The sequence below is a fragment of the Hevea brasiliensis genome, chromosome 1 (assembly GCF_030052815.1).
Source record: "Hevea brasiliensis isolate MT/VB/25A 57/8 chromosome 1, ASM3005281v1, whole genome shotgun sequence".
NCBI lineage: Eukaryota > Viridiplantae > Streptophyta > Magnoliopsida > Malpighiales > Euphorbiaceae > Hevea > Hevea brasiliensis.
In genome coordinates, this window is record NC_079493.1 from 123,141,754 (window position 1) to 123,264,637 (window position 122,884).

At 34.1% G+C, this 122,884-nt stretch overlaps 12 protein-coding genes and 1 non-coding gene across 18 annotated transcripts; 8 read left to right on the forward strand and 5 right to left on the reverse strand.

The window, feature by feature from the left end:
* Positions 1-15,849: 15,849 nt before the first annotated feature.
* LOC110652373 (putative disease resistance RPP13-like protein 1) lies at positions 15,850-20,732 on the forward strand. Its single transcript, XM_021807949.2, has 3 exons — positions 15,850-17,568; positions 17,979-20,280; positions 20,361-20,732. Exons 1-2 carry the CDS (start codon positions 15,865-15,867, stop codon positions 20,241-20,243), a joined length of 3,969 nt encoding a protein of 1,322 aa, XP_021663641.2. The 5' UTR covers positions 15,850-15,864; the 3' UTR covers positions 20,244-20,280; positions 20,361-20,732.
* Positions 20,733-33,440: 12,708 nt separating this feature from the next.
* LOC131182052 (uncharacterized) lies at positions 33,441-55,905 on the forward strand. Its single transcript, XM_058150682.1, has 10 exons — positions 33,441-33,907; positions 34,331-34,425; positions 34,791-34,858; positions 34,946-34,989; positions 35,258-35,335; positions 35,412-35,565; positions 54,148-54,300; positions 54,409-54,516; positions 54,998-55,063; positions 55,509-55,905. The coding sequence occupies exons 1-10, from the start codon at positions 33,618-33,620 to the stop codon at positions 55,617-55,619; spliced, it is 1,167 nt and encodes a 388-aa protein (XP_058006665.1). The 5' UTR covers positions 33,441-33,617; the 3' UTR covers positions 55,620-55,905.
* LOC131169770 (small nucleolar RNA R71) lies at positions 47,649-47,755 on the forward strand. Its single transcript, XR_009140675.1, has one exon. It is a non-coding gene; the product is annotated as a small nucleolar RNA R71 (small nucleolar RNA).
* Positions 55,906-58,585: 2,680 nt separating the features above from the next.
* On the reverse strand, positions 58,586-60,689 carry LOC110634103 (putative disease resistance protein RGA3). Its single transcript, XM_058128412.1, has 2 exons — positions 59,798-60,689; positions 58,586-59,478 (listed from the first exon to the last, which is right to left on the reverse strand). Exons 1-2 carry the CDS (start codon positions 60,687-60,689, stop codon positions 58,586-58,588), a joined length of 1,785 nt encoding a protein of 594 aa, XP_057984395.1.
* Positions 60,690-65,104: 4,415 nt separating this feature from the next.
* LOC110634074 (putative disease resistance protein RGA3) lies at positions 65,105-69,857 on the reverse strand. The gene is made up of 4 exons (XM_021782965.2): positions 66,953-69,857; positions 65,972-66,179; positions 65,761-65,848; positions 65,105-65,677 (listed from the first exon to the last, which is right to left on the reverse strand). Exon 1 carries the CDS (start codon positions 69,810-69,812, stop codon positions 68,127-68,129), a length of 1,686 nt encoding a protein of 561 aa, XP_021638657.2. The 5' UTR covers positions 69,813-69,857; the 3' UTR covers positions 65,105-65,677; positions 65,761-65,848; positions 65,972-66,179; positions 66,953-68,126.
* Positions 69,858-71,105: 1,248 nt separating this feature from the next.
* Positions 71,106-74,449, forward strand: LOC110634076 (uncharacterized). 2 transcript variants are annotated; one of them, XM_058150698.1, is made up of 3 exons: positions 71,106-71,442; positions 73,237-73,330; positions 74,080-74,449. In XM_058150698.1, the coding sequence occupies exons 1-3, from the start codon at positions 71,175-71,177 to the stop codon at positions 74,087-74,089; spliced, it is 372 nt and encodes a 123-aa protein (XP_058006681.1). In that variant the 5' UTR covers positions 71,106-71,174; the 3' UTR covers positions 74,090-74,449. The 2 variants fall into 2 exon arrangements, with proteins under 2 accessions (XP_058006681.1, XP_021638661.2); XM_021782969.2 differs by having other exon boundaries at positions 71,107-71,442; positions 74,115-74,449.
* A 3,296-nt stretch (positions 74,450-77,745) lies between these two features.
* LOC110634057 (transcription factor MYB26) lies at positions 77,746-79,851 on the reverse strand. The gene is made up of 3 exons (XM_058150708.1): positions 79,351-79,851; positions 78,872-79,001; positions 77,746-78,745 (listed from the first exon to the last, which is right to left on the reverse strand). Exons 1-3 carry the CDS (start codon positions 79,481-79,483, stop codon positions 77,905-77,907), a joined length of 1,104 nt encoding a protein of 367 aa, XP_058006691.1. The 5' UTR covers positions 79,484-79,851; the 3' UTR covers positions 77,746-77,904.
* Positions 79,852-90,313: 10,462 nt separating this feature from the next.
* On the reverse strand, positions 90,314-93,380 carry LOC110634051 (protein IQ-DOMAIN 6-like). 2 transcript variants are annotated; one of them, XM_058150717.1, is made up of 5 exons: positions 93,055-93,380; positions 92,728-92,976; positions 91,947-92,012; positions 91,562-91,672; positions 90,314-91,416 (listed from the first exon to the last, which is right to left on the reverse strand). In XM_058150717.1, the coding sequence occupies exons 1-5, from the start codon at positions 93,118-93,120 to the stop codon at positions 90,946-90,948; spliced, it is 963 nt and encodes a 320-aa protein (XP_058006700.1). In that variant the 5' UTR covers positions 93,121-93,380; the 3' UTR covers positions 90,314-90,945. The 2 variants fall into 2 exon arrangements, with proteins under 2 accessions (XP_058006700.1, XP_058006695.1); XM_058150712.1 differs by having other exon boundaries at positions 91,788-92,012.
* A 930-nt stretch (positions 93,381-94,310) lies between these two features.
* Positions 94,311-97,566, reverse strand: LOC110634093 (IQ domain-containing protein IQM1). The gene is made up of 8 exons (XM_021782995.2): positions 97,160-97,566; positions 96,942-97,056; positions 96,521-96,586; positions 96,190-96,278; positions 95,994-96,081; positions 95,372-95,602; positions 95,167-95,268; positions 94,311-94,925 (listed from the first exon to the last, which is right to left on the reverse strand). The coding sequence occupies exons 1-8, from the start codon at positions 97,564-97,566 to the stop codon at positions 94,437-94,439; spliced, it is 1,587 nt and encodes a 528-aa protein (XP_021638687.2). The 3' UTR covers positions 94,311-94,436.
* Positions 97,567-100,178: 2,612 nt separating this feature from the next.
* On the forward strand, positions 100,179-101,335 carry LOC110634094 (uncharacterized). 2 transcript variants are annotated; one of them, XM_021782996.2, is made up of 2 exons: positions 100,179-100,359; positions 100,922-101,335. In XM_021782996.2, the coding sequence occupies exons 1-2, from the start codon at positions 100,311-100,313 to the stop codon at positions 101,134-101,136; spliced, it is 264 nt and encodes an 87-aa protein (XP_021638688.1). In that variant the 5' UTR covers positions 100,179-100,310; the 3' UTR covers positions 101,137-101,335. The 2 variants fall into 2 exon arrangements, with proteins under 2 accessions (XP_021638688.1, XP_021638689.1); XM_021782997.2 differs by having other exon boundaries at positions 100,179-100,350.
* An 813-nt stretch (positions 101,336-102,148) lies between these two features.
* Positions 102,149-105,489, forward strand: LOC110634058 (uncharacterized). Its single transcript, XM_058150722.1, has 2 exons — positions 102,149-104,453; positions 104,811-105,489. Exons 1-2 carry the CDS (start codon positions 104,339-104,341, stop codon positions 105,242-105,244), a joined length of 549 nt encoding a protein of 182 aa, XP_058006705.1. The 5' UTR covers positions 102,149-104,338; the 3' UTR covers positions 105,245-105,489.
* An 836-nt stretch (positions 105,490-106,325) lies between these two features.
* Positions 106,326-110,238, forward strand: LOC110634115 (coatomer subunit zeta-1). 2 transcript variants are annotated; one of them, XM_021783019.2, is made up of 6 exons: positions 106,326-106,482; positions 107,110-107,269; positions 108,385-108,532; positions 108,630-108,707; positions 109,604-109,688; positions 109,950-110,238. In XM_021783019.2, the coding sequence occupies exons 1-6, from the start codon at positions 106,462-106,464 to the stop codon at positions 110,007-110,009; spliced, it is 552 nt and encodes a 183-aa protein (XP_021638711.1). In that variant the 5' UTR covers positions 106,326-106,461; the 3' UTR covers positions 110,010-110,238. The 2 variants fall into 2 exon arrangements, with proteins under 2 accessions (XP_021638711.1, XP_058006719.1); XM_058150736.1 differs by lacking the exon at positions 106,326-106,482 and adding an exon at positions 106,557-106,622.
* Positions 110,239-112,379: 2,141 nt separating this feature from the next.
* LOC110634055 (coatomer subunit zeta-2-like) lies at positions 112,380-120,937 on the forward strand. Of its 2 annotated transcripts, XR_009150438.1 has the most exons (5): positions 112,380-112,658; positions 112,758-112,834; positions 120,167-120,314; positions 120,419-120,468; positions 120,730-120,937. XR_009150438.1 is itself a non-coding variant. In XM_058150749.1 (4 exons), exons 1-4 carry the CDS (start codon positions 112,495-112,497, stop codon positions 120,835-120,837), a joined length of 399 nt encoding a protein of 132 aa, XP_058006732.1. In that variant the 5' UTR covers positions 112,380-112,494; the 3' UTR covers positions 120,838-120,937. The 2 variants fall into 2 exon arrangements, 1 of the variants encoding a protein (XP_058006732.1); XM_058150749.1 differs by lacking the exon at positions 120,167-120,314.
* The last annotated feature ends 1,947 nt before the right edge of the window (positions 120,938-122,884 follow it).

The window sequence follows — 122,884 nt, forward strand, 5'->3', positions numbered from 1 at the left end:
ACGGACAGTCCGAAAGGACAATCCAAACACTGGAAGACATGCTTCGCATGAGTGTCTTGGATTTTGGAGGTCAATGGGATGAGCAGCTAGCTTTGGTGGAGTTTGCCTACAATAACAGTTATCACTCCAGCATAGGGATGGCACCCTATGAGGCATTATATGGGAGAAAGTGTAGGTCTCCTCTGTGTTGGACAGAATGGGGGAAGCGAAGGTGCATGATGTAGACCTAGTGCAAGACACTTGAGGTAGTTCCTTTAATCGAGAACGATCAAAACGACTTTCAAGAGGCGTAAGAGTTATGCGGACCCTGCACGAAGGGATGTGGAGTTTGCAGTGGGCGACTATGTATTTCTGAAGGTTTCTCCAATGAAGGGAGTCATGAGATTTGGAAAGAAGGGCAAGTTGGCACCTCGGTATATTGGACCTTTTGAGGTTACGGATAGAGTTGGAGCAGTTGCCTACCGGTTGGAGCTACCACCCAACCTTTCTCACGTTCATCCCGTGTTTCACATCTCCATGCTCAGGAAATACATTCCCGATCCTTCTCATGTATTGCAGCCGGATGTGATAGAGCTAAAAGAGAACTTGACATTTGAGGAGCAACCTGTAGCCATAGTGGACTACCAAGTGAGACAGCTAAGATCAAAACAGATCCCTATGGTTAAGGTTTTGTGGAGGAGCCAGTCAGTGGAAGAGTGCACCTGGGAGTCAGAACGGGACATGCGTAGCAAGTACCCTTATCTGTTCAATGTGTAATCATGTACTTTATTCTGCCTTGTGTAAAATTTGAGGACGAATTTTCTGTAAGGGGGGAAGAATGTAACACCCCTGATTTTTTATATATTATTATTGGGCTTCGTGTAGGTATCCTCAATTCGCGGAAATTCGACAGTTGTCCGGATTCACAAATTCCGACCATGCACTGCTAGGAAAAGTCTCCGAATAGGACCGAGGTATTGGCTAGGCCCCATTGTCGACGTCGGCGCGTTCAAGTCGGAATCGGCAAAGGTAAACCCGAACCTTGTTTTTACGTAATTTTCTAGTGCTTAAATAGGATTAAAAATCCATAAAATATTCGTGGTAGCTTAGAAAATTACGATTCTTTTTGCAATAGCTTAGTAATATTTCTAAGGACCGCGGGGCAGAGTTTTATAATTTTTAGAACTTATTTGAGCAGTTTTTGCAAAAATGATCAATTATAATGACTAAATTGAAATTTTACATATTGTGATGAATGATTGATTTGATGGGCCCAGGAGGGGCTGTGTGATGTGATTGAGTTGTGGACATATGGATTGTGAGTATAGAAGTGTATTTTGAGCCCTTTTGCAGGATGGGTAGGTCCTAGGTATAGGGGAGACTCTGCCGGATTTTCGGCACGACTTAGGATGTATTGGTCTTTTTCTTTGTTTGTATTGAGTCAAATTTATTAAATGATTGTAATAAAAATTGTCAGGTGAGCCGGGACAGCCTTCTTCCTCCGCCCAGCAGCCACAGTGATTGTCGTCAAGTTTGTGAGTAAAATATTAATTTTAATTGTAATTTCGATATTATTATATGTTCAGCATGCCCATGCATCACTTATATGCATATAATTATGTAGTTAAACTCTAGGCACGATTTATGTTGCATTGATAACTGTTAAAGTGCCATAAATGTTGTTGCGGTAATTTGGAGCAGTGTGCGTGCGTTGGCGTACGTGTGATGTGGTGTGGACTATGGATAGGACAGGTAGTCACGGCTTGAGTTCTTCGCTGGGACCCGATCCTTCGAGGGGTAGTCACTGCTTGAGTTCTTCGCTGGGACCCTTGATTTGGTTATTAAGTGGAAGTCCGAGCTAAGTTCTTCGCTGGCACCAGGTTGGATTTAAGAGAGCTGTATAGGGGATCAGCTCCCATATATTATGATTGATGCTACAGGGTGCGTGAGTGCTCCAAATTACCTTTTTGATGTTATGATGTGAAAATGTTGTTGATGTTGCATTTCACTCTACATGGTGCATTAGTTTTAGATAGTTATAAGGATTATGGTTAAAATTGATATTTTACTCTCTGAGTCGAACACTCACTCCTGTTCAAAAATTTTTACAGGCCACAGGAGGATATTTTATTCTGGGTTAACCTGCTTTTCTACTTCGCAGGTTGTTTATCAATATTTGTGTAATTTTATTTACTCCTAGAATTTCCGCATGTGTTAGCAGTAATTATTTGAATTTGGTCTGTAATATTATTATCATGTTGGACCTGTAAACTTAATATTCTATGTCTGTTTGATGGATTGGATGAGGGAACTGAGCTCCCATTTCTTTTATGATGCTATGAGTATGTGGAGGGTGAGCTGAGCTCCCCAATTGAGTATTATTATGTTTACAGGTCGGGTGAGTCGAAAACTCCCCGTTGGGAAGTCCATTTTATGGCCGGACTCTGTCCGTTTGTTTTCTTGAATTTGGGCCCAAATGGGCCTTAGAGTTGGGTTAATGAACAGTTAGGCTTACTACGGGTCTCGGAGGCTTTAGGCTGGCCCAGGTCCTAATGTCGGTCCGGCCCATAGGTTGGGTCGTGACAAATATAAAGATTATATAATTAATTTTATTAAAATATATAATTAAATTATAATTTATCTTTTAATTTAGTATGATTTTTAATACTTTAATTTTATTTCTTTCTCATGTAGTTTTAGTTTGATTTTTAATTTTTAAAATAATTTTATGTAATTATTTTATAAAAATTATATTTAAATTATTATTAAATTTTAAAAGTAATAGTTACATTTTATTTATTTTTTAATTATAAAATTTTTAATTATTTACGTATGTATTTTAAGATTAAAGTTATTATAAAATATAAATAGTCCAAATCAAGTCGCAATAATTTTTTTTTTGTCCGCATCAAGTAGTAATTGTCTTTTTTTTTTTTTTAAATCCGAAAATGGGGAATTGCATTGCCCAATGAGCAAACAGGTAAAAGGCCCACAACTCAATCCTTTACGAACTTTTCCAAATCCAAAACCACCTGAAAGAAACCTTGAAACCAGCAGACCGAAATACAAAACCACCAAAAATATACTATTGCAGCAATGCTGGACATCCAAAGCCGCCCAAGAAATTATGAATTCAGCATTGTTGGACACATATGCGAAACAGATTTTTTAGTGTCTGAATTGTCCTTTTGTATTGCCTATTTGTCTAAGAGTGAAAGGTAGTATTAAAGCTAACCGTGTGTCAAGTGCCTCTTACATCTTTCTCCAAAATAGAGAAGTGAATTGAAGTCTCTTATCAAATATTATGAAAACATAAATTTCTTATGATTTGACTATCTCATGAATATATAGCCTGACACACTGGGCAATAGAGTAGGTGATTCGTAAAAGTTAGAAATGAGTTGACTTTGTCAAACAATCAACTATTACTCATATTAAATCATTTCTACGTGTGGTAGGAGATAATTTAGCTACAAAATCCATTGTAATCATTTCCACTTCCATTACGGATTAGAGAGCTCTTGCAACTTCCCTGACCTTCTCTGGTATTCAAATTTCACCTTTTGACAAGTTAAGTACTTGAACGCAAAATCTGCTACATCTCTCTTCATGCCATTCTACTAGTATCTATCATTCACATCATGGTACATCTTGAAGGAGCTTTGATAGACATTATAGGATGTGCAGTGGGCCTCTTGCATGATTTCAGCTCTAAGGTTATCCACCTCTAACACACATATTATGGAGCCTTGCATAAGAGCACCATGTCCACCAAACTCAAATTCATAATCCTCTCCTTGTTGTACCCTTTCTACAATTCTCATTAGTTGCGAGTCTCTGTGTTGAGAAACTCCAATTTTGTTTTGCAGGTTTGGCCTCACTCTGAAATGTGCCAATAGTGCACTTTCATAAGATATATCCAAGATTAGTCTCTAATTCATCAACCCCATGCGACTCCTGAATTAATGGTCTCCTTTCATTAGATATGTGCACCAAGCTGCCATAAGATTTCCTACTCAAGGCATCTGCAACCACATTAACCTTCACAGGATGGTATTAGATGGCACAGTCATAATCCTTCAAAAGCTCCATCCATTTTCTTTGCCTCAAATTTAAGTCCCTTTGCTAGAAAATATACTTCAAGCTCTTATAGTTAGTGTATGTCTCACACATTTCGCCATACAGATAATGTCTTTAGATATTTAATGCAAAGGCTATAGTATTCATTTTCAAATCATGAGTGTGGTAATTCTGCTCGTATCTCTTTAGCTGTCTTGAAGTATAAGCCATCACTTTTCCATACTGCATTAAAACACACCCTAAAACTCTAGAGGTATCACAATACATTGTATATTTTTCACCACTTATTGATAATGTCAACATGGGGGCTGTAGTTAGACATTCCTTAAGGTTTTGAAACTCTCTTCACACTCATCAATCTAGATGAATGAGATATTCTTCTGAGTTAACTTAGTTAAAGGAACTTGTATTTTGGAGAAATTTTACACAAAATATTTATAACAAACTGTCAAATCTAAAAAATTTCATACTTCAGTAACTATTGTAAGTCTAAGTCAATCAGTCACCGCTTTAATTTTCTTAGGATCTATTTCAATACCTGTAGGGGTGGGGCGTGAGGCGAAATATCATCCATTAGAATTATATAAAATGCACCAGGTAATGCCCAGGAAAGATGGTGGAGTCACAATGGTCTTACTTAAGTACCACATCCTTAGACAGCATTTCCTAGACATGCACTTTATACAATCCTAATAGAATCAAACCACTGGTAAGTACCGTCTTCCCATAACACTACCACAGTACTAAGGATTTATGCCACGAAGGCATAGATAGACAGGAGTCGCCACCCGGGTAATAACCGGGACATATTCAGTGTTTCTTCCGAGGGTCATGGATGGCAACTTACTCCTTGCAGAGTTTCCACAACCGTCATTACCATAGCCCAATGTCTAGGTTCGGGATAGTGGGTACGTAAGGGAAGGTGTTAGGCACCCCTTACGCCTGGTCTAACCTCGTTAATTCGAGTGCCAGTCCTCTACTAATGTTTCTAGAAGTCTTGTTTATTATTCCTTTATTAAACTTTATCCTAAAAAATGCAATTCTAATCCTACACACGCAAGTAATTCACAAAAAGGGTTGTTGTTTACACAATTTTCATGCACAAGTAATTCCTATCTATGGGGTTGCTAATTATTTAAATGATATTTACCAGATGACTAAAATTAATTTATTATTGGAAATTTAATTTACAAACAAATTCAATTTCAAATAACCCTATGTTTCTATTTAACCTAATTAATTAATTTTTATCAAGTTACCCTAAGGATAATTGAACTAAGTTAATTATGTACATGTGTAATTTATTCTAATATCACATAAGTCCCAAACAATCACAACCTAATAAAGATTTCTAACATGCAAATTTATTTTACAATTACCAAGTATTAAATTAAATTTATTTTACATGCCAATATTAGTTTAATTTACAAACAAGATTAATTTTAATTTACAAAGTATTTATTTAAATTAATTACATGCAAAAGTCAGTTAAATTAAAAACAAAGTTAATTTTAATTTACCAAATGAAAGTTCTATTATTACTACAATTTCATGCCAATGGTTATTCGAGAAGTTTAGAGCTACTTACTTGTTGGTAAATGCAGTTGCCATTGGGGCAAGCTACCCTTAAAAAAGGGTCTTCTCTTCTAGTATGGCAATGATATCCCTGGCTTACTCCCGTTTAGCTCCATATAAGCTCCGCGCAAATGCCCTCTTTGGTACTTACCTTAGGGCTACTTACCAATTTTGTTTGTAAATAAAAAGAAATAAAGAAAATAAAGAAAAATAATAAAAGTACGAGAGACAGAAACTAAACATGTACAGAGTTGTGTATCCCCTCAAATTAAACATGATTACATGATCTATATGAACATATAAAATAAATTGAAGACAAAGAGCATAGAATTAAAAGATTGTGTGGCATAGATCTTGAAAAGAAAACAATAAAAACTGACCTTCCAGAAATCTTCTATGAAAATCTCTTTCCTCCCATCATCCTCTTTTTTTTTTTTTTTTATCAGTGGGGTATTTATAGGGTTTTGGAAGAGAGGTGTGATAGGGTTTGGAGTCTTATGGTGATAAAGTTCAGATAACTTAAACAACTAGGATTGCAGAATTTGGCTGAGACTGAGATATGGATGAGGTGTTTCAACCAATAGGAAGAGAGGGAAAGGGGGTGGCACCAATAGGGAGTGAGGAAGAGGTGTGGTAGGGTTTGAAGTCCTAGTGTGATAAAGTTCAGATAACTTAAACAATTGGGATTGAGGAATTTGAATGAGACTGGGATATGGGTGAGGTGTTCTAACCAATAGGAAGAGAGGGATAGAGAAAAAGATATTTTCTTATTTTAATTTTCAAAAAAAATAAATTAAATGAGTCCTATTTAAAATTCCTAACTAAGCTTTCTTAGGCCCATGACGCCCAATTAAACTCAATTAGGTCCATTTACGAACTACCCATATCAAATTTAAACAAAACAAAATTTTTTTCAAATTAAATTAATTTCCCAAAAAGCGTATTATTTTTTTTTCAAGATCATGCCACGAAATTAATAATTCAGTTCCATACCTTCAATTATATCTTACATCCATACAAATTGGGTTTCCCACGACCTCAATATACATACTCATCACAAAATAAGGGTCTACAGTTTGCCCCCCACTTTGGCGAAAGTTGAAATCAATGTGAAAGCATTGCTCAAGTTTCGTCAAAGTGAAACTCAAAATTCTAATAACTATGAAACATTGGCTATGAGGATCAAGTATATCTTGCTCGATCGACATACTCTATGTTATGAGACTAGCTGTCTCATAACAGTAATAACTGTTTCATGTGAAAAATGAGTGTATCTTGCTCTGTCGATACACTCTGTGTCATGAGACTAGCTACGGTCTCATAACAGTGATAATTGTGTCATGTGAAAATTGAGTGCATCTTGCTCTGTCGATACACTCTGCGTTATGAGACTAGCTACGGTCTCATAACAGTGATAACTTTGTCATGTGAAAATCGAATGCATCTTACTCTGTCGATACACTCTGCATCATGAGACTAGCTACGGTCTCATGATAATGGCAACTCTGTGATTTGAAATGTTGTGGGTTTGTATTTAGGACCGTAGTCCTAAACTACCTACGTATCCCCCTCTATCCTGAGGAAGAATCAGACCCCCTCGTAGTTCAACACTTGAAAATGTGGTGATGCGTGTTATTCTACGCCTTACACACCTACAAGTGACATGTTGATGCGTGTTCTTCTACGCCTTACACAACTATGTCGTGCGCCCTAAACAATGTCTAAGGACTTACCAAAAAACATCTGTCATGAAATATTGTGGGTTCGTATTTAGGACCGCAGTCCTAAACTACCTACGTATCCCCCTCGCTATCCTGAGGAAGAATCAGACCCGCTCGTAGTTCGACACTTGAAACTGTGGTGATGCATATTATTCTACGCCTTACACACCTACAGGTGACATGTTGATGCGTGTTCTTCTACGCCTTACACAACTATGTCGTGCGCCCTAAACAACGTCTAAGGACTTACCAAAAAATATCTAATTCATGATTTGAAAAAATTGGGATGACAGGGTTTCAAAATTCTTTTTGACTTTTTTGTGTTTCTTGTATGCTACTTCCTATCATGGGCATGCTGATTTTACTAGAGATTCTAAAAAAAACCTAGTCCTTTGAGGGACCTCTTCTTGCAAAAACTTTCTTATAACCTCAAAATTTTTGAAAATAACTGTTCACAAAAAAGACTTCCTTAAGGTCACAATACAATTTCTCTCTGATTTTTCTTTTTCTTCTCTCCCCCATGCTTCATTATTCTACAGCTATTTCAAAACTTTTTCTGCCTTGAATCCTTTCTCTTCCATGAACTCAATTCTTTGTGCCCTAACTTTTGCCTGAAATGCTCTTTTGAGTTTTCATTTCAGCGGGCTTGCTCTAACTTTTGCGTAAGCGGCCCTTTCGGGTTTTCCACTTAGCGAGCTCTCTTTTTTTTCTTTTCTTTTTCTTGTTCTTTTTCTCTCTCTTTTTTTTTTTTGAAATTAGACAATCACCAGGATATTCATATCAAGCACCTATTCTATTATGCTCACAAGACAATAGGTTAAATCAAAACAATGCAGTTCAATTACTTAATCTTTTGATGTATCCCTCAAGACACAAACATTTACAATCATAATTAAATAAAACCTATTCCTAGTTAATGCAACAAAAACTTCTTTATCTATTTAGGTACACCATTACTCCCTCTTACATTTAGTTTTACCAAATTTTCAACCTTCCAAAGTTAGAAATAAGCTTTATAACCTGCTGAATGGCCTTTTTAGGTTTTCCATCCAGATCTTCTGGCCTTTTTAGGTTTTCCATCCAGATCTTCTCTCATCTCTCCTTTTGCTTAGACCATCTTTTGCAGATTTTCAATCTAGCATTTTTTTTTCTTCTTTTCTTTTTTCTTTGGCCCCTTATTTTTGCCTAGACCGCCTTTTGTAGGTTTTCAGCCTAGCGAGCCTATCTCACACAAAGTACCATTTGAGCCTATCTAAATTGACTAGTTCTTGAAATTCATTCCCACCCAAGTCTGATATTCTTACCTTAGCAAGATCTTTTTGACTATGTATGGACCATCCTAGCTTGGGTTAAACTTTCCTCTTAAATCAAAAGGGACGGGCTGAGCTTGTTTCAAAACCATGTCTTTCTCTTTGATCTTTCTTGGCTTCACCTTTTTATTAAAGGCCTTAGCTATCTTCCTCTAATAAGCCTGCATATGATACAAGGCTCACATTCTCTTTTCATCAATCAAAGCTAGTTCTTCATATCTCTTATAAGCCCACTCATTTTTTAGGATCTTAGCTTCTAGCATCACCCTCAAGAATTTGACCTCTTACTAATGGATAGCATTGCTTTAGTCCCATCTACTAAAGAGAATGGGTTGCCCCCGTGGATGTCCTTGCAGTACTATGATAACCTTAAAGAACATAAGGAATTTTTCAGGCCAATCCTTATATGTTTTGAATATATTTTTTTTCAACTAAAACCTTTCCATTCATATGGGGACCACACATTCTTACATGTACTCCTTTCATTATTTGCAGCCTATTTTTTTTTTATCACACATAAGAGTTTGTAGAATTGCCCCCCAGCTAAAGTAAGTTGAGTGGCTAATCTATGAATTGTTGCTCTATCTCTTTTGTAGGCTTATTGCGAGTATTCTCTCACTTCCAGAGACGTCCTTCACATCATTTTTCTTCTCCCTCTAGGTCCACATGTGCTACTATTAATCCTTCATAGCATGAAATTTTTCTCCTCATTAGGATAACTAGCTAAGTCAACTTTTGATCATTCTTTTACTATGGAGACACTAGCTTGGCTTGGGAATTGGCCATCTAATTTTAAGCTGGAGGCATGTGCTTCTACTTTGTTAACAAGGCTATAAATTTATCTCTTTCTTCTTGGGTTAAATCTTCAGCTAACTTAATGTCTTTAGGATTATTTGGTGTACCCAAATTAATAGAGATCAATTTTGATGCATTAATAGAAATAAATTCTAAATGATTATGAATGCCATGCATACGCCCATCAGAATAAACATCAAACAAGTAAGCAAAAGGACTAGTCATATTATTTATTTTTGCCTCAAAATTGTCATCAAGTACATCATAAATAACAATATTAGTATCACTACTGTGAGCATTACAAAAGACAGACTCAAACTTAGGGGTGTAGGTCCAAGTGCTTGGCTTCCATGCAGACCTTAACTTGATGGCACTGACCTCTTGTTCTAATTCCTCAACATGCGGCAGCTCCTGGTCATCAGTCCATGCAATTGCGCCCTCCCTGATAAACTTGGTGGGCTTGAGTCCCTCTTCATCTTCAGTTGGCTGATAGCCCAGCCCATATCTAGTGATTTGTCCCTTTATTTCTGGAAAAGTCACTAAGCCATTAGCTCGTTTTCCCAAACCCATGCCAGGAAAAAACTTCATCTCTTTCATCATAGTGGCCACCCTAGGGTCCATCCAGTCTCCATAGATCCCAGCAACTTGGAAACCAAACAATAGTGGTACCGAACCACCCACTTGCAGCATAGCTACTTCCCCATCTCTTTCAGCATTGACAGTAATTACACCATCTTGGTGCGGGATCTTGATCTTTTGGTGAAGTGTAGAGGGGACTCCACCTAAGGGATGGAACTAGATTCTACCCAACAGTAAGGAGAATGTCATGGGGATGTCTAGCACAGTGAACTCAACTTCAGTCTCTATAGGCCCCACCTTAACCATAGTCTTGAATAACCCTATCACATTTCTCTTTGAATCATCATAGGCCCTGATAACCAGATCAGAACCAGTTAGTTCAGACATAGAAATTCCTAATTTTGGCAAAATCTTCAGAGGGCATACGTTGATGGCTGACCCATCATCTATCATCACACAAGGCACTTTCCACCCTCCAACCTCGGCGGTCACGAACAAAGCCCTACTATGGTTTCTCCCCTCAGCTGGGAGATCATGATCAGAGAAAGTAATATGACCCCCATCTTCTATAAGCACAACTTTGGCAATCTCTTCTGGAGTTATCTCCGTGGAGACCTTGAGTACACTCAGGGCCTTGGTCAGTGGTTCGTGTTTTTCTCGATGCCAATAGCAATTCCCAGACCATTACACTAGCCTGAGTCCTCTTCAATTGCCTAAGGAACTGATCATCCTCTTCATCTGTGTCCTCTTCAGCCAACACCTTGGCTTTCCCTCTCACGTTGTCCTTCTCCATGGGTGGATCAGGATAATATCCACCACTCTTGGTCATGTGGCTCACCCTACTCTTTTCCTCTCCGTCAGAGTCAACCCAAACATCTAACAAACCTTCCTCATCACTAGAACTATCCCAAATATCAATTGTCATTACAGATCGAGGTTCATCAAGCTTTTGGATAGGTTGGATAAGGTTGAGAATTTGGTCAGGGTCAATTGAGGTGGTGGAAATCATGTAAAGTCCTGGTGGAGGTGGAACATTATGGTTGGGATTGGGTTGGTGCGTGTGTTGGGTCGATTTTCTGGGTCAGCTATTTTCTTAGCATCGATCAAGTCTTGAACTTCGTGTTTTAGCCGAAAACATCTGTCAGTGTCATGGCCATGAGTTTGATGGAATTGGCAATATAGGTTAGCATTGTAATTGGGTGGCAGTGGGTTTGGTGGTGGTCTAGGTGCCAAGGGTTGGAGGAGACCCCGAGCTTTGAGTCGCTCGAAGACTTTAGATAGAGGTTGGTTGAATTGAGAGAACTTTCTAGGGGTGCGGGACACGGTTTGAACCTCAATGACTTTGTTTTCCCAAAGAATGTTGCCACCGACCGTATCCTCCTCTTGGGCTAATAAATCTTCTTTTCATTATTCAATACATCCTCCACTAATACCCCAGCATCATATAGCTGTTCAAAGGTAGCCAAGGGATAATAACAAAGTTTCTCATAATAACTAGGCTGCAGACTTTTCACTACCAATCGCACTTGATCCTTTTCAGCAGGCCTATTGGTCATCTTCATGGCCTTTTTCCTCCATCTCAATAGATACTCTGAAAAGGTTTCATTTGGTTTTTGCCTAGTGGTCTCTAAGTCTCTCAGGGTAACATCTAAAGTCAGTATTATAGGAGTATTGTTGCACAAATCTCCTAACTAGCTCCTCCCAATCTTTTCTCACAGTGGCTTCTAGCCCATGATACCATGAAGATGCAACCCCTTCTAGTGACATAGAAAAGAACCGAGTGACTTGGTTCTTAGTCAAACCAGTTGTTTTCATGACTATAAGATAAGACTGAGGTGGGTTTTGGGTCACGGTACCATCGAATTTAGCCAAATCAGCATCTTGAATTTTTAGGTAGATTTCCATCCAACTGATGTCAAAGTCATCTGCATCTAATGACCCCATTCCAAGAAATTCACTTTGCTTTTTCACACCGGCCCAAGTTTTTCCATCATCTCAAGAATAACTCTAATCTCCTCACTTGTCCCCTTTTCTTTCTTTTTGGCCTTGTCTTGCAGATAATCTTCTTCATCCCAAACATCATCAAAGGCCTTCTTTTACTAGTCTCTTCTTGAGCCTTTTCACTGAACATCACTAGGCCCACCCATCTCTAACTTCTTCTCAAAGTTGGCCATGATTTTTCCTTCAAGCTCAGCCATCTTGGCATTCAAAGCTTCTTCAAGCATCTGTTTAAACATGACCTTAGTGTCTTCCATTTTAGCTTGTGCAGGTGTAACTCTTACCAATCTCTTTCCCTCCCTAACCCAAGTGACCTGATTAGAAGTCTTCCTGATGTGTTCTAAAGCTATGTTTACTACAAGAGAAAAAAAATACAAGGTTTTAACATCTTATGCTATGTACAAATGCAATGCATGAATGCATGAATATGTACTTTCATTTTTACCTTTGCCTTTACAAAGCCAAAACCGAACCGTACTAATACGACCAAAACTGAACCAAAACCGAACTGTATAAACTGAACTAAAATCGGACCAAAGACTAAATGATAAACCGAAAAGAATGTCTCCAGAACTGAATCTTCGCCCCCTTATACCTTCAACTCTCACGTGCATGGTAAGAAAAAATTCTATCCTAGGCTCTGGTACACTGGACACACCAACAGGGGGTGGTCCAGGACGATCCTTCCCTCACAAACAAAGGATTTATATCCTTAAAGTTTAACCATAAGTAAGCATCATCTTGCTTAACATGGGTTTTGAAATGGACTTGGGCCTATACACGCATTGGGTTTATGCATAGGCCTAGGTTCAACTCAACTACCACTAGAACTTATGGTTTGAACAGTAAGGATACGAATCCAGCACAACAAAAATCTACGGGGTACCTAGGGTTGAAATCTATGGCTCATGGGCTTCATTGGGTAGGAAAAGGGTCACCCATGCGAGAGCTTGTCCATTAAGCACAACGGCCGGAGCTGTGGCTCTTTTATATACTCGAAGGTACAGGCATGGGGTGCTAGCATTCACCAATTCTTCATAGCTCGAGTAGAGCTATGGTTTCCTTGGCTAGTACTAACGGGGCTAAAAAGGGTAAGAGTGATCCGTGTGATAGTGTAGTGCAATGCAAAAAGTTTAACAGAGGAATAATATTAGACTAATAGAAACATGTTGGAGTAACTATCCATTTAATCCCCAGTGGAGTCGCCAAACTGTAGGGGTGGGGCGTGAGGTGAAATATCATCCATTAGAATTATATAAAATGCACCAGGTAATGCCCAGGAAAGATGGTGGAGTCACAATGGTCTCACTTAAGTACCACCTCCTTAGACAAAGATTTCCTAGACATGCACTTCATACAATCCTAATAGAATCAAACCACCGTAAGTACCGTCTTCCCATAACACTACCACTAGATTAAGGATTTATGCCACGAAGGCATAGATAGACAGGAGTCGCCACCCGGGTAATAACCGGGACATATTCAGTGTTTCTTCCGAGGGTCATGGATGGCAACTTACTCCTTGCAGAGTTTCCACAACCGTCATTACCATAGCCCAATGTCTAGGTTCGGGATAGTGGGTACGTAAGGGGAAGGTGTTAGGCACCCCTTACGCCTGGTCTAACCTCGTTAATTCGAGTGCCAGTCCTCTACTAATGTTTCTAGAAGTCTTGTTTATTATTCCTTTATTAAACTTTATCCTAAAAAATGCAATTCTAATCCTACACACGCAAGTAATTCACAAAAAGGGTTGTTGTTTACACACAATTTTCATGCACAAGTAATTTCTATCTATGGGGTTGCTAATTATTTAAATGATATTTACCAGATGACTAAAATTAATTTATTATTGGAAATTTAATTTACAAACAAATTCAATTTCAAATAACCCTATGTTTCTATTTAACCTAATTAATTAATTTTTACCAAGTTACCCTAAGGATAATTGAACTAAGTTAATTATGTACATGTGTAATTTATTCTAATATCACATAAGTCCCAAACAATCACAACCTAATAAAGATTTCTAACATGCAAATTTATTTTATAATTACCAAGTATTAAATTAAATTTATTTTACATGCCAATATTAGTTTAATTTACAAACAAGATTAATTTTAATTTACAAAGTATTTATTTAAATTAATTACATGCAAAAGTCAGTTAAATTAAAAACAAAGTTAATTTTAATTTACCAAATGAAAGTTATATTATTACTACAATTTCATGCCAATGGTTATTCGAGAAGTTTAGAGCTACTTACTTGTTGGTAAATGCAGTTGCCATTGGGGCAAGCTACCCTTAAAAAAGGGTCTTCTCTTCTAGTATGGCAATGATATCCCTGGTTTACTCCCGTTTAGCTCCATATAAGCTCCGCGCAAATGCCCTCTTTGGTACTTACCTTAGGGCTACTTACCAATTTTGTTTGTAAATAAAAAGAAATAAAGAAAATAAAGAAAAATAATAAAAGTACGAGAGACAGAAACTAAACATGTGCAGAGTTGTGTATCCCCTCAAATTAAACATGATTACATGATCTATATGAACATATAAAATAAATTGAAGACAAAGAGCATAGAATTAAAAGATTGTGTGGCATAGATCTTGAAAAGAAAACAATAAAAACTGACCTTCCAGAAATCTTGTATGAAAATCTCTTTCCTCCCATCATCCTCTTTTTTTTTTTTTTATCAGTGAGGTATTTATAGGGTTTTGGAAGAGAGGTGTGATAGGGTTTGGAGTCTTATGGTGATAAAGTTCAGATAACTTAAACAACTAGGATTGTAGAATTTGGCTGAGACTGAGATATGAATGAGGTGTTTCAACCAATAGAAAGAGAGGGAAAGGGGGTGGCACCAATAGGGAGTGAGGAAGAGGTGTGGTAGGGTTTGAAGTCCTAGTGTGATAAAGTTCAGATAACTTAAACAACTGGGATTGAGGAATTTGGATGAGACTGGGATATGGGTGAGGTGTTCTAACCAATAGGAAGAGAGGGATAGAGAAAAAAATAAATTAAATGGGTCCTATTTAAAATTCATAACTAGGCTTTCTTAGGCCCATGACGCCCAATTAAACTCAATTAGGTCCATTTACGAACTACCCATATCAAATTTAAACAAAACAAAATTTTTTTCAAATTAAATTAATTTCCCAAAAAGCGTATTATTTTTTTTTCAAGATCATGCCACGAAATTAATAATTCAGTTCCATACCTTCAATTATATTTTACAGCCATACAATTTTTCATCATTGGATTTCCCACGACCTCAATACATATACTCATCACAAAATAAGGGTCTACAGCCTTCATTTAAAAATCACGTATAAATACTTTTTATCTAAAATTCACATTTATTATTAAATTTTAAAATTAATTGTTACATTTTATTTATTTTTTAATTATAAATTTTTTATTATTTACATTGAAGATATTATATAATATATATAGCGCAAACTATTTTTTTTTTGTCGGCATCAAGTTGCAATTTTCTTTTTTTTTTTTTAATCTGAAAATGGCGAATTGCATGGCCCAATGAGCAAACAAGTAAAAGGCCCACAATTGAATCCTTTACGAACTTTTCCAAATCCAAAAACCACCTGGAAGAAACCTTGAAAACCAGCACACCGAAAAACAAAACCATCAGCACTGTTGGACATCCAAAGCCGCCCAAGAAATTGTGAATTAAGCTTTTTGTCGTCTTCGTCCTCAAAGGACTAATCTTTTTTACAGCTTCTTCTTCTTCATTTTCAAAAGCTCGGGACCATTTGCTTTACATTTCTCTTAACTACCTTTAAACCACTTATTTGCAAAGAGGGAAAAACCAAGCATGGCTGAATTGGTAGGAGGAGCAATTCTTTCCGCTTTCCTTCCGGTTTTGTTTGAGCGGCTGGCTTCCCCTGAATTTCGGAAATTCTTCGACGGCCAAATTCTCCAAGGCGAACTCGAGAAATTGAACATAACGTTGAATTCTGTTAATGGACTGCTCACTGATGCAGAGGATAAGCAGATCACTAAGCCTAATGTGAAAAATTGGCTCGACCACCTCAGAGAAGCTATCTACGAAGCAGATGACTTGCTGGATGAGATAGAGTATAAAGCACTTAAATCGAAGTTGAAAGCTACTTCTTGGATGGAGAAGGCGACGGGATTTATCTCCAAATACCAGATCAGACAAAGGTTGGAAGCCATCCTTAAAAGACTTCAACATTTGTTAGACCAAAAGGACACACTAGGTCTTGCAGAAAAACTGTCTTTGCCGCCGAAAACACCAACTACTTCTCTGCGAAATGATGATGATGATTCCGAAATTGATAGTAGAGTTAGGGACAAGGATGCCATCATAGAATCTCTACTATCTGATTCTGATTCCTTGGTTGTGATGCCCATCTGGGGTATGGGTGGGATCGGTAAAACTACTCTGGCTCAACTCGTCTACAATGATACAAGAATAGAAGCTCAATTTCAACACAGACCATGGATCTTTGTATCAGAAGTATTCGACGTTACCAGGGTAACGAAAGATATTCTCAGGGTGGTCAATCCAGAGTCTTCAAACTATGATAATTTGGATCTGCTCCAACGACAACTGCTGAAGGAATTTTCCTCGATGGAGAGAAAACTTTTGATTGTTTTGGATGATTTTTTGAGCGATAATACTCGTGATTGGTACGATTTCCTAAAACCTTTCTTACAGGTTGGGGCAAGAAAAGGAATGATTAAGATCGTTGTTACAACCCGCCATGAAAGCGTGGCAAGCCTCACCCTCACAGGGCCTGTTGAAGTTCGTCATTTGAACGAATTAACAGATAGGGAATGCTGGTACTTGCTTGAAAAGCATGCATTTGTCAAAGATGATTCCAATGCTTATCCTCAGTTGAAAGCGCTTGGTGAGAAAATTGCAAAAAATTGTCGTGGTCTACCCTTAGCAGCAAAAACCATCGGACGACTGTTAAGTGCAGAAAGAGATGTTCAGAAGTGGAAGCAAATATCGAGCAGCGATATATGGGATCTAAAGAATGAAGACATTAATTCAGCGCTAAGATTGAGCTACCATTATCTCTCATCGCTTTCAAAAAGGTGTTTTGCTTATTGTGCTCTATTTCCCAAAGGATATGAATTTGGCAAGGAAGAAGTAGTTCTTCTATGGATGGCAGAGGGCTTCTTTGTCCAAGCCCAAGGAAATAACTCAAAGAAGGAGATGGAAGAAATAGGTAACGACCATTTCAATGATCTTGTGACAAGATCTTTTTTCCAACGATCTAAAGGCAGTAAATCACACTTTGTTATGCATGATCTCTTCAACGACCTAGCTAAATTTGTTTCTGGAGAATTTTGCTCTCGATTGGAGGGCAACAACTCGAGCAACATTGTTAAGAGGACCCGTCATGTCTCGTATGCAGATGTGGATCTTGATTCACTCCAGAAATTTTCAGGCGCTTGTAAAGACAATGTTTTGCGTACTTTCATATCATTGAAGCCGTTGGAGAGGCGGTCGACTCTCAAGAGGCGGTCGACTCTCAAGACTGATGAGGTAATGTTGCGAAAATTTAACTGCAAAATTCAACAAATTTACTTAAAAAAATACTAATTATATTTATTCCTCACAAACAAAAATAGTCTTGCGGCTATCCAACACTCAAATCGTGTATATCACCGCACTATTGCACTGCCGTCAAAACTCTCACAGTTTGGTGGCCTCAACACATACTCTCTGCCAACCAACATTGGCCACAATAGATCAATTCTCCTTTTATAGGAGAAACAAGACAAAACAAGTCCAAATTTGGACTTCTAAGAGCATTCCAAGTCCAACTTAGTGTTGGACTTTTTCAATCACCGAACTTATTTTTCTTGTTCTTTTATTATTTAACTTCCTAACTAAATTCTTCTTAGATCTTACTAATTAGATTTTATCTTTTATTCCTAATTCAATTGCAACAGGTAATACATGGTTTATTGCAGACACTCGGTCGTCCCCTACGGGTACTATCTTTATCTCAATATCAAATGGTTGATTTGAGTGATTCAATTAGCAAATTTAAGCTACTACGATATCTGAATCTCTCTGGAGCATCATTCAAAAGCTTCTCAACACCTACCAAACTTTATTTCTTGCAAATTTTGATCTTGCGTGAGTGTCCAAACCTAGTTGCGTTGCCGAGTAACATGTCAAAATTAATCAAATTATGTCATCTTGACATTAGAGGAACTAAACTGCTAGAGATGCCACCACAAATGGGTGAACTCAAAAAGCTCCGGAAGTTGACTGATTTCTTTCTAGGAGAACAGAGCGGGTCTAGCATCAAGGAATTGGGGAAGCTTCAAGAACTTCAGGGAGAGCTTTGTATCTGGAATCTCCAGCACGTTGAGAAGGCCAAAGATGCTGCAGAAGCCAACTTGTGCGGTAAGGAGAAACTTGTGAAATTGGAGTTGAGATGGGACAGGGACATCCGAGCTAGCATTGATCCGACGCATGAAAAAAGTGTGCTAGAGTCGTTAGAACCCCATAAAGGGTTGGACTATCTTTCAATTTATGATTATGGAGGTACCAGATTTCCAGATTGGGTAGGACACTCTTCTTTTTCTTGTATGGTGTCGCTGGAGTTGACTGGATGTGGAAACTGCTCTTCTTTGCCACCACTTGGGCAGCTACCATCTCTAGAATACCTTACTATCGGATTCTTCTATAAAGTTGAGGTTGTTGGTCGTGAGTTCTATGGAAGTTGCACATCCATGAAGAAGCCATTTGGATCGTTGAAAGTTCTGAGATTTTCATATATGAGAGGATGGCGTGAGTGGATTTCATGTGAAGGAGCCTTTCCTGTCCTTCAAGAGCTTCACGTAAGGAGAAGTAACAACCTAGAGAGGGTTGCCCTGCCTGGTCATCTTCCTTGTTTAACAACACTAGATGTTGGTGGTTGTCAGCAGTTTGCAGCTGCACTTCAAAGGGCTCCAGCTATACTTAGAGTGATTACTGCAGATGTGCAATTGAAGAAACTGCCTTCTGGGTTGTACAGCCTCATAAGTTATAGATTCGAGTTTGCAATGGAGATAATGGAAAGAATTGGTCTTCTTCCTAATGCTTTAGAAGAAATTGTAATCTATGACTCTTATTCACTTGGGAGCTTTCCACTAAAGTTGTTTAGTGAGGTCAAGACTCTTAAAGTAGGAAGATGTGGAAATCTGGATGATTTTTTTACACCTGAGGCAAATGTGAATTTTACATCTCTTGATTCCTTGGAAATTGCGGAATGCCGTTACTTTGTATCTTTTCCTGAAGGAGGATTGCCCGCCTCAAATTTGACAAGACTTTCATTATATGATTGCTCGAGTTTGAAGTCACTACCTCAGAATATGCGCTCTCTTCTCTCTTCCCTTGTTGATTTGAGTATAATGCGTTGTCCAGCGCTAGAGTCGTTTCCTAAGGATGGGCTACCCTCCTCCCTTTCTTCTCTAAGTATCGGTTATTGTCCACAACTCGAGCCATTTCCAAAAGGATGTTTGCCTGAAAAATTAGAATCGCTGGATGTTGGCCATGATTGCAACAAACTGATCGCAGGCCACATGCAGTGGGATCTGCAAACCCTCCCCTCTCTTGTGAAAATTGCTATTGAAAGCTGTGACGATGTGGAAGCTTTTCCAGGGGAGATGCTGCTGCCATCTACTCTTATCTCTCTTGTAATTAATGGTTTTCAAAACCTGGAATCTGTCGACTTCAAGGGACTTCAAGACCTCAAAAATTTGACAGTAGTCAATTGTCCAAAGCTTGAGTTGTTTCTGGGAGGGGTTTTGCCATCTCAATTAGAATCACTTCGCATTTATCAGTGCAGCAAACTCATTGCTCACCTCATGCATTGGGATTTGCGAGCAGTGTCCTCTCTTTTGGAGCTTACCATTGATGGGTACGATGGCGTTGACATGGTCTCCTTTCCTGGGAAGATGCTGCTGCCATCCACTCTTACCTCACTTAAACTCGTCAGTCTTGAGAATCTGAAGTTTCTGGACAAGGGGCTTCTGCACCTCACCTCTCTTAAAAAATTGAGGATAGCTCAATGCTATAATCTTCAATCCCTGCCTGAAGAAGGGCTGCCGTCGTCCATTACTTCGCTAGATATCGTTGTTTGCCGTTTGTTGCAACCGAAGTGTGAATTAGGTGGGGAATATTGGCCATTGATTTCTCAAATCCCTCAAGTAATGATGGACTAGATGATCTCTGGTTTATCATTCATCCAAACTCTTGAAGGTATTTCTAATAAGAAATTATTTTCAATTTTTGTTTTATTCTCTCTTCCTCCATTTCCAACTTGTCCTTTTTGTTCACAGTATTGGAGCATCAAATCTCCACAACAGTAGATTCAAAAATCTAGAGGCTTGTAATTGATTCCACTCTGAGCCCAATTCCAGGTGAACTATGATGTTGTGTTTCGCAATTGGAAAGTATTTTTGGTGGACAAAATCTATGGTCAAATGATCAGTCCTTGGGAGAAGCGACAGCCATATTCGCGCAATTGGGCTACTAATGCAGGATGCAAAATCCTGGCAATGACATTAATATCTTTCCACTAGCTGTCTGCTGCAATCGAGAAGGTAGTATTGTGATGCATTTTATTCTCTCCGATTATTCTCTCCCCATTCCATTGTATTTGCTAACACATGCATATTATTTTTATGAGATCAGAAACATTTTAAAGCAAATTTGCTTCATTTTTGCTTTGCAATATTCTTAAGAGATATCTTTTTATTTTTGATTTTGAGGATTGAAGTTTAGATTACTTGACAAACTACTTTCAAGAATAAAAAATTCATCAAATGCTCATGTATACATACCTAAAATATTCCTTAAATAAAATGGGGGAATATTTTCGATATTATGTACAATTCTTAATTCAGTATTATTTTTAAATTGAGTAGGATTCTTAATTAGATTAAAACTGAGGAATTAAATATTATAAATAAAAATATTGTGGAGAGATTAATTTGGCTTTGCGCATAGAAAGCGGCTCACGGTAAAGAATGGGGTGTGGCTGTTGCCCATTGCAGGGAAGATTTTGACAATTGTTAAGGATTTAGTTTTGGCTATTGATGAAGGGCTCTTGTCTATTGTAATCCCACAAAAAGATGTTTCGGTCTAAGGTGGAGGAAGGACATATAATTTCAAGAGGAATGAATTCTTGTTCATGCTCTTGCCCACATAATTGAAGATATCATTGTGGTACAGTAGTTAAAATAATAAATATATTAGGTTATGTTTAGAGGAAATTGAGAGGATTAACTAATTCTTGACTGTAATTGGGTTAATGGGTAGTATAGTTTTGAAATTGTAATTGTTGATTATTTATTTAATTATAGTGAATGATGGCATTGTCATGGATGTAGTCTTACATAGAGAGGGTGAACTGTTTTGTGTGTTGCTTTTTTTTTTTTTTTTTTAATTTTTTGTAATTTACACCTTTCGGCGTTACATAAGTCATCTACTCGTCTTTCTCTGCCAACTGAGCATATTTGCTGGAGAATTGGACATACAAGTTCATTAAGAGTCATTCATTGTATCAAAATGAAGCGTTACATATTCCAAACTTGAATGAGATTTCAACAGATTGCGATGAAGCTCCATTGTTGCCTGGTAATAGGCTCCAATTTCTGGATACAATTATCAATGTTGCCAGTGGACTTGCACTTCCATTGCTTTAGCCTTGAGCATATACCATTGCCATGAGGGGGATTCACAAGCATCTATATGCTACAAGGTCTGTGTTGGTGGTGATTGGAAACGAGGTATAAATAGGAGGCTTACAGTGAAAATTTCTTCAAATCCAATTGAGAACTAACTATTAAAAACCCTTAGGCAGTTGAATTTGCATTATCAGGTGTAGCGGATCATCATTTATGTTGTAGCTGTTATATGCATGATTCTTCAATCCAGACAGCTATCATAAGGTGTTGTTGGCCATGCCTAGCAACAATGGTCTGTGAACTTTCTAAGATAATACAGGACAATGTATAGTTCTTGCGAGAAAATCCTGAGTTGAATATAGTCAGAATTTGTTTTTGCAATCTGAGTTGAAACACACCGCCAAAATCCTTGCATTTTTTACATGTGTCATACTTCCATTGTGCTTCTTGGCAATGGCATGTTCCCTAATCATGCAAGGAAGGAATCAGATTCCCCAGTTAATACAATAGTAAGAGCATCCTGCTGTCTGGCCCCTAACATGGCTAAGAAATTCGCACTAATAATAATCAAAGTGAAGGATGTAGAGAATCCAGAGTTGGTTTTAACTTTTATGATTAGAAATTAAAGTGTGATTATTGAAAGGGAAGTTTTAAAAGAAGAGTGTAGATTTAATGTAGCTGATGGGTAGAATATTTTGATTTGGGATGATTCATGGGTACCAGGAATCAAAAGCTTTAGAGTCACAAGGCCATAGAATTGTCCTCTAAATGTTAATTTTTTTGCTAATTTAATTGACCATGCCAATTTGCAATGGAAATCACTTGTGGCTAATGCATTATTCAGGGAGGAAAAGGCTTTAGCTATCTCCTCTATTCCAATCGCCTCGCTTGGCTCTCAAGACACTATGGTTTGGCACTTTGATAATTCAGGAATCTATTCAGTTCGTTCGGGTTACAGGATGCTGATTAACAAGCATCGAAAGGAAAAGAATCAGGAGCCTAGCCATTTCCATGTCTTTTCGAAGAATGAATGGCAATCCATTTTGAACCTTTCGGTCCAACCTAAGATAAAGAATTTCCTATGGAAAGCTGTGTTGAATGGGTTGTCGGTGCGAGACAATCTAAACCACAGAGGTATCCATATTGTCACGACCCTACCTATGGGCCGGACCGGCACTAGGACCTGGGCCAGCCTAAAGCCCCCGAGGCCCGTAGTAAGCCTAACTATTCCTTAACCCAACTCTAAGGCCCATTTGGGCCCAATTTCAAGAAATCAACGGGACGAAGTCCTGCCATAAAATGGACCTTTCAACGGGGAGTTTTTGACTCACCCAACCTGTAAACACAATATATATCAATTGGGGAGCTCAGCTCACCCTCCACATACACAAATCATCATAAAAATAAATGGGAGTTCAGCTCCCTTATCCAGTCCATCAAACATGCATACAATAATAAGTTTACAGGTCCAAAGTAAAAATTTATATTACAGACCCAATTCAATAAATACTTCTAACATATGCGGAAATTCTAGAGTTAACAGGTTTATACAGACATTAATAAATGACCTGCGAGGGAGAAAAGTAGGTTAACCTCAAAAATATCCTCCTGTGGCCTGGAAAAATATTAAACAGGAGTGAGCGTTCGACTCAAAGAGTAAAATATCAATTTTAACCATAATCTCTATAACTATCTAAAACTAATGCAACATGTGGAGTGAAATGCACATCAACAATATTTTCACATCATAACAGCAAAAAGGTAATTTGGAGCACTCACACATCCAGTAATATCAATCATAATATCTGGGAGCCGATCCCCTATACAGCTCTCTTAAATCCAACCTGGTGCCAGCGAAGAACTCAAGCCGGACTTTCGCTTAATAAACCAAATCGGGGTCCCAGCGAAGAACTCAAGCGGTGACTACCCCCGAAGGATCGGGTCCCAACGAAGATCTCAAGCCGTGACTACCCGTCCTATCCATAGTCCACACCACATCACACGCACGCCAACGCACGCACACTGCTCCAAATTACCACAACAACATTCATGGCACTTTAAAAGTTATAAATGCAACATAAATCGTGCCTAGAGTTTAACTACATAGATATATGCATATAAGTGGTACATGGACATGCTTGAACATATAATAATATCGAAATTACAATTAAAATTAATATTTTACTCACAGACTAGATAGCAGTTACTGTGGCGGCTGGGCGGAGGAAAAAGGCTGTCCCAGCTCACCTGACAATTACATTACAATTATTTAATACAATTGACTCAATACAAATCAAGAAAAGACCAAATACGTCCTAAGTCGTGTCGAAAATCCGGCAGAGTCTCCCCTATACCTAGGACCTACCCAACCTGCAAAATGGCTCAAAACACATTTCTATATTCGCAACCCATATATCCACAATTCAATCATATCACACAACCCCTCCTGGGCCCATCAAATCAGTCATCCATCACAATATGTAAAATTTCAATTTAGTCCTTATAATTGATCATTTTTGCAAAAACTGCCCGAATAAGCTTTAAAAATTCTAAAACTTTGCCCCGCGGTCCTTAGCAATATTACTAGGCTATTGCAAAAAGAATCATAATTTTCTGAGCTACTACGAATATTTTATGGATTTTTAATCCTATTTAAGCACTAGAAAATTACGAAAAAGTAAGGTTCGGGTTTACCTTTGCCAATTCCGACTCCGGGAACGCGCTCGGGACATCTGACAATGGTGGGGTAGCCAAAACCTCGATTCAATTCGGAGACTTTTTTCCAGTAGCCGGTCTGTCTGGCAGAAAATTCACAGACCCGGACAACTGTCGAATTTCCGCGAATTGAAGATACCTACACGAAGCCCACAACACGGGGGTTAGTACATAAATTTTACGGAATTTTCTAAGCTCATTAAATGCTCAGAAAAACACTGCGAAGTTCCGTGGGACCCACCGAAAAATGGTGTCGGAAAAATTTGAAATTTATATCGCCACGAAGCTCTCGACGAGTGGAGCGCTCTGGTACTCTCGGTTTTCTCGTGGGGTTCACGGTTTGCGAGAAATCTAGCCCAAAAGTCGAAATGGGCTAAAACTTCCCGGGCAAAAATTAGACAAACCGCTCGATGGATTTCGGTGTTCTTGGTGTCTATGGAAAGCTCTCGACGAGTAGATGGATTTAGACACAAGACCCGGTCCGATTGGTGGCCGGATCGGCCGAATTTTGGCCGGGAAGTTGAAAAGTCGCGCGCTTGCAAGGGGGTGTTCATACAAGATTTTCCCGCGCTGGCGCCACGGCCGTGGGGAAGGGGGTGGCGCGCGTAGCCGGGTGGCTGGGAAGGTGGCGCGGCAAGGGGAGGAGGGAGGAGAGAGAAAACGAGAGAGAAAGGGAAAAGGAAAAACGCGCGCGGGAGAGGAAGAAAAAGGAAGAAGAAAGGCCGGTCCGATTCGACCGGTCCGATCCGGTCCGGTTCGATTCTGCCGGTTCGATTCGGAATATAAAATTTTTGAATTTTTACTCTGCCTTGGGACCGAAAACGAGGTCCAAAAATTCTGAAAAAATTTTAGAAAACTCAGAAAAATTCGTAGACTCCAAATATATTTTTAGTTTTGCCACGTGGTCTTTAAATTAATTTTTAAAAAAATCATCAAAGTTTATATTTTCGGAAAATCGAACCCGATTTTTAAAATCCAAAAAATCTCAAATAATTTCTTAAAATTTAAATAAAATTAAAATATCAATATTACTCATAAAATAATAAATTTAAAATTTTGGGGTGTTACATTCTTCCTCTTACGTAAAAATTCGTCCTCGAATTTTACACAAGGCAGAATAAAGTACATGATTACACATTGAACAGATAAGGGTACTTGCTACGCATGTCCCGTTCTGACTCCCAAGTGCACTCTTCCACTGACTGGCTCCTCCACAAAACCTTAACTATAGGGATCTGTTTTGATCTTAGCTGCCTTACTTGGTAGTCCACTATGGCTACAGGTTGCTCCTCAAACGTCAAGTTCTCTTTTAGCTCTATTACATCCGGCTGTAGTACATGAGAAGGATCAGGAATGTATTTCCTGAGCAGGGAGATGTGAAACACAGGATGAACATGAAAAAGATTGGGTGGTAGCTCCAACCGGTAGGCAACTGCTCCAACTCTATCAGTAACCTCAAAAGGTCCAATATACCGAGGTGCCAACTTACCCTTCTTTCCAAATCTCATGACTGGAGAAACCTTCAGGAATACGTAGTCGCCTACTGCAAACTCTACATCTCTCCGTCTGGGGTCTGCATAACTCTTCTGCCTACTGAAAGCTGTTTTCAATCGTTCCCTGATTAAAGGAACTATCTCTGAAGTGTACTGCACTAGGTCTACATCATGCACCTTCGCTTCTCCCATTTCCGTCCAACACAGAGGAGACCTACACTTTCTTCCATATAGTGCCTCATAGGGTGCCATCCCTATGTTGCAATGGTAACTGTTGTTTTAGGCAAACTCTACCAAAGCTAGCTGATCATCCCATTGACCTCCAAAATCCAAAACACTCATGCGAAGCATGTCTTCCAGTGTTTGGATTGTCCTTTCTGATCCGTCAATGCGAGGGTGGAAAGCAGTACTAAAGTTCAACTGTGTGCCAAGTGCCTCCTGCAACTTCCTCCAAAACCGAGAAGTGAACTGGGGCCCTCTGTCAAATATTATGGAAGCAGGAACTCCATGCAATCTGACTATTTCTCGAATGTAGAGTCGAGCGTACTGTGCCACAGAATATGTAATCTTCACAGGCAAGAAATGAGCTGATTTAGTTTGGCAGTCTACAATTACCCATATCGAGTCATATCCTCGCGTGGTACGAGGTAACCCAGTCACAAAATCCATGGTAATCATTTCCCACTTTCATTCCTGGATAGGGAGCTCTTGTAGCTTCCCTGACGGTCTCTGGTGTTCAAACTTCACCTTCTGACAAGTCAAGCACTTGGACACAAAGTCTGCTATGTCTCTCTTCATGCCATTCCACCAATAGCTATCTTTCACATCATGGTACATCTTGGTGGAGCCTGGGTGGACATTATACAGTGTATAGTGTGCCTCTCGCATGATTTCATTTTTGAGATTGTCCACATCGGACACACATATCCTAGAACCTTGCACTAGGACGCTATCATTGGCAAATCCAAACTCACTACCTTTACCCTGCTGTACTATTTCTATGATCTTCATCAATTGTTGGTCTTTGTGCTGGGAGACTCTAACTCTGTCTCGTAAGTCTGGCCTCACTGAAAAATGAGCCAACAATACCCCCTCATCTGAAAGATCTAGGATTAAACCTTGATCCATCAACTCATGTACTTCCTGAATCAACGGTCTCTTCTCTGCTGAAATGTGCGCCAGACTGCCAGAAGATTTTCTGGTCAAAGCATCTGTTACTACATTGGCGAATTACTTCATCTGAAACTCAAAACTGTCTTTGTGTACCACATATCATCAAAAATTTCTTCAAATGAGAATGAGGATTTTCAAGTGGACTACCTCCAAATTGTGAATTCTGAACCATTTGAATGAGACCAGTCTTTAACTCAAATTGATTAGCTCCAATGATAGGTCTATTATCTCTCACATTTGCACATCTAGGAAAAGCATAATCTAACATGGATCTTCTCTGAGGATTATTTTGATTAACAACTTCATTCTGCCTATTTTGCTCATTTCCTCCATTATCTCCACCAATAGCTCTATTTTGATTCTCCACATTTTCAATTTTCTCCTCTTGCTCAAACCTTTGTTGTTCTTCTTTTTCTGCTTCCTTTCTCCTCTTTGATTCCTTTTTGTTGGCTCGACAGAATTTTTCAATTTCAGGGTTGAACAACAATTCAGTATCGAACAACAATTCAGTATCACTTGTGCTTTTCGATCGTCTCATAAACAAGAAAAGTACCTGAAAAACATAAGGAACAACAGTCAAAATAAAAGAAAATAAAAATTCTAATCAGCTTAAAACAATTAAAATCCAACTTAAAAATAAACAATTCCCCGACAACGGCGTCAAAAACTTGATATGTTAGCTATGAAATAGCTTCCGCAAGTACACGGGTCACAGTAGTATAGTTTTAAAAGATAATATCGTTCCCACAGGGAATTGTGCTTAAATTGGAAATAAAATGATAAGCTAATTAGAATGGTAAAATTTAAAGATATTAAAAATAAAATTTAAAATTAAAATTGGTATTTGAGGAATTTAAACTAAATCAAACAATTAACTAAATTAATTATACTAGATTACCAAAATTTAAATTGAAATTGCTAATTATGAAATTGGGAGGAATTAAATCTAAATTCAATAAAAATTAAAGTGATTCTAGAGATATGGTTTTCAATATTGTTTGCATGTTATTTATCCCCAATTTAGCCAAACACATGAAAATTGCAATTTTGAGGGAAATCAATTCTTAGTTCTTTGAAACCTTTTTGAAGCATTTCAAAGTTGGTATTCATCAAATCAAACCATGTTTTCACAGTATTTCAAACCTGACAAAAACCCAATTAAAGCTCTAATTGATTTTTGAAAGTCCCCTTAATCCTCTTAGCTTATCTCTAACACCAAGAAAACTAAGTTTATTGCAAGATTATCTATCCCAAACATTCACTTTTCAGTTATCTGTCAATGATTAAAACTTAACTTAATGAGGGCCCATTCATCAAGCAAGGCAACAAGTTCACAAGCAATAAATCAAAATGTAGCAAATCTCATTTAAATGACTAAATCAGTTCAAAAACCACAATACAAAGCAATATTTACAAATCCATCTCTAGAATCTCAAAGATCTACTCACAAATCATGGTTTCAAGACAAACCCCGGTATATATATATATATATAGAAATAATGAAAATCTAAGCTAAGGAATAGAAAAACACAGTAAAATGATAAAGGATCTGCTGCTGGAGTGTTGCAGAAAACGTCTTCTACTGCTGCTGCAAAATGGTCTCACGTGCTCCTCTTCCTCTCCCTCTCTTGCAAAATCTCCCTCTTTTCCTCCTTGTGGAAAGAAAGAGATAAATGAGCTTTTATATGGTTCAGAGGTCTGCCCTAGAATGGGTAAAAAGGCAGAAGATTCTGGAGAAAGTGATGTATGAAATCAGAGAGACGAAAGTGCCACGTCAGCCATTTTCTTTAAAATGGCACAAGCTAAACCGGTTGTGTCGCGCCTTGTGTCGTAGGTTGTGAAACCTGCTGCCCAAGAAAAACTTCATATCTGACAATCGACACAACCTGTGCCATAAGCTGTGTCGCAGTTTGTGCAACTTTCGGTCTCTTTAACTCAACTTCAAAATTTTGCAATTCAACTCTAATTTCTTCCAAATGGTTGCTCTAACCAAAATACACCAAAATTCCAAAAATTTCAAAAATTCCAAAAATGGCTGCTCTAATTTCTTCCAAATGGCTGCTCTGATCAAAACAAATAAATTTTAAAAATTAAACTAAGAAGTATAAAAAGGCAAAATTGACTAAATATATACTAATATTTATAGTAATAGCTATGCACAAGGGTAAATTATGTGCAAAAATTATACCTAAATGATGATATAAAATGCATGCATCAATTTACACTCTTCCGCGGTACATAAGTCATCTACTCTTAATCTTTTTCTACCAGCTGAGCATAGTTGTTTAAGAATTTGAGCTCTATCAGCTTTGGACATGCAAGTTCATTCAGAGTCATTCACTGTATCAGAATGAAGCGTTACATATTCCAAGCTTGAATGAGATTTCAACAGATTGTAATGAAGCTCCATTGTTGCCTTGTAATAGACTTCAGTCGTACAATTTCTGGATAAAATTATCAATGTTGCTAGCGGACTTGCACTTCCATTGCTTTAGCCTTAAGCATATGCCATTGCCATGAGGGGGATTCACAAGCATCTATATGCTACAAGGTCTGTGTTGGTGGTGAGTGGAAACAAGGTATAAATAGGAGGCTTACAGTGCAAATTTCTTCAAATCCAATTGAGAACTAACTAGTAAAAACCCTTGGGCATTTGAATTTGCATTATCAGGTGTAGCTGATCATTTATATTGTAACTGTTATATGCTTGGTTCTTCAATCCAGACAGCAATCATAAGGTGTTGATGGCCGTGCCTAGCAAAAATGATCTGTGAACTTTCTAAGATAATTCAGGACAATGTATAGTTCTTGCGAGAAAATCCTGAGTTGAATATAATCAGAATTTGTTTTTGCAATCTGAGTTGAATTACACTACCAAAGTCCTTGCATTTTTGACGTATGTGTCATACTTCCATTGTGCTTCTTGGCAATGGCATGTTCCCAAATCATGCAAGGAAGGAACCAGAGCCGCCCCGTTAATACAATAGTAAGAGCATCCGGCTGTCTAGCCCCTAACATCGCCAAGAAATTCGCAAGAATAATAAGCAAAGTGAAGGATGTAGAGAATCCAGAGTTGGTTTAACTTTTATGATTAGAAATTAAAGTGTGATTACTGAAGTAATCCATAAATAGATGGATGCTATCATAATAGACATGACATCAATCCAGCATTGGCAGCATTGCATTTGCACAATCAAATTTAATTAGAAAATCTTTATCACCATCATGATTCCAATCTTTGTCTGTGTCCACCAAAAGCAGAGCCAGCTTTGATGCAATAATTAATTAAATCTCCATCCATGAGCTAATATTACCTCACCTAATGAGTCTTCATTGCTAATTCATCTCTACGTGCCAAATTTTAGAAGATTAGAAAAAAAAAAAAATTAGTTGAGTTTTCAACAGTAGTTGACTTTATAGAAGAAGACATATAAGCTTCTTCACCCCTTTGTTATTTTTTTATTTTTATTTTTATTTTTTTAAGAACAAGAACAAGTTCTGACTTCTGATGCAGATTTAAGCATTTTTGTCTTAAAATGTGAGGAATAATTTTCTAATTAAATTTATAATTTAATCACCAAATTTTATCAGTCCTTAAATTATAAAAAAATTAATTATTTAACTTTTAAATTTTACACTAGATTAAATTTTAATCTATAAATTTTTAAAAATTAATTATTTAATTTTAATATATAAAACGATTTAATTTATATAATTTTATGTTTATAATAATTTTATTTATTGATAATATGTATTAAAATTATAAAGATTAGAGTATAATGTAAATTTTAAAGATTAAATAATTAATTTTTAAAATTTTAAAGATGGTATAAAATTAAAAAATTAAAATATAATAAAAATAAAATTTAAACGTCAAATTATAAATTTTCCTACTTCACGCGGCTGATAATATAAAAAAAACGGAAAGAGATAAATGCAACTATGTTAGAACGCACGCATACAAGATCTCTCTATTATTTTATTACAGGATCTAGGAGGAGCTAGCAGCCGACCTGCTGAGTTCTGACGTGAGATTTGAGGTTGACAGGAAAAAAAATGTTTTAAGTATATTATTTTTAATTTAATTGAAATAATTATTTCATTATTTTGAATTTTTATGATTATATTTATTAAATTAATTTTTGGTATTTTCATATTAATATATTTGAAGAAATATATATATTTTTTTAATACAACTCTCACATGTCTAAAATCAAACTTATCTCAAAACAAAAACAAAATCTTATGTTCTGTAAAAGCCAAAAACCTTAAGAAGACAAAATTCATGTGTGGGATGCAACAGATTAATAATTAAAAAAAAATAGTATGAAATAGATCTAAATAATAAATTTTGTCCACAATAATAAATAATAATAATCTCCATGGCAGATACAGATGCAGTATCCCTTGAATGCTAGCTCTTAGTTTTGGTAACCTGCCTTAAATTCTCTCTTTCTTTATTTCTTTAAATTCATTTGACTTGTTAAAATTTAAAATTTTATAGTCTCAAATACAATTTAATTAAACCCATAAAATATTTATATTTTTAATAGAATTATTTTGAAGATTACAGGGACAGAGCTCCTCAGCTTTTATACATTTATTGCTCAATAGTTAGTTCATCCCCTTTAATCTTTTATTGCTCAACTAATTCAAGTAATTCTTTCAATTCACTAACATTAGTTTTAGGTAGAATTCCTAATAAATGCATAAAATATTACCTTCAAAAATGGGTTTATTCATTGTTTATTTAATCAAAATTTAATTTAAAGAGAGAATTTTTTTTTTAATTTTTATAAAATTTTTAAATTTTATTGTGAATAAATTATTGACATGATGTATGAAAGCACTAGGTAATGGATTCATATTAAATTGTGAATGATGAATTAGTAGATATGTAGATAAAATGAATTATATATTTATTTTAGGAAAATTTATAAATTGGTCTCTTAATTTTATCATATATTATATTTTAATTACTGAACTTTGAGGAATTAATTATTTAGTTTATTAATTTTATATTATATTATACTTTAGTTCTTAAATTTTTAGAAATTGATTATTTAATTTTTAAATTTTATATTATATTATATTTTTATCTCTATAATTTTTAATATATAAAATAATTTAATTAGTTTATTAATGGATAAAATTATTATAAATAATAAAATTATAAGGATTAAATTATTTTATATATTAAAATTAAATAGGATAAATCATTTATTTCTCAAATTTAAGTATTAAAGTGTAATATAATATCAAGTTTATAGATTAAAAAGTTAATTTTTAAAATTTATAAATTAAACTGTAATATAAAGTAGAATTTAAGAATAAATTATAAATTTCTCTTTATTTTATAGAAATTTAGAAAAAAAATCAAAGTAAAAAAAATAAGGACTTAATTTATACTTCTTATTTATTAAAAGTAGATCTAATGAAATATTTCCATGCAAAAAATATGAAAGAAAAAAAAGAAAAGAAAAGAAAAAACAAAAGATATGATATAGAAAGTTGGAACATGGAAGCACATCATTATGTGGGAATAATTTAATGATACTTCTCATAGAATTGACGTGAAATTGTTTGGATCATCAAATTCATCCTTCCAATAAAATCAAAACAAAAACCCTAAAAATTCCAAACAACTTCCATCTAGTTGCAAAGCCACCCAAATTTTAAAATTTATAATTTTTAGTAGGGGAGAGCAGTTTTCGGTTTAAATCGAAAAATCGAACCGAATCGATTAATTCGGTTTAATCGGTTCGGTTTTAAAATTTAATCAGTTTGGTTTGATTTATAATTTTAATAATTTCGGTTAATCAGTTCGGTTCGGTTATTTTCATAAAAAATAAAAAAATCGAACCGAACCGAAATTATTAATATATAGGAAATCAAAAAAAAATCGAATCAAATTGAATCGAACCGAATCGAATCGAACCGAAATAAAAAAAAACCGAACTGAACCGAAATCAAAGAAAACCGAACCGAACCTTAAGATTTTTGAGTTTTGATTTCTAACTTTTTTTGTTTTTATGTTTTTTTTATTTAGATTTAATGTAAAAAATATGAAATTTTATAAATTTCGGTTTGATCGGTTTAAAATTATCGGTTCGATTTGATTCAGTTTTCTCTTATCAATCGGTTCGATTCGATTTTTAAAATTTTTAATTTTCGATTTTCGATTTTATCGATTCGGTTCAGTTCGAAACCGAACCGACCGTTTGCACGCCCCTAAATTTTTTAGCCAAAAAAAAAAAAATCCAAGCCTTCTCTTTCATCCACAAGGGCACACTATTTCTTCAACCTCCACCCTTAATCAGTGCTTCTTTCTAACTAACAGCCACTCCTTCTCTCTAATCTATTTCTTTCCTTCTCTCTCTATCCATCTACATCCCCTTTTCATTTCCAGCTCTTCATTGCCGCCCTTTTTCTCTCATCTCCCTCTTTCTAGGGTTTTGGTTCTTCTATTCAGGCATATCCATCTCGCTTTCTGTCTGCTTTTATTGAAAATTTCCTACTTTTTAGAATGACTTCTGTGAAGAACAACTTCCTGCCTCCTGGGTTGGTTTCCAATCTTCAGGAAGTCTTGTTAAGCAGAAAGGGTGAAGAAGGGGACCGATCAAATGATGCTAATGATAAATCAACTGAGCCTTCTACTTCTTCTTCTGTTGAAAATACTTCCGCAAACGAGGATAATTCCAAGCCTATTGTTTTGGTTACCAATGGAGATGGGATTGAGTCTCCTAGTCTTGTTTATCTAGTTCAAGCTCTCGTTCGTGAAGGCTTGTACAATGTCCATGTCTGTGCGCCGCAATCGTGGGTTTTCCTTGCTTATTTATTTAGTTCTGTCTGTTTTGGATGCTCTAGTGTTAATTACCTTATCTGGATATGTGGTTTCTCTGTCTTTTGATAATTATTATTGCGCTCTTACATGCTTAAGTGGGATGCCTTCAGTTTTTGAACCACGAAATATTTGTGTTTTAATTGGTTTTCATATCTGCGAACGTGGGTTCTCTTCACTTCGCTTTGTTACAGTTTATAATAAATTTTAACATAAGGAATGGCTTTTTATTTCTCTTGCATTTGTATATATGGTTGTCTCTAATATTTTTTGCATTGTTCTGTTTTTGAATTGGATTTTTACTTGGGCTACATTGCTGCTCTTTTCTCTTTTCTAGAACCAGAATTGAATTTGGTAACATCTTATGACTTTTTTAGTTCTTGAATCTGTTGCTTTAGGGACAAGTCAGTATCTGGTCATTCTGTTACTCTACAACAAACAATTTCTGTGACTTCTGCTGATATTAATGGTGCCACAGCTTATGAAGTTTCAGGTAGACTGTATTTTTTTTAAAACTTTTTACCCTATTTACTTTGCCAATTAATAAACTGATTTCATGGTATTAGGATATTGAATTATTTATCACGAATTTGTGGTTGTTGGATGACGTCTTGTTATTTTGAGATGTATTAATATGTGTTGATTTTGATGTTTTAAGAAAATGATGTGGTTTTTGAGTTTTCCAATTTTATTCATGGGCTAGAATTGCAATGAACGATGGAATTGAGAACTTTTCAGGTGTTAACTTGAACGTTTTTCCTTTTATATTATTGGTTGCATGTGTCAGCTGGAATATGCACCTTTTAGTTTCAATTGCTTATAGTGATACTAAGATTTGGTGATGGTGCTCGTCACCAGGGACTCCAGTGGATTGTGTCTCGCTAGCACTGTCTGGAGCACTGTTTTCTTGGTCCAAGCCTTTGCTGGTTAGCTAAAATATATTGTTGTATGTGAGCTTACATACAGCTTTTGGTATGAATAATTTCTTGAGTTACATTTGATTTGATTTTCAGGTGATCAGCGGAATTAACCGAGGATCAAGCTGTGGCAATCACATGTAAGCACTCTGAAGAGATGTATACGTTATTCCTATATTATTTTGTTTGAATCTCCAATAGCGTGTCAGTGAAGGTCTATTCGTTTTAATCATTTTCCAATGGTTAAATTTGCTCATCTGAATCCACGTATCTCTCAGTCATAGAAAGCTAATAGTAGAATCGGTACATCTTTCATTAGGTTTTATCTTTTTCCTCCAACAATTGCATTCAATCCTAACCCTTTTCTGGAGGCTAAAGGCTATTTTTTTTCCCTTGAAAATTGACTAGGTTTTACTCAGGTGTTGTTGCTGGAGCTAGAGAGGCATTAATTTCTGGTGTTCCATCTCTATCAATATCACTAAACTGGTTAGTTGATGAGGAATTGGCTGCTCTTTTCTTCTTGTTATTTGTAAGCAAGTTTTAGACTTTCAATCCATTATAGGAAGAAGAATGAAAGCCAGGAAAGTGATTTTAAGGATGCAGTGGCTGTATGTCTGCCATTGATCAATGCTGCTATCAGAGACATTGAGAAGGGGAGTTTCCCAAAAAGGTGCTCTCTGCATATAGAAATCCCCACACCTCCATCTACAAATAAGGTAAGCATTTCCCCCCCTTTTTTGCTGAGAGTTCAAAGAGGCTTTTGATAAATTGATGAAATCCTCCCTGAATTTAGGCCATTATATGCTAATGGTATTGGCAATTTTATCTGTTCATGAATGTTCTACCTACAATAAATAAATTTCAGGTGTATTCTGAATTTAATTGAGGAAAGTTGCCTTAGGACAATTTTTTAGGACAATTTTGTTGAACTTTACAGTTACCAAGATTTGATTGCTTAAGTGCTTACACAGGTTCATCTGCTATGCAGAAAAGTTATAGAAGGCAGTTTTTTTGTGAAAATTTTTTTCTTTTATTAAAGAATTAAGTCTTACTACCTCTCTCTCAGTAACTCAAGGTGCTAGTTTGGATGCACACAAGAAACTTGGTTTTAGGGGAGATGACTATAAGTGTCTTTTGCAACTTTAAAAGTTTGGAGCCTAAATCTTTAAGTGTCTTTTTGCAGCTTTTATGAGGATGATGTAGAATATTTGATGTTGACTTATCCGCAAGTATACGGGTCGTCTCAAGTAATAAAGTGATGAATCAAGTATCGTTCCCACGAGGATTTGCTGTTTGATTACTAAACTATGAATGAAGCGATTATTTGGGCTAATGATTAATGAATAAATGGTAAATGTGAATGAGCAAGGTAAATTGATTAATCTAGTTGAAATGGGTAAAGAGTAAACAAATAAATTCTAATTCTAGTTTGCAATTAAACTGAAATTGACAATGGGTAATTTAAACGAAAGTCTAATTATAGTAAAAGTGATCCCAGAGTTGGGGGTTTATGCATAAATTAATTGGGATTTGTCTTGGGCATTCCAATTTTTTAGGGAAAAATAGAGTTTGAAGGAAATTGATTCTAAATCCCTTTAATATCTTTTTCAAGCATATCAAAGTGTATTCTAAAATAACCAAACCTGCTTTCGTATGTATTTGATTACTTTAAAACCCATTAAGTTTTGTAACCAATAATTAATTCCTCTTAAAGTCCTAGTTTATTTCTAAATCTAGGTGATTTTAAGTTCCAATCCTTGATTAACTATCAATGACTTTCACCTTTCGGTCCTTCAATCAAAGATTAACACAATACCCAATGGGTACCAACATTAGGCAAGTAAATCAAGCACACAAGGAAGGAATCAAAACTCATATTCATATAAAATAAGGAAATATCCAATCCAAATCCACAAATTAATCTAAAACATATTTCCCAACTCTGAAATCTAAAGGAATTACTCACTCATAATGGTATTTACAAGAAATTTAGATGGAAGAATAAAGAAAAACATGATAAAAGGACTGAAATAGGAAAACCCAGGTGGAAGAACCAAGGTCTCTGGTTTCTGGAGCTCCAATTGCGTGCAGCTCTTCTTCCTCCAGAGGATGGCGTCTTCTCTTCCTCTTTCTATATAATTTTCTTTCCTTTTTGTTTCTCCTCTCTTCCTCTTATGGCAAAAATAAGGAAATGATGAATTTATATGGTCCCAAAAAGCTGCCCTAAAAGTAAATAACAGCTAAGGAGTGGATAGGAAATGAGGTGTAAAATTATCCAAGTCAGCAGCACTATTCACGTTCTGGGCATTCTGCTTAGGGTTCGGCTTAACCCTAAGCAGCTTCTTAGCAAATTTAGCCTCTGGTCGCACTGTCTGCTTAAGGTTAAGCAGACCTTCAGCAAATCTCGGCAGACTTATAGTAAAATGGACTTTTCTGCTCATGCTTGACTTGTGTTGCACCTTAAGCATTGCCGCTTTACCCTGAGCATGACCTTAAGCAAGGTCTCAAGCAAATTTCGGCTGGTTTGCTCTTTCAAGGCTTGATTTCTTCAACTTTCCTCTGTGCTTAAAGAACTCCAAATTTCTTCAAATCACTTCCTAATGCACTCATTGGTCTTCGATTTGCCACAAAATCCTATCAAAAATAACAAAATTACAAAAATCAAATATAAAGTATCTAAAGTTAACAAATAAGCTAAAATAAAGCTAAAAACATAAAATATACTAAAATATAAGGACAAAATGGATGCAAAACTACCCTAAAATGCCTATATGAAATGAGTGTAACAAATTCCCCCAAACTCAAACCTTTGCTTGTCCTCAAGCAAATTAAAAACAATTAATGCAATTTGGGGTACCTTACCTTAAATTTATGAAAATTACTTATCCGAACTCTCAAGCTTACCTTTAGCCACCAACACACCATATACCCACTTTCAAGGTGCCAAGAATTTAATCCTTACCAAAGTTATCACCGCTTAGCCTTGGGTCAATTATCCATATTATCAAGCCCAAACCAATCAATCACAAAGAATAATTATGCCTAAATAGACTATAGGGTAATCCATAAGTTAAAGTGTCTCAAAAACTTGATGGAAGTAAATGAATGGATTAGATATCACAATCCCATAGGCAATTTTCCTATTCCAATCTCCACTAATGTAACGAAACACCATTAAAAGATCAAAAGGACTTTTAAGGGTTGTAATGGGGCTAAGGAGGTGATAATGTGGCTAACAAGAAAAGGATAAAGATAACAAAATATGAGAATAATCAAATTATTAAAAGATCAAGACACACAAATTTTTTTTTTTTTTTTTTTTTTTTTTTGAATCAAATGGGAGAAGGAACTTTACAACTATTCACCAATGCTAGCATATAATTTTGAAGCTTTTAGAGGGACTACATAAAAAAAACATTGACTTTGAATTATAATTGTCCCTTTCAATTCACCCCCAAACTCATTTCTTTGTGTATTTGAGTGGTGAATTACTTTACATACCATAATTGAATTTGCTAGCTTTTTTACTTTAGCCACTTCTCCCAACTAATTGTTATTATTATTATTATTTATTTATTTTTTTATATTTTTTTTTATATGTATCTATCACTCAAAGAATTATTCTCATGGAGGGTAGGTAAGTGTTTGAGTTTATGGCTAGGTAGTAATGTGGGTTCCAAAGGAATAAGAGGGATAAATGTAGGCTCAAATTGGTTCCAAAGGGAAATTTTTAAGTGAGGCTGGCTAAGGCTAAAATATGGGTTTAAAATTCAAAGAATGCCTAGATCATTTCTTTTTCAAGTGTATGCTATGATTTCGCCTTGAAAGGTTTAGGAAGATTGTTCTAGGATTGGTGAGACATCAATTAGCTACTTCTCACTCTAGAGTTTTCTCTAAGCACTCAAAGTCAATGCAATTGATTGGGTGGCCCTTGGCTAAGAAGATATAAACTCAAGCAAGAATTTAATAACTTTGCACCTATCCAGGACTTTCAATCCATCAAACCCTTCTAAAAGTAAGCTTAATTGCTCTTCAAAACAACTCTCAATCCTCTAAGGACAAGGTAAAAATTTGTTTTTATGATATGCATGATCCTAAAATGAATGCATAAATCAAATTAAAACTAAATGTAATCTATATGAAAACTATATGCAAATGTATGTATATGGGTATAGACATGTGTGTAGTATATGTATAAGTGTATGGATTATCTATATATGAATGAATGAAATGCAATAAATGAATGAAAGAAAATTTTAAAGAAAATTTTGCAAAAATTTTGCCTTCACCCCCAAACTCAAATGAAACATTGTCCTCAATGTTTAAAATGAATGGAAAGATGGGTAAAATTATGAGAATTGCTAAATTATTGAAATTTATACAATTGGGGATTAAATCAATGTAAGCTCAATTATTCCAGAATTAGGTCAAAAGGATATTAACAATGAAGCTTTAGAGAGAAAAATGTGAAAAAGTATCCCAAATGTATGAATTTACACTGCTTAAGAAGTTGCTTAACCTGTTGCATAGGGTAAAGCGAAAGCATAAGCATTGGCAACATACCATAAGCTTAAATGGTGTAAGGGTAAGCTGTTACCTCCAACTGATGTGGAACAGGTGTGGCTCAGAGAAAATTATGCAACTCGTTAATGTCAACAAAATTAGGATTGAAGAAAAGATAAAGTGCTAAAATAATGGTCAAGAAAATGAAATAGTGAAAAGAAATAAAATGTAATCACAGAGTATTTATGTCTATATCAGAAGATAAAATAAAATAAAGTAAACTAAAGGAAAGAAGTGCAGAGATAATAATAAAAACTAAGTACCAAAATATTACAACCATGACCAAAGTTTGAAAGCTAAAATAAACAGATTACAAAATAAACTAAAAAAACAAAAATTAAAGCCGCATCTTGATCAAGTTCTCGTATCAAGCCTTTGTTGTCGTGATCGTGGTCCGCCTGTGTTCCGCAGAGGTTCATTGTGATCCAAGCTTGTAAGCAGTTTCCAAGTTTTCTGTTAAGTCTTTCATTTCTTGAAACATGGCTTGGCCCCAATGATATAAATTGTTGTAGGATTGGGCCAATTTGTTGTAAAGCTCCAGCATTTGAAGTTGATGTTGCTTCTGTTTCTTTTTAAGAGATAAAAATCTCTTTTTAAGTTTCTTTTCTAGCTTCTTCTTTTGGTTAACCTGCTCTTGACCCATGGCTTCAATTTTGATTTCTAAGTTTTTCAAGGAAGCAAGAATTTCTGTGGTATCAGGTGAGGGAGCAGATGGTTGGACAGTGAAATTTGTTATCCTGGATTCCAAGGATTTTAAGATGGATAACATGTCTGCTGAGAAGTGTGGGGTAGAGGTTGGTTGTGGTTCAGCAGTTGCAAAAGTGGTGGGGTGTTCAGTAGCTGGGGTATCAGGGTGCTGCTGTAACAGAGTATATGTATGGCCTATTTTCTCACAAACATCCATATGCAGCAACATGGTGCTGTCTATGTATGATTCCCCAGAAACTGGCAGCAATTTATATAGACTAGCATCAAAGCTAAATGATTTTGCTATGGCAGTTATGTACCCCCCAAAAACAATACTACCTTTAGTATGCTTGGTGACAATTTGGTGCCAATGAGTAGCTATGAAATGGGCTGTACTTACTTGTTTTCTCTCCTTCATGCACCACAATAGAAACAAATCCTCAAAGACCCACAATATCATATCGTGTCCCCTTCCTAAAACAAAGGTAAGTAATGAATCTATGGAGGTATTTCAATACATGGTCAACTATCCTAGAGGCTTTTGAGTCCTCTGTCTATAATAACCTCCAAATGGTGCAATATCTTTCCGCACTGAACAGGTCATAAACAGTTTGTCGCTACTCAATGTTTTTATACCCAACTCGAAAACCAAAAATGGCATTCAAAGCACCTATATCTAACTCCCTGTCAATTCCAGCACATCGAAAATAAATCATATCTCTATGTTCAGGCACTGTTGGTTTGAAACTCAACTTTAGGGAACTCAAAAATTCGAGGGTTAGATCCTTGTATACTGGTTCCCTAATTTTAGCAAAATCAGTCCAGCTAACAACATCCAAATAGGCAAAGACAGAATTATAAATACCTAATTCTTTCAAAATCTGCTCATCCATATACTTGTTTGCCAAAATGGTTTTAGAAAGTAATTTCTCATAGGCCTTTTTCATATCCATATCCTTAAAAGCCCAAGGCAATGGAGAAATTACCTCCTCTATAGTATCCGCAGATGACGCAGGTGCTGGAGAATGTAAGGGAGACTGGGTTACTGGTGTTTGCACCGCTGGTGCTGGGGTTTGCGAAGAGGACTCGGTCCTTTTGCTAATCGGTTCAGAGGATCGAGGTGGAGAGTTTAAGTCGAAAGGGACAGGTACTCGCTTCCTTTTTCCGATGTGGGTTTCTTTGAGTCTACCAGGCCCTTTTGTTTTCCCTTTTGTTTTTGTTTGGGTAGGAACAGGGTCAGGCGTTGGTTCTGGGGAATGGGTGTCTGTAATTGGTGTTTCATTTGGCGGCTCAGATTGCGGCGAGAGGGGAGTCGGCGGGATGAGAGGTGGTATTTGGCTTGGAGGCGGGGGCGGTGACTGAGGTGGTGGTGATTGTGGTAATGGCGGCGTTTGTGGCGGTGGGGACTGAGGTAATGGCGGATCAACAAGTTAGGGTTTGTGGGTAATGAGGATGGAGTGCCCATTTTAGATTTGACAGAATGTCGAAGTCCTCTGAGTTTAGGTTTGTGAGAGGACCACATTTTGGTTCTTGTCATTTTAATGAAAAGGATGAAACCTTTCGGCTTCCTGTAAAAATTTTGCCGGAAAAAATGGCGTGAGGAAGGAAGTCGACGAGGTTTATCGGGAGTGTTGGCGAGGTTTTTGGAAAATTGGCGGAAATGCTGGGCCTTTTAAAATGTGGGGTAGACATGTGGTAATTTGGGTCATGCTTAGGGTTAGGCATAAGGTTCAGCAGAAGTTGCTTAAGACTTTGCTTGACAAGCAATGTCATCAGCAAGTTTCGGCAGGTTCTGGGCAAAATTGTGGTTTTGCTTACCAAAATCAGTCCAAAAGTTATGGAATGCCATTGCAACCCTCAGCAGTTACCAAATACACACAAACACCATAAAATTTAGGGATTTCAGTTCATCTCTCTCAGAACTTACTAAGCATAGCACATGTTCATTTAGCTTTTGCAATCATTGTCCATTTTAGGCACCAATTGTGATTATCATTTTTGCACATTTAAATGAAATGGTCTCCTTCCTAAACTTACACCAAAAGCATATTTTCAGCAGCATTTCAGACAAGTTCCAATCAACCAAGAATTTCAGAAAAAATGTAGAAATTGACCTTTTTAGCAGCATGAACAGTAGCATGAACAGTAGCAAAAATCTGCAGATTGCAGAAATTAGCAGCAATTCCAACAAAAGCATGCAAATTCCTATCAGACTACAAAATTATATATACACTAAAAGGTGAAACTTAACAAACATTATTTTTGCACTTCAATAAAGCTCTCATCAGTCCTAAATATCAAAATTGATCCTCATTCAAGTTGCATTTCACAGAATTTACACAAAACACAAAATCAAACATGTGCTATCAAGTAGACTGCAATTTGAGCAATTTAGCACAAGTTTAAAGGTGTTACTGTTCACAGGTACTGCATAAAGTGCAGAATGTTGCTTATACTTGCTTCCCTTTAATTCTTTGTTTTTGCAACAAGTGTAAACTTGCCCAATCTTCATGAATGACCTACAAAAGATAAGCAAATGTCACTTTTGAGTTTAATGAGGGTGAAAACTGAAATGAAAATGAAATGGAAAATTAATGAACTATAAAAGGATACGCTTGGGTTGCCTCCCAAGAAGCGCTTGTTTAAGGTCTTAAGCTTGACCTTCCACTCCAATTCTCCTAAGTATCCCTGACTGGAGAACCAAGCCATGAAACCTCTACAAACTTTTGCGTGGGTTCTCCAACAATATAATGTTTTAATCTCTGCCCATTAACTTTGAAAGTCCCTGAGGTCTCATTGCTTATCTCAACAGCTCCATAGGGGTATACTTTTATAACAGTGTAGGGCCCTGACCATCTTGACTTCAATTTTCCTGGAAATAACCTTAACCTAGAATTGTATAGGAGAACAACATCACCTTCTTGAAATTCTTTCCTCCTAATATGCTTATCATGCCATCTCTTAGTTCTTTCCTTGTAAAGCTTGGCATTTTCATAAGCATCCAATCTAAGCTCCTCAAGTTCATTTAGTTGCAGCATTCTTTTTTCTCCTGCAGTTTTTAAGTCAAAGTTCAGTGTCCTTATGGCCCAATATGCTCTATGCTCCAACTCCAAAGGTAAATGACAAGCCTTCCCATAAACCAATCTAAATGGGGTAGTTCCGATAGGGGTTTTAAAGGCTGTTCTATAGGCCCAAAGAGCATCATCTAACTTTAGTGACCAATCTTTCCTCGAACAATTCACTGTTTTCTCAAGAATTCTTTTCAGCTCTCTATTGGAAATCTCCACTTGACCACTAGTTTGTGGATGGTAGGGTGTTGCAACCTTATGTTTCACACCATATTTTTGCAATAATCTTTCAAATTGATGGTTGCAAAAATGAGATCCTCCATCACTTATAATGGCACGTGGAGTTCCAAATCTTGTAAAAATGAACTTTTTAAGGAATTTAATCACAACTCTTACATCATTAGTTGGAGATGGTATAGCTTCAACCCATTTGCTCACATAATCTACTCCAACTAAAATGTATTTGTGTCCCAAGGATGATGGAAAGGGTCCCATGAAATCAATGCCCCATACATCAAATAATTCCACTTCCAATATATTTTGGAGGGGCATTTCATCTCTCTTTGAGATATTACCCATCCTTTGACACCTATCACATGCATTTACAAACTTCCTCACATCCTTAAACATGTGTGGCCAAAAGAACCCTGCTTGAAGAACTTTTTCTGCAGTCTTTGTCACACTCATATGACCCCCATAAAGTGAAGAATGGCAATCTTTGATAACATTCCCTATCTCCTCATCAGCTAAACATCTTCTAATCAGCCCATCTCCACATTTCTTGAACAAAAATGGTTCTTCCCAATCATAATCCTTCACATCAAAAAGAAATTTCTTCTTTTGCTGCCATGTTAAATCAGGTGGAAGGATTCCACACACTAGATAGTTCACAAAATCTGCATACCAAGGGGTTTTTGCATTCATGATTGCTAACAATTGCTCATCAGGAAAATAATCATCTATTGGGGGCTCTTTTCCCAGATTGTCTCCTTGTTCTTGCCTTAATCTAGACAGATGATCCGCTACCACATTTTCTACTCCTTTCTTATCTTTAATTTCCAAGTCAAACTCTTGAAGGAGTAACACCCACCTTATCAATCTAGGTTTAGCCTCTTTTTTCTGAAGGAGATACTTGATAGCTGCATGATCCGTGTACACTATTACCTTAGACCCCACAAGATAGGACCTGAATTTGTCTACTGCAAATACTACTGCCAAAAACTCTTTCTCTGTAGTAGAGTAATTTATTTGAGCATCATCTAAGGTCCTACTTGCATAGTATATTGCATACACCTTCTTATCTTTCCTTTGTCCCAAAACAGCCCCAATGGCATAATCACTAGCATCGCACATTAACTCAAAAGGTAATGACCAATCGGGTGGCTGCATAATAGGAGCAGATATCAAAGCTTCCTTTATCCTGCAAAAAGCATTCATACAATTAGTATCAAAATTAAATTCCACATCTTTATTCAATAAATTGGTAAGAGGTTTAGAAATCTTAGAAAATCCTTGATGAATCTCCTATAAAATCCAAAGATGCCCCAAGAAACTCCTCACTCCCTTCACGGATGTTGGGGTGGCATTTTCTCAATAACTTCTACCTTTGATTTATCCACCTCAATACCTGCTTGACACAAGATGTCCCAAAACAATTCCTTCTTGTACCATAAAATGGCACTTTTCCCAATTCAAAACTAAATTGAACTCTTCACATCTCTCGCAAAACCTTAGACAAGTTAGATAAGCATTCATCAAAAGATTTACCATACACGTAAAAATCATCCATGAACACTTCCATAATACCCTCAATCATGTCGTAAAAATATGGACATCATACATCGTTGAAATGTAGCAGGGCATTACATAGTCCAAATGGCATCCTTCGATATGCAAAGGTACCATAAGGACATGTGAAGGTAGTTTTATCCTGATCATCTGGGTGAATAGGGATCTGAAAGAACCCTGAATAGCCATCCAAGTAGCAAAAATAAGAATGATGAGCTAGTCTCTCAAGCATTTGATCTATAAATGGTAATGGAAAATGGTCCTTTCTAGTTGCCTTATTCAATTTCCTATAATCTATACACATTCTCCATCCGATTCTGATTCTTGTAGGTATTAGTTCATCATTTTCATTTTTAACTCCGTGATGCCCCATTTCTTAGGTACAACATGAATCGGACTTACCCAATTGTCGTAAATGTGGTAAATAATACCGCATCAAGCAATTTCAAGATCTCCTTTTCACAACCTCTTTCATGTTCGGATTCAATCTCCTTTGTGATTCTCGAGAGGCTTTATGGTCATTTTCCAACAAAATTCTATGCATGCACACAGAAGGATGTATTCCTTTAATATCATCAATGGTATAACCAATTATTCTTCTATGCTTCCTAAGAACTCTCAATAATTTTTCAACCTCACAATCAGTCAATTTAGCACTAACAATCACAGGATATGTAGAATATTGCCCTAGAAAAGCATACCTGAGATTTGTTGGAAGAGGTTTCAACTCTACCTTAGGTGCTTCACCTTTTTCAAACTTTGATGATGAAGTCGTTTCTCGCTTCAAGTCCCCAATCTTTTCAATATCAGCCATAGGCAATGGTGGATTTCCTTCCAAAATTGTAGCATATTCTGCAGCTTCTTCAATCTCATCCTCTTTTTTGATGTTATGAACCAAACAAGCTTCTAAGGGATCTTTAGGATGTTGCTTTTTAAGCACTTCTCTAACTTCTTCATCTATCACATCAACTCTCAAGCATGAGTTTGAATCATCTTTCTTTTTCATTGCTTGAAACAAATTAAATTCAACTTTCTCTTCCCCAACTTCTAATGTAAGCCTCCCATTTTTTACATCAATCACAGCTCCAGCAGTAGCAAGGAAAGGTCTACCAAGAATAATAGGAATGTGTACATCCTCCTCCATCTCCAATACCACAAAGTCCACTGGTATGAAAAATTTCCCAACTTTCAGAGGAACATTCTCAACTACTCCAATTGGAAATTTAATAGACCTATCTGCTAACTGTAGTGATATGGTAGTAGGCTTCATTTCTCCAATCTTCACTTTCTCATAGATAGACAATGACATCAGACTAACACTGGCTCCAAGATCACACAAAGCCTTATCTATACTAATATCCCCAATGTGACATGGTATGGAGAAACTCCTGTGATCTTTCGCTTTGGGTGGAAGCTTATTTTGCAAAATGGCACTGCTTTCTTCCGTGAGAGCTACAGTCTCAAATTCCTCCAAGTTCTTCTTGTTAGATAAAATCTCCTTCAAAAATTTGGCATATGAAGGCATTTGTGCTAAGGCCATGAAAGGAATAGTCACATGCAAAGACTTCAATACCTCCAAAAACTTCCCAAATTGTTTATCCAATTTTGCTTTCTGAAACCTTTGTGGGAATGGTAAAGGTGGCATGTAGGCTTTAGGTGCAACATATTTGGGCTCCTCTTCTTTGCTCTCCCTCTCCTTACTTCCTTTTTCTTCCACTGAATTTTCTTTCTCAGCTTCAATTCTAACTTCAACTTCAGTTTGTTCATCTCCTTCTCTGCTTTTCTTTTCTTCAACTTTCTCTTCAATATTTTTATCCCCATTCTCCAATATTTTTCCACTTCTCAATGTAATAGCCTTGCAATGCTCCCTTGAATTTTCTGGTTGGCTAGGAAGCTTCCCAAATGCTTTGTTACTTGAAGAGCTAGCTTGTTGAGCTATTTGATTCTCTAACATCTTGTTGTGTGTTGCCATTTGATCCACTTTAGATGCTAATTGAGAAATCATTTCTTGTTGACTTTGATGGCTCACAAGTAGAGTTTCAATCATAGATTCCAATCTAGCTGTCTTGTCTAGTTGTGCTTGTTGTGGTAGAGGTGGAGCAGGTGCATTTTGAGGTTTAGAAATTCCAGGAGGAGGCCCTCTATTCTGCTGAAAATTCTGATGTTGTTGATATCCAGAAGGTTGCTGAAAATTCTGATTTTGCCCTTGTCTACCTCCCCAAGAGAAATTTGGGTGGTTTCTCCATGCTGGATCATAAGTTGCAGAAAATGGGTTACCACCTGGTCTTTGATTGTAGTTCCCCACATAATCCACTTGCTCACTTGAAAAATCTTGATTAAGTGCAGAAAAATCTGCTGCACAATTGACATTTGCAGCTCCAATTTCTAGTGTATTACCAGAACCTCCGGCTGAAGAATCTACTTTCATACTTAACTTGTCCATCTTCTTTGTCAAAGCATCAAACTTAGCATTAATCATATTCATGGCGTCAAGCTCAAACATACCAGCTGGTTTCTTGATCTCATTCCTCTCACAACTCCATTGGTAGTTGTTATAAGCAATTTTATCAAGAGCAGAAAAAGCTTCATCTTCAGATTTCTCCATAAGGTCACCTCCAGAAGATGCATCAATTGTACTCCTAATAGCTGGTGAAACTCCATTATAAAAGTGTTGAACAAGCATCCACTTAGGAATCCCATGATGTGGACATCTCCTTTGCAAATCCTTGTACCTCTCCCATGCTTCATACAAGCTCTCATCATCTCTAGGTTTAAAAGAAGTCAGCTCATTTCTCAGCTTAGCTGTCTTGCTTGGTGGAAAATATTGAGCTAAAAATGCTTGAGAAAGTTCATCCCATGTTGTGATAGAACCCGGTGGCAAAGAATGTAACCACTCTCTAGCTCGGTCCTTCAGAGAAAAAGGAAATAATCTGAGTCGAATTGCATCATCAGAAACTCCATTTATCTTCAACATATCACTGATCTCAAGAAAGTGTGCCAGATGCACATGTGGACTTTCACTTGGATTTCCTCCAAATTGTGCTTGTTGTACCATTTGACAAAGTGCAGGCTTCAATTCAAAATTATTAGCTTCTACCCTTGGTCTTGTGATACTTGGCATGAAATCTCCAATGTTAGGATAGGCATGATCCTTCACAGAGCGGTTGTTATTGTTGTTGTTATTGTCAGCCATTTCTTCTTGTACTTGCTCTTGCTCTTGTGCTCTTTCTTGTTGTTGTTGAGCTTTAATTTCAGCTTTTCTCCTTTTAGATTCTGCTCTTAAAGCCTTTGCTGTCTTCTCTATTTCTGGGTCAAAGAATAAATTGATTTCTTCACTTTTTGTCCTTCTCATAAAATAAAGCACCTGAAAAACAAAAATAAACAAATTCTCAAAGTAAAATGGTAAAAAGAAAATAAAATAAAATGCCCAAATTAACCAAACAAACAATCGTTTAATATCAAGCAAAAATCAAATCCCCGGCAACGGCGCCAAAAACTTGATGTTGACTTATCCGCAAGTATACGGGTCGTCTCAAGTAATAAAGTGATGAATCAAGTATCGTTCCCACGAGGATTTGCTGTTTGATTACTAAACTATGAATGAAGCGATTATTTGGGCTAATGATTAATGAATAAATGGTAAATGTGAATGAGCAAGGTAAATTGATTAATCTAGTTGAAATGGGTAAAGAGTAAACAAATAAATTCTAATTCTAGTTTGCAATTAAACTGAAATTGACAATGGGTAATTTAAACGAAAGTCTAATTATAGTAAAAGTGATCCCAGAGTTGGGGGTTTATGCATAAATTAATTGGGATTTGTCTTGGGCATTCCAATTTTTTAGGGAAAAATAGAGTTTGAAGGAAATTGATTCTAAATCCCTTTAATATCTTTTTCAAGCATATCAAAGTGTATTCTAAAATAACCAAACCTGCTTTCGTATATATTTGATTACTTTAAAACCCATTAAGTTTTGTAACCAATAATTAATTCCTCTTAAAGTCCTAGTTTATTTCTAAATCTAGGTGATTTTAAGTTCCAATCCTTGATTAACTATCAATGACTTTCACCTTTCGGTCCTTCAATCAAAGATTAACACAATACCCAATGGGTACCAACATTAGGCAAGTAAATCAAGCACACAAGGAAGGAATCAAAACTCATATTCATATAAAATAAGGAAATATCCAATCCAAATCCACAAATTAATCTAAAACATATTTCCCAACTCTGAAATCTAAAGGAATTACTCACTCATAATGGTATTTACAAGAAATTTAGATGGAAGAATAAAGAAAAACATGATAAAAGGACTGAAATAGGAAACCCCAGGTGGAAGAACCAAGGTCTCTGGTTTCGAGCTCCAATTGCGTCTGACTCTTCTTCCTCCAGAGGATGGCGTCTTCTCTCCCTCTTTCTATATATTTTTCTTTCCTTTTTTTTTCTCCTCTCTTCCTCTTGTGGCAAAAATAAGGAAATGATGAATTTATATGGTCCCAAAAAGCTGCCCTAAAAGTAAATAACAGCTAAGGAGTGGATAGGAAATGAGGTGTAAAATTATCCAAGTCAGCAGCACTATTCACGTTCTGGGCATTCTGCTTAGGGTTCGGCTTAACCCTAAGCAGCTTCTTAGCAAATTTAGCCTCTGGTCGCCTTTATGCGCTTAAGGTTAAGCAGACCTTCAGCAAATCTCGGCAGACTTATAGTAAAATGGACTTTTCTGCTCATGCTTGACTTGTGTTGCACCTTAAGCATTGCCGCTTTACCCTGAGCATGACCTTAAGCAAGGTCTCAAGCAAATTTCGGCTGGTTTGCTCTTTCAAGGCTTGATTTCTTCAACTTTCCTCTGTGCTTAAAGAACTCCAAATTTCTTCAAATCACTTCCTAATGCACTCATTGGTCTTCGATTTGCCACAAAATCCTATCAAAAATAACAAAATTACAAAAATCAAATATAAAGTATCTAAAGTTAACAAATAAGCTAAAATAAAGCTAAAAACATAAAATATACTAAAATATAAGGACAAAATGGATGCAAAACTACCCTAAAATGCCTATATGAAATGAGTGTAACAATATTCTATTTGGAGGTGTTAACTCTATTTAGATTTAGGAGCTAACCTTTTTTTTTCCCCCGAGACTACATGAAGTGCAGGTCATCGAACTTTTTATGATATCTGCTTTCATGGGTTGGAGTCATAAAAGTTGTGATTAATCAATGTTGTTGTATAAGCCTGTCATGTTGGTTCCAAAATCCAAATATAGTCGATATTGATATGAACCTACCTAATTCCACCCCAAAAGGTAGCTCACAAGGGGAGGTTTTCAAACCCATATTTATAACACCCAAGACTTCTCTGCAGAACCGATGTGGGACCTATCATTCTCGACCTTTTTAGACTGAACGTCCTCGTGAAGCAACCAGGGTCATGACTCGTTCACCCTGACCTCTCCCATAGAACGTCAGAGAGCCTTTGTACATGGCTCACTAACCCATACAGGGTAAGGCTCTGATACCAAATGATATGAACCTGCCTAACTCAGTGTTATTAAAGGCGAGCCAGGCGCCCAGGCGAGGCGCCAGGCGACGCGAGGCGCCCCTCTGTCGCCTCGACTGGAACGCCTGGCTGGGCTTTGGAGAGGCGACGCCTCAGGCCGGCGGAGCGAGAGGCGACGCAGGCGAGAGGCGACGCCTCATCAAAGCACCTGTAAGTTTTTTTTTTTTTTATGAAAAAACTAATAAACCTACCGCAAAAGAGACGCACCGTGGAGACAGCAGCCCCGCTCTCTTCCTCGACCTCACGCTCGTGACAGAGACAAAACAGGGCCAACAGGTACGCCCTCTCTCTCTCTCTCTCTCTCTCTCTCTCTCTTATCTTCTTCTTCTTCTTCTTCTTCTTTCCTCTCCGATCTCTCTCTCTCACGTCGCCTTCTTCTTCTTTCCTCTCTCCAGTCTCTCTCTCTCACGTCGTCCTCTTCTTCTTTCCTCTCTCAGATCTCTCTCTCGCAAGTCTTTTTGTTCTTGGCTTTCTCCCTCTCCACTTATTCTGCTTTCCCTGCTGCGTAGACCACCTGTTTTTTTTTTTTTTTTTCTCTTCTCCTTCTTCTTTCAGCAGTCCCTTTTTATTTTATTTTATTCCCCCCCCCTCCTTATTATTAATTAGTTATTATTATTTATTTATTTATTTATTATTAATTTAATTATTTTATTTTTTATTCTTATTAATTAATTATTTAAATTTTATGGGTATTGCTAAATTAATTATTTTACTTTGTATTCTTATTTAATTGGTTGATTAATTAACATGGGTATTGTTGATTTGTTGGTAATTAGTTTAATTTTTATTTGTTATTCTTGTTAATTTGATTAGTTTTACTTTTTACCTTATTAATTAGACATTAGTTGTTAATTAATTATTTATTTTATATAGGTATTATTAATTTATTATTAATTTGATTTTTTTACTTTTTATTATTGTTAATTAATTATTTAATTTATATGGGTATTATTAATTTGTTATTAATTAGTTTACCTTTTACTTGTTATTCATATTAATTAGTTTTAGTTTGATTAATTTTACTTTTTTCTTATTAATTAGATATTAGTAGTTTATTTTATATGAGTATTATTAATTTATTGTTAATTTGATTATTTTCTTTTTGTTCTTAGTAAGTAATTGTGTAATTTATATGGACACTATTAATTTGTTGTTAATTAATTTACTTTTTACTTCTTATTATTGTTATTTTTTTTTCTTTTTAATATGATTTTTTACTTATCAAGATGAATATATATATATAATTTAAGCAATTAATGTTATGGCGCCTTGCTTCAAAAAGGCCCTCGCCTCGCCTCTCGCCTCTCGCCTAAGGCCATAGAGTACTCTATCGCCTTAGTGTCGCCTTTCGCCTTAATAACACTGGCCTAACTCCACCTCAAAAGCTAGCTCACAAGGGGAGGTTTGCAAACTCATATTTATAACACCCAAGACTTCTCTGCAGAACTGATATGGGACGCATCAGATATGGTTCATTAGTAGCTTAAGGTTATCCTAGAGTGTTGCAAAAATTCTTACCTGTTAAATATAAGTGTTGCAGCAATTACATTTATCATCTAGGTAATTATTGCAAAAATTGTGTCCATAACTCCATATGTAGATGCTTGATACATTAGATGTGGAGGACAATTGGTTACTCCAACACGAAGGCAAAGGGCTTGTGAACTCCTCTAATTAATCACTCACTGCAATATGATTAAGGCAAAGTGCAAGTAGTCATTTATTAGAACATTGATTAAGGTTCTCAGTTGAGGCCTGAGGGTATTACATGTTAGTAGTGGCTCAAAAACAAATATTTTCCTGTCATTGGACAGTTGTTTACTGACATTCAGCCTATGCGTCATTTACCTTAAGGTAAGTAGATTTAATCCTGCTAGTCAGAAGTTGTGTTCTGGAAGGTGTGCAAACTGGACGCGTTACTGCTGAGTAAAATGCTGTGACAGTAAATCACTGAGGAAATATGCTATTTGTAACTTGATTATATGTTGAGATGCGCCTTTCAATAACTTGTATATGATTAATGCCTTGAACTTCCAATATCCATGTGGGCTTATCTCTTCTAATATGTTAGGCATGATCAGGATTATTTGGCATAAGCGATGTACTGTCAGGCAAAGAGGCAGCATAAAAACTTTATAATCCTGAATTGCAGGCAGTGATAAGGTTTGACAAATTGGGTTTTAACTTTTAAGGTTTATCTGTTAATTGTTGGAGTAATTTTGGACTTATTGATGGATGAAAATCAATGGTGGAGCTAGGAATTGAAACATGCATATATGGCTAAAATTTGAATATTTGTGTATGCAAATGCTGAACTCTGTTATAGATAGCAACAGCAGGAAAATTAACTATTATCTAGGGCACAATTCTGACCATCATTGATCCAAGTTATTTGGGCTACAACAGTCCGTCTCTTGGGCAGTTTGATTGCTGACTTTAATGGTGCAAGCATATTGCAAGGCTAAATTTAACTATATCTTGGGTAGAGGCTTGAGTGATCGTATATAAATAGTTTCATACTCATACTTTGGGGGAGTATTTAGTTTGTTGCTAAAGTCTGTTGATATTTGTCCAAGTTTCAACATATATGATTATTTATCACCATCCTCTGCCTTTTACAGGACTTGCCATGAACCTTTCTTGGTTTCTTGGCTTGTAGTTTATTTACTCTTCAACTTCAAAGTAATCGACAAAACTGAAAATGTAAACTTTTGGCTATTTATCTGGAGTTGATAGAGAATGGTTTATGTTTTGATCTCTTGGTGTTTCAACTTGATCCTTGGGTAGTAATTATAGAGGCTATGTTCTTAGTACCTTGACCAATTTTATGGCCTGATCTAAAGGTCTAGCATTTGAAAACACTAAATTCTTGTGTAAGTAAAAAACTTTTTTCCCTTCACCTTATAATCTCTCTCTCACATCCTTGCACCACTTCCCTTGATTTTTTTATTTTGAATGGATTCCAATTGCTGATACCAGGAGCAAATATCATTGCATATTTCTGTGAAAGAGGTTTGTCCTTTTGCCTGTCATGATAAAATAACAAGATGTTTTACCTAGACTTGGCCACCGGTCGAGTCTGGGATGGTTCAGAGACCGGAATTGTCAGTTCAGGGTTGAGAAAGGGGATGAACTGGAACTGGACTGGTCTTAGGCAGTTCCAACTGGTTCCAGTTCAAGATGGTTCAAGGCCGGTTCTAGTCTGGTCCAATGGTGGTTCTGGTTCCTGTTTGAGTGGTTGGATCAGGTTCGATCTGCTACGTTGTCTTTAAAAGAAAAAAAATCCGGTTTAGGGTTGGGAGAGGGGGCTAGATAGGTTCAGGGCCAGTTTCAGTCCAGTTCAGGGCCTGAACTTGCCCCTGACTGGGTCTAGTTTTACCTCATCGCGTTGATAATTTTTAACTTCTTTTGTGTGAGCACTGCATTTTCATTGGCATGCTAGTGATGGATTTAAATTAAAGGCATTGGTGCTTTCTCTCTCTTTGTGCTTATTTGGCTGCACTTTGGAGTATTGAAGCTTTATACTGCACAACTTACTGGATGTTGCTATCTCTTCATTTTTTGTGACATAACTTTCAGCTAATACTCTACATTTTCTTTCTTTTTGGCTTGGCATGTTTGCTTACTTGGCAGGGTTTCAAACTGACTAAACAAAGTATGTGGAGATCCTCGCCTAGCTGGCTAGCTGTTTCAGCCAACCGGCATCCTTCTACTGGACATTTTATGTCTAACCAACAAAGTCTTGGCATTCAGCTTGCACAACTTAGTCGAGACGCTTCTGCTGCTGTGAGTTGGTCTCACTAAAAATCATTGTATCATTTCTTTTGCTCTGTAAACAATCATTGTGCATTTTTCTCTCATGATTGATGGTATTATTTATTTTGCTTTACTCAGGGTGCAGCTCGCCGTTTGACCACACAAAGGAAGAATGTGGAAATCATATCAGTTGGGGTTGCAGGAAAATCTGATACTGGTCGGGTGAAAAAGTATTTTTGCCTAGAGGTAAAACAAAAAAAAAATCCCTTTACCAACATTATGTGCGGGACTCGAAACAACTCAGATTACAGCCTTTCAATTGTAGCAACAATGATTTCTAATGGCTTGTTTCAGTCAGAATTTGTGAACTTCCGAGGCTGCTTTTTTCTGTTTGTTCGAAGTTCAAACATTTTGTTGGAAGCTACTTCGGCCTGCTTATAATAATTACTTCAAAAAATGAATTTGCTTGAAATTTCTGAATCAAGATCTATATGATTGTCTAATTGATGTGGAACTACAAGAAACCTGCTTTCAATGCATATCTAGGTTCAGAATGGAAATGTTTTTATACTCAGATGTTCTTAATCTTCTTTTTTATTTTCTTTGTGTGTTTGGTTTCATTCTGATTTCCTTTGCTTGCCAGTACTGCTCTATGTTTCTTTTCCACACAAATTTACAGTTATTCTACACTAATGAACTAAATTAGCATTGGTATGGATATGATCAGTTTCTGGACAAGGAGCAGGAAGATTCTGATGAGGATCTGGATTTCAGAGCACTTGAAAATGGATTTGTAAGTTGAAACACTGTACTTTTGCTATTAAAGGGTTTCCTGTTCATTTTTGAAATTGCAAATCCACCAATTTGACCAATGGTTTCTTGCATTATATATTCATTTGAGGGATGGGTCCATCTACAAGCCTGTGGCTTTTACTGGTGTGGAAGCCATCATCATAGCAACAGTTGTAATTGGGATGAGCTCAATATTTTTGTTTTCATTCTTGGAATCTTGATGATGGTTTACACTTGGTAGATTATTCACGCACTAGATAAAGGGCTTACAAGTGATAAGGTCTTGAACAAAAAGACTCGAGCATCAAGGGCTAAATTCTTTTTGAATGCTTCAACTAGTAGATTTGACTTATAAATTGGAGATAGGTTTTTGAAGAGCTGTTTTTGCCTTTTCTCTCTGAACATTGAATTAATTTAGTGCCTCTTTGTTTTAATTTGAACACCAGGTTGCCATAATTCCCCTATCGCTTTCTCCATGTATTGAGCCAGACATTAATGTAACAGCTTCAGATTGGATTTCTTCTGCAATTCATGAGGATCAACAGAAGTCTACTTAGAGAGATAACCAGCGATTTTGTATACATTTCCAGTAAATTTTTCCAAATATTTGGTGGAGTTGGGTGGTTTGCGTGTAGTAGTTGCCTTCCCTACGCAAATGTAATTACAAATGGCCAGGTCCAAATTGAGTGACCTTGCCTTTTCCCCTAATTTTTTTTTCCATCCCTTCCCTTGAGGATTTGTATTTTCTATTTATTTTTTAACACGTGTTTGATGATTACATATTGATGGTGGCACTAATGGAGGGAATGCTCCAAATGACTGGTAGCATTTATTACTTTTCAATCAAGGCATCAGAAGAACTGAGGTAATAAAGCAAGAGTCTCTGAAATCTTTCTTAAAATGCATTTCTAAGTGAAAGTTGGCTCCGAATAATAATAATAATAATAATAATAATAAAAATAAAATTTTACTTAGTTGCATTAACTTAACAAAGTAAAGTTAGACATTAATGTAGTTCTCCCAATACAAATCTTCAAAAAGATGGATTGTCATATTCTTAGGTATGGACTATGGATGGAAGAAACCAAACGACAAAAACACGACACTACACAAGAAGCAATTTCCCGTAGTTGCAAATCCACATGAAACTCTTAGGAAACGGAACACGTTTACATCCCTGATGCACGGCATGCTATGTCACTTCCAAATGCCGTCACCGAAGAACAATCCTCGACTGACATTTCTTGAAATGTTCATTTGAAATCGTTTAATGTTTTGAGGATTACCCTCAAAAGAAACAGAATAGCTTCAAATAAACTCCATTCATTCAATTAAGGCACCAGAACTGTAAATGCCTGCATAAAATTAACAGAATGATATGTCTTAGCATCTAGAACTTGTTTAGCACTCTCATGTACATAAGGAGCAAAGACCGTCTTTCTGGAATTTTGATAGAAAAAATAAAACAACAGTACCTATTTTGAATCCCAGGGAACAGAAGGCCCAGTACTTGGCATTTTTGAGAATGGATTGATACAGTCATTTTGAGAAGCTCGTTCCACGAAGCATCCAGTTAATCCATGTAGAGCATGATTCAAAAATGAGACTTTCCTAAGGTATTCTCTCACCAAATTTCGTTTACCTTGAATTTCATCAATTCCAGCTGCACTTTTGCAATAGAAAGATTTTTTGAATCAGACATTATTACATATTTGGTGGGGTGCAAGCCACAAACAGCTATCGTTGAGGAGAATTGTTCCAGGAGGTGTTTGGTTTATTTATTGGGTATAATTGATATCTAATAGATAATTAAACAGATGAATTAGAGTGTTTGATAAAATTAAAAAAAATAAAGCTGATAGTTGATGGATGATTGATGATTGATATAATATCAATCAGCTACAGTTTGTAACAGTTCTATTTTTAGTCCTTTCTCATAAGCTGATTACTTATTTGATTTTATTTTTTATTTAGATCATATTATCTTTTTTACTCAACTCAAAAATTAATATTATTAATACTTTTATATTTTTCATTTATAATTTTAAAATTTTAATTAACGTATTATAACTTTGTTAAAATATTTTTTATTAATAATATAAAATATAAAATATTTATTTATTATAAAAATTACGTTTTTTATATTTAAAAACTTAAAATTAATTATAAATTTTTCTTTATCAACAATAATAATTACTTTGTTATTTTATACCTATATTTTTAAAGTTATTTAATTATTTTTTAAAGAATTTAATTATTTTTTATTTCAACAATAAAATAAATGATATAATATAATAAATGAATAATTATATATTTATTTTAATAATAAAATAAATGATATTATATATTAAATCAATAATTATATATTTAATTTAATAATAAAATAAATAATATAATATAATAAATTTATAATCTTATATTTATTTCAATAATAAAATAAATTATATGATATATATCTTTATTATTCATTTTAAATATCAACGGTAACAGTTGAATATAGTTTTACCAAACATTTAATATAAATCAGCTATCATCAATTATTGTCTATTAGCTAATAGTAATAATCATCAGCTATCAATTATTAACGGTATCCGATAGTTAAATCAAACAGGCCCTCAGTTTCTACCGTAAAGCATGTAAAACTACTTCCAAAGATTTCTGCAATGCTGAAAGTTTCCTGCTCAAGCGTAAAGGAAATAAACATGCATGGTCATTCTATCAATACAGTATCCCAACAAGAAATTTCATGTGGTTAATTGTATCATTGGAGTTACAAACAGATCATAGATGCAATACTTAAATTGTAGAGGAATGAATAAAAAAGCCCACTCTTGCATAATTCAAAAGTGAATCATGGTTGACGAATGTATGGCAGTCCTCACAGAATTGTTCCAAGGTTTTGAGTGTGCGTGCACGCACACACATATTTGAAATGAATGCAATAGTGATGTAATATGCTCTAAATATAATCAAAAGGCAAACCAGAATTCCTGTAACAACTCAACAGAATAGAACCACAAATGAAGATTTCATTACTTTCTTCCACCATAGGTACATTCTGCCCATTTACCCTATATTCTCTGTTAATTTATGAACTACATTGAGTATTTGGTTGCATCAGAAAGATTCCTGCAAAACATAGCCCTAGTTCATTATTTTTAGTCTAGCCTGAATAAAGAGATCCTAATCTAGTATAATATATAAACACGTACAGTGAAGGATATAACATAATAGCAGTTTCATCTACATAAACAACCTTACTGAATAGATCTGCACATGAAGATGCATTTGCTTCGATTCACCAAGGAGATTTTGTCCATTTACCCTACAAATAAACAAAAGACATTCCATTTCAAGATATCAAAATTCCATTGTGGCGGACTAATTCATGCATGAAATAAAAAGATAAGGATAAAAATAAAGAAACAGAAGAAACAAGGAAAAGTAAAAGAAGAAGAAATTACCTGATCCCATGAATCTGTTGGTGTCTCTTCCTTGTACATGGATTACCAAAATTTGATGGTTAGAGATTTGAGATTTGTTTGGCTTTTTCCCTCCTTTCCTCTTTTTTTAAGCAGTCTTCAAATTCGGACATCTTCCGGAGAAGGTAATCTGTTAGTGTCTCCAACTCCAATTTTGGGCAATCCCAAATCGATAGTGAACAAAGACATGGGAGGATTATAAAATTGGTAATATCTTCTTCTCCATTTGTGTTCATTCCATCATCCCACTCTTCCCACTCCTCCAAGGAACCTAATACAAGTGATGTCAATTTGGGGAAGGCAGCGTCTGCTGATGAAATCCCATGTTGACTTGAAGTTTCTATTCCCAAAAACTCAACACCCAACATTTTCAGGCGTTTCATGCTCCACAAACCAAGTCGTTCAAGGAAAGGCAACTTTCCCAAAGGAGGTAATTTCTCACAGTTGTTAAAATCGTCGAGCACAATGCGCTTCAAATTAGTTAATGACATGATCCAACTTGGAAAAACTGTGCCTTCGTAATGAAGTATATCTAAAAACTCCAAATTAGGGGGTGGTTCTAAGACTTCAAGTAATTGTTCATCGTGACTTATTCTCCAATCCCCTTCCTCTCCATCAAAAGTAAAATGCATTGTGTTGATTCCTTTCTTTTTCTTGAGTTGTGCTTGCTTGGCCCCATTAATGTTGCCCACGTTTCCTAGGCCCTCTAAAACAAGCAATCCTTGAAGAAGGTTCAGGCTTTCTAGATCCCCTAGAGAGAATGCTTCTCTATCATCACCAACATAAACCCACTCTAATGTTCTAAGACAACTCAATTTTCTAATTTCTTTTGGCAACGGTAATAGTTCTGAAGCAAAATTGTGCAAATGCCTTAAGTTGACAAGTTTTCCAATTCCAAGGGGCAGCTTTTCCAAATTCCTACAACGATGAATATCTAAAGTTTGCAAATTATATAATTCACACAATGCTTGCAACAATGACTTGATTCACTATTAAAAGACAAGTCAAGTTGCCTCAAATGTATCAATTGGCTTATTGTTGATGGAATTTCTCTGATCTTACAATAACTTAGATCTAAGGATCTCAAACAAGTTAATTCGTTGACTAAAATAGGTAGCACTGTTGTGAGCGCAGAATCCCTTTTAGACTCAACTATGAGGCCACGTAGTTTCTTTACATCATAAAAGCGACTGTAATGAGCCTTACGCAAGTACTATCCTTGAATAACGAGCTTCTTTATTGTGATTCCATACTTAGCTCAACAGAACTACAAACCTCCATGCTAAAACATTCATCCCTCCTAATATACTGGGCAAAATCATGCACTATGTCATGCATCTTACAAGTATATGAAATGTATGAAAATTTATCTATGTTGATATCTTGGAAGAAAGAGCGTGAAGCTAAATTCTGGAAATACTCTTCACCAATTCTCTCCATGTCTTTTCTTGATGTTTCCTTAAGATAACCATGTGCCATCCATGACTTAATCAGTTTTTCTTTTATTATCAAATGGTCCCTGGAGAAAATAGCACAATAAGAGAAACACTGCCTCAATGGTGGGGACAAATCATTATAACTGAGCCATAAATGGGGAAAAATATCAACTTCTGCATTTTCTAGTTCCCATACCTCACTATCCATGATGGTTTGCCACTCAGTTTTCGATTTTTTTGTAAACAAAAGACTTCCTAGAGTCTTCACTGCAAGAGGCAAACCCTTGCACCTGCTTACAATTTTCTTACCAATGTCTTCGAATGGCCCACGCTCTCCATTGCTCCATCCAAAAAATGCAATTTGACTAAATAATAACCATGAATCTTCTGCGGACAATTGCCCTATTCTGTATATGTCAATGCAGCCTATTGCATTTGCAGCAATCTCTTTACGTGTGGTCACCAAAGTTCTACTTCCTGATGAACCACATTGGAGACAATCTTTCAATTGTTCCCATTTTGCAGAATTTTCTTCCCGCACATCATCAAGTATGAGAAGAAACTTCTTTCCCTTTATAGATTGTTGTATGTTCTGCAATATAGTTTGCAATTCATGTAAATTTGGGGCCACATTTGTAAGAGATTCAAGGATTTCCTTGGCAATTTTAATCTCATCAAAGGGATCCAAGACACAAACCCATATTCTCATTTTGAAATGGTTTTTCACCTCATCATCATTGTTGATTAATTTGGCCAAACTGGGTGTTATTCCATTTCAAGAGATCATTTCCAAACTGGGAATGCTTAACATTCATTCTCCAGCTTGCGGGAGGTATTAGCTGATCAAAGAAGCAATGACAGCAAAGAAGGCAAAGTCAAAATGGCCCCAAAGTCAATTAGAGTTTTAGATTGATAAGTCACGTCTACAAAATTAGTTACGGTAGCACAGATTCAATTACAATAGCTAACTCATATTGTATATATATGTATGTAGGATCATTCTGTAATTCAGTTGTTGAAGATAAATAAAATCTGATTCCTTTTCTCTCAAAATTCTTAGGATTTCCTTTTCTTCTAGCCTAATTTAATTCCTGAAAAATAGGAAAAAGATTTAAAGAGAAAAGTAAAAGAATCATTAAAAACGGATGGACATGGGCCTATGAAGGAGATTGAGATCAAAATCAAGGGATCTGTACATTTAAACACAGCAGAGATTCTTAATAAAAAACAGAGAGACCACAAGTGAAAATGACACGAAAAATCTCACCTTATTCACATTAAATTAAAAAACTACAGTTGAGACAATCATTCATTTCTCCCAATAGAAATCATCATAGAGATTGACTGTATGAAATAGAGATCTTAGGTATGCGAGGAACAAACCAAAAGACAAAAAATACAACGTCAAAATAGCACGTTCTCTGATGAAACTCCGAGGAAACAAAGGACATCCCATGATGCATGCTGTGTTGCTTCCGAATGCTGTAATTGAATAACAATTCCCAAATGCCATTTCTTGTAATGTTTCACTTGAAATCGTTTGAAAAATAAAAAATAAATCTTTTTTTTTTTAATGAAACTTGTAATTTTATAATCTTTTCAAATTTTATTTAATACTTATTAATTGCTTTATATTAATATAATACAAATTTAAGTTAGTAAAAAAAATAAATTTGATACATTATATATATATATATATATATATATATATGGTGAATGACAACATTTAATTTTAAATTTCAAATGTTAATTTTAATTTAATTTTCTATGGCAGTAATTATATAAAATTTTTTACGACTTTTATTTTTGAAGAATTTTAAGACTTAAATAGAATATTAAAAGTTTTTTTATAATTATTATTTTATTATCTAAAAACTCATGCAAAATTAAAAAAAGAAGGCTAAAAATGTCTTTTTCTGACTCTGATGATAAAATACTATATATCTTTTTAAACAAAGAAAGTATAGTGTTAGTGAATAAAAATTTCAAAATAATTATATTTTTTAAAATAAAATATTAATTTTTTATATATAAAAAAATGAAATAAAAATTATGATCTTGATATATACTTTCTTTAAAAATAAATACAAGAACAGTTATGTTTATGTTTATGTATTATATATAATTTAATAAATATTAATATGTTAAATTTAAATTGATATTATTTTATTTTTAATAACAAGTAATTTTTAAAATTGACTATTTTAAATTTATCTTTTCAAGAAATAAATATCTCGATCACGTTATGTAATTGATTTTATTATAACTTATTAAAATATATAATAATAAATTAAAAGTTAAAAAAAAATCCCTATTTTCTTTATTATTTGTATGCCAATAATTACATTTTAATAAATTTGAAGTTATAAAAATGAAATTAAATTATAATTAACTTTTTATTCTAATGATAAATATGAGATTATTTAAAAATATATTTAAAGCTTATGAGCTATATCTCAGTTAAATATTTTTATTTTATATTTGAACATTATTTGAATATGATTTTTATTAAACAAATCAAATGAATTTGATAAAAATTAAGATATACTTTTAGGTGAATTTAATATAAGTTCGAAGTTATATGAGAATGAGTTCAATAACTATTAAGTTAAAATGGATTTTCATTTCATCATTTTTTTTATCAAGTGACGCTATATATACGACGTTCTCAAATCTTCAATGTGCTAAAATTATTTAATAAGTAATGATATTGAAAACTCATGAGCTATATCACACGTAAATATTTTTATTTCTATTTTTATTTGAATAATGATGAACATTATTTGAATACGATTTTCAGTAAAAACATCAAATGAGCTCGGTAAAAATACATTATATAATATTATTTTTATTCTCCAAGTTCCCTGTTCATAGTACAGTAAATTTCCTTTAACAAATGTTGTAAACACTTCAACTTTCAAGCCTCCCTTTACAACTCCTTTTCCCTTTATTTTTAGAGATATGCTTGTCTGGTTTCTCCTTATGAATGAAAAGGTGTGTACTGAGTGTGTGAATGATATCAAGAATTTGGTGTCCGTATACCTTATCCTCTAAGTATGTATTGATACATTCAGCTCAAGAAGCTAGTTCCATGAAGCATCCATCCAGTTAATCGCCATTGAGCATGATTTGAAAAATTATACTTCCCTAAAGTCTTGTCTCACTAAATTTCATGAAGTCCAAATTTCATTTACCTTGAATTTCATCAAGTCCAGTCACACCTTTTGCAATAGAAGGATTATTTTGAATCAGACAGTGTTACATAATGAAAAGCATGAAAAAGAAGGTCAAAAAATTTCTATAATGCCGAAAGTTGCTGATCAGATCGAAAAGAAATAGACTTGCAGGATGATTCTATCAATACTGCATCACAAGAAGAATTTTCATATGGTTGTATCATTAGAATAAGGAATAGATCATAGATGCAATAACTAAATACAGAAGACATTCCTGATGATATGTTGCTTCCAAATGCTGTCATTAAGAAACAATTTCAGATATCACAAACCCTGGAACATTGGCATTCTTGATGTACCTGCGCTAGATGTGCAGACACAACTATTGGCGGATGTAGTGCACAAAATGAGGGACCCCTCTTTTTCTTGAAAATTCTTTTGTATATATATATGTTTGTATATATTGACCTCTCATTAATTTAATTATTGAACCATCTTTTTGATAAAATTTAAAGTTGATTGAGACAAAAAAAAAAAGCATTTCGTGTTTTCAAAGTTTATGTACTTTTATTATACTATAACTTTTTCGATAAATGAAATTTGTCAAGATAAAATTATATAATTATACATGTAATAAATTGATAAATGACTTTTAGTTACTTATATAAAGAGAGATATATATGTGGCAACATTAACAATGATATATATATTTTTTTTAACCATTTGAAAGGGTATTAGATTTCATAGAGTCTAATTATTAAATATTAATATTGTATTTTTAATTTTCTATAATAATTTATTACTTAGTTTTTATATGCGAACCCCGAAAAAAAATTTTTTAGATCCGCCACTAGACATAACATGTTCCATAAGTGCTGCTCACTGCATAAATGGCTCTTCTTAAGCTTTCAACAATTAAGATATCAGAGGTAATGTTGAAGTATCCATTAAGATTCCAAATTAGGAGGTGGTTCTAAGACTTCTAACTATATGTCTCAGCATCTAGATCGTGCCTAACGCTCATATCTACAAGAATCAAAGGCTGTCTTTCTAGAATCTTGGCTCTGCCAACCAAGATTCCAAAAGAAATTAGAATTATATTTTCAGGTTGAAACCAAGATTCCAATATTACACCTGAAAAAAAAGGAAAATCACATAAAACTTTTTGCTCGGCTTACTACATAAATGGTCCATAAAACTTTCAACCACTAATGCATCAGAAGCAACTATAAGTTTTTGCACAAACCAAAGATAAAGTTCGTTTTGATGTCCACATACCTCACCCCCTGAGAATGGATTGATACATTCAGTTTGAGAAGCCAATTCCATGAAGCATCCAGTTAACCAACATTGATCATGATTTGAAAAATGACACTTTCCTAAAGTATTCTATCACCAAATTCCGTTTACCTTGAATTTCACCAAGTCCAACTGCAACTTTACAATGTTGGAAAGTATTACATATTTGGTAGGCATGAGTTGGCACAAAGCCACAAACAATTATGGTTCAGGAAAACTGTTTCTAATGAAAATCATGCAAAACTACATCCAATAATTTCTGCAATGCTGAAAGTTTGCTGCTCAACTAGAAAAGAAATTAACATGCATGGTGATTCTTTCAATACTGCATCCCAAGACAGAATTTCATATGGTTAATTGTATCATTAAAGTCAGTGGCAAAGCTAGGATTTTTGTTGAAGGTGGGCATTGGTTTTAAGTTGCCATATGGTGGGCATTGGTTAATCATTAAGGGGGACAAAACTATAACTATATAATTAGATCTCTATGCTCATTCCAAAATTTAAGGTGATAAATTGCCTACCGCACAATGGGCATGGTTTCGCCAATAGATGCAATAATTAAATTGTAGAGGAATGAATAAAAAAAATAAGGGCACTCTGTCCGATATAATTCAAAAGTGAAAATGGATAATTATGCTATAGTCATATGATTGATAAATGTATGGCATTTCTCACAGAATTGTAACAATTGTCCCAAGGTTTTGAACCTCGTTTGAAGGCCCTCTTATGTCTACAATTAGTTTAACCAGCGTAACTGACTAAATTGCATTGATCCATGAATCTTTCTAAGATATACACACACACACACACACACACATTTGTCGCACACACAAATTAGAAATGAAGAATACAATAATGATGTACTGTTCTCTAATCCAAAGACAAACAAGGATTCCTGTACAACTCCATTGAATAGAACCACGAATGAAGATCTCATTACTTAATTCCACCATAGGTAGATTTAGCTCATTTACCCTGCATTTGAAGCAAAGATATTCATGGATGGAATAAAATAGCTGAGGTACAAGTGAAGCAAGAAGAAGGGACAAAGAAACAAGAAATCTGCAATTGTTTAACATGGCTTTTACCTTAACTGGCTAAATTGTATTTATCCATTTAGTCTTTAAAACCAATTTCAGTGTGGAAGGCGCCTTGAACTTGCGCATTCTCTATTAAATGTATGAACTAACATTGAGTATTTAGTTGCAGCAGGAAGATTCCTGCAAAAAGTAGCCCTAGTCCATTATTTTTAGTCCAAACTGAAAATAGAGATTCTACTCTAGTATAACATTTATACACATACAGTGAAGGATATAACATAATGGCAATGAAGGATTTGCACATGAAGACGCAATTGCTTTGATTGACCAAGGAGATTTTGCCCATTTGCCCTACAAATAAAGAAAAGACATTCCATTTCAAGATATGTAATTATCATTGTGGCTGACTAATTCACAGATGAAATAAAAAGAAAAGGATAAAAATAAGTTTAATAAAGAAACAGAAGAAATTACCTAATCCCGTGGAATCTGTTGGTGTCTCATCTTTGCACATGCTCATTACCAATATTTGATGGTTAGAGATGCAAGATTTGTTTGGCCTTTTCCCTCCTTTCCTCTTTTGTTAAGCAGCCTTGAAATTCAGAAATCTTCTGGAGAAGGTAATCTGGTAACGTCTCCAACTTCAACTTTAGGCAAACCAAAATATTGAGAGAACGTAGACCTGGCAGGATTGTAAAATTGGTCATATCTTTTTCTCCATTTGCGTTCATTCCATCATCCCACTCCTCCAACTCACCGACACATTGGTCACACACATTTGAAATGAAGAATACAATAATGATGCACTATACTCTAATCAAAAGACAAACCAGGATTCTCCTACAACTCCGTTGAATAGGGCCACAAACGAAGATCTCATTACTTAATTCCACCACAGGTAGATTTTGCCCATTTACCCTACATTTGAAGCAAAGATATTCATGGATGGAATAAAATAGCTAAGGTATAAGCAAAGTAAGAAGAAGGGATAAAGAAACAAGAAATCTGCAATTGTTTCACATGGCTTTTACCGTAACTAGCTAAATTGATTGATTCATTTAGTCTTTAAAACCAATTTCAGTGTGTAAGGTGCCTTGAACTTGCGCATTCTCTTTTAAATGTATGAACTAACATTGAAGATTAAGTTGCAGCAGAAAGATTCCTGCAAAACATAGCCCTAGTTCATTATTTTCAGTCCAAACTGAATATAGAGATTCTACTCTAGTATAATATTTATACACAGTACATTGAAGGATATAACATAATGGCTGTGATGGATTTGCACATGAAGACGCAATTGCTTTGATTCACCAAGGAGATTTTGCCTATGAGCTACAAATAAAGAAAAGACATTCCATTTCAAGATATGTAATTATCATTGTGGCTGACTAATTCACAGATGAAATAAAAAGAAAAGGATAAAAATAAGGATAATAAAGAAACAGAAGAAATTACCTAATCCCATGGAATCTGTTGGTGTCTCATCCTTGCACATGCTCATTACCAATATTTGATGGTTAGAGATGTAAGATTTGTTTGGCCTTTTCCCTCCTTTCCTCTTTTGTTAAGCAGCCTTGAAATGCAGGCATCTTCTGGAGAAGGTAATCTGGCAACGCCTCCAACTTCAACTTTGGGCAATGCCAAATATAGAGAGAACAAAGACATGGCAGGATTGTAAAATTGGTAACATTTTCTTCTCCATTTTTGTTCATTCCATCATCCCACTCCTCCAACTCCTTCAAGGGACCTAATCCAAGTGTTGTCAATTTGGGGAAGACGGTGACTGATGACGAAATCTCTTGTTGACTTGAAGTTTCAATTCCCAAAAACTCAACGCCCAACTTTTTCAGGCGTTCCATTTCTTCCAATACAAGGCTTTCAAGGAATGGTAACTTTCCCAAAGGAGGTAATTTCTCACAGTTTTTAAAACGTGTGAGATAAACACGCTTCAAATTAAGCAGTGACATGATCCAATCCGGAAAAACTGAGCCTTCATAACCATGTATTCCTAAAGTCTCCAAATTAGCGTGTGGCTCTAAGACTTCAAGCAATTCTTCATCGTGACGTATTCTCCCTTCCCTTTCCTTTCCATTAAAAGCTAATCGCATTCTGTTGATTCCTTTCTTTTTCTTGAGTTGTGCTTTCTTAGCCTCATCCATGTCGTCCACATTTGCTAGGCCCGATAACATAAGCAATCCTTGAAGAAGGTTCAGACTTTCCAGATCCCCAAGAGAGAATGCTTCTCTATCATAAAAAACTTGGACCCACTCTAATGTCCTAAGAAAGCTCAATTTCCTAATTTCTTTCGACATAAGAATAGGGCCTGTACCACGAATATGCAGATGTCTTAAGTTAACGAGTTTTCTAACACCATCGGGCAGCTTTGCCAAATTCCTACAACCATAAACATTTAAGGTTTGCAAATTATATAATTCACACAATGTTTCAGGCAACGACTTCAGATGATCATTAGAAGACAAGTCAAGTTGCCTCAAATGTATCAATTGGCTTATTGTAGGTGGGATTTCTTCAATGTGACGATTGCTTAGATCTAAAGATCTCAAACAAGTTAATTCATTGAAAAAACTAGATAGCACTGCAGTGACCACAAAACCTCCTTCGAACTGAGCTATGAGGCCGCGTAGTTTCTTTGCATCATAAAGTAGCCCGGTAATGAGCCTTTTCCTGCAAGCACTATCCTCGAATAACGTGCTTCATTACTGACAGATTCCATACTTGACTCAACAGAGCTACTAACCTCCATGCTAAAACATTCATCCCTCCTAATATACTGGGCAAAATCATGCACTATGTCATGCATTTTACATGTATATGAAATGTCATAGAAATTGTCATCTATGTTGATGTCTTGGAAGAAAGAGCGTGAAGCTAAATTCTGAAAATACTCCTCACCAATTGTCTCCATGTCTTTTTTTGTTGTTTCCTTAATATAACCATGTGCCATCCACAACTCTATCAGTTTTCGTTTTTCCATCAAATGGTCCTTGGGGAAAATGGCACAATAAGAAAAACATTGCCTCAATGGTGGGGACAAATCATTATAACTAAGCCATAAATGGGGAAAAATATCAACTTCAGCATTTTCTAGTTCCCACACCTCACTATCCATGATGGTTTGCCACTCACTTTTCGATTTTTTGGTGACCAAAAGACTTCCTAGAGTCTTCACTGCAAGAGGCAATCCTTTGCACCTGCTTGCAATTTTCCTACCAATGTGTTCGAGTGGCTCACGCTCTCCACTGCTCCATCCAAAAAATGCAATTTGACTAAATAGAAACCAAGAATCTTCTGCGGACAATTGTCCTATTTTGTGTATGTCAATGCAACCTATTGCACTTGCAACAATCTCCTTACGTGTGGTCACCAAAATTCTACTTCCTGGTGAACCACATTTGAGACAATCTTTCAATTGTATCCATTTTGCAGAATTTTCTTCCCACACATCATCAAGTATGAGAAGAAACTTCTTCCCTTCTAGAGATTTGCGTATGTTTTGCAGTATAGTTTGCAATTCATGCAAATTTGGAGCCTCATTTGTGAGAGATTCAAGGATCGCCTTGGCAATCTTAATCTCATCAAAGGGATCCGATACACAAACCCATATTCTCGTTTCGAAATGGGTTTTCACCTCATCATCGTTGTAGACTAATTTGGCCAAAGTAGTTTTTCCAATTCCCCCCATCCCTACAATAGAGATGATGTGGAGGCTTGGTGTTTGGCTACTCTCAGTCAACAACTTCTTCATTATTGCTTTTTGTTCCTGGTCTCTACCTTTGACCTCTGCTACATCAATGAAAGATGTAGTTGTAAATCGCTCTACTTGTTTAGTTTCCTTTTGAAAACTAACAAAGTTGAACGCATGCTGTTGATCAACAATGATGTCTAATCTTGCATTGAGATCTTTAATCTTGACAGCAATATCACGACGTACACCAACTTCTCTACAACGAAAGCAAGAGAAGCAGATTAAGCAGCGTACCTTCCTCTTATTCTCAGCTGAAACACGTTCATCTCCCATAATTTGGGATTTCTGAATTGCAGTGGTCCACTCGTCTAGCACATCATCCATATCGTAGGAAATGTTTTTGAGCTCCCGCATCCAAAGTTTGACCGCATCATCCTTCACTTGTCTATTCTCGGCATCCACCAGCACGCCCTTGATGAGCTGGAATTTGGTAGTCAGCATTTGAACTTCTTTCTTGACACCCACAACGAGCCTCACCTCTTGTTCTATCTCTCGAGCAACGATTGAAGTTAGTTCTTCCAAGACTTTGGAAACAAGAACGTCAGCCATAGTTGAAAGGTGGAGTGTAATTGATTGATCAGAAAGGAGAATTGAAAAATAAAGGGTGCTTATATTATGACAATGCTGCCATGGCAGCACATTTATAGTAAATGGCAAAGCGAAAGAATCCTTTGTTTGGTGTGTCCCAAAGCAAAACCTTGCTTCTATGCTGGTTTTGGCATCAACCTTTCTCAAAGAAATGCCCATATTAATTGATTCTTTGCTTACTTTCCCAGTTAACAATTGTTCCAAGCCATGCCTGTAATTTCACTATTTGTTCCTGCCTTGCTACTAGAGGAATAAGTTGTTCCCTCCTTGTGCATATTCTTAATCAAATAGCTAATTGAGACACTTTATCCCTTCCCATCCCCTTAAGAAAAAGGTCGACATGTTTGCGTTACAAGCTTTTTGTTTAGCAAAAATGAATTGAATTGGCTTTAGATCAAGATACTTAAGATTTATTTAAGGTTTTAATTAATACCAATTATATTTAAAATTTAGATTTTTTTTTGTTAACAAATAAAACATACGTACACATAAATTAGTAACAAAAATAGTTAATCTATGACCAATAAGTGGTTCAATCAATGGCATGAAATTATTTCCAAAAGGCTATAATGTTCAAATTCTATAGTTAGTTTAAATACTTAAAGAGTTAACATTTCACTTTATTGATATTTAAAAATTAAAAAGTAATATTTATCATTAAATTTTTTAGCTTTCTACCAAACCCATTCTAAGTATTAGATTTTGTCTTTGAAATTTCTATATTAATTTATTGTCAAATTAATTATAACATAAATTTTCTAAATTTAGTTATTTCTAATTGATGAATATACCGAAACTAATGCTGTCACTCTCAGGCCCGATCTTCGAAAAAAAAACTCTCAGGCCCGATAAACAAGTCATTTTGGGCTTTTGGGACGACCGTGGGCTTTTAAAAGCCCAATTTATATTCTCCTCCCATATGGACCTCTGAACATGTTCAAAATTATGGTTTCAATATATTTTAAAAAAAAATAACACTTGAAATATTTTTTTAAAGAATAATTAGAAAAAAAAATATTAATTATTTGGAAATTTTTTTAAAAAAATTATTAATTATTTGGAAATTTTTATAATTAAAATGTACTAATTTAATTTAAAGTTAATTTTAAATAATATTTAACTGTATCTCCAAATAGTAATGATAAAGTTTATGAATTGAGTCATTAGGCCCAATAAATTGAACATTTTGGGCTTTTGGAGGACAATCATGGGCTTCATGATGCCCAATCGAAGTTCTTATTCGCTCTCTGTCACTTCACTTCAAGCTAACACTCCTCGCTAGGGTTTGTGGTTGAGGAAAACCGGTCATTTTTATCCAAAACAATGGCGTCCAAAACCCTAATTCGAACCGGAGCTTCACTGATGAACCGCATGTTCTTATCGAATCCGATTCTCCACCAAAACCCTAAGGCCAATGCTCAAATTGTATCTCACAGCTTTCAAATCACTCCTCAGCTATTTCCTTCTCCCTCTAAATTGCAAACCTCTTACGATTTGCCCCAAAATGATGCCCATTCCGTTAATAAACTTGCCAAAGAAGAGTTTTTCCATCCCTTTGGTCTCCCTTCTCTCCGCTTCTTCTTGCCGGACGGTACTCTCTCTCTCTCTCTATATCGATCTCTTTTTTTTTTTTTTTTTTTTTTCCTTTTCTGGTGGTGGGGGGTGGGTTTCTTGTTACTTTTAGGAGAAAAAGCGCATTGCTTTTGTTTTCATTGTTGAATTGTACATGACTGGCAAATGGGTATCAATATTAATTCAGCTTATCATCTTGTCACTGTCAATTTTTTTTGTATGTTACGTTTTTAATTGGTTGATGCTTTTGAATAATTGTTAAAAGCAGCAGGAGATACCTGTTTCTTCTAGGAATTATACATTGATAACTCCTGTCACCTCCATTTTCACTATAGCAGTGCATGCCATTACAGGGGAAGTTGTACTGTGGAATCTTTTACCTGGGCAATTGCATTTTTGTTAATCTTCATTTGCTAATACCAACTTTTTGGAGAAAATTAAGTTGCAATTTTTTTTTTAACTATTTCCTAGTGTTTAAATCCTTATTGAAAAAAAACAAAGAAAAAAGGTGAATAGAAAGAAGATCAACTTTTTGAATCCTTACCAATCATGTATCTTTAGGTTTCTAGTCATTCTCATTTCCTTTGTTGCAGAAGCTTACTACAACAATAATAACAACAACTAAGACTTAATCCCAAACTAGTTGGGACTTGGGGTTGATATTATTGCAGAGGCTTACTAATAGAATATAATTGTTGTCAGGCTACAATAATCATCTTTGGGCATTGGTATCGTATTATGCCTTCTCTTGTTTAGTCATTGGTCATATTTTGTGCTTAGTTAGAGACACTGTTTATCAGTCAATTTTTTGTTCTTCATCTTACGTTTAGTTAGTAGTCAATCGTTAGGCTCTCAATTCAGCTCATGCTTTTATTACTAATAGCTGATGGTATTCCGTCATGCATTACAACAATATATTCCATTTGCTAGGTTACCCTTTTTATTTATCAGTACACTTGCACCATTGGTCCTTTGTTGCTGTATTCTGTATTTAGAAATGCATGCTTTATTTGGAAAGACGGTATCCATTGGAATTATTTTGTGATGCATAACATTATTTTCAAATGCCATGTAGCTAAGATGGAGTTTTTTTTTAGTCTTTCTCGTTTTGATCCTCAGACAGTTTGCAAGCATTAACATTTGGAAGTAAATTTCTTGTTTTAAGTAGGCAGCACATTAATGATTTAAGATGACATGCTATGGAATCTAAGGACATGCTGATATGATGCCCGTGTTAAGCATGCTTTTTGTCTTGAAGCAATTGGATTAGCTTACTGTTGAGGAATCTGAATACTTGCTTGATTAGACATATAGTTGAGAAATGTTGTGATTGTTGACACTTGACATTGAGTATAGGAAAAAGGTTGTCTGTTGTTGGATATTATCACTAAACATAGTCGCCAGCTTCCTAGTTGATTCTACAGAGTTGATGCAATTCTAATTTTGGATTGATCTCTTATAACAATTGTATGTCCCTTCTCTGGCTCATGGAAAATTCTTCAGTCCAAGAGGTATTGCCAGGATTTTAATGAGGTTCAGATTTATCTTGTTTTGTTCAGCTAAAATCATTAGAATAAAATTACCTTACACAATTTCCTGCAAAAAATAAAAATATGAAGTGTTGAGTGGATAGCATTTTGGCTTGCGGAACTGATCCTATAATAAGTAATTGTTGCTAAGCACTACTGATATGTCTATTCTACAACTTTAGAATGGAGGTTGCATGGGGCTGGCCTGGTCAATTACTGATTACCTTGAACTTTTTGCTTTTCCTTCTTGATTAATTTATGACTGGTTTGATCCTTTTATTCAGGTGATTCATCAAGTGAGCCAATGCTCTTATTCCCTAAAAGGACATTCCAACCCAGCCTCATCAGGCGTAAGAGAAATCATGGTTTCTTTGCGCGGTATTTCTCTCTCTTCCTCCCCACAACTGGACTACTGATTTTCTAGGAGAAAAGTGAAAATTCTGAAAATTTATTCTTACTTTCATTGTTGCATGACCCCCTTGTACAGGAGACAAACAAAACTTTAGTACATCGTCAACAACCACTCCTAACTAATATGTTTCTTTTCCTAAATCACTCCCAAAAATTACGAGTTACTTATCTTTTTACCAAACTAGAGAACACTGATCTGGAATCTACATCAGCCGAAAAAAAAAAAAAAAGGAGCAGTTTTCCGCCTAAAACTATAGCCTGGCACCTAGAGAAAATCTCAAATCTCAATAAATGTCTTTGAGAAACAGAGAACTTAGGAATGATTGCTAATCTTTTAGAACTTAAAATAAAGAAATCGAGATGTCTGATGAAAGTGTAAAATTTGCTTGAAAATGTTGCGTTTTACTGGGATGCTTCGTCTTGTGCATCTTGTGGGACGAAGTTAAATTCCCCGATGTATAAAATATTGGGGCTACTTTTTTGTTCCAATAAAATGGTTAAAGATAATGCTCATGGTTTAACGACTTGAAGCCATAGGCAGGGCTTTGTCTAGGTGGCCTTCCTGCCAAAGCTCTGTTGCCTGCCTCTTTTTTGAACTGTTCTCTGTTTTATTTTCTTTCTTTTCCTTTTACTTGCATACTCTGAGATCTGCATTAACAGGGTTTCATTGTTTTGTATATGTATATATGTTGAGTAAACTTGCTGAAATTGCATAGGTTTGTGTGATTAATGCAATTTGGTGTATGAGCAGCAAGGCAACCAAGGGTGGTAGGAGAGTCATTGCTCGAAGAATAGCAAAAGGTAGGTCAAGGATTACTGCTTAGCATCTGTCATCACATTGGTCGAGTAATAAATTTTGCTTGCAGAAGCCGCCGTTGTTCATGGTATGACCAAGGAAATTAGAGAAGACCTTTGCCCCATTTTGGTGGCTCAGCCTACCCCAAATGCCTTGTAGGATTACGACGCAGTTTACATCTTTCATTTGCTTACTTTATGATTTTTCTTTTCCATATAAATATTTGTATGAATTTTGATGAAACTCGAGAATGTTGTGAAGATATATGCATCTTGATATGGTCTGCAGAAGCTCTTTTTTTTTTTTAGTTATATATTATTATTGTTATTATTATTATTATTATTAGAGCACTAAAGAAAAGGGTTTTGTACTAAGTTATGTGTGGATAAGGTTGCTAGCTCAGAATGACCTCTAATGGTTAATGGTGGCATTGTGCTTTGTTGGGTCAATGAACTTCCAATCGTTGTGGAATATTTTTTTCCAAATGATATAGTGATACCCACTTTTGCTTTATGGTTCACGTTTGGAGTGTTTAGTAAAGCAACTTGCGAGCGAGTACCTTATCATCTTGTTATGGTATTTGATCCTTGATAATGTAGGTATCCTGTATGGCAATTTAAGTCATTGGTTATAATGAATTGACTCAGCAGTGGTGGTGACAGTGTTCATAATTCAGGTTCAGCCCAAATAATTGGAACGAATCAACACAATTTGTTTTCGAATCAACACAATTTGATTTTTTTAGTTCATTTTGGTTTTTAGTTTTAGGAGATTGAGTTATTTTAGTTTGGTTTGATTTTTATATTTCTTATAATTTGATTTTCAATTTCTCTGTATGGATGAGTTTATAAACACTCCTAGCGGTGACTGACTGGTGAGCATCGGCTAATTGGTCCACACTTTGTGGGCCAGATTAGGTGTGCCCCGTAAAACATGTGTGGCCGGTTCAAAAAAAAAAAAAAGGAACACAAAGGGCAATGATTGAGCTATTATGTTCGGCCATTTTGAGTCTTCCTGGCTTGGGGCGCTGAAGTGGCCAGCATAGAATGAGGTGAGGTGACTGAATTTTCGCTCGATTAAAGTTGCTGCTACTGCCTAATTGTTTATGTTGCTTTTCAGGATGCACTAAAGACTATGGACTCTTTAATAACAAAAGCTTACAATGTTTTAGTTGAATAATAAACAGAGAATAATCTTGTAGTAAGTTTCGTACTATTTCTGAAAGGCAAGAAGAAGAGCCTGTAATCACAGACTGATAGTGTTAATCATTGAAAGCAGAGTTTGAATTTTTGATAATAATAATTGAATACTTTGCAGACAAGCCATCCTCTGTAAAGGAATAAAAGGTTGACGAATCTTGCATTGAAAAAGGCCCACTTGTGCTATATGTTGTTTAAGAAAAACACATGCCAACAATTGTATTGAAAAAAATAAAAGAGATGGACATCTTTATACATTACTAATCTTTGCCTCCCATAGCACAGGCAGGTCTCTTGTTCATTTTTTTCATGGAGTCTTTTCCTACTAAAATTGCTAGGTTTCACAAGACGAACAACGCGCAGATCTCTCTCTCTCTCTCTCTCTCACTCTATCACCTACTCTAGCTTTTTCTCCAGCTTTGTGTGTAGGTAGCATTTTTGTGAAAAGTACACTGCAGCCCAGCACTATGGTCCTTGCAGCTATTAAATGATGTGAGCATTATGAGTTGTGTGACGAAGGAAAAATTTTCACTTTACATACACACAAGGACATTGATGACCTAATACTTCGTTGACTTTATCTCTGTTAAAAGTGTCGGTGAAATTATAATTTAATTTATTATATTATATAAGTGATTAGATATTTACATATTAAAATGACTAATTAAATTAAAGTTATAATTTAATCACTTATATTTATCCTTTTATATTTATACTTTTCTGATGTGAGATTTATAATCTCAACACTCCCCCTTCAAATACAACCACATAGTTGTAACTTGACAATTAATTTATATTTTTAATCAAATACGAACCCAATTAAATAGTCTTGTAGACAGTTGAAACCCACAATTCAGTTCAACCTCTAATATCATATTAAATTTAGAGAGAGTATTGGATAAATTATAATTTAATTCATTTTAATTTGGACTTAGATAAGTAATTAAATTACTTTACACATTAAAATAACTAATCAAGTTAATGTTATAATCTGACTACTCATATATTGCTCTTTTTACTTCGTATTCTTTCGATGTGAGATTCCAACACTCCCCTCTCAAGTGCAACCACATTGTTGTCTCTTAACGATTAGTTTATATTTTTATTTTTAACCCAATACGGATTCAATTATACAGCCTTATGGCGGTTGAAACTTACAACTCAGTCAAAGTTATGATACCATGTTAAATTTAGAAAGAGTGTTGGGCAAATTACAATTTAATTCATTTTAATTTGGGTTTATATAAGTAATTAGATTATTTTATATATTAAAATAACTAGCCAAGTTAATGTTCTAATCTGACTACTTATATATTGTTTTTTTACTTCATATTCTTTCAACGTTGGATTCCAAAAATCTCATCATCTTAAAGATAACTGAAATTACTTAATTTGCCCCACCACTCAATGGATGTCCTTGTTGTGTGGCATTGATGCGCCATAGTGTTTTCAACATCATCATTAGTTATAGAAACCTGGAAGCAGTTAATGTCATTACATGTAATCCCATGTACCAGGAGCAGATGATTATAGCAGTATCTTCATTCCACTTCTGATCCTTGGGATTGGGGGGCTAAGGAAGAGCTAGCGGAGACATTTCGTCGATGATAAAATATATAAAGCCGATCGAACAAGGTTACAAGTTCATCACAAGAAACGAAAAATCATGTCCATTACTTGTGAGGAAATCTATCTTTCAGCTAAAGTTAAACGGTAGATGGTCTGCCATTAATCGAACTAAAAATGGGATGTGATGCATGTCTGATGTAACCAACGCCAAGTAGTTAGCACAAGCCTTTCTTCTTATTTAAACTTGATTAGAGTTGCAACTTTCTTATTTTTGCAGTTTCTGAACTTCTTTCATTTGCTTAACTTGTAATTTAAAATTGTTGACTCTATGATCATCTTCTTCAATACTAACAAAATTAAACAACATAATAAAACTAACCATAAAAAGTCACACAAGATAAGACCACCCCTCGCTATCTATAACCTTAATTAACACAGTTTATTAAAGCACACATCAATATAACATCATCGTCTAGGGAATTAGTTAACCTTTTTCCTAAGCAAAAAAAACAACTACTTATATAATTTGGGAGAAAAAAAAAAGAATGTTGATTTAGTATGCTTAATTTCACAATAACCTTGGTAATTGGAGAGAGAAAGAGAGAGAGAGAGAGAGAGAAAGATGCTATAAGTACTTGACTTGAGAATTAAGTTATATATATATATATATATATATATATATATATATATATATATATATATATATATATATAATGTAGGGTACATCAGTATAGGCGAATTTACTGGCATGGAAATATTTTTAGGTGAGGAACATGTCAAAAGAGCCTACACATATATTTAAGAAACCTCAGCAAGCATTACTCTCTGAAGAGCCTGAACTAGTAACATTTAGGTTTTCCGTAAGAGTTGCACTTACCATCTTATGCATATTTCAGGATACAAATGCACTGTACCAAAATGAATCTATACACAACACCTAAAACCCACGCTAGACCACCCATGTCTAGCTAGCTAGTTTAGGCATTCCAGCTGCAGCTTGAAGGAAGATTATTGACATTATTATTATTAGGGTTTGCACCAAATTGAACACTTGAGAATGCTGATAGTGATGAGGATGATGAAGATGATGGCAGTGATGACATGATTGCATCAATGTATTCCATCTGATTTGTAGGCACTTCATGTGGATTATAAGACCCTGAAGGAAAACATGGAAGTCTAGCAACTGGATCAATTAGTACTTCTTGTAAGGCAGCAGACGATGATGACGATGATTGGATATTGCAGCAAACACTTCCTTCAATGATCTCAGACAGCTTTGGCATCATAGGCAACATGCCTTGATTCTCATAATTAGGCATTATTGCAATAGCTTGGTCCTGACTAAATTTGTGATCTCCAGTATAATGTGGACCTGTGCCATTGCTCAAAATTTGATCTTCTTGATGACTTGGATCAAGGTGCTGAGGTGGATAAGGCAATGCCCACATTGGATCTAAGGAAGATGAACTATTATTTAGTGGTGATGGGATTATTGAGGGCGTGAAATTATCTAAATCAAGATTGTAATTATTGGATTGGTTGAATTTGACATCTCCTTGGCCAAAACTTTGCAGCATTGAAGCTGGGGAAGGAAGGTAGTGCTGGTCTTGTTGAGCAGTACTGAGGATGAGATTAGGGTTTCCAGTGAGAGAGAAGAAAGCTTCCTCAGAACCACCACTTGGGTTGTGAACATCAGCGAAGGTGGCTAAACCAGGAACATCATGACAGATAAGCTTCTTCTTTATGCTTGAATTCCAGAAGTTCTTCACTTCATTATCTGTTCTTCCTGGTAGATGCTTAGCTATCTGTGCCCATCTGTCAGCAAACGCATCTTCATTGGAATATATATTACAAGAATATGTAAATTATTACAAAAACTAATATCAATAAGATAAGTTTTATATAGCTAATGACAATTAATTATTTAATTAATGATTTTACCTGTTGCCTAAAATACTATGGAGTTCAACAATGAGAGCTGCTTCTTGAGGAGAGAAGCTTCCACGTTTTAGGTCAGGTCGAAGATAATTTATCCATCTTAATCTGCAGCTCTTTCCACATCTCTGCAACCCTGCATCAAAGAATTAATAAGGAAGAAGAAGAGGAAGAAGAAGAAGAAGAAGAAGCAGGAGGAGGAGGAGGAATTAAATCAAATACCGTGGAATTTGAACCCCATAAGTAAAAGTAGAGTGGAAAAATTAGGCAAATAATATAAATAAATGCAAGATATGATTAGCCTGCAAGGCTAGAAGGGATAGAATCTAGTAATTAAATTATTGAAATTAAAAAATAGGAAGGAAATCGATCTAGAAATTAAATGGACCTATATATTAAATTCAAATCATCAAGAAATGACCTGCATATCTCTCTCTGCATGTGTGTGTGTGTGTAACAGAGAAAGAGAAATAATTAATTAATACCAGCATGTTTAGGAATTGAGCTCCAGCAACCATGGCCATAGCTTGAAATGTAGTTGATGAGTTTCTCATCTTCTTCTGGTGACCACAGTCCTCTCTTAACTTTCTGTTTGTTGCAGCATGAGTGATGACCCATCACTCTCCCTCCTTCTCTCTCTCTCTCTCTCTCTCTCTCTCTCTCTGAAATGAGTATTACAGCCACTGCCAGACGAAAATCAGTATTGGGTATTGTTTATATAAAAGTGAAAAGAGCTGGAGATGGAAAAAGCAGTACACATAGAGAAAAGGGTTCTAGCTTCTTTCTCTCCCCTACCTAACCAACACACATAACAGTAGAAGCCCTGAGGATTACATAATAATAATAAAAAAATGGAGGAAATGATGAAAATGGTGATGATACGATCAATATGAGTGAGAGTAGTACAGCAGTGAGAGAGAATTTAATGTGAGGAGCTGTACCATTGTGCCCCCAATTAGGGTTTGCGGGCAAAAGGCTAAAAGCTGCAGAATCATATACTGGGAGACTTGGATGGCTTATAATGGGATCCTCCCTTTGCTCTTTCAGGGAGGATTGGGCTTCCACTCTCCACGTGTCATTCATGCAAAGATCGTGGGTCCCTTTTTGTCTTCCTTGGTCCCACATTGGACTTATCGTCGCAATTTTTATATAATCATCATCAACTCAAGAGTTGGATTCAAAAATTATATACATGACCTCAATTAATTTGCATATCTATAGCTCCATGCATAGCCATGGTTCAATTCAATTTTATATATGCATGAAAAGTAATCTCATCTGAAGGTTCACATTCCATCAAACTGTTTATTTAGAATGATTTTTGGCTCATGATCGAGATTCAATCAGTGAACAAATTGGTTGATGAACCCTAGACCCTTTCTGTGGATTATATATTATGCTTTGCTTAATTAAATTCTCACATAATAATATTTGCAATTGACAGGACGTGAATTACCCCACTATATACAACTTAATTTCAAGAATAAATATATTTTCAATTTACATAAAATATTAATTCTATTAATATGTATTGTTATATTGGGTTTTTTTATATAGAAAAACATCACTTTCTACCTACTGATTGATTTAACAATTTAGAGAAAGTGAAGAACTTAGAAGGAAAAAGAAAAAACAATTAAGTAAGAAGAAATTATGCAACAGAATAAAGAAATTGATTTTACTAATGGGCCTGGTTACAGCTGGGATTCCTTTGAAATGATGGAAATAATTAGAGGAATAATATAATATAATTGGAGATGAAAGGTGTGTGGGATTAAAAGATTGGACTAGAGGTAGGTCACATAGTTGCATAAAGAGGGAGACATATATGTAGAAAAAGTAATTATGAGAGGATGCTTTTCTGCTAGAAATTTCATAATTTAGGCACTGATTTATCATCATAGATTTTTATCTTGACAATTAATTTTATCAATTTTAGAAGGATTTAGCACAAAGTTTCTTTTATATTATTAATCATTATTATTTATTTGTTTTCACTTGAAAGTCAAAAGGATTATGGTTCATTTATTTTTATTTTTTCTTTAAAAAAATTGATAGAATAAAATTTCAAAGATGTAAAATTAGTGATATACTTTTATATATTGAACTAAAAGTATGTCTATATTAACTTATGAACTGGTTTGATCAACTTATAAACTCTAAAAATAAATTGACATGTTTATTTATAATAATTTTTAGATTTATAAATTGAACTTATTAATTAAAAAAATTTTAAATTTTTATTTTAATACTTATAAGTTCTGTACTTATAAGTTAGTTAATCAAATACTTTACTATAGTATAATTTGATTAAATACTTTATTATATTATCCTCGTTTAATTTTTAAAATTTCATTATAAATTTTATTTAATATTATTTTTATTATTTTAATAATAAATTTACTTATAATTTATTTTTTATTATATATATCAACTATTTATTAATCACTTATAAATACTTTAATAAACACATAACTACTTAAAATTTTAAACAATTATTTAACTTAAAAATATATTAGATATTTATAAGTTGATTTTCATTAAATAAGTGTCCAAATCAGAATATCTTATTCAATTAACCTACTATTATAGACTAAAACATTCAATAATTGTATTATTAACGTTCTATTTTTTATGAAGTTCTATTATCTTGTTCATTTTCTTATTTACTATCTCTTTTTCTTTCAATAATTCAAGTATTTTTTTTAAAATATTCAATATTTTAAAATTTTAAAATATATATTTAAATATTTAATTATTAATTCAATAAAACATACTGTCTGAAATGACCGAAAATCAAACAATCAAGTCAAGCAGACTATCCGACGCCAGAAGCTCCTTTTGATCTTGTTTTTTAATCTTTGTGCAGGTATCTCGTGTCCCCTGGAAAAGGAAGATCATAATTAGTATTATTAATTACATATTGATTACGTATTAAAATAAATAAAATTTTCCAAATTAATTTCATTTTGTACACAATATATTCACTTTCTATTAAAATAAAATATTTACTTAGAAATTGAATTTTCAAAAAAAAAAATAAATTTATGATGAATTATGATCAATCATTACAACTTTTTTATTTTATTATTTTTAACACATTTAACTCCAATTAAGGTGAAATTTAAATATTTAATTATATATTACAGTAATTTTTTTTACACCATTATTACATGTAATAATAATAATAATAATAATAATAATAATAATAATTAACAGTAAAAATGTTGTAATGATATTAATTTTATTATAATAAATTAATATATAATATCAGTATAAATAATTACTATTAATAATACATAAAAAAATGATATTAATTATTATTTTTATAATTTTATTAATAAATTTTTTACAATAATAATTATTGATATTAATAATTTTTTATTATAATTATAATTTTATTATAAAATACTTATAATTATAATTTTATAATAATTCATATACTGTGACATAAATTTATAACACACTTTTACAGTAAATTTATGGTTAAATCAAACATTTATTTTTATAGTAAAATCTCATTGACATTCCACCTAATTAGTATATATCTATGAAACCTTAAATATTGTAAACTAACTATCTATATTTTTCTCTTCTTGAAGAAACTTGGAGGTTAGGATTGAGTGTCGCTAATATAGGTTTTACTGAGTTCAAATTATTAATTTCTCTGTGCATCATTATATATAATTAATTCATTACTCTCTCATGCACTTTCCAATAAAGGAAGGCTCCAAGCACTTGACTCATTTGATTGATTGTTTTTGTAATGCTGTTGTCTTCTTGCAATAATGTCAATATATATAGAGGAATTAAAGCAGATTTCTCTTTAATTTTACGCTTTTTCACTGGAGGATTAATTAGATATCTTAGTTAATTGGCAACTTATATGCATGCCTATTTTCCAATCAAATATGAAACCCCACCATCTTGAATTTCCTAGCCATTCTTTAAGTGGGTATATTTATAAACCAAATTGAGTAATATTAAAAAATAATATTTGAAGAATTTAGTAAGAATAATATATATTAAATGTAAAAATCTTTAATTTTAGATTTCTCCATATAATGTTAGGTTTTGGTAAGTGAAGAATACCTAAATGGATAAATATTCCAAAATTTTTCTTTTTCTTTCCTTCTTGTACTCAGTGTCTAAATGTAGTTGAAAATGATATAACTTGTTCTAATTAACTAACCTATTTTGGACCAACTTATTTTTTCCTCCATCTACTTGTGCAGCTGCTGGATAAAGAGTACAGTAGCATAATGAATCTATCTAGCTTCTTGGCTTTTGCTTCTACAACCTACTTTAATTGCACCTTTTAATTACCTGTTAATTAAAATTTATAGTTAAAAATAGCAATGTCACGTTTGTGTTTTGGTGCTCACAATTCCAAATGCCATACATACCCCATATATGAAACATTAATAAAAGAATAAATTTTGATTTTGAGGCCATTGGATTAGTAGTTCAATGAGAGTAATTTTACAATGAAACTGTGATTTCATGTAAACAGGTTACAGAAAATGGCATGCCGCTATAAAATTACAGTTATTAAAATCAATTAAAAAAAATAACTACATAATGATTACACTTTTTGTGAGATCTACTTATATACATGCCTATAATTTTAATTGAATTGTCATTACATATAAACTATTCTATATTAAATCACAGAGGTATTATATATTTTTACATAATATAGGAGATTAGGGATTCAAATTTTGAAAATCTTATTCCCTTTAACAATATCTAAAGTATCAAAAGAAAAATTAAATGATTAAAATTTTATACAAATATGATAAGTCAGTATTCACACAAACTTGAGAGAATCTCAATCCCTTTTTTTTTTAATTCATATTTAAGTATATCCTTGAAATAATTTGTATATCAAGATTTTTTTTTAATAGGGAGATTGAGGGAGTTGAAACTTTAACTTGACAACTACGATATGCCTTCAGCCGCTAAATCAAGTCAGGATAAGGTTGCATATGTCAAGATTAATTGTTCTTTTTCAGGCAATATTAAAGATTTCACTCTTTCATATGACCATATTGATTTTAGGCATTCGAAATTAATATTATTACTGCAATGTTTTTCTGCAATAGAAGCTCCTGACTTAATCGTATTGGGTTAAAATTTGAAATCCGAGTTTAAGTGAGAAAAAATATTATAAATATTATCGAGTTTACTTTGATGAAAGTTGAGGTGAGAACAATAGAAAGGGTGGCTCATTATAATGATTCAAACTAAAAATGAAAGTTACTGCAGAGCTAACAATTAATTAAGGATCGTGCTAAACATGTTTCACAAGAAGGTATAGACAAAGAAATTGATTAAAGGGGGTAAGGATTGATACAAATTAAGAGTAGAGAATCTCTTCACTTTATATATAATTAACCTTTTTGCATAATCATCAAAAAAGCAATTAGGAACAAGTAAGCTGTTTTGCATTCTCTTTAGTGATTCCTTGTCAATAAAGTTGATGATTATTTTTATTTTATTTTATTTTTTACTTTTCTTTCTTTCTTTCTTTTCATTCTAGGTAGGATTTGCTCAAGTCGATTGTAATGATTAATTGTACTTTTTTATTTTGATCCTCTTGATTTTAACACTAATTATTTGAATTTATCATTAATTAATATAATTTTGATTATTTGGGGGTTGAAAAGTCCAATTCACCCTTAAAAGTTAGCTAAAGGAGGAGGGGTGGTCAAGGCTATATAAGGGCACATTATTCCTATCCCAAACTAATGTGGGATCTTAACATATCCCCCCTCACGATTAGAACTAAATATCTGGAGTGTGAAACATTTATAGGAGGCCCAAACATTGGTTAGAGAAACTCTAATATCATCTTAAGAAAAATGGATCAGGCCTAACTCATATTCAAAAGCTAACTCAAGGGAGAGGAGTGTCTAAAGCAATATAAAAAACACATTTTCTTTGTCCCAAAACAATATAAGATCTTAACATTAATTATGATGGAATTCATGTTAAGTTCTGCCAGAGAAACAGAAGATTATTCTTACCAAGGGGAAAGCATGGGTTAAGTGCTAGGTTAATTACAATTTTTTTTTTCTTTTTGTTGTTGCTTGTGAAAGCAAAAGTGGGGATGTGGGAATGCTTGTGATGAAAGAAAAAGAAGGAGAAATAAGATTCTTGTTCATTGTTTGCACATGCAACAATTAATAAGAGCAGAGAGTATTGCTTTATTTGTTGAGCAATCATAGACAATAGCTGTGGCTGATTTTTGTTTTTTCCATACTTGTTCAGGAATCATAACAAGTACTTCAAACTATGTCGATGGCTATGTAATTCTTTGTCCTCTTTTCACACCGGCGATTGGTTTTGGTATCCGTCCTTTTCATTCAAATTTTGGTGAGGGAATATTTTTTTCCTTATATATATATATATATTCTAAAGTCACAGAAGAAAATTTAACCACCCCCTCGCCACCTTTTTTTTGTTTGCATGTTGATTTTGTCTTAGGAATCATTAATTTCTCATCTAATTAAGATGAATACTTCCTCCACTTACTTTTATATGTTATTTTTTAGAATTTATTTTGTCTAAAATTGTTTATTATTTTAAAAAATTAAAGAGTATTAATTAATTTTTTTTTAATTTTATCCTTGTTCTGCTAAATATAATAATTATTTCTACAATTTTTTAAAACTCATCTTATTATCTCTTTCACTCTCTCTTAATTAGTAAGATAAATGATATTTTAGTCAAATTAATGAGTATTTTATTATAATTTTAGTGTTTTAATTATTTCCTTAATTAACATATAAAAATCTTAAAAGACAAATAAAAGTGAACAAATAAAGTAATTACTAAGACTATTGAGAAATTCTTATTTACACTTAGTCTATTATAAATTTAATACATATTATATATAGTGAGGCCCGAAATCCACATGTTTATATTTGAGATATACAATGGACAAAGTCTAAGTAAACTTTTCCATTCTATATATTCCAGTATTCCATCTCTCTTCGTTAGAGGATGATATTGAAGTTGCATGGAAGAACAGGTTAATTATTTGTATCCTTAGACATAGGTACTATTAATTGGAGACCCATTGACGTGCAAAAATAAATTAAGTTCAAAATCTTAAGAATTACATAAACAATTCAATTATTTTACTCATTAATTTCTCCTTTTGATTCACTAGAAAAATAGAATCTTAAAAAAAAAAGATAAAAATAGGCTGCTTCGATCTCTTAATTTAGACTAAATTATTTAGATCCTATAGTTTATTCATAATTCAAAATGATGACAATTTATCTTAAATTCCAAAATAATAGTTATTATTAGAGACAATTATTTTAGAAACCTATTATGAATCTAGCAAAACTACACTCCAAGATTAAATTAATAATTGGAATGGGAAAGCTCAAGTCCATTTAAATCCCAAATCACAATCCCATGCATATTTTCAATGTGAATATTCCCTTGTAGTTACTCCCACCAACATTGATCCGACTGAGTATTTGACTCGACATATTTTTATTTGAGTAATTAGTAAGCATGTTTAATAAACTTTAACAAATGTAATGTTGCACTCGTTAGTGTGACATAATCTGTGTGTATAAGGTTCCATCTAATCTCAATATGAGATTGGACTTCTAATAATTTAACACTTCTCAAAGAGTGATGCCAACTATTAAATTTTAAAGTTTATTTTGATGAATTTTTAATATTAGACTTTTCAGTTTCAGAATTATAAAATTATTCTTGAAATTGAAATTTCTGAAATGCTCTAACCATTGTCAAAATTTGATACAAAGTTTATTTGATAAGTTTTAGGAAAAAAATTTAGAAAATTTCTTGATCTCATCCATTTTTCATTTTGTTTTCTTTTATAAGAAATTTTAATAAATAATAAAACATAGAAAGAAAGTAGGTGTGTGTTGGTGATGAGGTTTGGACAAAAGATCTATGTTTAATGATACAAATTGTCAACCACTAGGCTAGAAGCTCTCTAGGTCAATTTTTCTTTTAGTTAATTTTTTTTTTAATTTCTTTAACCAAATTGGTCTTGTATTATTTCAAAAACTTTTTCTTTAATTTGCAATTATTTATAACTAAATCTCAAAATTTTAGGTGTAATTATGTGGGTAAGAAATTTTTTAAGGTACATCGACTACTATTTGAGTCTTAAAGCATAAAAAAAATATAAATTATAAAATATATTTAGTGTATTAAAAAATAGTGTATTAAATATTTATAAAAAATCAATTAGGCCATGAATTTAGGAAATGAAATCCACTCATTTGTAAGTGGAGATATATACACTATGTGCACCTAATAAATAAATATATATAAGCCAATCAGGGGTAATTTAATTAATTTTCCTTTACATTTAAGGTGTAGGAGTGGGGAAGACTTAAATTCGAGTCTCCCTATTACCTATCTAAGATAATTTAGTTTTACAATAAGAAGATAGATGACTATCTTTCGTTATTTAACTTATTAATTATTACTCAGTCAACAAAATCTTTATTGAATTAAAAAAAAAATGCATATGCACTCATATAACCCAAGCCAAAAGGCCTCATGAAAGATGAGATGAGGTTACTTTCCCTTTTGACTATGATTAAGATTTAAATTCAAACTTAAAATTTTACCATTTTAAATACGATATTATATCTCACTTAATAAAAATTACTTGTATATTTAGTATTTAGATATACCATCAACAAGGAGATTGGATGATTCAATTCAAGGAAGCTCTTTTTTTTTCCGGTTCTTTTAATTTCCAAAGTGAGTGACATCTATATTCATATCATCTAGCTAGCTAGCACTCAAAGTCCTTTTGAAAAAAAATAATAGAAAGAAAGGAGATGAAAACTTTTTAAGCTATAAAAGGAAAAAAAAAATACCCACATAGCCCTTCCTTCTCTTCATGGCAACCCCCATGAAAGAAAGTCTACTAATTTACTCAAATTTAAAGAAAGATTGGAATATCCCTTTTCTTCCCTTCAATTCAAGATCCCCATCAACTTGGGATCCAAGAAAATGTTAAAACTTTTGGTAGCATCCTGATTTCTTGCCTTTGTTTGTGCATATTCCCGCATGGGAAAGCTTTTGATATTCATCCATATCATGAGCACGTAGCAAGCTAGGTTGATATATGCTTGTAGAGAGAAGTCTCACTTAGAGATACTGTCTAAAAACTTCTCAAAATACGTTCTTTTCAGTTCTGAAATAATTGAACCATTAACTATGCCATGGTCTGCTCTGCTTCAAACTCTGAATTTTTCTATCATTTTAATCTCTTCTTGCTTGCTTAAAAGATATATCATCATTATGCTATTCCAATTACGTCCGGTTGGGTTTGATGGTGATATTTTGGGGTCCTTTCGTAAGCGTGAATGCCGGGACCATAAATATTAATCAAATCTCGTACCATTTTACTCATCATCTTTTTTATAAAATCATCATCTCTTTGTGTGTTTAATCATTACATTATTTTCGGCATAATCATTCTTGATGCTTAAAGTTGTGTTATCCATTGCTTAATTATTGCTAATCACATGAGGAATTTTTTCCCGTCTAAAACTGGAGGTGCATACAGGTCAAGTCGGTTAATCATACATAGTAACAAATGTTAGAATTAATAGTAAAAATTTTATAACAATACCAATTTTATTATTTATAAAGCTAATATACAATAATAATATAAATAATTACTATTAACAATATATAAAAAAGATATAACAATAATTATTGTTATTATTAAAAAAATTTTAATAATTGATTGTTGTTGTCAATTATTTTTTTTTTCAGCAATTAAAATTTTATTATAAAAACCTATGATTACAATTTTATAGCAGCAACATACAACAATTCATATATTGCTATCATAAACTTATGGTAATAAATTTTATACATTTAGCAGTAAAAATTGTTGATGCTAATTTTTTTTTTTTGTAGTGATATATAAGTTTGAATTCTTAGATTTTCACATTATTTTGGGTTGTAAGACATTATTTTGGGTTGTAAAATATCTCAAATCTCATCTTTATAGAGCAAGTTCTTATCGGATTATTTCGGATTATGGGTTGATTTGGATTACCCATTGAATCACTCTGAAAAAAAGATTTTATGCCAATTTGGATTTTGTGGATTATTTCAAGTTAAATTGTTAAAATTTTTTCAAAAAATTAAGTTTCTCCATTTAATTTTCAAGTTAATTAGGAACCTAAATAAGTTATTTTCAAGTCGGGTTGTATGAATTTCATTCAATTTTGTGAATAATTCGAATTTAATTCATTTTAAATTTTGTGCAAATTGAAATGAGTTGAATTAGACATATTTGGATCAATTTAGTGGATCAAGTATGACATCTATCCTAGTCTAACAAATAATTTAATTTTTTTCATAATTTCACAAATTCCAATCAAATTAAAACTCATTGGTGTACAAATAATCCAATGACATTCAATATTTGTTTCATGTATATTCTTCAAATCTATATGCTACTTTTTCTAAAAATTGGGTTCGAGTAATTTCCATTCCCCGAATATTGGTTGCCTGGAATGAACGTTAGTTAATAGGCAGCATAAAAATCCAATTTGAGTATTTGGAAGATAATTAAATAATTGGAAGCTAATGAATTAATACTCTGGCAGTTTCTGGCAATTACTGATCATGAGAACTCTGCCACAAATTATTAGTATGTGGTTTTATCTGGCAGTAATAGGCAGATGCTGGGGTCCTTGACAAGGATCTTAAGCATTATTGCCTAAGGCTTTATCATATATTGCAAATGAGAGAAAGAAATGCTTCCCTGAAAGGTATGGCTTGGGAATGAATATTGAAATCTGACAAATAGCATCACACTTAAAGGAAACTAAGTTGGTTACACACAAATCTCTTTCACCCCATATATCAACACACAGAGCAAGCTACCAATTTTCAACTTGGATAAAGAAATTGATTCTTATTGTTCAAATTCAAAGCTCAGACCTTTTGTATTACCAGACAAACTCTCGACCACTAGGCTACTGGCTTAATGTCATATGAGATATTAATAACATAGTCTTATTTGATATTATCATTTATATTGGTTGAGATAAAGAGATTCATGTTCAAATTTTACTTGTTAAGTACTCATTCAAGCTTGTTCTTGTTGTCCAAAGCTTGTTCAAAGTTACTAGTATTGCATATTATTTTGATAGAAACGAAACTATTAAATAAAAAAAAAAGTATTAAAATTAGATTGGTTCAAGTTACAATCACATAAATTGATGTATGAAGTGTGAAATTTACCCATTAACTTGAGCAACATGATAATCAGATTGGATTGGTTCAAATGCAATACCCTATTTGTGAACATCACCCATTTATCCCAAGGAAGGAGACAAATTAAGAGTGTGTATATAGTACAAATATTGGAAGCAGGAAAACATCCAAATATTGCAGGATTATGACAGTAAATGTTTATTTAATACTCATATCAATTCCCATTTTTGAATTGAAAAAGAATCATGATTTCAGATCATACAACTGGCTGCTACCGAGTAATCCCTATGATAATGGAACAATCCTAACAGGCAGCAATAAGGAACTCCTTTTTAATAAACCATATCAGCAATTACAGAAAACCAAAATAAAGATCGCTTTTCGACTTTGATTTAATCATAGAAATTACAAACTTAAAATCATTGAAACATTCAATTCCTAATTGCAGGTTTCTTTGGTTCAAAAATCCATCTTTGTCTCCCTGAGATGAAGTTGGTAGACACAAGACAGCATATCCGAAATTGCAGGTTTCTACTCTACAATCGCAAGTATATATATAGAGTTTTGACACTTGTTCTGCCACTTGAATGGCTTCAGAATTGTTAAGGGCAACAAGCAGTTGAACTCATCAAGGAAGTGTGCAGTTATTGTTGTTGAATTCTCAGCTCATCATCCCTGCAAAAATTAAATGAATGATTGGAACCAGTACAACTCTTGGCATCTCCATTGGAAAGTGGCATTCATAACACATGAAACTGATCCTCCACTTTATTCCTTCGCATATTATGAGCAGAAATATGTTTGCAAACTTTTTGCTTGGCCTTAGTCTACTCTGTGAAATACATGTAACTTGGATTTCGATTATAACTCTCATCTACTTTGTCCACCACGAGTGTGTTGCTAGACAATGAAATTGGAGAAACAGTTGTAGATGAAGTACACTCCGAGCTCTCATCATGGTGGGATTCAGAACTTGGTGCAGAAGACGAGCAGGTCATTTGTCTGACCACAAGACGTTTAGGAAAAATTCTTGTTGATGCATTGTTTTTTCTCACTTTTACTGAGTCATTTGTTGATGAATATGAATAAATACTGGCAATGTTATCTTCACTTTTCCTGGAAAATGGAATCTCTGATTCAGTATGAATTTCTTCCATCAGTCGGTTTTCCCATGGCTTGGCGGCCATCCACCGATCTAGCCAGCTCCATCCCAGGCTGCTGTCATCCAGCCTTTGATTCTTGACAGATGATGCTGACTTGTTTGTTCTTCTAGCTGGGCTTGCACATGATCTTGATTGCTGAAAGCAAGAAAAGAATGTGCATTCAAAAACTCAAAAACACAAAACTAGTGAATCTTAACCATTATCTTTCTTTATGATGCGATGTTATAGAGTTTACTTCTTCCAGTCTTAACTGCCTAGCAAGCCCTGTAAACTTCATTACCTGTTGAGAGGAGTATGCAATTGCTCTCTCTCTCTTGATGACTCCTTCTTGCCTCATTTGTAACTTTCCTCTAACTTCATCCACAGTTCCAAGACAATCACACCATCCTCGCTGCAAATTTTTAAGACAATATTATTCACATTAACATCACCTTCTCATTATTTTATTATAAAAGCATTCTAATAATGGACAATGGAATAAATTATGGAACATCGGCTGCAATTACCTCAGCCTGCTTGGTGGGATCAGCCATGTGGTGTTCACCCAATAATTTCTGCACAGCTTGGCCTTCTGAAGACATTCTGGCACCCTGTGCCCTCACTCGAGCCTGAACCCTGACAAGAGCTTGCATGCCCCTTAGTGTCACGGCAGCCTGCTTTCTTACCTGCCGACCACGAAATATAGCTTGGATCCTCACCACTGCTTTCAAGGCCCTCAATGCCCGCCTTGCCTGCAAATTTACAAAAATTTCCACAAACAAAACAAAATGTAACTAGCAGGAATAAATTCTAAAATACACATCAAATGCAACCAAATTACAAGAGAACATCTAATTGAAGTAAAGTGAAAATTCAGGAAATAAGTACTTTACAACAACTATAACATGATTCTGAGGGTGTACTGATTTTATAACTTAGCGTCCTAATCCAAGAGGATTACAAGTGATGGTTTCCAAGCAAATTATGTGATTATTTAAAGATAGAACGATTTGTAAGCAATTCTTCCCTTAGAAAATAGAGGAAATGAACACATTTGCAAAACAGATTTCCCAGTTCACACTCAACCTAGCAAAGCAGATTTATACATATTTGAGTGGAAATTACAAGTAAAAAAATTTTTAAGAACCTAAGATGTAATTTTAGTTCCTTTTTCTAGTTTACCTAACACGACAATAATGTGCTTCCTTGTTAGCTGTTACCTTTTTAGTTTTTAATTTTTAATTTTTAAAATTCCATCTTATTGTTCTTTTATCAGTTTTTATTGGAAAATAATTGAACTTAACTCATTAATCACCTAAAAGAAGAACTAGAAAATAGTCCCGGCCCCCCCAATCTGCAAATCAGCAATCTATAGCCTGCATTCCACTCCCGAATAATTCCTATAACGACGAAAAAACAAAAGTTAAAGAAAATCAGAAATAGCTAAATCAAAGAACCCCATTTTACCAACAAGCCTCGAAAAGCGGTTTGGATCCGGATTGCCGCCCATTCTTGTTTGACGACCAGGAAATCTCTCGGCGGAGCTCTGGCAACAGTAGCCATGGCAGCAGCGAACGCATGATCGAGGACCATGGAGGACTCCAACGATGCTACATGGACCCTTTTCAATTCCTTCGATGAGGATGGTCCGAACCCCTCCGATGAGCTCCTCCATAGCTTCCATTTCTTCTTGCCCTTGTTGTCCCTCTGTTTTTCCTGTATAGAGTCAAACCGAGAAATGAAAACAGTAAAGAAAAAAAAAATCGTTTTTTCGTTAGTTGAAGGGAAGATTACAAGGTCGGTTGATGGGAGCTTTTTGAGAGTGATTAGCGACTTGAGCCATTTCCCTGATGAGCCCATTTAGTGGAAAGATAACACTTGTGGATTCTTGAAAGCAGAAATGGTTCCCGAGAAGTGGTTTTTGGAAGCAGTAATGGGCAGTAGAAGCTAACGGGAGAAAGAGAGAGAGAGAGAGTATTGGATTTGAGGGCTTGGGATTTCAGGTATTGGTCGTTAATTGTTATTAGGGCAGAGAGCCGTTCGAAGATTGAAATTTTGAATGGAAAGAGGAAAATTTTGTTAACGGATATATGGACTTTTTGCCTCTTCTCATTACAATTACGAAGCTGAGGGAGAGACTCTTAATTAGGGGAAGATCACGATAATAATTGGTATTATTTAATATAATTTTATATTATTTAATATGAACTTAAGTTGCTAATATATATATATATATATATATATATATAGTTAAGTTCTCTATTACTATTGTCATTTTATTCTCATATAAATAACTATTCTATTCATTTTTTTTCTATTATATTTTATTTTTTAATCCAAAATTAACTATTGCATTTAAAAAATAAGAAGAATTATTTTTTTAAAAATTTTATCCTTATCTCTACTATATATAATAAATATTTATATAATAAATAATTAAGTGAAATAAAAAATAATTTTTAATCAATTAATATTTATTAGTATACTTATATAAAAATAAAATTATCAAATTATTTCATCAATCATAGTACAAAACTCAAATGTGACTGATAAAAATTAAAAAAAAATAATAAATTTATATAGAGAAATAACTAAATTAAAACTTAGTATATAATTTTTGAGGTTCAATCTAATTATGACTAGGTTCCAATATTTAAAAAAAGAAGTCGGGAAACTTAACATTTCTTGTAAAATCAATTAATTCTTTTTTACTAAACCTTTGCAATTTACTCCAATGCTAGGTATAGGTGCAAATTTTTAATAAACTACGTAGTAATGTAAACATCGAAAGTTTATTAGTGAACTGCCCATATAATAGGTGAAGTCTTCTCTTCTAATAATTTAATACCAATAAATCTTCTAATTTCATTCTTAAAAAAAATAATAATCTTCTAAACCATATGTTGAAACTTGAAACTTATTTTATTATATTTAAATTTTTGGAGACAGTAAAAGAAAAATTTACAAATAAATAATAGATGACACACGTATATGATGAAGGTTTAAAAAAAAAAAAAAACAAAAACAAAAACAAAAACAGTATTGGGTTAGTCCAGTCGCTATCCCTTGTAGGTTACCTCCTAGCTTCGAAATAGAGGCTCATATCCAAAGGGCAAAAGAACTGCCACAGTCTTGAACATAAAAAACTTGGAATTATTGTGAATGTCTACTACTTATTACAAACTAGGAACTTGTAATCTTGGACTTGGAAGCCCCAGATAAGCAAGTCTTGGGGGTAGGTAGATTTGTGAGCTAGGTCTTGGTGAAGGAATTGGACCACAAGTAACGAAGGATTTATGTACAAGCCTTGGGGATAAATTCACATGCTCAAGTGCCTGTAATTGTAGCTCTGCAGGATATTCTCTTACACAGCCGATGCGAGGCCCCGCTCCAGTGCTCCATTTGCAAGACAAGGGCTTGTGTAGATCAAAAACTGCACTAGGATTATTCTTAGCCGTGGGACTTTGCATGTTTTCTTCATTAGTATTGTCTTTTGTGTCCACCTTTGCTTCCTTATTACCTTTTGAAATGGAATTGGCTTTGTTGGGTTGTCCTTTTGCACCCACATCTTCAATATTTTGGGTGGCTTTTAATTTTATGCTCTCCAATTTGGGCTTTTCATCTCTACCTTTAGTAGGTGGGATGTCATCGTCCATGGGACATTTCTGCATAGACAATCGTCATGATGAGCTTAATGCATGGAAACGTATAAGATTTTAAATTCCTAACATATATAATCCGACTAGTAACAATGAGAATTTTTCTTCCTTATTAATCAGGGTTTAATCCTTCTATAGACTATACTCTAAGGTTATTTTAAATATTATAATTAAATACACCAGATTAATATGGGAAAGTGCGCCAATATATATATATATATATATATATATATATATATATATATACCTTAACATCTGTCAAGTCGATATTTTGCTCCTCCAAGAAGTTAATGAACTCCAAGAAATTCTCTTCTGATGGGCGATAATGACCACTGTAGGACCATACAGCCTGAAGGAGACAAGAAAAGAGAAATTATATATAAGGAGAATTTTAATGGGTTTTCTAGTCACCTTACGGCCAAAATTTTGTGTATATGTATATACGTATGCACCTCAAGAACCCCATTATGTGCAACCAATCTGCCAGCTGCAATGGCAGCACCACCAGCTAAAAAACTAGAGTGTTGAAATCGGCCTTTCTCCTTCTTGCCTACATACATTGTCCGTGATGCACTCAGAACAAATATCCACTTGGTTCCTTCCACAGTTTCCACAGGCTTTCCACTTTGTCTGTAAACTAGCTTCCCTTCCACCACCATCACTTCATACGCCTCCCTCTCTTTCTGCAACACACAGTCAATTACATTTTAATACAACATGTGTGTGTGATATTAGCAACGAAACTCGAAATTTTCAATATAATAAGATTTTTAGTTTAAATCTCACCTTGAATGAGGAAAAAAAAAAAAGGTCTACTATTGCATGCTAATGTGCAAATGAACGTCTATAGAGAACAGTTCATGAAAAGAAATAAGAATACAAAACAGTTCTTATGATAAGAAATAAGAAAAGTTGACCAAGAGAAAACTGTGTACAAGTCCACTAAAAGAAGAATAGAAAAGTCAAAACGCGTATAGAAAATCGCTTTTACTAGGTTAAGCCATCAAATTATATAATAGAGAGAGAGAGAGAGAGAGAATTTAATTAATAATTTAAATAATTAAATATGCTTACTGGACCAAGATATTTGATGCATTGACGTTGTAATACAGTCCTGGGGCATGTCTCGAGATTGACTTCTTTCCCATCTCCCACGTCCAACCTTTATTTTCACAAAGAAGTTGCCAAGAAGTTAATGGAACAGAAAGAAAGATAAAGAAAGAAAATATTAATTCATTCCACTTCATATATATGGCATTTTCTTGATTACCAGTAGAAGAATGGTTGTGAGCTCTCACTAGCAAACCACACATTATAGTACAAGTGCAGATTGTGGCCATATCTATGTCTTGGATCAATCTATTCAAACACAAAACAAGATCAATTAATTTTATTATATCTATCAACTTGAATTCAATTCATGCACACTTCTTCTCAAAAAAATTTCCAGTGAAATCATGTATGTATAGATAACGATTTTGTTCTAATTATTAATTGCAGTGAATCCTACGAATGTGTCACCATGGTCATTGATTTTAATAAATTTATTATACATATATCAATTTCATCCCATAATTTCCTTCATTTTGAAGTGGACTTACAGCTTCTAGCCAATGTCTTAAAGCTAACTGCCGAGCCTTTTCATCCTTGGACAAGCCCTTTGCAAACTGTACCAAGAAAACATGGTTGTCAACTTCTAATAAGATACTAATTAATCAATCTTGAATTAACAAATTTTATTTAAGAAATATATGTAGTTAAAATTTAATCAGATTCAATGAACAATTTGCATAATTAATCTCAAATAAAATTGAATAGTAAAAAATGATTCATATATCAATCACGAGATTAAATTTAATTATTGTCATAATGAATGAATAATTTGAAATCGTGTGCGAGTCATGCATCTTATCACTATATTTTCTGTACGAACTTTTATCTCTAATAATGTAGACACGTAATGTCAACTATATGTCATGTGTAAAATGATTTTAGCACTAAAAAGAAAGCTAATATGAGTACCTTAGCTACCCTGGTCCTAGCTCGTGCCCATCTAGAAACAGCGGTTTCTGATCTATCAGAATCAAAGAAAGATATAGAACTCCGCCGCAGGGTGGCAAAGTCCAATGCTTTCCACCTATATATAGTAGAAAATCACAAAATCAATGAGAAAATTTGAAGTCGCAAAATCTCTTGAATAGGAAACCAAATGATTGCTAATTAGTAGAACAAACGCATACCAGAGCTCCTCCACAACCACGGCACAGTCTGCGAGGTTTCTGCGAGTCCGGTAGCTCTTGTAAACTTTCTGCAAATTAGTTGCTGCTGCATCAAGCTCAGTAGCAGGCCTTGGAGATGGCATGTACGAAGGTTCAGGTGAAGAACCTGTGGCATCCACATTATTGACCAAGCCATAGTTCTTGCCTTTTATAGCAAGATTTAGATTCTTGAATGAAAATGCTGTTTGACCCAATTTTGCAGTTGACTTCTTTTTCTTGAAGCGTATAGATTCTTCTATGAGCAGAACATTGTGGCCATGATGATCAGATTCTTCAACATTTTTCAAATCCCTTTTCTTGAAGCCTATACTTCTTAGTGTTTCTCCATCTTTTGGTTTGAAAGGATCAACTGATCTGACTGTAATCATTTCTACTGTATCTGCTGATCATGATGAGAAACGACTATGAATTTCTGCTCTTTCATGATATAATAATGCAACACATTGCCTGATGAATGTTTGTTCTTTTAAATTTTTTAATATATATAAAGGAAACATTCAAACTTAATTAGATCTTTTTTTGTCGAAGACTTAATTGGATTAACCATGACCAAAACAGACCGGTTTGATTGAATTCTGCAAGTTTAATCTCCTCTCTATACGTCAAATAGTCAGCATTTTGAATTTGACCATAGCTAATGGCGTCTAAAAAACTTTAACATTTCTTTCTTTTTTTTTTTTCCTGTGAAAACCCAGAATCAAATTGCATGTTTGAATTGAAATTTCAACAAAACCTTGTACAATCTGGCATTCCATTATATATATATATATATATATATATATATATATATATATATATATATATATATATAAAACAGAGATAATCAGTTCTGAGCATAGCAAGAAACTATATTCTTATCACGCGCGATAATGATTAAAAGAAAGTGAGAATGATACAAATGAACTTTAGTTTTTGGTGACTTCATGACTGTAATAATATCTCGAATTTGAGTTTCAATCTAACTCAAATAAACTAACAAAAAGAAAAGAAATCGAGAATGATAAATGAATATACCTGTAATATCCAGTCTCTGATATCTACAAACCAGAAAGCTTTTGATTATGACAAGTAGTGAAAAGAAAGAGTTTGGCAACTTCTCATTATCAGGGCCTCTCCCCTCCTTTATATACTATACTAGTGATGCACCAAACATCTGGTTGGAACACTTGGACAATTATTGAAGAAAATGGACGCCCAGGGTTGAATGGAAAGAACGAAAGAAAGAAATTCATAGTTAGTATTTAAGAAAAAATAATATATATCTTTAAATATATTAATTAATAAATGTTAAAATTTAATTTAAAATTAAATTTAATATATTTTAATCATATAAATTCTGAAATAATTAAACAATATTTTTCTAAAATATTTTTTAATAGTATTTAAAAATTATTTTTTTTTTACAAAAATCAAAACCTACCAGTGTGACTTGAAAATTATAGAAGCACGAGGAAGACGAGTTTGAACTTGAAGAATTCAAAGTTTTGATTGGGAAAGATTAATTTTATGATTTTTTTTTGGAAGCTAAATGTGATCAACATTGGAAAAGTAGCAGAGCATAGTTTCTTCCTCCACCCCTCTTGTAAACAGAAGAAATAAGAAAGAATTAGTCAAATTTTAAGAAAATAACGTATACGTACGTAGCTAAAGATTATGTACTGCATGTTTACCTGAGAGAGTAGTCTCTGTCAACCAAGAACCTTCTCAGAAAAACTACAATACGAGAATATATATAAAAAAAAATAATGAAAATAATTAATTATATTAATATAAATATTCAACAAATAAGTAATTAGAGAATATTAATTAGAGAATATTTTACTTAGACCCATATCATTAAATATATAAATTTCACTAATTTTATATGTATATTGATTTCACCTGTCTTGAGTTTATGGATCAATTTCAGATAAGTTTTAAGTTATTGTTTTATTAAATATTTTTCATACTTATTTAAAATTATAATTATGATTTTCATAAATGAATTTGTTGATGTCATTAATACGTAATTAATAATAAGGAAATGGAATCACTTGTAAGAGAAGGCCAGCACCATTGGATGATATGCAAGGATTGTATGGTGGTCGGCGGACAGAGAGTCAAAGCCTCACCCATATGAAAGCAGGTAGCGTTAATTGCCTAATATGTGTTCTTTGATTAAAATATGTACTCACATAAGTTTAGCAACCTTAATTATGTTAGGAAAGAAGCATTCAAACAAACTGTAACATTTTTGGCTTAAAAACGCAAGAAACAGAGACCTCTAGCTTCATGCTCATAAGTGTGTTTATATGTTGACTCCTAGGACGGTGGCAAAAAACAATCAAATCAGTGCCAATCACATGATTCTCTTCGTGTTAAGTACAGACGGTTTGTACCTTTAAATAGACTGTGTTTACACATTTCCTTCTTTAGTAATGATAGCTCACTAAAGGTAGAAACACATGAAATTTGTATATTGATTTACAAATTATCTAAATCAATTAAATTGGAAATTCATAAAAAAAAAGGATATATATGTATATGAACATGTGGAATTCTATGAAAAAAGAAGAAATAAAAAAGGTAGAAACACATGAAATTCGACCACCTCGCTCATTGCCAATTTCAGAAGAAATTCAAAATAATTACGACTTCTATTAAGTGGAAACATATATGTATATATATGCTTTCTCTTTTATGATCATGATGCTTCTACAAGCCGTAAACATATGTCGAAGAGAAAGTCAGAAACCCATGCAATACATGTAAAACACAACTGCATGGTCAACTTTGTTCATATTTTTAGACAAAATATATAAAACTAAAATATGTCAAATTTTAATTTTAAATCTATTTTTTTTAATATATATATTTAAAAATATTTTTTTATAATTTCTACCGGCCCGAGGCCCGTTTCCATCACCATCACATGACATGAAACATGATATCCCACTGGGCCCTAGAAATGCGTTTAAGTAAGACAACAAATGATATTGATGTGACTAGCATCCGCACCGTCCACTTCTGCATGTGGGCAATCAACCCCACTTTCAAAACGGCCTGGATCAACCTTTTCCAACAAAGGTACTGTTGATTAAAGAAGCAGTGACGTTTTTGGCGACAAATTTCAATGGCAGAATCAAAACCAGACCCGGCAAAGTCTCCATCAGGTATTATTGGTATGTGAACACTTTGCTGAACATGTTAATGACAGATGATTCATTGATTCTGTTGAAGATAACTAAATCTCTCGACAAGTTATGTTAGTTTCATGAGCTTTGCAAAGACCTGATCTTTTGTTATTGTAATCCTTCATATGGGTTGATTCATTTGCTGTTGCTGCATCCAAGAAAAAATGGAACTTGGAGGGTGGGTGGGGATTCCTTCTTCTCGAGTATTGACAATATCTTTTTTTCCACCCATCAAGGTGGATTGACTTTTTGTTTTTCTGGTTGTCTGTGGAGGTTTCTTGTTTTTTTTATAATGTCTTAAGAGAATGAATTATTTTCTATGTTTAACGATGCTATTTTGTTGTTCCCCCTCCTGAAACAATAAGGATGTTTTAAAGCCATATTTTTTATGTAAAATCCACACCTATAAATGGAAGCCTGTGAGTGTTTTTCCATGTGAATGTTGTAAGAAATTTTTTAGGGTGAGGAAGGGGACCCTAAAATTGAACTTTAGAAGTAGAAGAACTGAATCTTTGAGATTTTTTTTTTTGTTTTTGGTTTTCATATGAAGAAAAAGATGAAAGAGCCAAGGAAGAGATTGAATCAATAATTCAAATTCCTGACCATCATAAAGAAACACATGGAACAAGTGATGACATTGATGAAAACACCTCCACAGATGAAGTCAGAGGACCAGGTGTGTTTGAACGAGTGAAGGAAGAGGTTGAGGCCCTTGTTGAAGCAATTCATCCTAAGAAGGATGAAAACCACAAGACATCTTCCTAGAGAGGAAATGAAGTAAGTTTGTGAAAATAAGATTTTTGTTGGATTGAAAGGTGGAAGTTGATGTTGTATTCTTGATGATTTTCAATTGCTTTGATATTTATATGTTTGCTTCAGTTAATTATTTAGATGAACTTGGACATGGTAGCTTGTATCATTGTTCCATTGTTTGATTTGAAATTGAAAAACTTTATTTCACTTCCTTTTTTATTGTTAATTTTCTAATTTCAATTTAAAGCATACACATGCGATCATTATCATGAATTTGATACTAGATTATATTTTTCAAAGAAAGAGTTAAGTATTCGATTAAAGCTTTTCACCTGAAGAGTGGTCAAAAGCTTTCGAACTCCAGTAAAATGTTGAAGACTATGAATTTTGGCTCCTCTCAGGGCCGTAAATGCACAAATGAAGGCATAGCAGGCTGCATTACTTGCTGTTAGCTTTAGTGATCAGATGTGCTCTACGTGGAGGTGTCCATGAGTTGACACTGTGTAGTATAGCTTTGCTAAATAAGTTTAAAACCTTTAATCAAGCCAAATAGTAGGTGTTTGAGATTGCTTCATTTATAATATGAATTGCATTGTTTTCTTTTTGTGCCTGGTTAGCCACCAATTACTGTTTCTGGATGCAAGAACCATTATTTCTGTCACACTTTGTTCAATATGGTATGGTGATGGGGAAATTGATGAAAATAGACACTTGTTTTGTTCAATTAATTGGGTGTTTGGATGATGCAGATATATTAAATGGTTTGCGGTTCAGAAAAATCAGGGGAAAGAAAGTATTGAGTGGCACTGGCTATCAAATTGCTGTGATATGTAATCATGGGGATTTCAGTTGTGTCCTACATTGTATCTCACTTTTGCTGCTGAGAAACACTGAAATTGAATACCTTGAACAAAGATCATATATACATCTCTGTTTTCAATTACAGAGCAAACTGGTTTACCACACACACCCCACGCCACCACACCCACCCCAACACACCCCCCCCCCACACCCAACCCCGCCTTCTCCTCTCTCTCTCTCTCTCTCATTTTGATGGGAAGAATACAGAAACCAGCACTTTAGTTTGTTGCGTATCTTACTGAGAGAATGGTTGATTTCTGATATGATCATATTTTAATATCTAATAAATGTTTAATAAGTTAAAAATTGGTATAATTGATGCACTATCATTAATTAGACTGAAAAAGGTGCACTAATGACATCAGAAATATTTATTGGTTCAATTTTACTAGAATAGTGATATATAATTTGTATTGTATCTGTAACATGTGGCCTCAATTCAATTAGGTTCTCTAGTTCAATTTGGCTACAATTGAGATGTATAATTTGTTTGCATGTATAGACATGGCACAAGTGCAGCAGATAGGTTTTTTGGTTCAATTTGACTGGAACTGGCATATGGAATTTGTATGCACCCGTAGAATGTGGCCAAAATATAGCCTAGCAACCAGAGTATGTTAATTATGTCTTGGCATTGTGTGATAATTTCTTTAGTAAATGTTTCTTAGAGAAACTCCTGACCATGTGAACCCAGCAGACAGTCATATATGTAACATTTTTCCTTGCATTATTACATGAATGTGGTTGATGTGGTTTGAATCTGTGACCTGAATATAACAATGGAGAAACCTTATTGAGGTCCTAGACTCTTTGTTCTAGTGCAGCTTTACAGTGTAATGTGAAAATTCCTGGTACATCTATTCAAGGAAAAAATAATAACTTCCAGTCCTGAATTTTGATTGGACAAACAGTTTTTGGATGGAGAAGCATAGCATAGCCAAAATGCATAATAACATGTTTTTATCAAAGTCCTCTTTTTTCTTTCTTTATCGGTGAAAAAGATATGCTGGCTGGGGATTGTACAGCACATTGAATGATCAAATCACTCTAATCTGCACAGATATCAATGAATATTTTCTGGACCAATTATATAGCAATTTATTTATTAAAGGCACGCACTTTCCTTTTACATCATTTCTTGATATTTCACTGAATCTTTTATAAAGTCCCTCATTTTGGAAAATTCTCTCTCATACGCACATGCCCAATTGGAGAATATCACACCATGCGCGAGTGGTACCTATCAGGCTATCACCTACACTCACCAGCTGAGGAGAGAGACATACCAAGGATTGGTGTATCAAGGGCTTGCTTCAAAGCTCACAGCTCAAAATTGAATAATTGTATATGCTTGCTTAGCTGCTGCTACCTGGTGTTTAGCAGCAACAGATTCTTAAGTTCTTAAATCTTAATGATGAAAAATGCTGATAGTGTGTCATGTAATGGAATCAAGTTCCTCATTGAATATGCACATCTGGAGATACCAGAAAGGTTTCCAGGACCACGAAAGGTATTTAATTGCCATCATAGCTGATGGTCCAAATGGATGGTGCAGATCCGTTCATCACACATCCTCCTGCATGATTCCCACCGTCCAACCTGTGAGAGGTTGACCCTAGTACTCCTTATTTAATTTACCAAGTCATTAAAGATCCTATGGCAGCCCTGCGTAACTGAGACATTGGTGCCTTTTTTTTATTTTTTATGTAAATGGGTCCCTGCCAGTGGATTTTATGCGAATGAAACTATCAGGGAAAAAAAAGCTTTGCAGTGCAGGGGGTAGCTAAGATTTTATTTTGTATTATCATCAGTGATTTATGGAGTTCCTGCAGATTTTTGCAGAGCCCTCAAAGGCCAGAAGAGGAACTGTTATTTTGTTGAAATGGACAATCTCCTAAAGTGCTTTTCTGGGCTGATTTTGAGAGAGAAAAAAGAAAGTACAGAGGGGCTGGCTTGTGTTGAAAGGTAAAGAAATCAAAGAGTAGAGAAGGAAAAACAGAGAAAACAGATTGAAGATAAGAGGATAAGGTTTTTCAAGTGAGTTGTCAAGTGAAGAGAAACTTACAGGTGTTTTCCACTAATTTACAAGAAACTAGAATCACTTGTATGTGAAGCAATATCAGTAGCTCTACCACTACCAGTACAAGTTAAAAGAAGCAAAGGAGAAACCCAAGAAAATTTTTGAGGTTCTGTGGGTTGCTTTTTGGGAAACGGGACTGAATTTGTTAGGATTTTCCTACCGCCATATATCCCAGCAGAGCTCATACGTGGCCACCCTAAGTGTGTGAGTGATCAAAAGCTTCCCTCTTTCTCTTTCAAAATCATCATAGTCGCCATCATCACTGGAGGTTCTATGCAAATGGAGGCAACACTTTGTTGTTTTGTATTAGCACTGCAAATAGTGAGCTTTGTTTCTGGGACAAGCAGGCCTTTTGCATCTAATGATGTTGTTGGTGTCAATCAACCAGGTTTAGCTACTTCTCTCTTCCCTTTGAAACTCAATACTACTTTATTAGAACTCTATTTTTTGCAATGATTGCACCTCTCTGGTTTTAGCTCCCACTAAATAGCATGTTCCCTCCATTAATAATCTTCACTTTCTAGTTGCAATTTTATTTTCAACGCTTCTTTCAACAATAATTATTTGGATTTCCAATTCATTGGCTTGGCTTCATCTCATTACTGGAAACTTGTGATTTTTTTTTTTTTTTTTTTTTGTCTTACTGTTATCACAATCAAATTTGGTTAGTCGTAATCTCTGCTTCAGCTTGCAAAATTACCACATTCAAGTACTAACAGAAATTAAATGAATGATCATATCGCAGGCCAGAGTTCAGAGTCTTTACAAGTTCTTTTAGGCTCAAACTCAGGCTCCCAGATGGGGTCTAAACAGGCATTGTTTCTCTCTCCCATGTTATGTAAATGTTACGTTAGGTTTACTTTCATAGGAGCTTGGATTAGTGTTAATAAAAAAAATTTAGAGTTGTGGTTCTTATTTGAGATGTTTAATCATCCTTTGCAGGATATTGAAGGCTTGGGAGAAGTAGCAGGATTCAATAAAGAAGCATGTTCTAAAGGATTGAACAAAATTGGATCAAGTCCACCAAGCTGTGAACACAAGTGCTTTGGTTGCACTCCATGTGAAGCCATCCAAGTGCCAACAACTAGCAAGACCCATTATCATTTGGGTGTCAATTATGCAAATTATGAGCCTGAGGGATGGAAATGCAAGTGTGGCCCCTCATTCTACAGCCCATGAGCTACTTTTTTTTTTTTCGTTCTTTTAATGCTTGAGATGATCTTGTCTTCCTTTTATTTATACAAATTTCTCATTCATGTTATTATTAGTTCCAAGTAATCTCTGTTGGTACTCAGGATGATGATTTTTTTTTCTCTTTTTTTTTTTTGAGTGCTACAACCTATATGGTGAAGGATCCTTGGAAGTACCTGATATCATTTAGAATGTTGCCTTTTTTTTGTGTGTTATTTTATCAATGGCTTGATAAGCAATGATTAATTTTTTATTTCATAATGTAAGAAGTTTAAGAAATTAGATATGCCATAATATTAAATAAATTGCACAATTTCCACCTCCAAAATTAAATGATACATATATTCTGAATAAATTTTATAGTTCAAAATTTGTAACGAAATTATTACTAAATTTAAAAATATAATATAAAATTTTTTAAATTTTAAAATTTTATGTAATAAATTCTTTATAAGTAACACGCTAATATGGACAATCTAGAATAGGAATAATATGAATGATTACTATTATTTTTTAAAGGTATAGTCTCTCTAATTAATTTTTATATATTTAATATTTTATTATTTCATACGGTTAAGATTTTTGTATAATTAATCTATAAAAAAAAATGATTTTATCACGATCAGAGAAAAAATTATTCACATCATTATTATTTTGAATTGTATAAATCAACTATTAAAAATTAAAAAAAATTATTATAAAAAATTTTAAAATTTTATATTACATTTTAAAGTTCAGAAATAATTTTATAATAACTTCTAAAGTTTAAAGATAACCCTTAAAATTTATCTTGAGATTGTTATACTGTATAAACTAATTTTATAACATTGAATAAATTTTGTTTTGTTATTAATAAATAAAGAATTAAAACTAACAAATTGGATGAGTGGTCTGGAGCTCATTGCAAATAGATTTCACATGTAAATATTAGGTATTTAAATAAAAAATAAATAAATAATTAAATAAAAAGATATTAATAAATAAAGAAAATTATTTAAAAATAAATGAAAAAATAAACTAAAGTTTCAATTTAATAATATTTACTAAAATATTTCCAATGACTTGGTATATTTTTTAAAAAGAAAAACAAAAAAAGTTAAAATAAAATTAGGGGAGGCCAAACTGCTGTGTCTGTAGAACAGTCTTTAATCGGTGATACCCAATAGTAGAATCGAAGTCTCTGCAACTAACAACCAATTCTCTCCATGGCGCTTTCTGGCTCTCGTGTAAGTCTCTCTCTCTCTCTCTCTCTCAATTCAAGTTCACTGTAACTGTCTGCGTATTCCAGATCTCGATCTAAAAATTTGAACTTTATATGTGGTGGTCCTGTTTGGTTGCTAAGAAAATTTTGGAAACGGAAGCTAAAGTTAATTCGTTTCTCCTTATGTTACTAATTCCTTGACTTTTTCATTGGATCTCCTTTCTTTATATTAGTTTTTTTTACGCAACAAGTGTAATTTTAATCCAACCATAGGAGCAAACTATGATTTTGCATACTTGGTTGGATCTAGACTCTGGAGGTAGCGGTATGATTTGTGGAAATTTAATTTGCGTAACTATGAACTGTGAATGGTTACGAGTACTACTGTAGGATTTGGCTTCAGTTTAAGGTCATGCAACTTTCTAGATTAGATGACTGTGGATGGATCTTAGGCAAGAGCTGATTAAGTTTTAAGTTTATCTAATTTCAATGGATGATTTTATATGTATCTATGTGGTGTATACCAGGGAGTTTGAAGGGAATTGCTTGTTCTGGTTTTGTTATTTGTTTAGGAGTGGTTAATGAGATTAAAGATGCACATGTGCCTTCCTCGACATGTATATATGATGAATGTTTAATTTTGATTTCGCAGGATGCTTGCCCCATGGTAAAGAACATTCTTCTGCTAGACTCTGAAGGGAAGCGTGTGGCTGTCAAATACTACTCAGATGATTGGCCAACCAATAATGCAAAGTTAGCTTTTGAAAAATCATTGTTTGCTAAGACTATGAAATCAAATGCCCGGACAGAAGGTTTGCTTCATAAATTGCTCGAACTATTATAGATTATAGTGTTTTCACTACTTTGTGCATGATGGCTAATTTTTATTTATGGATTATAACAAAATTATGCGGTAACATGGCCCTCATTAAATTTCTGCCCAAGTCCCAACAAGATTCTGATTTAGACATTGTAAAACAAAATTTTCAGTTTGATTATTAACAAGGTAGATGCAAAGTGCTTTGGTTACAGTGTTAGTAAGAAAGATACGCTATTTTTTACCTCCAGCACATGAAACAGTTGCCTATATTTTTTTTAATTACTGTACCAAGGTTGGTAACTGATACATGAATTCTCTCATACACGGAATGTTAATCTTTAAATACAAGATATTGTTTAATTAGCTAAATCTCATTATCCAATTCTATTAAGTTTCTATTTGGTATTGAGTTTGGGAAGCCAAAACTGCTTTTCTGAATAAAAGCACCATTTTATATGTTGTTAAGAAAAGTAGTTTGAAAAAAACTGTTTTGTTGTTTTAGTGTTCTTATAACTAAAACTTATTAAATTTAATTTTAAATTATTTTTTACTACTCTCTAACTAGTATATTTAATAAAGTGATTTTCTCAACAGCAATGCTAAAGAGGCCATAAATCTGAAGTTGATTTGCCTGCTCTAAATTGACTTCATCCACATGAAGAACATTCTTACCACAATAATTACTAATATGTATTTTGTAAATGAGGTGTTGGCTGTTGGAGAATCTTAGTTATTTGTTTTATAACTTGGATATAGTCATGTGGAAAACTTTGGTCAAGTAGGAATATGTAATGCTGCTTTAAATGTTTTCACATGATTCATAACAGTCCACGCATGTACAACTTGCTTGGAAGTTAATAATTGGGTCTTCTTGGAATTTGAAAGTGTAGCTATATTAAGTATCTGAAGGAGTAGTAATGATTATAACATATATGCATTATTATATAATGTTGTGTGCCCTCAGCCATGTTGCCTTGTGATTGTATCACAATTGTAGTAAACTAGAAAAGTTGACCGTAGACCTTTGAGTTCTGCTTAACCTGACAATAGATTTGGAGTTTACATGATACCCGACAACCTGCACTCCTGATATGTTCCTTTATGCAGCGGAGATAACGATGTTTGACAACTACATTGTTGTATATAAATTTGTTCAAGACCTCCACTTCTTTGTGACTGGTGGTGATGATGAAAACGAACTCATCTTAGCTTCTGTTCTTCAAGGTTTCTTTGATTCAGTTTCTCTTCTCTTGAGGTATTGCTAGTTACATTTTTAACTTCATTCTTAATTTGATTCAATGATAACTTAGTTCTTGTTTCTCTGACATTTACCTTCCACGGCATTGTCATAGGAGTACTGTTGACAAGAGGGAGGCACTTGAGAACTTGGATCTCATCTTTTTATGCCTTGATGAGATAGTTGAAAAAGGGTATGTTATTTTGTTCTTAAATTTTTCTATTGCATCTTAGTCACCACTATTTTGTACTCATCTGACTTTTTTTTTTTCTTGGTATATTTGCTATGCAATTGTTTAATGAAATGATACAAAAAAATATAAGAAGGGAAATTTTCCAACGAAGGACATTTTGGAAGTTTCCATCTTTATTACTTATGCTCCCTATCGTAATGGTAGCTTGTTTAGTGAAGGCAAGCTAATGATTTTTTTTTCTCTGCAATTTGAAATTGTAGATGTTCATGTATCTGTAATGCTTTGCATTGTATTATCACAAATGAAGTATAAATAGAGTGTCAAGATTAGGTTTGTTAGCTAGAGCTTAGCCGATATACATAATGGTACACAAGATGATCCCTGTCAGAAATACCTGCAGTTAACACCTGAAGATAGATTAGCTTAGTCTAATAATAGATATCTATACAATTGAAATTTTTTAGATTTTAGCATACTTCAGCATTAGAATTGGGAGGTCCTTTGGATTATGTGTATCTTTTCATAACCTTGCTCTCATATCATATGTAGAGATTTCATAATAGGGAAAATTACCTTTATCGTGGAAACAATATCCCATGATTCATTTTGAAGATTTTGGGTAAATGATTCAAAATGTGAACTTGCAATGCAAATCTGAATTTATTGATTTTTTTTTTCCAAGGGCTGTTGTCTGGAAGAATGATAGAGTTTTGAGTTTGTTTCTCATTCTGCAATATTGCTTGCAAGTTGATGCAAGCTGGTATCGAAATGTTGTGCATTGTGGATAATAACCAACACCTCTGTCTGCCATGCTTGTGCTCACTGATGGTGCTGTTCATTTCTTTACTACTGATCAAGAAGGTTTTAACATGTGTGTATTTATTTGGCTTTGGCAGGATGATACTTGAAACAGATGCCAATGTTATTGCAGGAAAGGTGGCAGTAAATAGCATGGATCCTAGTGCACCTTTGTCTGAACAGGTTTAATTTCTACCTATCCATTGTTTTCTCATTACTACTTAATTGAGTAAATGTTACCATATAAAGTAGAAGAAATGTTGAAATGAAAATTATTAGTCCTTGAGACCAGTGAGAAATAACGGGAACCAATTGCATGTGCTCAGGGAAAGTCGTTATTTTTACAGATTACGCATTGATAGGCCAATTGTTGTGCTCATGCTTTTTTACCTCTTGATTTGATTTCCTTTGTCTGAGCTTCACGTTTCCTTTCTAATATTGTAGACAATAAGCCAAGCACTGGCTACAGCACGCGAACACTTGACAAGAACCCTCTTTCAGTAGGGCTGCTATGGTCGCACGAAGAAAATGGCTTGGATTTCATTCTTTAGTCAATTTTTGGTTTTCAGCATGTTGTCATGTAGGAATTCATCTTCATCCAATTTATTTTTGTTGAGCTTAAAATTAGGGAGGATAATACCATTTTCATTTGGGCTTGTTTTGGTTTACCCAATCAATAATACCTTTTTTTGCTTGTCTTCAATTGTTGTATGGGTTTCTAAAGTATTTGTTTGCCTCTGGCCTCCGGTTTGGTTTTGGGCTGAAATTGTTGGCTCCAGTTCAAAGGTTCATGGACCCAGGATCAGACCAGATTGTTCCCTAGTTCTGGTTTGATCTATTTCGGTCGTAGTTTGACCTTTTTTCTATTTTAAATTTTTTTCTTATTTTAAAAGGGAAAAAGTGGGTTTTTGCTTTGAATCAGACCAAATCAGTTGGTTTTGATCAAATTTTGATCCGATGTCGGAGGGAAAAAGGTTTGATTTAAATTGATTTTTGAATTAGATCAATTAGGTTCCAAGTGGGCCTACTGTGATGTACCCCAATTAAATTGTTGATAAGTATCGTTCACCGTACAGATATTGAGATAGATCCCAAGGATTACGCCATACAGATATTGATAGATCCATACTCCTACTGTACTCTGAGTTTGGGTAGAGAAAATTATGAGTGTCCCAACTTCCTTCCATATGAAGACATTAACCATTCTTTCGAAAGCTAGAAAGCAGGAAGGGACAAGAAGATAAGTGTGCTTGTGGTAATGCTTTGATATTTCTGCTTTCATTATCATCTTTTATCTCTTGCTGTCGCCTTGTTTGGTTGGGGATAAATTCACTCATGAACTTCAACTTTTTGCAAAATTAACAAAATCAATTTACATTTCCCATAAAATAAAAGAAATAACTTTCTTCAATTTAAGGCAATTTACTTACCCCTTACGGGATAAGTTACTTATTAGGAAGTTCATTTCTTAAGAAATAAAGAAATTGATGCAAATAAGATTGTAATACACTTCATTTGAGCAAATATGAATATTTTCATTTTTTATGAACTGAGTGTATAAACTGACCACGTATTCAGCATAAAGTAAGACATCTTTTACAACCATAAACATAGCATTTCTAGTGCACTTAATGTTAGGAGTCAAAGTTTAAAATATTTCCGTTGATGAAGTTAACATAACAACATTACACACATAGCATCTTTATTGTATCTAATGTTAGGGTTAAAGTTTAGAATACTTTCGTAAATATAATTAACTAGAGAATTGCACATGTTAATATACATGGCTATTAATAATTTTAATTTATATATATTTTTTAATTTTAATATATAAAAATAATGTAATATTTTAAATTTTTTATTAATTATTTTAAATTTTATTTTTATTACTTTTATATCTCAAACTTTTTAATAAAGATTTTATAATATAAATAATTAAAATCTATCTATATATAATATAAAGATAAATATATGTAATTAATACTCCCTCCGTTTACAAAATAATAGCCACATTTGGCTTTTATCTTGTTCAAAATTATCTGCTATATTTAGATAATTAACTTTTTTTTTTAATTTTACCCTTTATCTCTATAAAATATAGCAAATATTTATACAATTTTTTAAAACTAATATTATCACTTTCTTCTTAATTAAATGAGTTATTTGTCACGTTAATATTCATTTCTTCATGTTTCCAAAAAAAAAGAATAATTAAGGAAATTATTAATATTATTTTTAAGAAAATGAGGTTAATAATTATATCTTTAATCACCGTGAAAACTCTAAATGTGACTATTATTTATAGACGAAAAGAGTATATATTAACATATTATAAGTTATCATATAATAATGACTACTTATTATAGTATTAATAGGATAATTATTAAATAATTTATAACTTATATATAATAGAGAATGTCACGTGACGTTCTCTTAAGAATATCTTCATATATATATATATTAGATGTAAATATGTCATCACACCAAGAGGTCAATGATAAAATTTAAAATTATAATTTATGAGAGTTACCACATAAATATGATTTTTTTTAATTTTTCTGTTAAAATTTAAATTCAAAATTTTTTAATTTAAGAGATTATTATAAAACTATTAAATTAAAATTCTGATACATATGATACATTATGAATTTTGAATGGTTTCAATTAGCAAAATGCAATGCTGCTTTAAATGTTTCACATGATTCATAACAGTCCACGCATGTACAACTTACTTTGAAGTTAATAATTGGGTATTCTTGGAATTTGAAAGCAATCAAAGCATAGATATATTAAGTATCTGAAGGAGTAGTAATGATTATGACATAAATGCATTATTATATAATTTTGTGTGCCCTCAGCCGTGTTGCCTTGTGATTGTATCACTGTTGTAGTAAACTAGAAAAGTGGACCATAGACCTCTGAGTTGTTCTTAACCTGACGATGAGTAGACATGGAGTTTACATGATACCCTGCAACCTGCGCTCCTGATATGTTCCTATATACAGCGGAGATCAAAATGTTTGACAACTACATTGTTGTATATAAATTTATTCAAGACCTCCCCTTCTTTGTGACTGGAGGTGATGATGAAAACGAACTCATTTTAGCTTCTGTTCTTCAAGGTTTCTTTGATTCAGTTTCTCTTCTCTTGAGGTATTGCTAGTTACATTTTTAACCTTCATTCTTAATTTGATTCAATGATGACTTAGTTCTTGTTTCTCTAACATTTACCTTCCATGGCATTGTCATAAGAGTACTGTTGACAAGAGGGAGGCAATTGAGAACTTGGATCTCATCTCCTTATGCCTTGATGAGATCGTTGAAAAAGGGTACACAATTTTGTTCTTAACTTTTTATATTTCATCTTAGTCACCACCATTTTGTACTCATTTGACTTTTTTTCGTCTTGGTATATTTGCTATGCAATTGTTTAATGAAATGATACACATAAATATAAGAAGGGAAATTTTCCAACTAAGGACATTGTGAAAGTTTCTATCTTTATTACTTGTGTTACATATAGGAGAAAAAGATATAGAAATAGGGATAACAATGGGCATATGGGCATGTGAGTAGAGGGAAGTTGTTGCTGGGAATCTGTTGAAGTAGTTATTAGTGATTGGAGGGAAATTGTAAGTAGTTGTAATTGCAGGAGGAGGTTAGAGCAGTTATAGAAATTGGAGGGAAAATTGTATCTCTCTCTCTCTCTTTTCTTCTCTACTCCATCTATCTGCCTATCTTCTTCTTCTTCTTCTTCTACCTTAAGTTATGGTTTCTACCCGTCATTTGGTATCAGAGCTTGCGTGTGGGTGGGCTTGATCTGGAATTGGATTGTTGAGAGTCATAAGGCATGACTAGGTCTGCTGTGGTGAGACCGGAGGCTGTAAGACTGACGGATCTAGAGGAACAAGTTAGGGTTCTTCATAGGGATTTTCAGAATACCAAAAGGGATGTGGAGAAACTCAGAGGAGATATGAAACAATTAAGAGAGGAAATTAACAAGAATGTTGAGGAATCTAATAGAAATGTTGTGGAATATAAACAAGCAATTGAGAGATTGGCATCTACAATGATAGGATTAGCTGCTGCTGTGGGAAAGTTGCTAGAAAGTAGGGGCAAAGAAGTGGATCTTGGGGGAAAAGATTCTAATTTGGGAAGTGGGAAAGGGTTGTTACCTATTCTGTCACAAAGCCAAGAATTTAGTTTAGGGGTCAATTAAAATATTTTATTTATTAAATAAATAAAAATTAATAACAAAATTTTTCTATAATAACAAAATTAAACACCTTAATTTTTTTTTTAACAAAATTGAATTTAGTTTAGGAGGTCTAATTAAAATATTTTATTTATTAAATAAATAAAAATTAATAACAAAATTTTTCTATAATAACAAAATTAAACACCTTAATTTTTTTTAATAAAATTGACTTGCTAAAAATTAAATAAAATTATTGTTAATTCAAAAATATAATAAATGTGTTATATTATGAATTATTACGATGGCCTAAAATTGAAAAGTTTGTCTAATTTATTTGAAATTTATTTTTTTCAAAATAATAATGAAAAGTAAATTTAATTAAAAAATATAAAAAGTTATTTTAACCATTCTAAATTTAGATATATTTTATCACACCCCCACACATACATATATAATTTAAAAAGTGAGAAACTACCTTACTTGTTTTTTAGAATACAATGATTAAATTATTGGTTTCATTAAAATGATAAAAATTTAATTAATTCAATTGAAATAGAGACGAAAATAGAAATCTATCATTTGAGGGAAATGAATAAATATTAATAAGAAATAAATAAAATTTTTATAAAAATATAGGAAATAAAATAAAAATATAAATATTAAGATATCAAAATTAAACTATGAATGAAATTTATGTAAAGATAAGAATATTGGAGGGATTGTTTAAAAAAAATACTAAAATTTTAATTTTAAAAATTGTAGAGGATAAATAGTAATTTCTTTTTGAAAAAAATATATTAAATTTATGGATAATTTTTTAATTTTATAAACTTGTGGAGGGGATCATAGCCCCTTGTTTCCAAGTAATTCTCTTGTTTCCAAGTAATTCTGCCTTGAATTAAAACCTATTTTAATGATATAGTGTAAATTATTTTGTTGATGGATTATAAAATGAAAAATTAATTTGTTTGATTTTGAAATTATATAGATTGAATTGTATATTTTATTAAAATATTAAATACTAAAATATAAATTATTCTATAAAATTTTTATTTTTAAAAAATTATTACTACACCCCTAAAAATTTTTAAAATTTCAGGGTCCCCGTGCCCCCTTGGCCCATCTCTCCCTCCGTCCATGTCTACTCCAAAAGAGTTGGTTAATGGGCAGAATGAAGGGTCAAGTAATTTCAGTTCTGCAATTAATTTAGAAAAATTCCAGAAAATGCTTCCTAAAATTGAGTTGGTGGCGTTTGAAGGGGGGAATCTGAGAACTTGGATTAGCAAATGTTGTAAATATTTTGAGGTTTATGAAGTTCCAAAGGAAAAGAAGGTTGCAATAGCAAGTTTATATTTGATTAACAAGGCTGATGCTGGGTATCATAACTGGATTAGGGGAAGACTCAGTCAGTCCTGGGAAGAGTTTGAGACAGATCTGTGCAAAAGGTTTGGGGAACAAGGATTGGAGGATATTGTTGAAGAGTTTATGAAATGAGGCAAGAAGGGTCTATTAATGATTATCAAGACAAATTTTAAGATTTAAGGGTACGAATGGAGATGGTTTTGCCTGCATTGGATGAGAACTATTTCTTGTAAGGATTTATAGGGGTTCTTAGGGATGAAATTAGGCCTATGGTGAGGATGTTTAGGCTTACCAATCTTGCTTATGCATTCGAAATAGCAAAGTTGCAAGAACAATTGCTGCAATACAGTGGCAGGTTATCTCCTAAACCTATTTTCAGTCCTTATAAACCAATTTCTTCCAATTTCTCAATGGTATCAGAATTTTCCCTATCCAACCAAACCTCCAAATGATAGTTCACAACCTAAAACCATCTCTCCAAATTCTGCAAAACCTACTTCTGTTGCAAGTACCAGTTTTGTCAACCAAAGTACAACCAGGAATAGTCAACCAAACCCTGGCTTTAATTCTAAACCAGCTAGAACTTGTTATAGATATGGAGATAAATTTTTTTCAAGCCACTAATGTAAGCCTAAAATAGCCCTAGCTATGCAATTGGAGGAGCATGATCAGGAGAGTGTGGAAGAGGCTGTAGAGGAAGGGATGGTGCTTAAGGCAAATGAGGAATTACATAAGGACCAACCTGAAATGACCCTTTTAGTTCATGCAATTGAGGATAGTCAAGGTATGGACACTATCAAACATCTTGGGAGATAAAAGATAGGCAGCGGGTGATTCTTGTAGATAGTGGTAGCACTAATACATTTTTGGATGAAAGAGTTGCTAAGGAATTAAAGATTCCTGTGGTGCAGATTCCTTCCTCAGTAGTAAGAGTGGCTGATGGCAGAACAATAATGAATTCTACGATGTGTCCTGTTTTTCATTGGCAAGTCCAGAAGCATCAATTTTCTTTCCGTATGAGGATTTTAGATTTGGGGAGTTTTAATATAATACTTGGAGTGGATTGGATGAAGAGTGTTAATCCTATACTTTTTTATTTTGAAGGGTTCAAGATTTATTTTCATGAGGATGGAAATAAGGTAAAATTACAAGGAACCGGGGATGGTGGTGAATCTTGTGTATTGCAGGAATGTATTAGTTTTGGAAAATTAATTCACAAGTAAGGACATGATTTTCAATCACCTCTCTTTTATGTGGAGTAGTTGGCACCATCTGCTGCAAGTTCTTTTCTGCAGCAAGAGAATTTCTTGTGTTCAATCTCTAAAGGTACCATACATCCTGCTATTCAATCTCTTCTTGATAAATACCACCATATCTTTGAAGAACCAACTTCCTTGCCTCCTTTTAGATCCCATAACCATAGTATTCCCTTACTGCCGGGCATAAACCCTATTAATGTAAGAACATACAAGTATCCCCATTATCAAAAGACTGAAATTGAGAAACTTGTGAATGATATGTTAACCTCAAAAGTCATTCAGCCAAGCTCTAGCCCGATTTCTTCACCAGTTCTTTTAGTAAAGAAGAAAGATGGAACATGGAGGTTTTGTATTGATTATAAGAGATTGAATGATAGTGTTGTCAAGAATAAATTCCCTATTCCTATAATTGAGGATTTATTGGGTGAACTACATAGTGCTAAGATGTTTTCTAAAATAGATTTAAGAGCTGGTTATCATCAGATTCGTATGGAGATTGGGGACATTCCAAAAATTGCCTTTAAGACACACCAAGGGCATTATGAATTTACTGTTATGCCCTTTGGGTTGACTAATACCCCTGCTACATTTCAAGGGTTGATGAATCACATATTCCAGGAATATCTTAGGAAGTTTGTGCTGGTTTTCTTTGATGATATTCTCATTTACAGCCCAGATTTAGAATCTCACTTGGAGCATTTAGAAGTTGTTTTCAGGGTGTTACAGGACCAGCAGCTTTTTACTAAGATGTCCAAGTGTTCTTTTGGGCAGGAGAAGGCGTATAATCTTGGCCATATCATCTCTAGGGAAGGTGAAACTGCAGATCCAGAAAAAATACAGTCCATACTCTCATGGCTTGTCCCTTCTTCAGTTAAAGAGTTGAGGAGTTTTCTTGGCCTTACGGGTTACTATAGAAAATTTATTAAAGAATATGGAGTTATTTGTAAACCATTAACTGATTTACTTAAGAAGGATGGGTTTAATTGGTCTTCAGCTGCTCAGAAGGCTTTTGAGTCACTTAAGGCAGCTATGTCTTCAGCAACAGTATTGTCCCTTCCAGATTTTACACAACCTTTTGTAGTGGAGACCGATGCAAGCTGTATGGGTATGGGTGCTATTCTGCAATAACATGGCCATCCTATAGCTTATATTTCAAAAGCTTTTGGAGTGAGGAATCAAGCTCTTTTAGTCTATGAAAAAGAGCTATTGGCCATTACATTTGTTGTCTCTAAATGGAGACATTATCTGGAACAAGGCACCTTTTATATCAAGACTGATCATGAAAGCATCAAATATCTATTGGAGCAGAGACTTCACACAAATTTGCAGCAAAGAGGAATTTCTAAGTTTTTAAGGCTAGACTATAAAATTCTTTATAGAAGAGGCAGTGATAATAAGCCTACAGATGCTCTCTGCAGGAGGCCACATCTGCTACTCAAGGGATTTACGCACTTCATTCTGTAATTGTTTCAACTTGGAAAAACCATTTGATTGCTAGCCATTAGCAAGATGATAAAGCTAATACTTTAATGGCTCAACTTTCAGTAGATGCTGCTGCTCATTCCAAGTATCAGTTGAAGCAAGGGCTGTTGTATTATGAAGGAAGGTTGTATGTGGGCATTAGTGGGGATTTAAGGAAGAAACTGATTGCTTAATATCATAATAGTGCAATAAGGGGCCATTCTGGCACGCATAACACTTATTTGAGATTGCAAAAGCAGTTTTACTGGCCTAGTATGCATTCAGATGTGTTTCAGTGGGTGCAACAGTGTGCTGATTGTGCTAACAAGGGAGATAATTCTGCTTATCCAAGGTTGTTGCAGCCCCTTCCATTGCCTTCTCAAGCTTGGCAGCACATCACCATGGATTTCATTGAGCAACTTCCTAAATCAAAGGGCAAAGACACCATCTTGGTTGTAGTTTGTAGGGATACCAAGTATGGCCATTTTCTGGCTTTGTCTTACCCTTTTACAGCATCTACAGTAGCTCAGATTTTCTTGGACAATATTTATAAGCTGCATGGGTCCCCTATGTCTATTGTTACTAATAGAGATAAGCTGTTCACTAGCTTTTTCTGGAAAGAATTCTTTAAACAGTTGGGAACTACTCTCTAATATAATAGTGCTTATCATCCTCAAATGGATGGGCAAACTGAGCGTTTGAATCAGTGCTTGGAAGCCTATATTTGAGATGTATGTGTCATCATCAACCTCAGTCTTAGAGTAGATGGTTGCCTCTAGCTGAATGGTGGTATAACTCTACCTATCATGGCTCCATAAAAATGACCCCTTTTGAGGCCTTATATGGGTATTATCCCTCTGCTTTCCCTGCTGTTTTACCTATTGAAACTCCAGTTCAGGCTGTCGCTGACTTTTATTTTCAAAGGCAGCAAACCCATGATATTTTGAAAACCAATTTGGAGCAAGCTAGAAACAGGATGAAGCAACTAGCAGATAAGAAAAGAAGTGAGCGAGAATTTCAGGAAGGTGATGGGTTTATTTGAAGCTTCAGCCTTATAGACAGAGCTCTTTGGCATTAAGGAAAAACTTGAAGTTGGCAGCAAAATTTTATGGGCCTTTTCAAGTTTAAAGAGAGTGGGGCATGTTGCCTATAAGTTGCAGTTGCCTAAACATGTAGCCATCCACCCTGTATTTCATGTTTCTCTCCTTAAAAAGAAGGTAGGAGATAATGTGGTGCCTCAAACATAGTTGCCTGCTCTGCATGAGAATGAAATTATTGTGGCTCCTACTGTTATTCCTGGCACCAGAACTATGGAGAAGGGGGGGGTGGGGTTGTGTTAGCAAGTAGTCCAAGACTTGGTAAAGTGGACTAATTTGTCTGATGAGGAAGCCACTTGGGAAGAGAGAAGCTTTCTTCAGGCCCAGTTCCGTGACTTCTAGCATTCTTGGGGTCAAGAATGCTCTCATGGAGGGGGTATTTTTACATATAGGAGAAAAAGATATAGAAATAGGGATAATAATGGGCACGTGAATAGAGGGAAGTTGTTGCTGGGAATCTGTTGAAATAGTTATTAGTAATTGGAGGGAAATTGTAAGTAGTTGTAATTATTGGAGGAGGCTAGAGTAGTTATAGGAATTGGAGAGAAAGTCGTAAGTAGTTGCAGTTGTTGAAGGATGTTAAAGCAGTTATAGGAATTGGAGGGAAATGTGTATAAAATAGGATTTAGCTTACTTGTAATTGGCATTCTGAATTATGGATGAATAATACTACTCTTTTCTCTTCTTCTTGATCTTCCTATCTTCTCTCTCTCTCTTTTCTTCTCTACTCCATCAATCTTCCTATCTTCTTCTTCTTCTACCTTCTGTTAGGGTTTCTACCTGACATTATGCTCCCTATTGTAATGGTAGCTTGTCTAGTGAAGGCAAGCTAATGATTTTTTTTCTCTGCAATTTGAAATTGTAGATGTTCATGTATCTGTAATGCCTTGCATTGTATTATCACAAATGAAGTATAAATAGAGTGTACAAGATTAGGTTTGTTAGCTAGAGCTTAGCTGATATACATTATAGTTACACAAGATAATCCCTGTGAGAAATACCTGCACTTAACACCTGAAGATAGATTAGCTTAGTCTAATAATAGAGATCTGTACAATTGAAGCTCTTTAGATTTTAACATGCTTTAGCAATATAATTGACAGGTCCTTTGGATTATGTGCATCTTTTCAAAACCTTGCTCTCATATGTAGAGATTTCAGAATAGGGAAATTTACGTTTATTATGGAAACAATATCCCATGATTCATTTTGAAGATTTTGGGTAAATGATTCAACATGTGAACTTGCAATGCAAATCTGAATTTATCGACTTTTTTTTTCCAAGGGCTGTTGTCTGGAAGAATGATAGAGTTTTGAGTTTGTTTCTCTCATTTTGCAACATTGCTTGCAAGTTGATGCAAGCTGGTATCGAAATGTTGTGCATTATGGATAATAAACAACACCTCTGTTTGCCATGCTTCTGCTCACTGATGGTGCTGTTCATTTCTTTACTAATGATCAAGAAGGTTTTAACATGTGTTTATTTTTTTGGCTTTGGCAGGATGATACTTGAAACAGATGCCTATGTTTATTGCAGGAAAGGTGGCAGTAAATGGCATGGATCCTAGTGCACCTTTGTCTGAACAGGTTAAATTTCTACTTATCTATTTTTTTCTCATTACTACTTAATTGAGTAAATGTTACTATATAAAGTGGAAGAAATGTTGAAATGAAAATTAATAAATCCTTGAGAACTGTGAGAAATAACAGGAACCAATTACATATGCTCAGGAAAGTCCTTTATTTTGACAGATTACACATGATAGGCCGATTGTTGTGCTCATGCTTTTTTACCTCTTGATTTGAGTTCCTTTATCTGATCTTCTTGTTTCATTTCTAATATTGTAGACAATAAGCCAAGCACTGGGTGCAGCATGTGAACACTTGACAAGAACCCCTCTTTCAGTAGGGCTGCCATGGTCGCACGGAGAAAATGGCTTGGATTTCATTCTCTAGTCAATTTTTGGCTTTCAGTATGTTGTCATGTAGGAGTTCATCTTCGTCCAATTTTTCTTTGTTGACCTTAAAATTAGTGAGGATAATACCATTTCATTTGGGCTTGAACCACCCAGTCAATAATACCTTTTTTCGCTTGTCTGCAACTGTTGTATGGGTTTCCAAAGTTTGTGATTGCCTCTGGCCTCCGGTTTGGTTTTGGGCTGAAATTGTTGGTTCCAGTTCAAAGGTTCTGGGACCCAGGATCAGACCAGATTGTTCCCTAGTTCTGGTTCGATCCATTTGTCTTATTTTTTATTTTAAAATTTTTCTTATTTTAAAAGGGAAAAAATCAAATCGGTTGTTGCTTTGAATCAGACCAAATCAGTTGGTTTTGATGAAATTTTGATCCAACGAAATAGGGAAAAAAGGTTTGAGTTAAATTGATTTTTGAATTGGATCAATTAGGTTCCAAGTGGGCCTTATGTAGTGGGCCCCAATTAAATTATTGACATGAACTGTTCACCGTACAGATATTGAGATAGATCCCTACTCCTATTGTACTCGCTTGAGGTCCCAACTTCCTTCCATATGAAGACATTAACCATTCTTTCGAAAGGTAGAAAGCAGAAAGGGACAAGAAGATAAGTATGCTTGTGGTAATGCTTTGATATTTCTGCTTTCAATATCATCTTTTATCTCCTACTACCTCCTTTGGGGTAAATTCACTCATGAACTTTAACTTTTCAAAAAGTTAACAAAGTCAATTTATCTAATTGTTATTTTGACTCTATTTCCCATAAAATAAAGGAAACAACTTTTTTCAATTCAAAGGAATTTACATATCCCTAGGGGAAAAGTTAATTATTAGGAAGTTTATTTAAAAAAAAAAAAGAATTTAAATCAAACAAGATTGTAATATACCTCGTTTTGAGCGAATATAAATATTTTTATTTTTTATAAACTGAATATGCAGACCGATTATATATTCAGTATAAAATAATGCATCTTTCACGACTATAAACATAATATCTTTACTACATTTAGTCAAGGTTTAAATGAATCAAGCTACTTGGGAGTTATTTGAGACTCAGCTCGGCTTGACTCAATTCGATTCGATAAAAGCTTGGCTCGTTTAAAAAACTCAATTCAATAAAAGCTTGGCTCAGTTTATTTTCTAAACGAGCCAAACTTAAACTCGAATTTTAAGCTCATTTAATAAACGAGCCAAGTTCCAACTTAACAATATTTGATTCGAGCTTGACTTATTTATAGGTTCACGATTTGGTTCATTGAACAGGCTCGTGATTTGGCTCGTTGAACAAGCTAGCTATTTAGATCGTTACACAGGCTTGTGAACTAGCTCGTGAATAAATTCATAAATAGACTTATTTTAATACTCATTCATAAGTTTGTAAACTAGCTCATTTATAAAAATATTTATATTTATATTAATAATTATAATTTATAATGTTATAAATATATTTATTTTATTTATGATTATTTTAAAAATAATATATAAAAATATATTATTTAAAATTATAATATAATGAATATATAAAATATAGTTATTTGTAATTTATTTTTTTAAATAAAATTAATTTGTATAAAAATAAATTCAGAATATTAAATATATGATCTCAATATAGTAAAATAATATATTATTAAATATTATATTATTATATAAGATTATGATATAATCAAAATAAAAAGTATATTTATAAAACATAATTATTTGTATTTTAAATACAAATGACTTAATATTGGAGTTAAAGTTTATTCATAGCAGCTTTATTGTATCTAATGTTAGGATCAAAGTTTAAAATACTTCGTAAATTAAATTAATTAAATGTGAATATATTTTCATACCAAAGGCTGGAAATTAAACCTAAATTTTGGGACTTGCCACATAAATATGATTTTTTTTTTAATTCTTCTGTTAAAATTTAAATTCAAAATTTTTTAATTTAAGAGATTACTATAAAACTATTAAATTAAAATTCTGATACATATGAATTTTGAATGATTTCATGGATTTTAATTTGATATTATATTAAAATTTTATATA

Coding starts and splice junctions, on each gene's coding strand:
- LOC110634076 (XM_021782969.2), top strand. CDS start 71,175: ATGGCGTCCAAAACCCTAATTCGAACCGGAGCTTCACTGATGAACCGC. Junction 71,443..73,236: donor CCGCTTCTTCTTGCCGGACG/GTACTCTCTCTC, acceptor CCTTTTATTCAG/GTGATTCATCAAGTGAGCCA. Junction 73,331..74,114: donor AATCATGGTTTCTTTGCGCG/GTATTTCTCTCT, acceptor GTGTATGAGCAG/CAAGGCAACCAAGGGTGGTA.
- LOC110634058 (XM_058150722.1), top strand. CDS start 104,339: ATGCAAATGGAGGCAACACTTTGTTGTTTTGTATTAGCACTGCAAATA. Junction 104,454..104,810: donor TGTTGGTGTCAATCAACCAG/GTTTAGCTACTT, acceptor ATCATATCGCAG/GCCAGAGTTCAGAGTCTTTA.
- LOC110634057 (XM_058150708.1), bottom strand. CDS start 79,483: ATGGGTCATCACTCATGCTGCAACAAACAGAAAGTTAAGAGAGGACTG. Junction 79,002..79,350: donor CTCAATTCCTAAACATGCTG/GTATTAATTAAT, acceptor TCTTTGATGCAG/GGTTGCAGAGATGTGGAAAG. Junction 78,746..78,871: donor CATAGTATTTTAGGCAACAG/GTAAAATCATTA, acceptor GTTTGCTGACAG/ATGGGCACAGATAGCTAAGC.
- LOC110634103 (XM_058128412.1), bottom strand. CDS start 60,689: ATGAGAATATGGGTTTGTGTCTTGGATCCCTTTGATGAGATTAAAATT. Junction 59,479..59,797: donor TTGTAGTTCTGTTGAGCTAA/GTATGGAATCAC, acceptor TGCAAACTTTAG/ATATTCATCGTTGTAGGAAT.
- LOC110634055 (XM_058150749.1), top strand. CDS start 112,495: ATGTTCCTATATACAGCGGAGATCAAAATGTTTGACAACTACATTGTT. Junction 112,659..112,757: donor TCAGTTTCTCTTCTCTTGAG/GTATTGCTAGTT, acceptor CATTGTCATAAG/AGTACTGTTGACAAGAGGGA. Junction 120,469..120,729: donor GTGCACCTTTGTCTGAACAG/GTTAAATTTCTA, acceptor CTAATATTGTAG/ACAATAAGCCAAGCACTGGG.
- LOC110634115 (XM_058150736.1), top strand. CDS start 106,572: ATGTGGTGGTCCTGTTTGGTTGCTAAGAAAATTTTGGAAACGGAAGCT. Junction 106,623..107,109: donor TTTTGGAAACGGAAGCTAAA/GTTAATTCGTTT, acceptor TTGATTTCGCAG/GATGCTTGCCCCATGGTAAA. Junction 108,708..109,603: donor GATGAGATAGTTGAAAAAGG/GTATGTTATTTT, acceptor TGGCTTTGGCAG/GATGATACTTGAAACAGATG.
- LOC110634093 (XM_021782995.2), bottom strand. CDS start 97,566: ATGATTACAGTCAGATCAGTTGATCCTTTCAAACCAAAAGATGGAGAA. Junction 96,082..96,189: donor TCACAACCATTCTTCTACTG/GTAATCAAGAAA, acceptor GTGAAAATAAAG/GTTGGACGTGGGAGATGGGA. Junction 95,603..95,993: donor GCATCAAATATCTTGGTCCA/GTAAGCATATTT, acceptor TGTGTGTTGCAG/AAAGAGAGGGAGGCGTATGA.
- LOC110652373 (XM_021807949.2), top strand. CDS start 15,865: ATGGCTGAATTGGTAGGAGGAGCAATTCTTTCCGCTTTCCTTCCGGTT. Junction 17,569..17,978: donor CGACTCTCAAGACTGATGAG/GTAATGTTGCGA, acceptor CAATTGCAACAG/GTAATACATGGTTTATTGCA.
- LOC110634051 (XM_058150712.1), bottom strand. CDS start 93,120: ATGGGCTCATCAGGGAAATGGCTCAAGTCGCTAATCACTCTCAAAAAG. Junction 92,013..92,727: donor CCGCTTTTCGAGGCTTGTTG/GTAAAATGGGGT, acceptor GTAAATTTGCAG/GCAAGGCGGGCATTGAGGGC. Junction 91,417..91,561: donor TTGCATACTCCTCTCAACAG/GTAATGAAGTTT, acceptor TCTTGCTTTCAG/CAATCAAGATCATGTGCAAG.
- LOC110634094 (XM_021782996.2), top strand. CDS start 100,311: ATGGCAGAATCAAAACCAGACCCGGCAAAGTCTCCATCAGGTATTATT. Junction 100,360..100,921: donor GTCTCCATCAGGTATTATTG/GTATGTGAACAC, acceptor TTTCATATGAAG/AAAAAGATGAAAGAGCCAAG.
- LOC131182052 (XM_058150682.1), top strand. CDS start 33,618: ATGACTTCTGTGAAGAACAACTTCCTGCCTCCTGGGTTGGTTTCCAAT. Junction 35,336..35,411: donor CTATCAATATCACTAAACTG/GTTAGTTGATGA, acceptor AATCCATTATAG/GAAGAAGAATGAAAGCCAGG. Junction 54,301..54,408: donor GTCGAGACGCTTCTGCTGCT/GTGAGTTGGTCT, acceptor TGCTTTACTCAG/GGTGCAGCTCGCCGTTTGAC.
- LOC110634074 (XM_021782965.2), bottom strand. CDS start 69,812: ATGGCTGACGTTCTTGTTTCCAAAGTCTTGGAAGAACTAACTTCAATC.